Source organism: Quercus suber, unplaced genomic scaffold, assembly GCF_002906115.3.
Source record: "Quercus suber isolate HL8 unplaced genomic scaffold, Cork oak 2.0 scaffold_417, whole genome shotgun sequence".
Classification (NCBI taxonomy): domain Eukaryota; kingdom Viridiplantae; phylum Streptophyta; class Magnoliopsida; order Fagales; family Fagaceae; genus Quercus; species Quercus suber.
Genome location: NW_027069868.1, coordinates 39,135 through 182,077, shown reverse-complemented (window position 1 = coordinate 182,077; position 142,943 = coordinate 39,135). Strand labels below are relative to the sequence as shown.

The 142,943-nt window shown below is 35.7% G+C and overlaps 9 protein-coding genes, 4 long non-coding RNA genes and 3 pseudogenes across 25 annotated transcripts; 4 read left to right on the top strand and 12 right to left on the bottom strand.

The window, feature by feature from the left end:
• Nucleotides 1-24,399: 24,399 nt before the first annotated feature.
• LOC112018394 (protein FAR1-RELATED SEQUENCE 5) lies at nucleotides 24,400-27,450 on the top strand. Its single transcript, XM_065761540.1, has 3 exons — nucleotides 24,400-26,751; nucleotides 26,934-27,046; nucleotides 27,172-27,450. Exons 1-2 carry the CDS (start codon nucleotides 24,517-24,519, stop codon nucleotides 26,988-26,990), a joined length of 2,292 nt encoding a protein of 763 aa, XP_065617612.1. The 5' UTR covers nucleotides 24,400-24,516; the 3' UTR covers nucleotides 26,991-27,046; nucleotides 27,172-27,450.
• Nucleotides 27,451-29,464: 2,014 nt separating this feature from the next.
• On the bottom strand, nucleotides 29,465-30,876 carry LOC136062465 (uncharacterized). The gene is made up of 3 exons (XR_010624190.1): nucleotides 30,721-30,876; nucleotides 29,750-30,068; nucleotides 29,465-29,603 (listed from the first exon to the last, which is right to left on the bottom strand). It is a non-coding gene; the product is annotated as an uncharacterized LOC136062465 (long non-coding RNA).
• Nucleotides 30,877-33,755: 2,879 nt separating this feature from the next.
• On the bottom strand, nucleotides 33,756-38,469 carry LOC112023615 (peroxisomal (S)-2-hydroxyacid oxidase GLO4-like; annotated as a pseudogene).
• A 2,305-nt stretch (nucleotides 38,470-40,774) lies between these two features.
• Nucleotides 40,775-46,156, bottom strand: LOC112018048 (peroxisomal (S)-2-hydroxyacid oxidase GLO4). 4 transcript variants are annotated; one of them, XM_065761528.1, is made up of 12 exons: nucleotides 46,044-46,156; nucleotides 45,254-45,400; nucleotides 45,047-45,171; nucleotides 44,061-44,107; nucleotides 43,912-43,989; nucleotides 43,635-43,759; nucleotides 43,417-43,474; nucleotides 43,190-43,252; nucleotides 42,807-42,876; nucleotides 42,265-42,365; nucleotides 41,823-41,927; nucleotides 40,775-41,297 (listed from the first exon to the last, which is right to left on the bottom strand). In XM_065761528.1, the coding sequence occupies exons 2-12, from the start codon at nucleotides 45,394-45,396 to the stop codon at nucleotides 41,118-41,120; spliced, it is 1,095 nt and encodes a 364-aa protein (XP_065617600.1). In that variant the 5' UTR covers nucleotides 45,397-45,400; nucleotides 46,044-46,156; the 3' UTR covers nucleotides 40,775-41,117. The 4 variants fall into 4 exon arrangements, with proteins under 4 accessions (XP_065617600.1, XP_065617598.1, XP_023906326.2 ...); XM_065761526.1 differs by lacking the exons at nucleotides 45,047-45,171; nucleotides 45,254-45,400; nucleotides 46,044-46,156 and adding exons at nucleotides 44,187-44,311; nucleotides 44,394-44,948 and having other exon boundaries at nucleotides 43,954-43,989; XM_024050558.2 differs by lacking the exons at nucleotides 45,047-45,171; nucleotides 45,254-45,400; nucleotides 46,044-46,156 and adding exons at nucleotides 44,187-44,311; nucleotides 44,394-44,946.
• A 15,111-nt stretch (nucleotides 46,157-61,267) lies between these two features.
• Nucleotides 61,268-65,799, bottom strand: LOC112027899 (peroxisomal (S)-2-hydroxyacid oxidase GLO4). Of its 4 annotated transcripts, none has more exons than XM_024060540.2 (13): nucleotides 65,674-65,799; nucleotides 65,216-65,490; nucleotides 64,901-65,047; nucleotides 64,694-64,818; nucleotides 64,564-64,610; nucleotides 64,415-64,492; nucleotides 64,138-64,262; nucleotides 63,919-63,976; nucleotides 63,663-63,725; nucleotides 63,279-63,348; nucleotides 62,737-62,837; nucleotides 62,292-62,396; nucleotides 61,268-61,785 (listed from the first exon to the last, which is right to left on the bottom strand). In XM_024060540.2, the coding sequence occupies exons 3-13, from the start codon at nucleotides 65,041-65,043 to the stop codon at nucleotides 61,606-61,608; spliced, it is 1,095 nt and encodes a 364-aa protein (XP_023916308.1). In that variant the 5' UTR covers nucleotides 65,044-65,047; nucleotides 65,216-65,490; nucleotides 65,674-65,799; the 3' UTR covers nucleotides 61,268-61,605. The 4 variants fall into 4 exon arrangements, with proteins under 4 accessions (XP_023916308.1, XP_023916311.1, XP_023916310.1 ...); XM_024060543.2 differs by having other exon boundaries at nucleotides 64,457-64,492; XM_024060542.2 differs by lacking the exon at nucleotides 65,216-65,490 and having other exon boundaries at nucleotides 65,674-65,793.
• A 10,879-nt stretch (nucleotides 65,800-76,678) lies between these two features.
• On the top strand, nucleotides 76,679-82,931 carry LOC112027901 (uncharacterized). Of its 3 annotated transcripts, XR_010624200.1 has the most exons (6): nucleotides 76,679-76,914; nucleotides 77,033-77,122; nucleotides 78,015-78,077; nucleotides 78,433-78,504; nucleotides 82,399-82,447; nucleotides 82,567-82,931. It is a non-coding gene; the product is annotated as an uncharacterized LOC112027901 (long non-coding RNA). The 3 variants fall into 3 exon arrangements; XR_002884548.2 differs by lacking the exons at nucleotides 82,399-82,447; nucleotides 82,567-82,931 and adding an exon at nucleotides 78,747-78,837; XR_002884547.2 differs by lacking the exons at nucleotides 82,399-82,447; nucleotides 82,567-82,931 and having other exon boundaries at nucleotides 78,433-78,837.
• A 414-nt stretch (nucleotides 82,932-83,345) lies between these two features.
• LOC136062470 (uncharacterized) lies at nucleotides 83,346-83,974 on the top strand. Its single transcript, XR_010624201.1, has 2 exons — nucleotides 83,346-83,404; nucleotides 83,524-83,974. It is a non-coding gene; the product is annotated as an uncharacterized LOC136062470 (long non-coding RNA).
• Nucleotides 83,975-86,790: 2,816 nt separating this feature from the next.
• On the bottom strand, nucleotides 86,791-88,692 carry LOC136062460 (uncharacterized). The gene is made up of 3 exons (XM_065761522.1): nucleotides 88,453-88,692; nucleotides 86,953-87,105; nucleotides 86,791-86,841 (listed from the first exon to the last, which is right to left on the bottom strand). Exons 1-3 carry the CDS (start codon nucleotides 88,690-88,692, stop codon nucleotides 86,791-86,793), a joined length of 444 nt encoding a protein of 147 aa, XP_065617594.1.
• A 9,982-nt stretch (nucleotides 88,693-98,674) lies between these two features.
• LOC136061228 (peroxisomal (S)-2-hydroxyacid oxidase GLO4-like) lies at nucleotides 98,675-100,340 on the bottom strand (annotated as a pseudogene).
• Nucleotides 100,341-101,872: 1,532 nt separating this feature from the next.
• LOC112023612 (peroxisomal (S)-2-hydroxyacid oxidase GLO4-like) lies at nucleotides 101,873-106,376 on the bottom strand. 2 transcript variants are annotated; one of them, XM_065761538.1, is made up of 12 exons: nucleotides 106,264-106,376; nucleotides 105,474-105,620; nucleotides 105,267-105,391; nucleotides 105,137-105,183; nucleotides 104,988-105,065; nucleotides 104,711-104,835; nucleotides 104,488-104,545; nucleotides 104,261-104,323; nucleotides 103,878-103,947; nucleotides 103,351-103,451; nucleotides 102,906-103,010; nucleotides 101,873-102,384 (listed from the first exon to the last, which is right to left on the bottom strand). In XM_065761538.1, the coding sequence occupies exons 2-12, from the start codon at nucleotides 105,614-105,616 to the stop codon at nucleotides 102,205-102,207; spliced, it is 1,095 nt and encodes a 364-aa protein (XP_065617610.1). In that variant the 5' UTR covers nucleotides 105,617-105,620; nucleotides 106,264-106,376; the 3' UTR covers nucleotides 101,873-102,204. The 2 variants fall into 2 exon arrangements, with proteins under 2 accessions (XP_065617610.1, XP_065617611.1); XM_065761539.1 differs by lacking the exon at nucleotides 106,264-106,376 and adding an exon at nucleotides 106,115-106,234 and having other exon boundaries at nucleotides 105,030-105,065.
• A 3,634-nt stretch (nucleotides 106,377-110,010) lies between these two features.
• Nucleotides 110,011-113,286, bottom strand: LOC112027874 (peroxisomal (S)-2-hydroxyacid oxidase GLO4-like; annotated as a pseudogene).
• Nucleotides 113,287-115,571: 2,285 nt separating this feature from the next.
• On the bottom strand, nucleotides 115,572-120,040 carry LOC112027897 (peroxisomal (S)-2-hydroxyacid oxidase GLO4). Of its 3 annotated transcripts, none has more exons than XM_024060536.2 (12): nucleotides 119,917-120,039; nucleotides 119,125-119,271; nucleotides 118,918-119,042; nucleotides 118,788-118,834; nucleotides 118,639-118,716; nucleotides 118,362-118,486; nucleotides 118,143-118,200; nucleotides 117,916-117,978; nucleotides 117,533-117,602; nucleotides 117,064-117,164; nucleotides 116,619-116,723; nucleotides 115,572-116,097 (listed from the first exon to the last, which is right to left on the bottom strand). In XM_024060536.2, exons 2-12 carry the CDS (start codon nucleotides 119,265-119,267, stop codon nucleotides 115,918-115,920), a joined length of 1,095 nt encoding a protein of 364 aa, XP_023916304.1. In that variant the 5' UTR covers nucleotides 119,268-119,271; nucleotides 119,917-120,039; the 3' UTR covers nucleotides 115,572-115,917. The 3 variants fall into 3 exon arrangements, with proteins under 3 accessions (XP_023916304.1, XP_065617609.1, XP_023916306.1); XM_065761537.1 differs by having other exon boundaries at nucleotides 118,681-118,716; XM_024060538.2 differs by lacking the exon at nucleotides 117,916-117,978 and having other exon boundaries at nucleotides 119,917-120,040.
• Nucleotides 120,041-125,540: 5,500 nt separating this feature from the next.
• Nucleotides 125,541-127,004, bottom strand: LOC112027873 (flavonol 3-sulfotransferase). The gene is made up of 2 exons (XM_065761521.1): nucleotides 126,841-127,004; nucleotides 125,541-126,072 (listed from the first exon to the last, which is right to left on the bottom strand). Exons 1-2 carry the CDS (start codon nucleotides 127,002-127,004, stop codon nucleotides 125,541-125,543), a joined length of 696 nt encoding a protein of 231 aa, XP_065617593.1.
• A 596-nt stretch (nucleotides 127,005-127,600) lies between these two features.
• LOC136062466 (uncharacterized) lies at nucleotides 127,601-128,330 on the top strand. 2 transcript variants are annotated; one of them, XR_010624196.1, is made up of 2 exons: nucleotides 127,601-127,972; nucleotides 128,248-128,330. It is a non-coding gene; the product is annotated as an uncharacterized LOC136062466 (long non-coding RNA). The 2 variants fall into 2 exon arrangements; XR_010624195.1 differs by having other exon boundaries at nucleotides 127,601-127,978.
• Nucleotides 128,331-131,505: 3,175 nt separating this feature from the next.
• On the bottom strand, nucleotides 131,506-132,126 carry LOC112032187 (uncharacterized). Its single transcript, XM_024064947.1, has one exon. The coding sequence runs from the start codon at nucleotides 132,124-132,126 to the stop codon at nucleotides 131,506-131,508; it is 621 nt and encodes a 206-aa protein (XP_023920715.1).
• A 3,643-nt stretch (nucleotides 132,127-135,769) lies between these two features.
• On the bottom strand, nucleotides 135,770-136,162 carry LOC112032186 (uncharacterized). Its single transcript, XM_024064946.1, has one exon. It carries the CDS (start codon nucleotides 136,160-136,162, stop codon nucleotides 135,770-135,772), a length of 393 nt encoding a protein of 130 aa, XP_023920714.1.
• Between the last annotated feature and the right edge of the window lie 6,781 nt (nucleotides 136,163-142,943).

Genomic DNA, 142,943 nt, shown 5'->3' with positions numbered 1-142,943 from the left:
ATTTGGAGCCCAAAGAAACGCAACACATGCTATCGGGTATTCTCCGATTTTAAGTTGAAGGATTAGGGAAATTTTACTCATTTAGGTGACTTGGGCGGCTTTCATTGGGGGAGAAGGAGGAAGTTTTGGAACTTCAATCTCATACAAGGTATACATGACTGGGCTATATGAGTGCCAGAAATATTAGTACATCTTTTCGCTTCTGATGCAACACAATGCAACTATGATGGCGGCGGTGACTTAGCTTCCATTTTTTTATGAATCCATCTTCGTCTCCTAGTACTACTTCAATTTTGCTGCTGATCGCACTAGCAGTGGATGCAATTTTGATGGTAGTGACTTAGATAAGGATTCCCTTAATTTCAAAGCCCTAAATTTTGAATAAACAAAACAAAACCCCCTTCTTTGATCTAATAAATTAAACAAAATCAAAAGCTGTTATTAAAAGAAAAAAAAAAACAATTAAGGGGAACAACTTCATTCCCCTTCCCCTGAAATCAAAAGATAAAAACTCAATGAAGTAATATAACCTTACTAAGAAAATTGGGGCAAAAAGAGAAGGTGAAAGAGAGAAGTTAGGGATCGGCATAGCATGAATCAAAGCAAAGCATGAATCACTTACCCAAAACTATTCTTGGGAGCTACCAGAGTAGACCCTAGCCCACCGCGAAATCCATCTTTCTCTCTCTCTCTCTCTCTCTCTCTCGTCTCAATCCCTAACTCTCTCTCTCTCTCTCTCTCTTTCCCACTCTTTCTTTCTCCCTCAATTTTTCTCAGTGAGGCATTTATTGGTGATTTTATTTGTTTTGTTTATAGGGCAAGGGAACAATGTCATTCCCCTTAGCTTTTTTTTTTTTTTTAAACATTTTTTTGAACTTTTTTTTAATTACGAAATTAAAAAAGCCCAAAACGATGTTGTTTTGATTAGTAAATGGAAAGATATAACACAAGTTGTGGGGCCAGAAAATTAGATGGCCTTGGCCCACTCCAAGCCAGGCCCAAGGGCCCGCTCCGAGGATGCATGAGGGGTCGAGGATGGAAGCGTGAGGACCAACCCCTGAGGAGCATATCCGAGGATGGCCCCGTCCTCGAACATCCAAGACCTCGGAAGACCACGAGCACCGCCCCGCCAAAGAGGGAACTTCTTGAATATCCGAGGAGGAGAGGGTCCAGTGCCACGCGTCGATGCCGGGAGCACGGCAAAGGAGCAAGCCTTAGGCGAGCTGTCACCTCTGCATTGAATGCGCTCATTTAACCTCCCTGGCTGCATTAATGGGGTGTAACCCCTTGACAGGGTAACATTGATTATTGTGAGTCACTCGAGTACGGATGAGGCCTCTGATGGGACGGACGGTCAGAGGGAAGGCCAATAGATGATCAATAGAAGGAAGAAGGGGATAGGAAGGAGAGAATCATATAAGAAAGGCGAGCAAAGTAGTTTAAGAGGGAGGATTCTTTGGAGGATGGAAGAGAAGGAGAGAGAATGATTGGGAGGTCATGTCAGTTTCGAGGGGAACCTCCTCGGACGAGGGCCGAGGAGCTGCCCTTAGTTGTAAGTTGGGCTCACTCCCCTTCAATGGAAAAAGGTGGCTTATGCTCCGTTGTTAGTCTGAGAAGGCCTAACCCTTCGACCCATTCTCCAAAAATGTATTGTTAGGGAACCTTCCTAAACTGAGTCCCTACAATTGGTGCCGTCTGTGGGAAGGATTAGGGCACTGGCAGGCGCAACGGGCGATCGTTCCTATGTAGTCATTTTACGGAAGGTTGGTGGCGAGGCGTCAAACAAAAAAAAAACACAAACAAACATTGCAGAAAAGTAGAAGGTCCAAAAATAGAAGATTCAACAGAAAAGAAAAGAACTTCATGTTATTTTACTAAATAGAAAAGTACAAGATACAAACAGAGGCTCAGGCAGGCGTGTTTTAAAACTAATTCTACAAGCTAATTCTACAAACAGAGGCCCAGGTGGACTTGTTCTAAAACTAGCTAAAGGGAATGGGGCTGAGGCTAGTATGCTCCAAGGCCACCAACAACTCCTTGTCCGGTGCGGCGGAGCTGGAACAAAGAGAGGAGCCGTCGTAGGGGCACCGGGACGCCTTCCCTCATGATATTCCCTTGATTCTCTCCAATCCTCATGAGCGTTGGCCGTTGGAGACGGCAACACTCGGGCACCAGCCATGACGTGATTTTACGCATCTCCTCCGGCAGGGGCACGCCCCGGGGAGGAGCGTTAGATACTTCAGGGACATCCCTCCTGGCCACCATGAATGGCACTATCAGGGTTACGCCTAGACTCTGCTGCACCGGAGGCCTAGTGGGGGCTGCGGTCACAACGGCTCATGGCCGAGACGGTGGTGTTAGACAGAACCAAGGTATTACATGGTCCTCGACTCAAGCCTATGGGGAAACTAACCACTCGGCTATACCTGGGTACTAAACAGAACCAAAGTATTGCATGGTCCTCGGACTCAAACCTATGGGAAACTAGATACTTACAGAAGAATGGAAGTGTTAGACAGAACCAAGGCATTGCATGGTCCTCGAACTCAAGCCTATGGGGAAACTAACCACTCGGCTATACTTGGGTACTAGACAGAACCAAGGTATTGCATGGTCCTCGGACTCAAACCTATGGGGAAACTAGATACTTACAGAAGAATGGAAGTGTTAAACAGAACCAAGGCATTGCAAGGTCCCCGGACTCAAGCCTATGGGGAAACTAGATACTTACAGAAGAATGGAAGTGTTAGACAGAACCAAGACATTGCATGGTCCTCGAACTCAAGCCTATGGGGAAACTAACCACTCGGCTATACCTGGGTACTAGACTGAACCAAGGTATTGCATGGTCCTCGGACTCAAACCTATGGGAAACTAGATACTTACAGAAGAATGGAAGTGTTAGACAGAACCAAGGCATTGCATGGTCCTCGGACTCAAGCCTATGGGGAAACTAGCCACTCGGCTATACCTGGGTACTAGACAGAACCGAGGTATTGCATGGTCCTCGAACTCAAACCTACGGGGAAACTAGATACTTACAGAAGAATGGAAGTGTTAGACAAAACCAAGGCATTGCATGGTCCTCAAACTCAAGCCTATGGGGAAACTAACCACTCGGCTATACCTGGGTACTAGACAGAACCAAGGTATTGCATGGTCCTCGGACTCAAACCTATGGGGAAACTAGATACTTACAGAAGAATGGAAGTGTTAGACAGAACCAAGGTATTGCATGGTCCTCGGACTCAAACCTATGGGGAAGCTAGATACTTCAGAAGAATGGAAGTGTTAGACAGAACCAAGGCATTGCATGGTCCTCGAACTCAAGCCTATGGGGAAACTAACCACTCGGCTATACTTGGGTACTAGACAGAACCAAGGTATTGCATGGTCCTCGGACTCAAACCTATGGGGAAACTAGATACTTACAGAAGAATGGAAGTGTTAAACAGAACCAAGGCAATGCATGGTCCCCGGACTCAAGCCTATGGGGAAACTAGATACTTACAGAAGAATGGAGTGTTAGACAGAACCAAGACATTGCATGGTCCTCGAACTCAAGCCTATGGGAAACTAACCACTCGGCTATACCTGGGTACTAGACAGAACCAAGGTATGCATGGTCCTCGACTCAAACCTATGGGAAAACTAGATACTTACAGAAGAATGGAAGTGTTAGACAGAACAAGCATGCATGGCTCGGACTCAAGCCTATGGGGAAATAGCACTCGGCTATGACTAGACAGAACCGAGGTATTGCATGGTCCTCGAACTCAAACCTACGGGGAAACTAGATACTTACAGAAGAATGGAAGTGTTAGACAGAACCAAGGCATTGCATGGTCCTCAAACTCAAGCCTATGGGGAAACTAACCACTCGGCTATACCTGGGTACTAGACAGAACCAAGGTATTGCATGGTCCTCGGACTCAAACTGTGGGGAAACTAGATACTTACAGAAGAATGGAAGTGTTAGACAGAACCAAGGTATTGCATGGTCCTTGGACTCAAACCTATGGGAAGCTAGATACTTACAGAAGAATGGAAGTGTTAGACAGAACCAAGGCATTGCATGGTCTTCGGACTCAAGCCTATGGGGAAACTAACCACTCGGCTATACCTGGTACTAGACAGAACCAAGATATTGCATGGTCCTCGGACTAAACCTATGGAAAAACTAGATACTTACAGAAGAATAGAAGTGTTAGACAGAACCAGGCATTGCATGGTCCTCGGACTCAAGCCTATGGGAAACTAGCCACTCGGCTATACCTGGGTACTAGACAGAACCAAGGTATTGCATGCTCCTCGAACTCAAACCTATGGGGAAACTAGATACTTACAGAAGAATGGAAGTGTTAGACAGAACCAAGGCATTGCATGGTCCTCGACTCAAGCCTATAGGGAAACTAACCACTCAGCTATACCTGGGTACTAGACAGAACCAAGGTATTGCATGGTCTCGGACTCAAACCTATGGGGAAACTAGATATTTACAGAAGAATGGAAGTGTTAGACAAAACCAAGGCATTGCATGGTCCTCGGACTCAAGCCTATGGGGAAACTAACCACTCCGCTATACCTGGGTACTAGACAGAACCAAGGTATTGCATGGTCCTCGGACTCAAACCTATGGGGAAACTAGATACTTACAGAAGAATGGAAGTGTTAGACAGAACCAAGGCATTGCATGGTCCTCGGACTCAAGCCTATGGGGAAACTAACCACTCGGCTATACCTGGGTACTAGACAGAACCAAGGTATTGCATGGTCCTCGGACTTAAACCTATGGAAAAACTAGATACTTACAGAAGAATAGAAGTGTTAGACAGAACCAAGGCATTGCATGGTCCTCGGACTCAAGCCTATGGGGAAACTAGCCACTCGGCTATACCTGGGTACTAGACAGAACCAAGGTATTGCATGCTCCTCGAACTCAAACCTATGGGGAAACTAGATATTTACAGAAGAATGGAAGTGTTAGACAGGACCAAGGCATTGGATGGTCCTCGGACTCAAGCCTATGGGGAAACTAACCACTCGGCTATACCTGGGTACTAGACAGAACCAAGGTATTGCATGGTCCTCGGACTCAAACCTATGGGAACTAGATATTTACAGAAGAATGGAAGTGTTAGACAGGACCAAGGCATTGGATGGTCCTCGGACTCAAGCCTATGGGGAAACTAACCACTCGGCTATACCTGGGTACTAGACAGAACCAAGGTATTGCATGGTCCTCGGACTCAAACCTATGGGGAAACTAGATATTTACAGAAGAATGGAAGTGTTAGACAGAACCAAGGCATTGCATGGTCCTCGGACTCAAGCCTATAGGGAAACTAACCACTCAGCTATACCTGGGTACTAGACAGAACCAAGGTATTGCATGGTCCTCGGACTCAAACCTATGGGGAAACTAGATATTTACAGAAGAATGGAAGTGTTAGACAAAACCAAGGCATTGCATGGTCCTTGGACTCAAGCCTATGGGGAAACTAACCACTCCGCTATATCTGGGTACTAGACAGAACCAAGGTATTGCATGGTCCTCGGACTCAAACCTATGGGGAAACTAGATACTTACAGAAGAATGGAAGTGTTAGACAGAACCAAGGCATTGCATGGTCCTCGGACTCAAGCCTATGGGGAAACTAACCACTCGGCTATACTTGGGTACTAGACAGAACCAAGGTATTGCATGGTCCTCGGACTCAAACCTATGGGGAAACTAGATACTTATAGAAGAATGAAAGTGTTAGACAGAACCAAAGCATTGCATGGTCCTCGGACTCAAGCCTATGGGGAAACTAACCACTCGGTTATACCTGGGTACTAGACAGAACAAGGTATTGCATGGTCCTCGGACTCAAACCTATGGGAAACTAGATATTTACAGAAGAATGGAAGTGTTAGACAGGACCAAGGCATTGGATGGTCCTCGGACTCAAGCCTATGGGGAAACTAACCACTCGGCTATACCTGGGTACTAGATAGAACCAAGGTATTGCATGGTCCTCGGAATCAAACCTATGGAGAAACTAGATACTTACAGAAGAATGGAAGTGTTAGACAGAACCAAGACATTGCATGGTCTTCGGACTCAAGCCTATGGGGAAACTAACCACTCGGCTATACCTGGGTACTAGACAGAACCAAGGTATTGCATGGTCCTCGGACCCAAACCTATAAGGAAACTAGATACTTACAGAAGAATATAAGTGTTAGACAGAACCAAGGCATTGCATGGTCCTCGGACTCAATCCTATGGGGAAACTAACTACTTCAAAATATCCTATGTGTTAGATAGAACCAGGGCATTGCATGGTCCTCGAACTCATGCCTATGGGAAACTAACTACTTCAAAATATCCTAAGTTAGGAAAGGATCGAAACCCTAACTAACCCTTGGGACATAAAGGGACTACCCACGCATACATTCTTGCCCCTTATCATTGTTACTGACGCAATTGGCCGACATATAATTCAAGCTAAAATCGTGCAAATAAAAAGAAAAGAGAGAAAGCAGGCAGCGTGTAAACAAATAAGCAATTAAAATAAATAGAAACGGAAATTAAACTCTCATTACAGCAAAGTGTCCATAGAAGTCGCGTGGCAAGAGCCACCTTACATAAAATGAAAGAGAGAAGAATAACAAAATGAAGTAAAAGGACATAAAAGCATAGACAAAGGTCAAGCAAGCGGCAAAAGCAGGATGAACCAAGATGCCAGGGAATCTACTCCTTCTGCATAGGCTGGACAGGGGCAACCTCTGAATCCTCCGAGACCTGGCCTAGGGGACGGCTTGCAGGGGTACGGCGAGAATGGCTGCTTCCTCGGTGGTGGGGATTTGAGCATCGGATGNCAGGGCGTCGGCCACGAGGATCTGTAGGTATCAAAACCCTCCTCCCCGTCCGAGGGAACGGGTAGCAGGATTTTGAGGGGCTATTGTGGGGCCCGTAGGCCTGGTAACCTGGGCCCATCTTACCTTTGGCCCAAGGCCCATGCCGAGGAGGGATGATCGTCCGAGGCTGGTGTATGAAGACCTATGCTTTTTTGGACCCCGCCGAGGACATCCCTGTCCTCACCGTACAGAGGCTAATTTCAGGTGGGGGACAGGCCCAGAACAAGTTGTCACCTCCACACTAAATGCGCTCATCTAACCCCCCTGACCACATTAATGGGGATGTAACCCCTTGACAGGGTAACATTGATCATTGTAAACCACTCGAGTACTGATAAGGCCTCTGATGGGACAGATGGGCAGAGGGAAGACAAATGGATGATCAATAGAAGGAAGAATTAGATAGGAGGAGAGGAGAACTATATAAGAGGGTGAGCAAAGCAGTTAGGGGGAAAAAAGAAGAGAGAAGGAACCTCCTCGAACAAGTGCTGAGGAGCTACCCTTAGTTGTAAATTGGGTTCACTCCCTTCAAGGTGAAAAGTGACTTGTGTTCCGTTGCTAGTGTGTTAGAGCCTAACCTTCGTCCCACTCTCTAGAAATGTATTGTTAGGGAACCTTTCTAACTGAGTCCTACAATAACTATTTAATAGAAAAAACCTATTAAGTATAATATGATTATGATTAGAAAATTACTTATAACAATTCAAAACATTTAAACAAACAATCATTCTATGCATAAAAAAATAATCAAGTAATCAATCAAACATTAAATTATTTTATATATTATATATCTTTATCAAATTAGAATGATTATTATATTTTTATATGTCATGAAGAATGTAACAAAAAAAAAAAAAAATTAGATGAGTTATATAATTTTAAATATTTTTATATTAAAAAAAAAAATTGGGAGGACTTAGGACAAAACCTTTGGTCCCAATGGCTCCGCCATTAAATGTAGGCCTGTCCAGACCCATCCAAGAACCGACCCACCCGGAGGACCGACGACGACCGATCCGAAACCGCCGACCGATCAAGTCACCGGTCGGAGGCAGGTCATTTGTTCCAAAAACCGACTCCGGCGGTCGGTCTCGGTTTCCTCCCCCAAAACCCGAAAAATCCAATCCGACCGATGTTTAAAAATTTCCAGCCAAAATTTCCAGTCTCCGGCGGATATTTCCAGATTTCGGCGAGTTTTTCCCAGATTCCGGTGATATTTTCCAGATTCCGGCCTTAAATTTCCAGATTCCGACTTCAAATTTTCAGATTCTGGCAACAAATTTTCATATTTCAGCGATTATCAAGTAGATCTAGATATTTTGTCCAAATCTAGTAAAACTCATCGAATCAAGTGAGATTTCTTCCAGATCTGGTGAAATCTCACTGACTTTTTGCCGTTTTCTCATCGGAATCTCAAATCTTGACTCCGATCAACCCGCCCGAAACCAATTGGATGTCTTATCCACTCGACTCGATCAGTTTCTCGGTCGGCGGGTTGTTGCAAACTCCACCCGATCAGGTCGGGTTGGCCGGCGGTTGAGCACAAACCCAACCCGCCCGACCGTGAACAGCCCTAATTAAATGTGCGTATTAGCAACGTTTGTTTGTCACATCACATCAGTCTAATGAAAACGTGTAAGCAGTGAAATGTGAGTTCTTTTAGGTGACCTCATGTTACTCGTACATAAACCCATGTATGTACTAAAGATGTTTTGGTTTGGCAAATTTGATGAAAGCTACCTTCAGAGCGGCGTATTAGCAACGTTTTTGTTGTCACATCACATCAGTCTAATGAAAACGTGAAGCAATGAAATGTGAGTTTTTTTAGGTGGACCTCATGTTACTCGTACATGCACCCATGTATGTACTAGAGATGTTTTGTTTGGCATTTGATGAAAGCTACCTTCAAGAGCGCCTTGTTGCGTTTTCCATGCGTGTTTGCGTTTTTTTTTTTTTCTCAGCACGTAAACGTGGGACACAGAGCTGCAATAAATCTCGTGCATTGCACACGAAACCACTACCTCTTTGAATGCTAATGTCATATTTAAGGCCAATTTGACATTTTAAACCTTAAAATTCTTTGCATTAGACAATTGTAAATACAATTATTACAATTTTTTTGCAATAATGCTACAATATTTAGAATTATACTGTTCACAGTATTGATGAAAGTACCTTCCATGACGGTTAGGTACGCAAGCCAAAAAGAGTAGCTAGAGTAGAACTGTGAGGAACTCATAGTGTGTCAATGCAAAATACGATCTAATTTATAATCAATATAATTGCATTTTTTCCAAAAATTTACAATCTTGTAGCGATAATTCATTTATAATAAGTAATATGCATATTCACGACCATAGCTACCCATTGCTACCATATTAATTTATGGCAATAAAACATCTGATATAAGTATGGTTATCATACCATCTACAATGTGAAGTTGCCAAAACTTTGGTAAACCAAATAGTTACCATATCATCTACTAGGTGTACCATTCGAGGTATACGTATGCATTGAGTTCAGTGGTCATTTTAGAGCTGTTGAATAATAGATGCAATTGATGTAATTATCTAAAACCCATAATAAAAGAAGACCCCACTTAAATATATATAATATATATGTGTGTGTGTGTGTAAATTTATCTATATATTTCAATTACTAAAAAAATATTTTAGTCCTATTATTGGTCAGTAAAATGCATTAAAAAAAAAACTTTATTGTATCCTAAAATGCAAAGATTAAATAGAAAAAAACAAAAATAGCCAAATTTCAACTAACAAAATTAAATGTTAAGAGACAAATTCATTAACTCATTCTTAAAATATGCTAAAATCATAATACTATAGATAAATTTTATTATGGCAAAAATGCAAAACTGATACTTTAAGTTTTACTATTTTCATTTTAGTTCTCGCTTTGTTATTTCAGTCTTCTAAGTTTCATTTTTTTTTTCATTTAAATCTTTTGTTAACCATCCGTTAATTGCTGCCGTTATCTACAACAAAACCACACTATTTTGTATTTTTTTTTTAATTTAAAAATTAATTTATTATTTAATTATTAATTTTAAGAAAACGTTAATTTTAAAATTTGAAAAAAGAAAAAAAAAAGAGAAATAAGCTAAAGAAAGGCGTTGTATTTGGATTTTGGAGAACAATAACGAATAACAAAATTCAATCCCCACCTGATACTGAGAGACTGAGAGGAGAGAAGAGGGAAAGGGAGAGAAAGAGGAGAGAAGAGAGGTGGAACTTTAGCTGGAGAAACATCAGATGAATGGCGGCACCGGCTGGCCTTGCGGTGGATGCTTTCCTCTGTGGCATGTTCTATCGCAGAGTGGAGCCACTTTATTAATTATGGTTGTTGTTGTAGGATTTTGTGACCAAGAGGTTATGATGACAACTTTGGTTTTTTTTTTTTTTTTTTTTTTCTTTTTTCCCTGGAGGATCAACGACGATGTGTGATTGTAGGTGTGAGTTTAGGTGGTTTGATACTTTGATAATTGACGACTGGGTTTTTGGTTTGGCTTTAAAGACTTGGGTTTTCTTGTGGGTTAATGATAAGTGCTGGCGAGGTTTTCAAAGCCAACAAGTGGATTTGGTTGCTTTTTTGCTATACGGAAATTGGACCCAGTTTAGGCTCAGACATAGAACTGACGCAGATCTGTAGGTGAATTTTTTTTTATTATTATTATTATTTTTTTTTTTAAAAAGAGCTGTAGGTGAAAACTGAAAAGTGATAAGAGTAGAAAAAAATAATAACGACAGCAACTAACGACCGGTTAACAGAGAACTAAATTGAGAAAAAATAAAACTTAAAAGGCTGAAATAATAAAAGTTAAATTTAAAAGATTTAAATTTAAAAGATTGAAATAATAAATAGTAAAACTTAAAAGGTAACTTTTACATTTTTACTAATTTATTAACAATACAACATAATTATTTTGAAATATACTAAAATAAAGATTATAAATTTCTAAATCAAAACAAAAATTCTCCCATCTTTCTGTCTCTTTGCCTCACTATCTATATACTTTCTTTTCTTTTCTTCGTCATGAATCTTGATCTTTTCTATATGCTCAGTCATTCATTCTAAGTTAAGCTTTTTAATCTACTTGATTGACAGGACAAGGCCAACACGCTCAGTTTGCTCTTACACTTGCAAAATCTGCTCACACTCCACAGCACTGATGCCACTGCACAATGACAATACACACTGTACAAAGCTTGATACTGAATCAGTATTTTGGTCATTTTTTGGATTTCAGGGGTATTTTGTCATTTTTAAGTTTTGGGGGATATTTTGGTCTTTTTTTGGGTTTCGGGAGTATTTTGGTCATTTTTTGGATTTCAAGGGTATTTTGGTCATTTTTTGGGTTTTGGAGGTATTTTGGTCATTTTTTGGGTTTTAGAGGTATTTTAGTCATTTTTAGGTTTCGGGGGTATTTTGGTCATTTTTTTGGGTTTTAGGGGTATTTTGGTCATTTTTAGGTTTCGGGGGTATTTTGGTCTTTTTCTGAGTTTCGGAAGTATTTTGGTCTTTTTTTGGATTTCAAGGGTATTTTGGTCATTTTTTGGATTTATGTGTTATTTTGGTCATTTTTTAGGTTGAGAGGGTATTTTGGTAATTTTAGTAGTTTTGGAGTTGGGTAATTGGGTACCCAATTAAAACCCAATAAACATTAGTGTTAATCGGGTTTAATTGGGTTAATACCCATTTAACCCAACTAATAATTGGGTGGGTTTTGGTTTATTTTAAGTGGGTGGGTTTGGGTGGGCAAATGGGTTTGGGTTGATTTTGCCACCCCTAAATTACTGATAAAGTGACAGGACTTAACACTGCACAGGCACAGTTGTTGAGTATATAATATTTTATAATCTAAAAAAGTAGAAAACAAATTTTTTATTTTTTTATTTTTTTATTTTTTATAACAAAGATAATATGAAACTTCATTAAACTGAGGTAATGCTCAGCTGAGCTACATCATACAGAATTTGATTGGTAATAACTGGTGGAGTATCTTCCACCCATACACAATAGTCAGAAATAAACTTGGCATGCTTTGCCATGAGATGTGCTGCAGAATTTTTTGTTCTATAGATGTGGTTTACTTCCCAAGAGTCAAAACCACGGAGTTCCATTTTTGTTCCTTCAATCACCTTATGAATGGAGCTCGATGCATGGTCCTGTGCTTGAAAGGCTTTTACCACAACCTGAGCATCACTTTCCACAGTGATGTTCCTTAAACTAAGATCCCTTGCAAGGATGATGCCCTTCTCCACAGCTTTAGCTTCCATTTCCAGCGCTTTCAACGGCAAGTCCAACCTCCTACTCATCGCCCCCATTATCTGCCCCTCCTCGTTTCTGATGACTACTCCCACCCCACAGCAGCCCATTTCTTCGAACACCGCCCCATCAACATTGACCTTATAACACCCCCTTCTAGGAGGAGTCCAAGTTTGTCCACCTGGCTGTGAGGGTCTGCCCTGAGTCTCGTTGGTTTGTCTGACCTCCTTCGTATATGCAGTCGCTTCTCGAGCTATCAACACGGCTTCTTTGCACTTTCCCCCTGGCAAACTGAGTTTCTATTACTCCAGACTCCATGCCGTGATTGCAAAAAACTCCCAGTCAAGCTCAGGCTTCTTGAGCTTAAGTTCCCACACGACATCAATGAAATCCCTCGGCATGGTCTCTAAATACGGTAGTTTCAGTCTTGTGTTTCCCCATACCTCCCCTGCCAATGTATACCCTCTCAACTCCCTAATCCATCAAAGCCACAAACTCATTAATCCACCCACACGGGCCACACCCAATGTATACCCTCTCAAATTAATATATATATATATATATATATATATATATATTTTGTTATGCAAGTTTTTACTTTATCAATTATTATTAGTTATTATACCGATTAATAATTTGATGTATATTATATCAACTTGTTTATATTTTAGTAATACTAATGTATTAAATCACGTAATAAATAAAAATAAAAAATAGATTTTTAAATAAGAATAAAAAATTTTAATTAATATTATTTAATTACTATTTAAATATAAAAAAGATTTCACTTAAATATTTTGCCTAAGGTTCCAAAGTTGTTGAGCCGGCATGGGTCATTATATATATATTATGCCAAACTTTTGGAATCTTTGAAGGCCAAAATGGAGTTTTGTCTTTTTCCCAAAAAATTTTCAACATTTTGCTTTTTTTTCTCAAACTATATAGGGATATGTCCCTGTTTTGAAACTCGATAATATAAGGCTCGATTTTCATATAAAACACGGTAACCGTATAAGCAAGTTGCTAAAAAACTCGATGGTCATATAGTTGAGTTAGTATGAGCTTTGTGCCATGCTGGCAAAGCAGATGTAGCTTTTTCTAATAAAAAAAATGCTTGTATATACATGCATAACTTAGTAGCTAGAAAATCGAATTAGATAGTGGTAGCCAATGCCCTTAATTTGGAAATTGTGCTACCACCACCACCTCTTCCTTGCTCACAGTCACCATGAAGTCTCTTAACTCCGTATGCATATCCATGATAATGTGTGCTATTGAGAGAGAGAGAGAGAGAGAGAGAGTGCCTGTAATGAAAATATGCTTGATATGTTTACAAGGGAAATAGGAGCAAGAGTGAACTTATAGGTGCAAGAAGAAGAGTTGGGGTGGTGTGAGAGTGCACAAAGCATGATGCAATTTTAACCAGTAGACTTAGAAGAGTCATTTTAATTTTTTGAATTTTTTTTATTTATACAATGTATTTTAAATTTATAGATTACTTTAACTAACTTTCAAGTTCAACAAATAAACCATTAGCAAGAAACTGTGACCAACTTATTTGCAGTCAATTTATTTTCTTTAAAGTAGGGGTGTTCACCAAATCGCACCGCAAGTAACAGTGCATCACACCACATGACATAATATAGTTTGCAGTTTTATAATAAAAAAGTATTGCACCTCACTACATACTCTCTATATATTAATATATTTAATTTTTAATATTAAATATATTATTAATAGTTTAATAACTCTAGTTTTTTTTAAAAAAAGTTTAATAACCCTAACTTTTTAAAAAAAAAAGTTTAATAACCCTAGCAAGTGTTGATTAAGAAATCCAATTCAAAATAAATAAAAACTAGATTGACAGCTTCCTCAAATTGTCCACAGTCAATACCCTCCCCAATGCCATGCACCAAGAAAGGAAAGCCACCCTCAACCAGACAAACTTTCCATATACGTTTCCAGGTGAAGTCTGTGCCACCCCCCACAATGCATTGTAGTAGGTCTTCACGTAGTACTTTTTATTTCTTATTTTTCTTAACTTTTTTTACAGTTTGTAGCTCTGCCTACACATTCGATGGTACTCAGGCAGCTTCATTTTTTTTTTTTTTTTTTTCTGGTGGTTGTGGCCGCAACAATTTTTTTGGTTGTGGTTTTTATTTTTTTATTTATAAGGTGGTGTTGGTGGATGTGGGTTTGTGCCGGTGGTGGCTATCGGCGTTGTTGCAGACTTGCAGCCGAGGTGGTTGTGCCATTGTTGTTGATGATGATGATGATGGGGAAGTACTTTAATATATTAATTTAATGTGTTGTAAATATTATTTTAATGTATAGAATTAAATGATAAAACATCTGATAAATGGGATGTTGTAAAATTATAAAGTAGGCTTTTGGTATGTCAAAATGACATTTTTTATAGAACATCTGCTACGGATGCTCTAAGGGGTTGCCAACGTTTGTCAGATTATCCATACTAGAAGAACGTCACCTACTTCCACTATAAGACCACAACGAATTGTCCAAGGTGTTCTGGTCGTCCATCTATAGTACTCGTCCACAAGAATTGCCATTCAGCACTTAGATAAATTTAATCACATGTATGTCACAAATAGAATTTGTCTCGCAAGTCCACTACTTCCAAAAATGGGAGCAATTTTCCCTTAATTCTCTCCCACTACCTCCACTCAGCCAATATGTCTCCCATGAGAAGAGTGGCATACAACAATGAGACCCACTTAAGATCTCCTATATAAAGGCCAGAACTCACTCTATTTAAGGTACAAGTGAAAAATCTTAACTCTGATACTTTGGAGTTCTTAGAGATCTTTAGAGAATTTCTGACTTAACTATTAGAAGGTCCTTGGCCAGCACTATACTGGTGCACTCCAATAGTATCTTTCTTCCATCTTTTCAGGTTTTCCATTGCATCTTGGTTTGAACAATTAGCGCACTAATATCTTGCAACATCAACCTATATAGTAAAATTTATAGTATCACTAGCTCACTTGGGATGCATTAGTTATATTAAAAAGCAAGAATTAATAATACATTTGAAATATAAAAAAATATGGCAAAGTTACTCAATATCTTTTTATTACATGTGAATTTTAACTATTTTACCATTGGATTATGTTTTCTTCTTATATTCTTTATGCTTGCAAAATTTTTAGAAAATAAAAAAAATTAGTGGCGATATCATCAATCAAATGTTTAAATTTCAAGTAGTCTAAAATTATGCATAACAAATAAGTTTATGAATTGAATAGTAAATAATATCGAATTGACACAAAATTTGATATTTGTGTTAACAGCACAAAGAACATGCAATTTAATGATTAGATTTTAAAAATATGATAAAATTTAGCTACGAAATTGGTTGTAGCCTAAGGCTACAACATTACTCAATAAAATAAAGATTAATGCATATTTTGAAAATCTAACCGTTGAATTGCATATTCTTTAAACTCTTAATACACATGTCAAATTTTGTGTTAATTGGATATTATTTACTATATGATCTATAAACTTATATATAATGCACAATTTTAAACTACAAAAATTTGTAATTTAAATAATTCATTGATGACATAGCTATTGATCTTTAATTTTTTAGAAATTTTGCAAGCATGAAAGATATAAGAAGAAGATGTAATCCAATAGAAGATTTTTCAAAATGTGTCTCAAATAAAAAGATATTGAGTATGGTTATAACCTTAAGTTACAATTGGTTTTGTAGCTAAACCTTGTCCTTAAAAATATGTAACCATGTTAATTTTGTTAGTGTGAGTTATAGTTTTTTTTTTTAGAGGAGTGTGAGTTGTAGTATGTTGCCAAACTTTGTCTTAAAAAATAAACTAAATTATATTTAAGTGATATTTAGATATAATAATAATAAAAAAACCTTTTAAAAACCTTCTTTAGGTCACAAACTGCCTTGGGTTGTTCTAAATCTAACACCGACCAACCTGGCTATATATATATATATATATATTTCTTTCTCTAATTCTAATTCATGATTTGGCATTGTTGTTAGGGCTTGAGCAAAAAAAGACACTCTCTATCTCTCTTGGCCAGGTATATTTTCAATCTCTCTTCCTCACTCTCTTTTCATCTTCAAAGTATCAATTGATTATTCGAAAGAAGCCCTTTTGTCTCAGGATTTAATTGATTTACGTTATGTTTAATATTCGGAAGGAAGGAAGAATCATGGCAGATGTAGACTGTTCTAGGGTTGACTACGACAATGCTCTTTTTCCATAGCTCAATGAATACTTAGCAACATCACCCAAGGTTCACAAAGGAAAATCCATCGTCAAATACAAACACAAAGAAGATGAAGAAGGAAAATCCGTTAATGTCACATACAAACACAAAAAAGAAGAACAACCTAGAAGTACTGACACCGATGTACGTGCATGTGCATGTGTTTGTTTATGCTTATGTTATTGGTGTTAGAGATATATTAGTCCATTAGCCTAAGCCCAAGCTTAATTCTACTTTGTGTGCAAGTCAAGTCTCCTACTTGTATTAGAAGTATATTAGTTTAGAGTTTAGTCTACTATATATACCCATGTTCATTTGGCATCATTAAAGCTGCCCAACAGATTGGAGATGGAGGGAATGGAAGTGTTCTGAATCCATGTAAGGATCATGTGGTTGTGACTATCCCATTCAATCATGCGACTGAGGAAGGCAGCATCTTCTTCACTTGCCCCCTTGACAGGAATAGTGATTGCATTAGTACAATAATGCCAGAGCATGCGACCCTTAAGAAAACTGCACATAGCTTGAGACCAAGATAAGTAATTCTTATTCCCCTCCAATATAGTATTGATAGGGCGAGGAAGAAAAATATCCTTTTTATCCATTTAGAGACACAATATGCAAAAACAGACTGGAAAAATGAAATCTACGCAAAAAACTGGGTAAGGAGAACCTGGACTGAAAAATTCAACCCTAGAGAAAAGTCAACGGTCAAAGTCAATGGTCCAGTCAAAGTCAACGCGGTCAACGGTCCGCAGAGATGACGTGGCGCTGACGTCAGCAGATGACTGGATGCTAACGTAAGCTAGGGTTGATGTGGCACTGATGACGTCACAGGTGACATCAGCCTGGAGCTTAAGATGGCGTGTGGGGCGCGTGTGGCACGTGGGATCTGAAGCAGAACCTTTGGGCGGTGCGTGAGGGCACGTGTGGGCTCCGTTGGCTATGAGGCTTCCACCAAAATATAGATCGGAGCAAGACGATCTTAGTGATACTTGTAGAAATGTGATTTGAGCAATATTCACAGCGGTGACGACATGTGCAGTGGTCTGTACGGTGTGGGACTCCTCAACGGTAGCGGTTGCAGGTTCGGAACCCAAAGGCAACGGCTGGAAGACATCAGAGGTTCAACGGCAAAAGGTTGCGGCGACTGTTGTGTCCGCAGAAGCGATGTTAAGAATGGAGTAACACCAATAAAAACAAGACTGCTAAGAAAATGTCAGAGCAGTGACTCTAATACCATGTTAGAAATATTGAATGTAATAGTATTGTATTTCTTGATAAAAGAATGTACAAGGGTGCCTTTATATAGGAGGCATATGTGTGCAGTACAAGTAAATATGTGTGCAGTACAAGTAACCAAACTGGGCCTAAAGCCCACAATATTATACACGTTAACAGCCCCCTTCAAACTTAAGGTGGATGTGAGACCAGCTTGAGATTGTCAACCAAATCACGAAGGAGTCCCTTAGGATGTGACTTGGTGAAGATATCAGCAAGTTGATCTTTGGAAGAGACTGAGAAGAGAGCACCATGGACAAGATGATAACGGATAAAATGACAATCAATCTTGATGTGTTTAGTTCGTTCATGGAAGATATCATTGTGAGCAATATGAATGGTACTCTAGTTGTCACAATAAAGAGGAGTAGCAGAGGATGTGGACACACCTAAATCCTTAAGAAGCCATCATAGCCAAATGAGCTTAGATATGGTATCAGTAAGAGCATGATATTCTACTTCAGTACTGGAGCGGGCCACAAAAGTTTGTTTCTTACTTCGCCAAGAAATCAAAGAAGAACCAAGAAGAAAGTAATAACCTGTAGTGGACCTGTGATCAGTGGGATCTTCTGCCCAATCAGCATTAGAGAATTGATGTAGGACAAAATATTCTAATTAACTTCTGTAATCTTTTATATTTGGTATTTTTATGTAATTTTTGTTATTTTAGGTTTAGGGCATTTATTTCATTGTTTTTAGGTGTTTTTAATGTTGTTTAGTCAAATTAGGGTTTTATATGCTTTCGTAGCTGCCTTAGGGTTTCTAATTGCCCTAGGTTTCGTTTTTACTATTTAAACGCATTGTAGCCTCCAAAGGCAATTCAGTTTTTAGACTATTATCAATAAATATAGACATTTTGTCAATTTTTCTTCTGGTGGATTCCAATTTTATCTCCTTATGGATTCAGGGAAACCCCTCGTGGATTCGAGGTTTACTACCAGGAACTAACAGTTTAGTTTCTGTTCCATCAAGAGAGTATCGTGTGTGCTTCTCTTCAGGCTTCCGCGACATCAGTTGGTATCAGAGCCTTGACTTACCCTGGTCTGATGGCTAATCGGTGAAACGGTGACCACCACAACAATGACGGCGGTGACGACGTCAACAACCCAGTCCTCACTAGGGCTGAGTTCCTCAAGTTTCATGAAGAGGCTCGTGATGAGCAACAATTTCATGAAAAGAGTCAGAAAATTATTGGTGAAATCCAGCAAAAGATTGCTACTCTTCTTGTTAGGAAATCATCTCACAACAACAATGTTCAATATATTCAAAGACGCACTCCTAACTACAAGAAAATTTTATTCTTTGACGGAGATATGTGTAGGATGGATTTTATTGACTGGCTTCTTGATTTAGAAGAGTATTTTAATTTTTGGAAGATTTGTGATGAAGATAAGGTGCGGCTTGCATCTAATAAATTAGACAATGACGCAGAAAAATGGTGGGAAGAAATTCAAATTGATAGAAAGCGACGAGGTAAGCATCCAATTCGCTCTTGGCAAAGAATGAAAAGAGTATTAATTGATTTATGGTTTCCTAATGACTATTATGATATACTAGATTATACAAGTGTTGATTATAAATCTGTGTATTCATATGAAAAGCAATATATTCGAAACCAAAATAATGACAACCAAGTCCATGTGTCAAGTAAAGGAAAGGGTTTGAGGGTTGAGAAGAAGCAGCCTATTTCTAAAGAAAATTTTGAAGTGGTTGAAAAGGATCAAGATTTGCTACAAGTTATTGAATTGAAGATTGAAAATACCACTTGTCAAAAATTTGAAGAAGAGGTTAAAGAAACGAAGGTTGAGTTGATTGTGAATAATGACAGGAATGAAGAGATAGTAATTATTGAGAACGTTGTGGAAGATTCAATTGAGGTCAAATATGAGGATGAGTCCACAACTCACAATCCTTAGGTCTCAGTTGATTTGTTGAAGATAACTACACAATATGTTGATTTTCTTTGAGTATAAAATTTTAATTTTACTATCAACCTTTTGTTGATTGATGTTGCAAATAAATTGAAGATAGACGAGAAGAAATTTTATGCTACACTTTATGACAGATTCAAGTTTCAAAACCGAATCAAGTTATTAAAACATTCAAAGAATTTGTTTATTTGGAGTGGAAGATTTCAGATTTCAAGAATGAACTCAAGGACGAGTTTATTTCAAGTGGAGGGGTCTAATGTAGGACAAAATATTCTAATTAACTTCTGTAATCTTTTATATTTGGTATTTTTATGTAATTTTTGTTATTTTAGGTTTAGGGCATTTATTTCCTTGTTTTTAGGTGTTTTAATGTTGTTTAGTCAAATTAGGGTTTTATATGCTTTCGTAGCCGCCTTAAGGTTTCTAGTTGCCCTAAGTTTTGTTTTTACTATTTAAACGCATTGCAGCCTCCAAAGGCAATTCAGTTTTTAGACTATTATCAATAAACACAGACATTTTGTCAATTTTTCTTCTGGTGGATTCCAGTTTTATCTCCTTGTGGATTCAAGGAAACCCCTCGTGGATTCGAGGTTTACTACCAAGAACTAACAATTTAGTTTCTGTTCCATCAAGAGAGTATCGTGTGTGCTTCTCTTTAGGCTTCCCAGAAGCGATGTTGAGAATGGAGTAACACCAATAAAGACAAGGCTGCTAAGAAAATGTCAGAGCAGTGACTTTAATACCATGTTAGAAATATTGAATGCGATAGTATTGTATTTCTTGATAAAAGAATGTACATGGGTGCCTTTATATAGGAGGCATATATGTGCAGTACAAGTAAATATGTGTGCAGTACAAGTAACCAAACTGGGCCTAAAGCCCACAATATTATACACGTTAACAGTCCCCTTCAAACTTAAGGTAGATGTGAGACCAGCTTGAGATTGTCAACCAAATCACGAAGGCGTCCCTTAGGATGTGACTTGGTGAAGATATCAGCAAGTTGATCTTTGGAAGAGACTGAGAAGAGAGCACCATGGACAAGATGATAACGGATAAAATGACAATCAATCGTGATGTGTTTAGTCTGTTCATGGAAGATATCATTGTGAGCAATATGAATGGCACTCTAGTTGTCACAATAAAGAGGAGTAGCAGAGGATGTGGACACACCTAAATCCTTAAGAAGCCATCATAGCCAAAGGAGCTCAGATGTTGTATCAGTAAGAGCATGATATTCTGCTTCAGTACTGGAGCGGGCCACAAAAGTTTGTTTCTTACTTCGCTAAGAAATCAAAGAAGAACCAAGAAGAAAGCAATAACCTGTAGTGAACCTGCGATCAGTGGGATCTTCTGCCCAATCAGCATTAGAGAATGTACGGAGTACAAGAGGAGACTAAGCTGAGTAGACTGAGTTGTTAGAGATATATTAGCCCATTAGCCTAAGCTCAAGCCTAATTCTACTTCTAATACAAGTAGGAGACTTGACTTGCACACAAAGTAGAATTAGGCTTGGGCTTAGGCTAATGGGCTAATATATCTCTAATAATTGGATTAATATATCTCTATATCTCTAATTAATATATATGATTTGTGAAAACCCTAGTGGTCTATGTTTATTTAATTAATGATTTTATCTTTTTGAGAAGGAAGCAAGAATCATGGCAGACAAAGACAAGAAGAAGTGTAGCCTTGTAGACTACGACAATGTAATAATTCTAGAGTTAGAGGAATATTTAGCCAAAGCTTTCAAAGAGAACAAAAAACTAACTCATGACGAACTCATATCTCGTGAAAGGGATATTTCCGATCTTCTTTCTAATTCCGGATGGTACACAGCCATAGAGGTATTTTATATTTTTATATATATTTGTGTGTGTTTGTTTGGGGTAGGAAAACCAGGAAGGGTTTTAATTAATTAACTAGCTTCATTACATATCCTTCGCGTGCTTCATGAATTTTTATTTTTGGTTTAATGTCATAATTTTTTATTCATCCAAATTTGAGATTTGTACATATGAATCATATGTTCCTTTGTGGATTTATTCATACCTCTTCGTGCATGCAACGAAGCTAATATATAAGTAAACATTTATTGACTAATGTTTTTTTTTTTTTTTTGGTTGATTTAAAGGTAAAATTTTTGGGTGACTAACTTAATTTATATCTTTTTCATAATAAACGGTAGTATTAATCTCTTAAGTTTTTTTTTTTTAATTTTTTTTATTGTTTTAATATTCTGAAAAAGTTTGTGAATTTGTGTGGCACGTTTTGATTTCAAATCCTAATCTCTCTTTGCGTAGTTGAAAAAAATCATCTTTTCTAGGTGCAACAAATAGAGTGGCACCCGTTGCTAAACTCTAGGTGCAACAAAAACATGAAAAAATCCCTTGAATTTCATAGAAAAATCAAATAATCAATCAAACTTCCAAACTCCAAATGGAGTAACACCCATAGCAAAACCAAATGCTCACAGTTGCACAAATTTAAATTGGAAAACTAAGAATTATCATATGATGCTTATGGAAGCTGCATAGGTGAAAAAGTTGAACAAATATTAGGTACAAGTACCCATGCCATATAAAATATTTAATGTGGTCAAGAACACCCTTAGCAAATGCTGCACTAGCTTCTACTTTTTCTATTTTAAACTCTTATTTTTAGAAAACACCTACATTAATTTATCTATTATACACAAAATTTTCCTTAAATAATCATTTATTATTATTCTTTTGTTATTTAACATTCCCACCTACCCCCTGCCTACTACCCCAGTATCCACCGCACACGGTCTCTCCCTTTCTCAACTTTTCTCATTTTTCAGAACAACACTCTCTCTTCTCCATGGCCCAAGCTTCTCATCTCTAACTCTAAAACTCTTTTTCTCTCACGATCAGCCATAGCCAGAGCTCACCTTGAGCTCCGTCCAGGGCCGAGAGCCCTAAATCCTACGCCATGCCATCACCGGTGGCAGCAAAGATCAGCTGCAACACCACCACAAACAGTGGTCCAAATCTTCACTCTCTCATGGCAGCAGCGAACACTCCACCCAAGCTTCCATGGCAGCGACGACAGCAGCTGGGGTGTGATTTTTAGTTTGATTTTTTTATTAATTTTGGGTTCCATTTTCCGTTGATTTTTGGTTTGATTTTCCATTGATTTTTTGGTTGGAATATTATGTGTTGTAATGGTGGTGGTGGGGTGGTACTGGATTGTGGTGGTGGGTGGATGGTTGATCGGCTGTGCTTTTTAGATGAAGAGAGGGAAAGGGAGAGAGAGAGTGAAATGAGAGAGAAGAGAGCTCTGACCGGTGAGGGAGAAAATAATATAAAGGGCAAAACTTAGATACAGTAACTTAGATACAGTACCTCAGGTACCCCTTTTAAAATTATAACACCTGTACACTTACTTAACAGCAATACTGCCGTTTCCTTCTCCGTTTATTTCTTTTCCTTCTATTTTTTTATTCCCCTGTTTCAGACTAAAGCCTTCAGACTCTTGAACTCCCGCCAAACACCTTTGCTCCTATCGTTCTCTCTCTCACTCTGTTCTTCTCTTTCTCTCTTTCTTTCCTTCACTCTCACTCAGATTAGATGAAATAGACGAATCCAGCTCTCTGAATTCTCTATCTCGCTCTGTTTTCGCAGATTGGTTGGCTAGCACAAAGAAAAATTCGTTGGTATGTATTGGCTGAATCTCATTATAGGTTTTCAATTCTAGTTGCTGGGTTTGTGTTATTTTGAGGTTTGGTAGAGTTTTTCTTTGTTGATTATGATCTATGTATCAATTTTTGTTATTGGATCTGTGTTATTATTGCTTTGGTTCATTTTGATTTGGGTTTTCAATTATAGTTGCTGAGTTTGAGTTATTTTGAGGCTTGGAAGAGTTTTCCTTTGGCTATTTTTGATGAAGGTTCAATTTTGGTTAATGGGTTTGTCTTAGTATTGCTTTGGTTAATTTTAATTTGGGGTTTCAATTATAGTTTCTGGGTAATAACAATTAACAAGCAAAAGAACCAAAAAAAGAAAAAAGAAAAGAGAAAAAAAATTCCACTACACAAACCGAGTGCCTCCAATTCCATGATGCAAAATATTATGAGCAATGGCATCCCTAGCCTTGGTTGACGTATTTGATCTCACAGCCTGTTCTGGAACAATCTCATCATCAACAAGCTCAAACCGAAACTCCGGATCCATTTCCTCATTCCTCAACTCACAAATATTATGCAAAACACAACAAGCCCCAAGCACCACAGGCAAGTCTTGTAGTTTCACCTCAGTCCTCTTTGCAAACAACACCACAGGCAATCCTAAGACAAACCCATTAACCAATTTTTTTAAGCACTGTACTTTATACTTGAAGTGATGGGCAATTGCAGAAAATTTTACCAATGCTAATGTAATGATGTTCTGCTACTTTTGAGTTCTTGGAAACATATCTCCAGTTTGAGAATTAATGGTTTTTATGGGAACAAACAGAGAGCCGAGGATAAATTAAATGGTTCTTTTATGATTCTTTTAAGGTTCTTAACTGTTGACTTATTTGTTTCAGGTATTAAAGTATAAAATTATTTGAGTAAATTGAATGCCACATTGTTTTTCTAAGCCAAGCTAAGAACTAGCTCAAAAATATGACAAAAACATATTAATCATACAATGAGGGGAAAAAAAAAGGGAAGAAAGGGTGTGGTGCTTTAAAATTTTTTTAACCAAAATCTAGTGAAAAGTTGTGTAACCCTTTATTAGTATTGTCCCACACCAGTGGTTGTTGTGTTTAGTACTCATTTTACAGAGTGGTTAATTTTAGAATATGTGGAACCTAATAAGTTGTGTTTGTTAATTTACAGGTTATGGAGAAAGATGGGAAGAGCAACCTTGAAGAAGTTGTGTCTATTGATTCAGAGGAAGATACAACTCCAAAAATTGGAGAAAATGAAGACACTAAAGAAGATATAACTCCAAAAATTGGAATGGAGTTTGATTCAGAGGATGAGGCATATCTATATTATAATATATATGCTGGATATGTTGGATTTAGTATTCGTAGAGATTGGCTGAACAGAAGTAAGGTAGATAAAACAACTATCATATCCCGCAAGTTTTGTTGTTTTAAAGCTGGTTACAAGAAGGAAGTTGCGTATGATGGAAAGAAATCTAGAATGGAATTAAGATGTGGTTGTGAAGCCCAAATGGTTATCAGTCGTCAAAAAAGTGGTAAATATCGTATTACCCTTTTTGAAGCGAAACACAATCATGAAGTTGTAACTCCACGGAGTAAACACAAATTGCCATCACAAAGGAAGATATCAGCTGCCCAAGCAGCTGAAGCTGAATTAGCAAATTGCTCTGGGATTAGGCAAAAATTAGTTTTTGATTTCATGAGTAAACAAGCTGGAGGTAGGGAAAATCTTGGTTTTACTCTCAAAGATATTAGTAATCATTTACAATCTAAACGGATGAGGGAAATGAAAGAGGGAGAAGCATTTACCCTTATTCATTATTTTGAGATGAGAAAGTCTGAAAATGCTTCATTTTTCTATGAGATACAGTTGGATGTTGATGATCAAATAACTAATATATTTTGGGCAGATCCTAAAATGGTTGTGGATTATGATTTATTTGGTGATGTAGTTTGTTTTGATACTACGTATCGAACCAATAAAAACCATCGTCCATTGGCACCTATAATTGGAGTGAATCATCATAGACAAACTGTGGTCTTTGGTGCTGCATTGTTGTATGATGAAACAGCTGAAACTTTTTCGTGGTTATTTCGAACCCTCTTAAAAGCGATGTGTGGAAAGAAGCCGGTTACAATTTTTACCGATCAAGATCCAGCAATGGCTAAAGCAATTGTAGAAGTGTTACCAGAATCTCATCACCATTTATGCCGATGGCATATATATCAAAATGCTCTCAAAAAACTCAACAGGTATTTTCAGAGTTCAAATTCATTTGCTGCAGAATTTAAAAGTTGTATGTGTGATCATGAGTATGAGGATGATTTTTTTCAAGCATGGGAATCAATGTTAGATAAACATGGTCTTCAAGAAAATAGCTGGTTGAAATTCATTTTTGAAGTTAGAGAAAAATGGGCGATGGTATATGGTAGAAATCATTTTTGCGCAAATATAACGACCACACAATTGAGTGAAAGCTTCAATAGTCGCTTGAGACATTATCTAAAGTCAACCAATAATGTGCTGGAATTTTTTAGTCATTTTGAAAGTTTACTTGAAGACCTACGCCACAATGAGTTGGATTCCAATTATGACATGAGCCAACGTTTGCCAGTTTTGAGAGTGGAAGTGCTTTTATTGAAGAACTCAAGGGATGTTTACACACCCAAAATCTTTAATTTCTTTCAAGAAGAGTATAAGAAGTCTTTGGACATGGTTGTTAATACATGCTATGATATTTCACCATTGTTTGAGTACAAGGTTTGCATGTATGGGCATACTCGAGAACATAAGGTTATCTTCAACTCTACAGACCAAACAGTTGTTTGCAGTTGTAAAAAATTTGAGTTTGCTGGGTTTTTATGTAGTCATGCATTAAAGGTGCTAGATATTCAAAATATAAAACTACTTCCTTCTCGATACATTTTGAAGCGGTGGACTAAGCAAGCGAGAGTTGGATGTGTACTAGATAGCTATGGTTGCATTGTGAAAGAAGATCCTAAGTTGGATATAACAAATCGATACAAAGATTTGTGTCGTAATGCAGTTAACATTGCAAGTAAGGCTGCTGAAACTGAAGAAGCATCTATGTTTTTAGCGAAGAAAATGGTTGAATTAAATCTTGATTTGGAAAGGATTTTGAAAAAAAAAACAGATTTACCTTCCAATAAAATTGGGATGGATCCTTCTCATAATGAACATGTAGATGTTGCATCTGTCATAACAGCTCATAAAGCGACTGGGATTAAGAAAAAAATAGGCACATCTCGTGTTAAAGGTCGGCCTAAAAGTTTTATTGAAAAAGGATCAAGGAAAAGGAGGCGTCCTAGTGGAGAAATTCCTGTGACAAGTACTACTGTCAACATCCCAGCTTCTTTATCTGTTGACTATACACAAGTAACACAGGTAATTTTCTTGCATATATATTCTGTTTTAGACATTTAAATGTTATTTTCATACTAGGATGTGTCTTATATTTTGTTTTATTGAAGGAAAGAATCTAAGTGGTGCTTATTTCTTTTGGAAGTTACTGTTATTTTGTTTTTGCTTAGTTCTTATTCTATTTCAATTTTACTTGGAAATGGTAGGCATCAAGCATTGGGTTTGATTATTCTACAAGGGATGGCGGTACTGGTAGTCATTAAATTCCGTGGATGTGTACCTAGTGTGGTGGTAGTATCTACAGCTTACCATTAACAAGGTATTTTATTCATATCTATATTTTTTAGTATATATGAAAATTTCAAGAATTAGGCTATAGACTATCTATTGATGTGATTAATAAATCATGAGTTTTTTTTTTTGGCAAACCATTGTGTTCTGTAGCATGGGCAAGGAGTTAGCGTGCAAGAAGTTTAGTGTGGCTTTGGATGAATCAATCATTTTTTGGCATGGGCAAGGAGTTTAGTGTGGCAGACCACTGTGTTCTGTAGCAGGGACAAGGAGTTTTCTTGGCAGACCACTGTGTTCTATAGCATGTGATCAATAATTTGTTTACTAATTGCTACAAGTGACATTACTTTGTTTTGTGGTCGTGTATCAGTTTATTTACTGATGCGTGTTTTGGGTACTTTTATTGTTATAACTTATCAGGTGTAACTTCTTTAATATTTGATACTTTTTCTGGTCCAAATGCACTAATGGCCTTTTGATTATTTGAACTGTTTTTGCTTTACTTTATTTATTACAATCATCTTAAACTTGAACTGTTTTTGCCTATACTTCAAGCACTACCATATTTTTCTTGATACACAATGTCAGGTCTTGCTGCTGCATGCAGTGGGGTACTGTTGTTTTTCCCTCTGCACTAGGTACTGCTGGATTTCTGCACTCTGCACTGGTTTCTCTGTACTAGGTTCTGCTGGATTTCTGCACTGGTTTCTCTGCACTAGGCACTGCTGGATTTCTGCACTCTGCACTGGTTTCTCTGCAATAGGTTCTGCTGAATTTCTGCATTGGGGGAAGTTTGGAGACTCCCGTTGGAGTAGCAGACCCCCAAGGGGGGAGGGGCTAGGGGTAGATTTAGGTAGATTTCTAACCAAAGATCAAAAAAGAAGAAAGAATTATATGATAAACATCATCCAAATATCCAATTGCTTCAATATAGACACCTTGTACAAGACTTACCTGAATATATATATTCAGGTAAGATTAGTAGTGTCAGCGTTTAGTCATGCATAAAGCAACATGAAACGTTTATACAAGACCATCCTCTATATAGAATCAGTAATTACAAAGAGGCCCAAGATGCAAACAGTTTTATTTACTAGAGCTACAAAAAATGAGGGACTAGTTATAGACCAAGGTAATCAATATGGTCATACTACTGCTAATAAGTATCAAAACCCAACCTCTACTTGTCTCGCAAACTTGATTAGACTGACAAGCTCCAAAAAAGTTGAAAATTTGTGCTGATGCTAGCTTGAGAATTGCAAAGCACACAAATAATAGACTCACTGCCAAAACTCTTTTTATTAAGGATGGGGCAACCTGTGGTGAACATAGAGCCAAAACTGACAATAAGTTCAAATGAAATGGCTTAAATGCCCCACTTATAATTTAGTTTTGATAATAAAATGAAGTAAACAATGTTTTATTATTGTCAACTCACATTACAAATATCACATGGCATATTGCAAAAGAGAGTACACTAAAGTAAAAACAGAATTCACTAATTAAATACAATGCTTATTGTGCAATTTTTAAATAACTTGCAATTGTACAAAATAATTTGAATGTATTCAACATCTTAAGTCCTATTGCCTATTCAATCTAACACGACTTTCTGCCGTTTGAAATGGTTGAGTTGCAAATCACTTTATGTCTCAAGACGCTTGAAATAATTGAGTTGCAAATCACTTTACGTCTCCATGTTGTATAAATCTTTCGTCCAAACAATGCATATATTTTTGGATATTATAATTGTTTCTTTCAGTCCTCCTACTGGACTTAACACTGATGCATCTTGATACTAAGATATTCTTTCCAATCAGTGGGCAGATATAACAGGATCAGTCCGATTAATGTACTCGATCAACTCATTTTGGCGAATGAGAATAGATTTTCTGGGCAGGCTTTAATAGACTAGGAATGAATGGTCAATCCTTGAGATGCATCCCTCATAAATCCTGAAGTGGCAAGCTTTGCCAATCTGTCTACCTATGCACAAGTCAGAACCAAGGCAAAATGAGAAATATTAACAAGAATAGTCAAAAGGTGGCACTACGAAGCATGCAGATATAATGTACAAATATTTATGTTCTTCATGTACATTGGCCTTCACATAATGCTGTTAATAGCTCCTTAAAGGAGACAGTAAATGCATAATGCTAGTTAGAACAATCAAATACGTATTTAAGTCTCCACTTACTGCCTAAATGAAGTAACATACTAGCTAGCCGCAAGGTAAGAACTTCAATAAATAATCCTTGGCATTACCAGAACTTCACTTTCTTACAGCAACTTGAGGTATGAAAATCTTTTTCCCAGCTACAACCCAATAACCTTTTCTGCAGGCAAAAAGTTGTTAACATGACAACCAACATAGACACAATCCACGTTTTTTTCACTAATGTTTTTGCAGCCACAAAGTAAAAAAGAAAAATATATTCCCTGAAATTTGGAAAGTTAAAATATATTCCCTGAAATTTTTAAAAAGTGTCAATTTTCCTTACATCCATCTGCTGTGAAAATCTATGCCGGGCCCCTCAGCTGTTTAACATGACAAGTTAGTGCTCCATCTGCCATGTATGCAGTTCCTTTAAAGGAAAACAAATGAAGGGCAAAATCAATACTTTTAAAAATTTCAAAGACAAAAGTGCAACATTTTCAATTTGGGGGGATGAAAATCAAACTTGGACCATATGAAGGTGATAATTTCAACCATGTTTCAACAAAAACCTACTCTGAAAGTGCACATACACAATCTATCCAGACTTGCCACTGTTCTGAATTCTTTCTGGTTTTTCTTGGTCCTCTGTTTCCTTTGTTTCAGTTTCTGACCTGGACTGTTCATTTTCAAATGGTAATACAACTACAGGTGCTGCAGGCACCATGTCCCAACGTTCCTTCAAAAACTTTCTGAATCTCTTAACCATTTCCATCCTGAACTCTAGCTCCCGAGTGAAGAGATCAAAGAGAAGAAAAGCAAGAATATACTTGAAGGGGACAACAAACAGAACGGTTGCAGAAGAAAAAAGCACCAGTGCAACCTCACTAGTTATCTGATAAGAGTTTAAATAAATATAATTAATCACATCACAGCCAGAGTAAAACTCAAAAGCTTTTTGTTTCTTTCTATTTCTTTGCTATGTAATAAAGAGAGTGGGGCTGATGGGGTTCAAACCCCAGTGCCCAGGCACCACAAGAGGTGCTAGAGCCATTCAGGTATCCCTCAACCCCATACTAAAGATGAAAAGTACAAATGCTATTGTCTCAAAGAACTAACAACTGCCACAATAGTCATCATTTCAACAATAATATAAGATTCCAATCACTATAAAGTGAGGATAAGGTGCACTCTAAAGGTCTGAACTCTAAAGAATAGAAGAACATGTTTTGCTAGATAATTACTCTCTTAAGTTGAATTTTGCGTCTGTACCAAAGTCTAAAGTAAGACAAACCCATTAACCAAAATTGAAACCTTCATCAGAAATAGCCAAAGGAAAACTCTTCCAAACCTCAAAATAACTCAAACTCAGCAACTATAATTGAAATCCCAAATCAGAACAAACCAAAGCAATAATAACACAGACCCAATAACAAAAATCGATACCCAGATAATAATCAACAAAGAAAAACTCTACCAAACCTCAAAATAACACAAACCCAATAACTAGAATTGAAAACCTATAATGAGATTTAGCCAATACATACCAACGAATTTTCTTAGGGCCAGCCAACCAATCGGCGAAGACATAGCGAGATAGAGAGTTCAGAGCTGGATTCGTCTATTTCATCTAATCTGAGTGAGAGAGAAGGAAAGAAAGAGAGAAAGAGAAGAACAGAGAGGGAGAGAGAGAACGGTTGGAGCTTGGGGTTTTGGTGTTTTCAGTTTTCTCATGGGAAGTCTTTAGTCTGAAACAGGGGAATAAAAAAATAGAAGGAAAAGAAATAAACGGAGAAGGAAACGGCAGTATTGCTGTTAAGTCAGTGGACAGGTGTTATAATTTTAAAAGGGGTACCTGAGGTACTGTACCTAAGGTACTGTATCTAAGTTTTGCCCTTATATAAAATATTGATTTGCAAAGCTACAGTAATCGTACATATTTGCTAATCGTAACTAGGGGTGTACACGGTTCGGTTCGGTCGGTTTTAGAGAGGTTTTTTGCACCACATCTATAGGGTGCGGTTTCACCCTATGCTTGACCGCACCTCACTTTTGGAAAGTAAGAACCGACCTACACAAGGTGTGGTTAATCTTAGCAGCTCGGTGCGGTTCATTCGGTTATATGGGCTGGACTTCTAAAAATTACTATTCTAATTAAGTTTTGGGCCTTTAAAAACTAGCATTTTGAGCCCATTTTGACTTCTTTTAACTGCTTCTTTTTAACTGAGCCTTTCTTTATCAAGTTTCAACCACAAGAACACAAAATCTCAACCTCAACCTGTCACAAGACTCACAACATTCCTAATCAAATACACAATTATAGAGTATCAAGACTCAACTATAATATGACTTAACTCTCAAACTGTCAAATTAAACATGTGTTTATTAAACACATTAACACATATTAATAAATCTAATCCTATCACAACATTCCAAATCAAACACACAATTATAAATCAAGTTTAAACCATAACAAGAGAAAATAACCCTTAAAACAAAATCAAACAGCATAGAAAAAAAAAATCAAACATTAGAGAACTCAAAAAAATATTATAAATAGTATGAGAAAATGCCCACGAACTCTTTAAGCCTTTGAGATTTTAGTCCTTTACTAGGCTGAAGCTGAATCTCTTAAATTACCCCGAAATTACAAGAAAATAACCCAAAAAAAAAAAAATTTAAATCAACAAGAAGAAATATTCAGTGAACTCAAAATAAAACCAAAAAAAAATTAGGGGTTAGGATTACCAAAGATAGAACTACATAGTGGCAGAGCTACGGTGGAGAACGGAGATGAGAAGGAGACTGATTGAGGGCATAAGATTAGAGAAAAATGGTTAGGTGGGAGCCTGAGAATCTGAGATTCAGAGGGAAACTTTAATATTAGTTTGGCGGGATTAGGGTTTGGAAGAAAATGAAGGTGAGTAGGTGACTGAGCTAGTGACTGAATGAGTTGAGTATGAGAGCAAAAGTCTAAAAAAGAGAGAAAGAGACAAGTTAGACAACTAAGTCTCAGGGTATCAGATACGTGTGTGGCTGAGAGTAATAAAGGAAAAAAAAAATCTTACACACAGTAACTTTAAGTCTTTAACACTAACCAAACGGCATTATTTTTCTTTTTTTCTTTTTTTAAATGCAAGACAACTTTTTATTCAGACTATGACTGACACGCTAACACTTTTTATTTATTGATGATAGGCACACTAACATTATTTTTTTTTTTTGACTTCACACGTGGGTGAGAAACTAATGAGAAGGAGACTGATTGAGGGCATAAGATTAGAGAAAAATGGTTAGGTGGGAGCCTGAGAATCTGAGATTCAGAGGGAAACTTTAATATTAGTTTGGCGGGATTAGGGTTTGGAAGAAAATGAAGGTGAGTAGGTGACTGAGCTAAGTGACTGAATGAGTTGAGTATGAGAGCAAAAGTCTAAAAAAGAGAGAAAGAGACAAGTTAGACAACTAAGTCTCAGGGTATCAGATACGTGTGTGGCTGAGAGTAATAAAGGAAAAAAAAAATCTTACACACAGTAACTTTAAGTCTTTAACACTAACCAAACGGCATTATTTTTCTTTTTTTCTTTTTTTAAATGCAAGACAACTTTTTATTCAGACTATGACTGACACGCTAACACTTTTTATTTATTGATGATAGGCACACTAACATTATTTTTTTTTTGACTTCACACGTGGGTGAGAAACTAAAGAGTCCTCATAAAAAAAAAAAAAGAAACTGAGAGAACAGAGCACGGCGTGCTCTGTTTAAACTGAGAAACTGAGAAACAGAGCACGCCGTGCTCACTGCTCAGTACGCCATATATTTTTTTTAAAAAAAAAAACAAAATTATATAGATATTAAACATACTCGGTGCGGTTCGGTTCTCGGCGGTATGCACGTCTCGGCGCCGATGGCCGCACCTGTCCAATATCGGTACCGAAGAAATGCTGCCGACCACTGTGCCGGAAACCTTCGGCGAAGCCCTGAGAGGTGCGGATCGGTGCGGTCAGACCGGTTTCAGTCAGTGCCGGTAGATCAATGAACAGGCCTAATCGTAACTTGCAATTATACATAATTTTACACCTACTGTTGTGGGTTTTTTTTGCTCAAATTATGTAAAATTAGTGACTTTTTCTATTTTGCAAAATTTTCCACAAGCTGATGTGGTTGCTCAATAAGAGAAATTATAGGCGTTTGCAAATTACTAAAATATATTGTAAAGAAGGATGCTTGGGACAATATGTTGTTACAAATCATAATTTTTACAAACACCTAGAACACACATCACCCACAAAACCAATGGACTCAACTCACCACACTCCCCAAATTTTGAAATGCAGAATGATAAAAGAAAAATAAAATGAAGAATGATCAAACATTAAGAATAAAAAGAGTAGGAGGAAGAGAGAGCATCACTTAGAACACATTCAAAAACAGTAAATTTCTTTTTTTTTTTGGTTTCCCACAGTGTTTCTTCAAGACTTTCAACCAGAAACTAATCACTGTTCGTGCCAGGTGGACCCACGAAGGGGTAAAGTACTGGCCCAGGAAATTCTTTTCAAAGTGCAGGTAGCAGGACTCGAACTAGGGAGCACACCTAGTCAAGCCCAGTACAAGCACTTTGAGACCAAAAGCCCAACCAACTTGGCCAACCCCCTGGGTTCAAAAACAGTAAATTTCATAACTTATAGTATAACGCTATGTATAATATTGTTTTTGTGCTTTTGTATTTACCCTTTTGAGTACCTTCAACTTTCCCCTAGTCTTCTTTGATACCCTTTTAGTGGTCCTCCAAATCAGCCTACCAATACTTCTCTTGCAAATTTACCCCCATTATAGGTCTAATTGAATCTTTTCATTTTTAGCTATTGATCAATGCATTTCACCTCCACCACACTTGTTTTGATATCGAAGTTGTCCTTTAATTGCCTATATATGTTTTGATGTCATGGAAACTACAAGAAAACAAACACGTTGTGTTTTGAATGGAAAAAGAAATTAAACATGTTAGCTTCTGAATGAAAACCTCAAATCCATAAGGGGTCCCTTGAATCCATAAGGTGATAGGGTTTTGGAATCCACCAGAGAGAAATAGACAAAATTTTTATTTTAACAATCTGAAAAACTAAATTAACTTTGGAGGCTACAATGAGTTTAAATAGTAAAAAGATAACCTAAGGTGGCTAGAAACCCTAAGGTGGCTACAAAAGCATATGAAACCCTAATTTGACTAAACAACATTAAAAGCACCTAAAACAAGGAAATAATTTACCTAAACCTAATAATTTACCTAAACCTAAAATAACAAAAAATTACTTAAAAATGCTAAAAGTAATTAATTACAAAAATTAAATATTAAACTGTGTCCTACGCATGTTCTGTCTTCTAAAGCATTTTTACAGTAATAATGTTATCCAATCCTTATGGAAAGTCATTGATATGTTGCATTGGTTATTTAGAAAAGTTTACTTTGTCTGGTTATATTCCCAGCATCCATTCGCTAGTGATAGGAGTGTGCTTATTGATTGATTAGGCAGTCAATGGCTTGATATGGATTGATAGGCTAAAAAGTTTTTCAGCAGTGTTAGTTTTATGTTTCCTGATATTTAAACTCTCTTTTATTTTCCCCCTCATCCCTGCAAGTTTGTGTCTTCTGTTGTTCTGATTTAGATATCTAATTCTTGTGACAACATTTGGCCGATTTGCTTGCAACTCAGCTTTGTCCAAAGGTATGTTCTAAGATATGGTGTTAAAGCTCATAAATTGTTAGAAATAGAAACTTACAGCGGAATATAAGTAATCGATTTTTCGGCATACCTCTCTTGGCCTAAACCGATGATTACACAGAAGCTTTGAGATTGTTCTATGCTGTCTAGAGCCAGCCTCCATGTAGACCAGCTATTCAAACACGTTCTAAATTCCAGTTTGTATAATCCACAAATCAAAAAAGTTTCTCCGATGGTGTTGCACACCACTAGAGTGATGCAAACATAACCCACAACTTAAGAGCCTCACAACACTCTGTAAACACTATGAGAAATGCAGAATTCGTTCTACTGTTCAATGGGTACCACTCTTGGTGTTTATATACACACCACTCAATTCATATTGAGTGGGATAGTGGACTTAGTGGGGTAGAGTAATGGCCTAAACCATTACTCCATAACTCCTAGATGTTATAATCATTCTGAGGTATACAGAAGGACATGCCTACTTTGGGTGTCCATCCATATTCTTTTTAGTTTCTAACATCTCCCACTCATCCACTGTGGGCATGGCCCTATTATCCATCTCTTAATGTGTTTCTCAGTGCGTTCATACTGGAAAATAGGTTGTGCGACCACCGAGCACACCTAACAAAACATATTTGGGAGCACTATACTAAATCTTATACCAAGACCAGCATAGCAACATCCCTAAAGTGTCTTGTTATGCCCTAGACATATATTAACACATCGAATCAAGCATCTCTAACCCCTCTTGAATTTAATACTCAGACTTATGCTTGATCCATCATAACTATCTAGATGTACTCACGATTATTTCACTACCTTAAGCACTTTAACCTATCAACAATGAGTACAAATATAAGGATGTGTTTAAAAAAATAGTCTTCCCTTTGCACTTATGTCCTTTAACTTTGGTCCATTCGCTTTCCCAGCAATGCCCCTTTAGACCGAATCCAATACGGCCATAGGTAACATGCCAAAGTAGCAGACATCAAAACCTCAGCTTCATGACATAGTCAAAAGTAACAAGGGCATAAGTAGGATCTTAATGAAAGATCCATGGGACTCACATGGTGAAGAAGCAGGGATTTATTCTCTCACCTCTGCTTTTGGTCTAGCAAGCACATGTAGTATGAAATACATACTACGGTGGAGTTTTCTTAAGTAAGAGCATATGTCTTAACTTAATACACCGTACAAATCTTAGTCTAGTCGCTACTCAAGCGCCTAACTCAAGTCCTCTATTTGCTTGCCACCTCAGGCATCAAATTAAGGTCTCGCATCTGGCTAACCACAAGCTACATGGATCATGGGCTATCCATGTATAGTATAATATTCATATGCTAAGCAGTAGAGAAAAAACTTCACCTCTTCCAGAACAGTAATAGTAGTAGGAGTGTAATCAAGCTGGCGAGCCCCATGATTAGAGACAACAGTCCCAACAACACCTACTTCTGTTGCCTTTATTGCTGTCCATGACAGTACATCAAATGTATAGGATATTTGAATGTTGAACAGAAAGTAAAGCAACCATGACATTCAAGGATCTGAGTAAATTATCAAGAGCGTGAAAAGATGCAGAATTTAAAGTGATTTACATAAAAATGTTTGGCAGAGCAGATAGAGAAGGTAATTGTGAGAAAAAAATCACACAATCAGGATGATTAACAGGCCTCCTATTCTTGAAATTCCAAAGATAAAAAGGATGATTAACTGAAATTTTCATTGAAAGTTTAAAGTTTCAAAGGCAGAGAATGTTCTTTCTGTTACTAAGGGAAGGAAAAAATAGGGAAGATGCAAAATAGAGAGGTGAGAATCAGTAATAAAGCTTGACCTTGCCATCTTCATGAGTAATAATAGTGATAGTATTATAATGATGAGATGCAAATATCATAAGATAGAGATCCTACCATCTTCCCGAGTGAGTACTCCCTTGATTAGAATTGGCAAGTTTGTTATAGATCTTAACCATCCCATGTCCTGTGTATGTTGTGACACTTTAGTTAAACTCATAAGAATGTAAGAAACCATGGCCCTTGCACACACCCTCAGCAAGCAAAAATAAAAAGTGAAACCATATAGGCACTTCCAATGGTATCTTACGTCTCAACCTTTACATTATAAAAGCACAAACTAAAACACATAACACTAAAATCAGTGTTATAATGAGTAAAACAACTAGTTTTGAAAATTTATGTAGAAGGGGAAAAAAAAACTATTTTCCAAGTAAAATCTTCCAAACATTTTTGTAACAGCACGTTAAAAGGTAAGCAGAATAGGTTACTCGTTTATACCCTCCAACACAAAGAAGCATCAAGGGCCCCTTTGGCAAAACCTTCTAAAATTGAACCTTCATCCTGCAGAAAATTTGATTCAGTAGTAACAATAAAAGCTATAGTTTTAAAATTTTAAAAATAAGATTAAAACTTCAGTTAACATGCATACATGTGTCCATTTTTTTAAATTCAATGCATCTGGCACATTTCAATGCGGCAATTGGGAGTTACACAATTTCACTCACATTGTCCACTTCAGTTGATACAAGGCCTTCAATATTCTTTATCGGCGGCACAATCATTCTGCAGAACTTATTATGGTCATATTTCAAATAAGATTTAAGATCAAGCCTATGCTGTTAGCATAAAAGGAACATAAATACCATTACAGGGAGAACTTTATACCCAACTGTGAAGGGAATAAAATGATTAGTGTTGGAAAAAAAAAAAGGAGATAATATCTACTTGTTCTTTACGTCTGCCTCCCTTCAACCAAGCATGGGAGCATCAACTGTCAGCACAATAGCCTTGTATACATTTCTTTCAGCTCTCTGAACTAGCTGAGCTGCTACATCTCGGTTCTTATATACCTATTCCCAGACGAATATCAGATTACAATGTGACTTGCTAACAACAAAATCACCAATACAAAGACAAAGAAAGCAACCAAGAGAAAGTGTTGCTGCTAAAGAAATATACATTTCATCAATGAAATTATAAGAGTTAAAGAAGGATTTAATACATATAATTGAAAAAACCGAATGGCATTGCAGCTGGAAGCAACCTCCTCGATAGTGCAGGAAGACATGGAGGACAAAACCTGCAATGAAAAATAACTTGCAATTCATGAAACTTAGCAAGAAAATTAGCTCCATATTTAAAAATCAATACCATTATAGTATTAGATGCAGCTGCTGCTCTGGCGGTGGCGATCTCTCCTAGAATAATCACAATGAGCAAGTAATTAAGAATCCAAAAAAATTTCAACTGAGACTGAGAACTCTTCCAAGAAGATTTGGACCTTCTGGATGTGCCAACTTATGCATAGTAGATGGAGCTACCGTGACTGGCGCTGAGATTTTGTAACCCAGTACAGTAGTTGATATATTTATTCTGCTTACATCTACAAGAATTCTAGGTCGGAACCTGAGAAGCAGTGGAAAGTGATCAGGAAATTATTGTAGCCAGTTTACAGCAAAAATCACCAATTGAATTAGCAGCAGCATTCGTTATTCTGTGAAATGCTTCCACATTCTCTTTTAGGGTGTATTGATCCTCAGCTCCCCCAGAATGTTGGGAAATATAGACCCCGGTTGATAGAATTAACAAGTTTTAAACCCAAGTTGTTAATTAGATTTATTATGAATCAAACTTGTTAAAACAAACAAACATCAATATCATGTCAAAATCATGCAGCGGAAAAAATAAATAAGACAAGATATGATGACCCAGGAAAACCAATGAAACCAACCAGTTTCACAGTGAAAACCTGGGGGGAAACCTTCCCGAAAAGCAATCCACTATAGTAAAGAGAAGTTTTAGATCTAGTACAAAACCTTTGTCCCTAGACTCTACAATCCCCGTAGATGAACTCACAGCAGAAACCTTCTACCAATCCAAATTGAGTCCCTACAGTTACCATATATATATATATATATAAATATTTACTATTTGAAAAGTAGTCAAACAGCCAGCAATTTATTGTAATATATATATATATATATATTCAGAAACTTTCAAAATGATATTGTAACAATGTACAACAACGTAATTTTGGGGCATTAATTTCAAAATTTTATGACTTTTTCTTTATTCCAACGTACAGATTGAGATTTTGGCAAAGATAACTTTCCGGTTATATTATATATATATATATATATATATAAAAAGAAGCCATTGATTGTATATATTAATTTTAGTAACGTTTTGACTATTTAATTGCTATCAAACGTTTTATTTTCTGGCTAAGGACAAGCAACATATCTAGTTCTATATATATGGAAAGAAATAAAAGTTTCACACACACACATTTTTATTTTAGAAAGCTACAGACTTTTCTAAAACAATTTTTTTGTCGTAAACACTTATCATCTATAGTTTTTTACTACTCACAAAAATATTCTATCTTTTACAAAATTTTCTGGGAAAAGAAAGTACTATAGAGAGCTTATATTCTACGAGCAGTGTAGGCTCGCAAGGATAATCAGCAAAGGTGGCTGGGCTGTTGTATCCTGGGGGCAACGTGCAGAAATTATTTGTCTAACTACATCGGATATACCGTAGACGGCACGATTTGTCTCAAGACAGTGACTTGGTCCACGCCTCATCTCTGCCACCTCTTTTTGGTAATATCAAATTGTATAATTTTCAAGGAAAATTCAGGTATTATCTCTCCTTTATTTCTAACAACACATTGCGAACTAACATTTGCTTGATGAGAACTTTCTTTGGGCTTTAGTGTCTTTTTGTGTAGACTTGCAATAGTAAAGAAAACATGTTTCTTCTGCAGAAAGTGGAGAGCCTCAATGGAAAGCAGAGCACTGTTCCTTTTGCAGAAAGTGGAGAAAGCCTCAGTAGAAAGTAGCGTAACATTCCCTTTGCAGAAAGCGGTGAAAAGTTCACTTTAACAACATAATAATGTTCCTTCTGCAGAAAGTGGAGAACAGCCTCTTATGCGGTAGTAGAAGAGGAGAATAAGCTCATTTTGCAGCAAAGCTTCTTGGACCAGATTTAATGCTTGTGCACATATTGGCAATGGCAAAATGGGACCCTAAAGCCCATGCCATGTAGATGTCAGACCCGACTTCCTTAGAAAAAACCTACACTAAAAGATGTCTAATAGATGCGAGACACATGGCAAGGTGTAAAACGTGAAAAAAAAAAAAAAAAAGCGACCCTCAACACTTTTTAATTGACACCAGATGAGAGTTGAAAATAGAATCCTAGACTCAAAAGTTGCAAGATCTTCTCCATGAAACCCCTTGTTTCATCATTCTCTCTTTCCAGAGCAGTCACTATTATTGATCCATGCTATGGTAAAGACTAAAGACTGCCTAAGGAAACAAAGAACCTTGGGCCATATTACTTATCACAACAATACTAATTCAAGGCTTTCCAAGTTAAAGATATGTGGTGGAAGTAGTTGCTGACTTTGGCTATAATTCTCCACTTTCAATCAGTTTTTTGTTGTTGTTGTTGTTGATAATTTGATAGTTATAAACAGGTACTCGAGGTTTCTTTTTTCTAATACCTGCTCATTTTTTTTGGCAACACCCATGCATCAATGAGCCCATCTCTCTTCTCATCAAGCTTGGCTCCATCACATTAATCAGCCTTAAAAGCTCCAAGCCAGAAGTGAATTCAGCATTGCCACCGTGAAATTCCCTCACTACCATGCTACCAATCTACTATGATTGGTCTTTACTACTTATAAGAATTTAAGGAAAAAAAAAATGTCCCCCCATTTCAAATTGCATTTTTCAATCAATAACTTTGAGACGCATATCCTTCAGCCCAGGTTTATGGAATAATTTTTCAGGGTATGAGCTTGAGCTTGCATTTTTTTTGTTTTATTCTGTAGAACTTTACAAAGATCTACCGATAGAAAAGAAGAAAATATCAATCCTTAAACTCCTAGTACAATTTAAGAGTAGGAGAATACAATGAGCTTCTGCTCTGAACCCATATCTTTAACATGGACTTCATGGTTCCACATATAGAACCACATTTATTTATAAAACGGACATAGATATGGCAGAAGATAATATTCATGGTCCCATTCCACTATCTACATGCCAGCTTGATCATTGAAGAAATTTCAACATATTCCACACCTATACGCAGTTACTTATTGTTAACAATGTAATTACAAATGTATAGATATTATTGATGATCTAAATCATTTTTCTTTAGGACATTGTCCTAATGCTTCAAATATTTTATTAGAGCAGTGAATGGATTTTTTCATGCTCTGTCCTCACATGGCTTCTAGTAATATCTTTCACACTAGGACAGCCAGACAGTGCCATGGTGAGCTCAAGCTCATCCTTCAGCATATGGATGACTTTTCTCACCCCATATTCCCCCTTTGCTGCCAACCCATAGACAACAGGCCTTCCGATCTGCAATAATAAATATATAGATTACAATAGAGTTTAGAGAGCTTTGGCCAAGAATCATAAAATTTTAAGAGGTTTCTAAATATCAGCATTGACTTTGGGATGGAGAGAGAAGCAAAAATTGAGTGTTGAGGATTAACACTGCCAAGGCGTGTCACTCCTATAATTATATCCAGCACTCTCAAAGTGTTTCAATAATCTAGGAATTTATCTTGAGCAACTTAAAAGTTTTTTATTTGCACATGCAAGTTAGACGGAAATTAGACAATAAGTTGAAAAAAAAAAAAAAGGCAATCTAGAAGCAGAGTGCGATAGAGCTGCTTCCCAAAAAGGCATCAGTTGGATTCACTGACATTCATTGACAGTTGAAACTCATGTAAAAGCAATTACACAAGCGCTTGACCAAAAAATACTACTTGTTCTCTTTATATAGCAACCACAAGGCGGACATTGCATGTGAAGAAATGGTGTAAGAGAAGATTCATAAGTTAGTTACATGAATTAAATAGTTTGGGGTGGAGAGCTTACAAGGACGGCTTGTGCACCAAGGGCTAATGCCTTGAAGACATCTGTTCCTCGCCGCACTCCTCCATCAAGGAACACAGGAACTTTCCCTCCAACAGCATGAACCACCTGCAACCACAAGATGCCTAAATATCCACAATTGCTGATTGAACTTTGGCATGCCAGAGAGCATGGTGTAACTCTACACAAATCCAGACAGAAAAGTCCTGTGCAGGAATGCATGGTCACGTACGGGTCTTGCATTAAATTGCTAAAATTTCATACAAATTTGAATGTTAAGGATGTCTAGTCACAGCATTACCTTGTACAAAACTTCCCTAAACCCTTATACTGTTAACATCTATATTAAAGGAGCACAGAGATGCAAAATGTAGAATCTGTGTTTACACCTACACACCCAATGAGAATAATATTCATATGCTAAGCAGTAGAGATAAAACTTCACCTCTTCCAGAACAGTAATAGTAGCAGGAGTGTAATCAAGCTGGCGAGCCCCATGATTAGAGACAACAATCCCAGCAACACCCACTTCTGTTGCCTTTATTGCTGTCCATGACAGTACATCAAATGTATAGGATATTTGAATGTTGAACAGAAAGTAAAGCAACCATGACATTCAAGGATCTGAGTAAATTATCAAGAGCGTGAAAAGATGCAGAATTTAAAGTGATTTACATAAAAATGTTTGGCAGAGCAGATAGAGAAGGTAATTGTGAGAAAAAAATCACACAATCAGGATGATTAACAGGCCTCCTATACTTGAAATTCCAAAGATAAAAAGGATGATTAACTGAAATTTTAATTGAAAGTTTAAAGTTTCAAAGGCAGAGAATGTTCTTCCTGTTACTAAGGGAAGGAAAAAATAGGGAAGATGCAAAATAGAGAGGTGAGAATCAGTAATAAAGCTTGACCTTGCCATCTTCATGAGTAATAATAGTGATAGTATTATAATGATGAGATGCAAATATCATAAGATAGAGATCCTACCATCTTCCCGAGTGAGTACTCCCTTGATTAGAATTGGCAAGTTTGTTATAGATCTTAACCATCCTATGTCCTGTGTATGTTGTGACACTTCAGTTAAACTAATAAGAATGTAAGAAACCATGGCCCTTGCACACACCCTCAGCAAGCAAAAATAAAAAGTGAAACCATATAGGCACTTCCAATGGTATCTTACGTCTCAACCTTTACATTATAAAAGCACAAACTAAAACACATAACACTAAAATCAGTGTTATAATGAGTAAAACAACTAGTTTTGAAAATTTATGTAGAAGGGGAAAAAAAACTATTTTCCAAGTAAAATCTTCCAAACATTTTTGTAACAGCACATTAAAAGGTAAGCAGAATAGGTTACTCGTTTATACCCTCCAACACAAAGAAGCATCAAGGGCCCCTTTGGCAAAACCTTCTAAAATTGAACCTTCATCCTGCAGAAAATTTGATTCAGTAGTAACAATAAAAGCTATAGTTTTAAAATTTTAAAAATAAGATTAAAACTTCAGTTAACATGCATACATGTGTCCATTTTTTTAAATTCAATGCATCTGGCACATTTCAATGTGGCAATTGGGAGTTACACAATTTCACTCACATTGTCCACTTCAGTTGATACAAGGCCTTCAATATTCTTTAACGGTGGCACAATCATTCTGCAGGACTTATTACGGTCATATTTCAAATAAGATTTAAGATCAAGCCTATTCTGTTAGCATGAAAGGAACATAAATACCATTACAGGGAGAACTTTATACCCAACTGTGAAGGGAATAAAATGATTAGTGTTGGAAAAAAAAAGGAGATAATATCTACTTGTTCTTTATGTCTGCCTCCCTTCGACCAAGCATGGGAGCATCAACTGTCAGCACAATAGCCTTGTATCCATTTCTTTCAGCTCTCTGAACTAGCTGAGCTGCTACATCTCGGTTCTTATATACCTATTCCCAGACGAATATCAGATTACAGTGCGACTTGCTAACAACAAAATCACCAATACAAAGACAAAGAAAGCAACCAAAAGAAAGTGTTGCTGCTAAAGAAATATACATTTCATCAATGAAATTATAAGAGCTAAAGAAGGATTGAATACATATAATTGAAAAAACCGAATGGCATTGCAGCTGGAAGCAACCTCCTCGATAGTGCAGGAAGACATGGAGGACAAAACCTGCAATGAAAAATAACTTACAATTCATGAAACTTAGCAAGAAAATTAGCTCCATATTTAAAAATCAATACCATTATAGTATTAGATGCAGCTGCTGCTCTGGCGGTGGCGATCTCTCCTAGAATAATCACAATGAGCAAGTAAGAATCCAAAAAAATTTCAACTGAGACTGAGAACTCTTCCAAGAAGATTTGGACCTTCTGGATGTGCCAACTTATGCATAGCAGATGGAGCTACCATGACTGGCGCTGAGATTTTGTAACCCAGTACAGTAGTTGATAAATTTATTCTGCTTACATCTACAAGAATTCTAGGTCGGAACCTGAGAAGCAGTGGAAAGTGATCAGGAAATTATTGTAGCCAGTTTACAGCAAAAATCACCAACTGAATTAGCAGCAGCATACGTTATTCGGTGAAATGCTTCCACATTCTCCTTTAGGGTGTATTGATCCTCAGCTCCCCCAGAATAATAGTCATAATACATTTTTGGAAGAGCTTGCCTAGCCAATTCTTGAAACTCGTTAACGTTAACGGGTTCACCCTCCATTATCCTGGATACATGAGCATTAATAGATGGATTACTATCCAGTGATTTAATACTAGATGCATTCTGAAGAGACTCCACCATATAAAGACATTGATTATGATAGTATCAACAATGGCAAGAATTTCTTAAAATACGTGATACTCCTCTTTAAGACCTTAAAAATTTTGCTTGGCCTTGCTTATATTATGATATAGCCACATGCCAGCTTGAGGCAAAGTTGGGTTCCCAAGCAACTCTAAATTTCTTGCACAAAGTAGTATGACTTTGATGAATCATAATCAAAGTCATTCACATACTATGTACTGGCTATTGGCCATTCCTCACCAGTCGCCACCATTTTAAGCAAGTCAATCCACAATATTGAAAATATTCACATATACATATTCATATGGATTGGTAAGATATCCCAGAAAACTTTTTTTTTTTTTTTTTTTGCTTTTTTTTTTTTTTTAAATAAGAATCCAAACAAATTTCAACTGAGACTGAGAACTCTTCCAAGAAGATTTGGACCTTCTGGATGTGCCAACTTATGCATAGCAGATGGAGCTACCATGATTGGCGCTGAGATTTTGTAACCCAGTACAGTAGTCGACAAATTTATTCTGCTTACATCTACAAGAATTCTAGGCCGGAACCTGAGAAGCAGTGGAAAGTGATCAGGAAATTATTGTAGCCAGTTTACAGCAAAAATCACCAACTGAATTAGCAGCAGCATACGTTATTCTGCGAAATGCTTCCACATTCTCTTTCAGGGTGTATTGATCCTCAGCTCCCCCAGAAAAGAAGTCATAATACATTTTTGGAAGAGCTTGCCTAGCCAATTCTTGAAACTCGTTAACATTAACGGGTTCACCCTCCATTATCCTGGATACATGAGCATTAATAGATGGATAACTTTCCAGTGATTTAATACTAGATGCATTCTGAGGAGACTACACCGTATAAAGACATTGATTATGATAGTATCAACAATGGCAAGAATTTCTTAAAATACGTGATACTCCTGTTTAAGGCCTTAAAAATTTTGCTTGGCCTTGCTTATATTATGATATAGCCACAGGCCAGCTTGAGGCAAAGTTGGGTTCCCAAGCAACTCTAAATTTCTTGCACAAAGTAGTATGACTTTGATGAATCATAATCGAAGCCATTCACATACTATGTACTGGCTATTGGCCATTCCTCACCAGTCACCACCATTTTAAGCAAGTCAATCTACAGTATATATTCATATAGATTGGTAAGATATCCCTGAAAACCTTTCTTTTTCCTTTTTTCTTTCCTTCTTCTTTTCTATGTTTAGTTCATGGTCTACAGTCTACAGAGTACTGCAGAACTTCAAGATTCAACATGGTACTTACATAAGCAGAATCAAAACCAGTTAAATGCCTGAAATCACTTCAAAGCAATCAATACCAATAAAAGGCATGATGACCCATTAAAGTATTAACATTCATTACTAATCAAAAGATGGTCAAGTAGACATGATCAAAATATAAGCAGCACATACCTACAAGTGCTGAGATTGAAAGTCCCTAGAGTTTTTACAATCTGAGCAGCCACTGAAGAAAAAGTGTATTGACTTGGACTTCACACTCAAAAGAGTTAAAATCTCAATTGAGTTAAATATGTCAGTGGGCCAGACTATAGAGAGCTACCATGAGTGGTGTAACTTGCACAAATGGGCAAGGTTATAATTGTCATTGTGATGAACAAAGTCGTGTTAAAACCAGACTCTGAAATTAGGCCACCTCGGCCAAGTTCTGTTCATCCCATATTTGAGTATTGAATAATAATCCCAATGATAATTTCTAAATTATTTATGTTATTATGTAGAATTAAATAATAGCTTATTTAAATATATTGATTTTTGAACGAGTGTCGAGTGTCCTAAAGTTAATGAGGATAATATTCTATTATTTTCCTTTTGAATATATAGGGTCCATTTGAATACAACTTATTTTTGCTGAAACTGAAAATTGAAAATTGAAAACACTGTAGTAAAATAATTTTTAAATATATGAATAGTATCGTAGAACCTGTGAATAGTGCGTGAACAATACATGAATAGTGCATGAACTTTGCATTTTGTTTCTTGCACAGCAAATCTATGTGCATAAACATTATGGTTACTGTAAAAAAACTGCAAACTGCAAACTGCAAACGTGAATCTAAACACTCACTATGTCTTTGAAAATATATTCTCTTTGATTTTTTTTTTTTAATTTTTATTCAAGTAAAAGGACAGTGCACTACAAGTCACAACTATTCTAAAGTCCCTCAATAATTTTTTTTTTTTTGGATGGAATAAAGTCCCTCAATATTATTTTGCAATCATGAAAGATGTTGCATACTCCGTAGTTGGCGGCTAGTTTAAGACCATCCAATAAAGTTCAAAGTTCCATGGCCATGCTGGTTGTAAAACATATGGTCTGAGCAAAACAACAAACCTATTGGTCAGTAAGGTTCTTGATAAGGCCTCCCTTACTTGCCAATCCTGAATTGCCTGGTGCAAAATCCTTGGTTTTAATGGTTGACTGGTTGAGTTTGAACTTTGAACCATGAGTGGGTTTTCAATTTGATCTCAATTTATCTACCAAGACTAATTTTTATTTCTTAATGAACATCAAAGCTATAAAAAATTAAGAACCAGCAAGAATTACTAGCTAGACCCAATTGGTTAACTATTGAATTGAGAACAGTGGGGTCCAGCATGAAAACCCTCTACTTTAAAAAAAAAAAAATATATATATATATATTTTATGAGTTTTTGTTTNTTTTTTTTTTTTTTTTTTTTTTTTTTTACAAGATAGAATTCTACTCTAGCCTAATCTAAGTGTATATGTGTGCGAAGTTCTTTCTTGAAGACTTAAACCCCGGCCCTTAAAGTCTCAATACTACAAATAATTGTGTCCTTTGTGAAGTATTGAACTTTCCTTTACCATGAAATCAAACCGAGCCGACCTAGCAAGAGGAGGCAAAGACTACTCTTTGTTAATACTCAAGACTCAATACGAGGACTAAGGTTAGTTTATGCTCCTGAATAGTCTGCTTGATTTTCGATAATAGAAGTGCTAAGAAGCAAGAGCCGCCAAGTTCTCTGCTTCATCTTTGGTCTCTCTCTCTATTTTGTTGTGTTTTCACTTTGTATACCTAATGAAATATGGGGAGAAAGAAACGATGGTGGATTTGGTGGAGATTGGTGTATATCTCCACTAATCTGGAGATGGATTTTATATAATTTTAATTTAAAATGAAAATTTTAATTTTTAACATAGGGTCAATTTATAAATACGAAAATCTCAAGGAATTATTAAAAGAACTAATTGAAATCCTGGGAGGTTAGTTTGCAACTCACCTAAACATCATAGGGTGTTTTTATATTTTGGCCCACTTTTTAATTATGTTTAATATAACCGATTCTCAAATATAATAGTAATACTACCTAACGAGTTTTATAATGAACTATAAAAATCATTTAAATTGTTTTTTATGAAGTTATAATATATTTGCGCATTAAATAGGATATTCACTAGTTAACCAAATAGCTACACAATCATATAGATTTAGAAGCTTTTGGAACAATCCGCTGCTTCAACAAAACATCTCTCAAAATCAAAATCCCAAATACGTCCATAGAGTTCCCTTTGACATAATCACATTGGACAGAATAGGACCAAAGTGGACTGTATGGAACAAGGTGGACCGTGTAAGGATGAATGGATAGATTAGGACTAAATTAGATGTAATGGACCGAATAGGACTAAATTAGACCAAATTAGACCGAATAGGACTGAAGTGAATCAAATAGGACCAGTGTCGACTAAATAGGACCAAAGTAGATAGAATGGACTGAATAAGATCATTGTGGACCGCGTAGGTCCAAATGGCCCAAACAAGACTGAAATGGACCAAAGTAAGCAGAATGAACCAAATAAGACCATTATGTGGACCAAATAGGGCTGAAGTGGACTAAATAGGATCAATGTGGACTGAATAGCACCAAAGTAAACTGAATAAGACTTTTAAATATTTATTATTTTTATTGCATTTTTAGGGCTCATATTTATAATTACTAGTGTCTTTTTTGTATATTTTTTTTAAAATTCAAAATAAAATATTTTAGCCCAAATATAACAAAATTTCATACTTTTCAACCCAAAAATTAAGGGAAAAACTGCATTTTTGAGCTAAACTTGAAAAGGCAACATATATACAAATTATTGTTTAACTTTTAAGACCTAATTAGTGTTAAGACCTAACTGCATTAAGACCTAATTAGTGTTTAACTTTCAAGAAGAACAAATTATCTTCAATAAATTTTCAAGAACAAATTATACATATATCCCAACAATCTCTCCCTTGGTTGAAAGTCATTACCTCTCTATGGCCTTCAAGATCTCTCTATGGGCTACAAACAAGTCCTACAAATTAAAAACTCATTATGTTATATCAACACTCATTTTTTACATAATTATTCAATATAAGACTTCACTTACATGTGTATATCTAACATCTTATCATTTGAGCTTTGAACAATTAAAGACACTAGAAATACATTAACACTAATTGACATTAACCACACCTTATTAAAGCATCCTACAAGAGGTCCTTACACCAAAATGATGATAATTCATGCTGTTTTAGGTGCTAAAAAAGCGTTTAGTCCCATATTTTATTTTGTTGCCATACTCAACTACATTCATGAAATATGAAAGGAGTGTAAACTGCTCGCTCATGCAGCATCCAAAGTCAACCCGGAACCGTTGAGCTTTTGCTTGGTTATTTGATCAAGTTGCATTGCCATTTCAGATGTAAGATGATTCTTCCAGTCTCCAATTTTACCTTTCCTAAAAAATGTGCTGTTTTTATTCACAATCTCTTTTGGTCGAATTTCTGGGATCCCCTTTTATTCACCTCCAAACTTGACATGTTCTCAAAACTACATTGGTCTATTATTTTTTGCACTGCACCTTTTTCTTCTTCCTTCAAGGAGAAAGGGTAACCCATGAACATAGCCATTCCTTCACCCAATATACGGTATCATTCATCAAATCTTCATACTTTAAAAACAATATCCTCTCTTGTGATTCCAAACTAGCTCTCCAATACCCCAGTACATGGTCCCAATATGGTCCAGAAGCAGATAATCCTTCACAAAAGTACATTAATGCATCCTCCAAATGAAGATCTTCCATGGCCTTAGTAACCGACTCTGACTTTTGAGAAAAGTGCCACAGAGATACAAATACATCCTTTGGATCCCTGCATATGTAAACAATCTTACAACTAGAATTTATAATGGATTTTGGTAAGGAAGTGTAGGAAATGTGTGTAGCAGAAAGTGGAACATTGAGATCCAAAGTTTGTGAGTTTGAAAGAAATTGGAACTCCATGTAGGGTACCAAATCATGTGATAATTTGGTGAGTAAAGGGTTTGTGGACTCGTCAAATTGGGATCGTGTCATAATGGAAAAACTCAGGGCCTTCAACCAAGTTGTGCCAGCTTTTGGAGCACTACTCAAGATCACGCTGTTGGGTTGAGGTTTGAAGTGGTCTTGAGTCGACAATATTCCTTCTAAGGTATATGGACCGTACCAAAAACCTTCATACTGGTAGAGATCTAGCGGCCAACAACCCTTTCTTCTTGGGATGGTTGACATGATCTCTTTGTATATGTTGTGACTTTTTGAAAAAAAAAAAAAAAAAAAAAAAAAAAAAAAAAAAAAAAACCCCAATACACAAACCAAAACCAAACCCCAGGTCCCCAGCAAACCAAACCCAGTAACCACGGTCACGTCGCCGTCGTCGTCGCCGCAGCTCAATCATCATCGTCGTTGCTCGCCCGGTCGCCGCTCATTGCAGATCACAGAACGTAGATTGGAGATCAGAGATCGCAGAGTTCTCTGCCTCTGCTCCGCCCCTGGTGCTCCCTCCGGCCCTCCCTCAAGGTATTTCTCACTTTTTCTCTCTAACTCTCTCAATCTCTCTCTCTTTATCTCACTGAAAATTTGAAATCTTTTTTCGCAGATCGTAGCTGTCAGTGCCTCATCGGAGATCGCAGATCGTGCTGCCTCTGCTCCGGTGCAGCGGTGCTTGTTGGCAGTTGCTCCCTCCGCTACGGCCCGGCCCTTCCTCAAGGTTTTTCTCTCTAACTCTCTCTCAGTCTCTCTCTCTTTATCTCACTGAAGGAAAAAATTGAAATGAATATTTATGAAGACTCTTTATTCTTTATCTAAGCCTATCTGATGATTCTGATCTCACATCTCGGTAAGTGTCTCTCTCTCTTTTGAATTGTGGCTCTCTGATTGGCTCTTTGGCTGGTTTTGCTTTTTGCCTGTTTTAGTGTTTTTGTCTTTTTAAATTTGGCATTATCTTATCCTTTTTGTTGTTGGTCAGTGACTCAATGTGTTGGTGTTTGGTAAAATATTAATTGTCATTTAGTGTAACGTGTGTTATGATTTATAATTGGCATTAAGAAATTTTCTGATTGCAGTTAGCTATTGTGATTGGGGCGCATTTTGTGCTTGTCTGTTGCTATGGGCACATGGGTCGGGTGCAGCATAATAATTAAAGTAATGTAATTAAATTAACCAATATATAATAAAAGCTATATAATTAAAGCTATAGTGAAAATTAAATTAAAGCTAAACAATAATAATTAAAGCTATATAATTAAATTAACCAATATATTATAAAAGACAAATTAATTAAATTATTTTTGTTTTTATTTGAGGGGTTATTATTAATTAAAGTTGTATTAAAAATGGGCTGACTGTTTAAATTATAGTGAAAATTTTGTTTTTTTCTTGAGTATGAATAACATTCATATAAGTAAGTAAAAATTTCTAATTAATTTTTTTTTTAAAATTCTTTTCAGGTTAATTTTTGAGTCATATTCTTAAAGCTAAAAGAATTATGAACAAACGAAAAACAATTGATGCATTCTTTAAGAAAAAAGATGCTAGCAATTCAGAAATTAGGACACCTGTGGCTGTAGAAACAAATCTTAATACTTCAATACCTGATGAACACCCCTCCAAATGTCCAAAACTTCAATTTGAAGAGATAGATCGTGATCCAGGATCACGTAAACAAATATGTGAATTTCCTATCAACCAACAAGATGAAATCCGACAAGATGAATTTTATTCCATGAAAAATCGTTGTCAGGCATGATTTGATCCGGTTGATGACCCGACCTGACTTGAATAATGTTGTGTGGATTTTAATGGAAGATTTACTGAGGCTTAGTCCATGGAGCAGAGGCTTGGGCAGACAAAAATTTTTTGGCCCGTTTTGTAGCCCATTGTGAATCCTGTGCGCAAGATATAAAAGCCTTTTTTTTGTGATTAGGGTTTTGTCTTGTTGTTGTTTTTGAGAAAGAAAAACACTGTAGCCGCACATTGTAATTTTTTTTTATAATAGTGAAATCCCTGCAACTCCGTGGATGTAGGCAAATTGCCGAACCACGTAAATACTGTCTTGTGCGTGTGATTGTTTTTCTTTTGGCGTTTTGTTTTCTCTATTTGAAAGTTGATAATTTTGTATCCAATAGACTTAAGAATTATATTTAGTATATTTATGTTACAACCCGGCCCCCCCATGTATTTATTCCTAGCTACGCCCCTGGTCTCAAGTGACTACTCCATTTAAAGACATTGATTATGATAGTTTCCATAATAGCAATAATTTCTTAAAATAGGTGATGCTCCTTGTTTTGTGACAAAAAAGTTTTGATCAGTGACCAATTAAGCAAAATAATATTCTAAATATCTACATAGGCACATTCATATGGGTTGGTAAGACATCCCAAAAACATTAAAATCCTTTTTTCTTCTCTATGTTGAGTTCATGGTCTACAAAGTAGTGAAGAGCTAAAAGATTCATCATGGCACTTACATAACTAGCATCAAACCAGCTAAATGACTAAAAGTGCATCAAAGCCATTAAAACCAATAAAAAGCATGATGACCCATGAAGTAACATTCATTGCAACTCAAACAATGATCAAGGATATTTTTTTTTGGGCTAATGAGGATGGATCCAGAGCTCTTCGAGCACCTGATTATTTCGCTAGATGTGTGTAATCTCTAGTCCAACTCACAATGTAATTGCAAAGAGAAATTCTTTGGAGGGCGACTCCAAGATACCCTTAAAGATCATTAGGCTAACCATTGAGTTTATGGTCAAGGAAGTTGATAGTGATCAAAGTTAAGCAGCACATACCTATAAGAAACGTGAAACTCTAGTTAATGCAATCTTAACAGTCTATGAAGGTTTCGGGCAATGATATTGACTAATGTTTTTTTTTATACAATGATATTGACTATTGTTAATGTAGAGAAATGTGTATAGTTGTACCTCGTAAACTGTTTAAATCTACTTCAAAATAATGTGTGGATACTTTTAATTAAAATATAAATCTAAATCGAGTTAAATATGTCGGTGGGCTAGTGTGCTTTCTATTTTTTTGATACCAGACAAGACAGCCTGTATTAAAGAACAGTGCCTTATTTGGCCTGTATATTTTCAAAACAAGAGCTTTGTGGTGGCCTGTACATTTTCTTGGTAGAAAGGAAATTTCATTAGAACTAAACAGCAAACAAAGGCTCAGAACAGAGCCTATTGACATACAAACCATTGGCATCAGCCTCCAAAATACTAGTTAAGTCCACAGGCGGACTGGAAAACACAATAAAATCACTGTCAAGCAGCAGACCCATTCTAGCTAAAAAATCAGCACATTTGTTTGCCTCCCTGTAGATATGCCTGAACCTTTTTTGTTGAATTTGATTAGCCATATGTCTGCAATCTTCCAAGATAGAGGATACAATAGAATTTGAATTTGAAGAGGTGGGAGAGTTAAGAGCATCCACAATAACTTTAGCATCTAACTCAATGATAACAGATTGGGCATTCAATTGAAGACACAGCTGCAAGCCATCGCGGAGAGCCCATAATTCTGCCATGAAACTGTTTGCATTCCCTATCCTTCTTGCAAAACCCGTCACCCAATCACCCTTATCATCTCTGATTAGCCCACCTCCACCTGCCTGACCGGTGCTGCCTGTTACCTAGCCATCAGTGTTCAAAGCGATCCATCCAGCCCACGGCTTCTCCTACCTGATGCTTTTCAAGAATTTTCTTTTGGTGACCAGACCGTTGTTCGCACAGTAAAAGAACTCCAAAGCACGATCCACTACATCTTTGCCTAAGTTGGGGTTAGGATTTTTTTGTTTGAAGATACCTAGGTTCCTGTCTTTCCAAATCATCCAAATACCAAATAAGAAAACATGGTTCCAAGGTAGAGGGCCCGATTGATGATAAGAGGTAGCTGTGGCATTAGTGCTTAGCCACTCCTGAAGGCTCAAAGAATAGAAATTAACATTTTACCTGCCCACCCAGCTGCTGCCACACATTATTACTTAAGGGGCAATCCCGCAACATGTGTAAAATGGATTCTTCCTCAGCATGACATTGAGGGCAGCGGCCATCAACTTGCAACCCTCTAGCCACTAAACAATGCTTGACCCCGATGCTTTGGTGCATACATTTCCAGACAAAGATTTGAATTTTTGGCATAGTTTTTAATTTCCAAAATCCACTTCCCTTGGAAAGGAGCATCCCTCAATGGATTCGTGGCAAGCCTATATGCACTTTTAAGCTCAAAATCACCCTTGGCTGAATACTTCCAAGTCAACCTATCCTCTATTCTGGTCGAAAGGGGGATTGGGATGGCCTTAATATCTCTATAAACTTCCTCTGGAAAGGTCATTTGAGTCGAAGACCAATCCTATCTGCCAGTAAAATCCACCACATCCTTAATCTTTAGATTTGCGGCCTCTCTAGACAATGGCCCCTGAATGATCTTTCTTAAAGGACCATGGTTAGTCCAACTATCATTCCAAAAATCTAGATTACTATCAAAGCCCGGCAGCCACTTAGTTCCTTTTTAAAAAATTTCTTCACCTTGCAACATTTCCTTCCAAATTCTAGAACTAGGGAGCTTACTAGCATTTCTCGAATTAATTCTTTGCGGGCTACAGTACTTCATCCTCAAAACCTTAGCCCACGAGGCCTTGTCTTCGTATGGAACCTCCAGTTCAGCTTTGCCAACAGAGCTGTATTCCTTCCCTTAGCTGTTTGAAGCCCTAAACCCCCTTCTTCTTTAGATCTTGTAACCTTCTTCCAGCCCACCCAATGCATTTTCCCCTTATCTTCAGTTGATCCCCACAGAAAATTTCTGTTCACTCTATCAATACCATCCAACACCTTCCAGGCAGCAGATTACATTGCACAAGATAAGCTGGTATAGCTGAGGATGAGGCTTGAATCAAGACAGCTTTTCCGGCCATAGAGAGGAGGTTAGCCTTCCAACCCGCAAGCTTACATTTTACTCTATCCAAAATATAACCAAGGTCCTGGCTATTGCTTCCTTGGTGTTTAATTGGAAATCCTAAGTATTTTCCCAAGTACTCTGTTTGACGGAAGCCAAGAATATCACTAAAAGCCTCCCTATCATCAGGATCCATGTTAGGAGAAAAATAGACCCTAGATTTAGAATCACTTACTGTTTGACCAGAGCACTTGCAAAAGGTATCTAGGACCTCTCTGATGGCATTGCAATTTTTTACATTCACCTTAGTGAATAGCACAAGATCATCCACAAAGAAAAGATGAGAGAAGGCCGGGCCACTTCTAGACGCCTTGATCAGGCACCAAGCTTTAGCCTCACACTTTTCTTGGATGAGCTGCCCTAAAAATTCCATACATAGAATAAATATGTATGGGGACAACGGATCACCCTGCCTTATACCTCTAGAAGGCTTGAAAGGTTCGAGGCTTCCTCCATTAAACAACACTGATGTCGAAACAGATGATATGCAACTCATCATTAACTCAACAAGGTTATCAGGGAAGTTGTATCTGATTAGCATACTTCTAATGAAACTCCATTCAAGTTTGTCGTAAGCCTTCTCTAAGTCAATTTTTAGAGCCATATAACCACCTTTTCCCTTAGCTCTCCCCATGGTGTGAATAATCTCCTGCACAATAATAGCATTATCAACACCCCTCCGACCTGGCACAAACGCTGCTTGGCAAGGGGAAATAAGTTGATCCAACAAGGGTCTAATTCTTCCAACCAAAATTTTGGACACTATCTTATAAACTGAGTTACACAAACTTATGGGGCGGTATTTACCAATGGATTCAGGGCCTTGGGTTTTCTGAATGAGCACAATGTTTGTTCTATTCATGTACTCGGGCACTTTTTTCTCTCTAAAAACAGCATGAACCTCCTCACTCACTGATCTTCCCACAACAAGCCAAAATCTTTGAAAGAAGCCAGCATGAAGCCCATCAGGGCCGGGGGCTTTGAAAGCTTTTAAAGACCATAGGGCAACCCTAATTTCCTCCTCCGTCATCGTGTGACTAATACTATTCTTTTCTTCACTCGAGAGCTTTGGTTGCCATTGCATATTATAGCTAAAATCATAGAAAGCTGCCTCCTGCGCAGTAGTGTAGATTTTTTAAAAACGTTCTCTGAAGTGATTCGCAACCTCTCATTCCTCAGTCAACCACTCCCCCGCCTCATTCTTAATTGTAGTGATCAAATTTCGTTTCCTGCGAGCCAGCGCTGAAACGTGATAAAAAGCTGTGTTCCTGTCTCCCAAGATCATCCAGTTAATTCTAGATTTAAGAGCCCAAAGGTCCCTCTCTTGCTCTATCACCACATCCAGCTCCTTGATAAGCTGGTTCTCCAGAGCTACTAGAGAGGAAGAAGGATGGTTGGCCAAAGCTCTTTGCACCTCATCAAGCCGGGCCAACACTCTTTTCTTCTTATGAAAAATATTACCAAAGTGATTTTTATTCCAATCACTGGCCTGATTAGAAAAGGCTTCAATTGCTTCCATAAGCTTCCTCGGGTGCTGCCAAGCCTGATTAACCACACTCGAAAAAGAGGGGTCCGACAGCCAAAAAGATTGGAATCTAAAAGGTTAAGTGAGCTGTAGCTGTCTCTTGGGATTGGTTTCCATCAACACAGGACAATGATCTGAGTGACACCTGGTTAAGTGCGACACTCTAGCATCTGGATAGAGAAGACACCAGCTAGGATTCATAAAAAATCTATCAATTCTCTCTTGTATAAGGCTATAAAGCTCCCTTCTATTCGTCCATGTATATTTGGGCCCACTGAACCCCATATCCACCATGTTACAATTATCAAGACATTCCTTAAATATCAGCGACCTATTTATGCTGACCGGCCTACCCCCAAACTTATCCTCCCCTGCAAGGGGCTCATTAAAATCACCGGCAATTATCCAAGGTTTACCATGTAAATCAGCAACTTTAGAAAGATTTTCCCACAACATCTGTCTCTCTATGATTCTAGGATTAGCATACACAGCAGTAAAAATCCAAGAAAGGTTAGAGGGTAATACCTTGACCTCGACATGAATTTCTTGCTCCATGCACGCAAGCTGCATCACTTCCACTTTATCTGAGTTCCACAAAATCCAAATGCCACCCGCAAATCCAACCGTTTCCGCAAAAATAGCACCATCAAATGGAAGACGATTAGCAATCTCTTTTGCTCTATCTCCCCCAACCCGCGTTTCCATAACGACCAGAATGGTTGGATTATGATTTCTAGCCAGTTCCCTAATGTGACTCTGAAAATTGGGCTTCAAAGCGCCCCTACAGTTCCACACTATAATATTCATAATTATTGGTAAAAGAGAAAAAGAAGCACAATCAATCGGAGGATGCAAAATCTCTGCTTCCCTCCTCCATCTCCATGCCATCAGCGCCATCATCTCCTTTAGTCTTCCCATCACTAAACACAGAACCAATAGGAAGTTCAACACACCCAACATCATCTCCCTCACCACGGCTTGGTTGCTGAATATCTGGAATACTCGAGCACTTAGATCCGTGAGTGGCAGCGACGCCAATCTTGTGCTGACCTCCATCACGCACATTAACTTCGCTCTAATCCATCGCTTCACAGACGTTAGCTTCGCTCTAATCTCCGCCATACCCACCTCCGGCAACACAGTCTTGCTTGGCCATCTCTGTCCGACCACCCGTGGAGAAATGGAAGGACTCGCCGGAGCACTCACCATCTTCATTTGTATCCCGAGATCCCCAAACCGCCTTTGTGTTTGGTATGTGTTTACCCACTCCCACTGTATCCCCTTTAGACAACCACTTCGATGTTTTTCTCCTGGCTAAATCTCTTTTGCCTTTAACTGAAGGGCTGAAACGGGGTTCTACTTGTTTATCTGGCAATGTAACATCACAGCTTGGATCACGGCCCACCTTTGAAGGCCCAAAATTCTCATTTCCCTTGTCAAAGAAGGTCCAGCCCCTTGTAACACCTTTTGACTCCTTCCTAAGCCCATGATTAGCTTGACCCAATCCGTTGGTTGGATGGTCCCCAGTAGTAACGGCAAGGTTTATTTTCTTCTGTCCAGGCTTCCTACATGCCACAAAGGTCCAAGGACCGTACCTGTCCTTCTCCATGCTAGCACCCTTGTCCTTCATCATTCCACTAACTGTGTCAGTGCAAGACGGCTCATGCAACCCATGCGACAAACCTCCTTGGTACAACGTCATACCTTCTCCAACGCTCGTCGGACCACTCTCCGCCAGTGACTCTGGTTTTTTAATGGTGTGAGGACATGCTTCCTTCCGATGTCCCAACCTCCCACATGAGAAACACAGTTTGTGAATCCCTTCATAAACCATGGGCTGTTCGAACCTACCTATGAGCACGGTGTCAATAAGAGGCTTGGTGGCATCCAATTGGATACACATTCTTGCATATCTTCCTCTAGCCTCCATGGCAGTATGGGAATCAATCCTAAGGACTTTCCCTATAGCTTCACCAACTTGTTTGAGAACTTCCAACTCATATAACTCCATAGATAGTCCATGCAACCGAACCCAGACCGCAATTGACGAAACACTAGCACTAGCTGGCTTAAAGAAGGGCTTCCATGGTCTAATGGCTAGAAAGTGCCCCCCAATGAACCACGACCCCTTTTGAAGAACTGCATCCAGGTCTTCTTTCAACGAGAAACGAGCTGAATAAAAATTTTCTCCAAGGTCCACACAAACTAAAGTCCCAGACGGCTTCCACAATGAGATAAGTTTACTCTGAAGGAAACTAAGACCTATCGATCTGCCATAAAGCTTTATAATCAATGCCTTGGACCACGGTTTTTTGATTCGGAGTTTAGTTTCTCTCGTGAGTTTAACCGCTGCTAACCCATCACGAAGCTCTTCCACCTCCTCATCTGACTCCGCCTCCATATCCAAAAGATTCGAGAAATCAAATGCCTTTGCATAGGCTCCTAGAATCTCACCCACCAACTTGTCTTTGAATGTTTTCTTAACAGCCCCCCAGGAGCTCTGACCTCCCTGGGAATGTCCACTCTCACTTAAACCATCATGAAAATCAGCATGATGTCCCTCTTTGACCTTCTTCTTACTCCTGAAAAGCTCAGCCTCCTCCTCTCTAGAGAGCTCTCGGTTTGGCTTAGCCATTTTTTTTCCGATAGAGGGAAGTGCTATTCTATAAACCTCCTCCGATCTAATAAAGATTCAACTGGCCTGTACATTTTCATTCACGTAGCATGATTGCTTATAATTAGTGGCAACTGGCAATGCAATCATGATGGAAAAAGCATTTCTTTCTTTATTTGTTTCTTTTTGTTGGTGCCCATTTTAACATGGGTCAGCAAATAAAGCCCCAAGCCCACAAGAGAAAAGCCCATGAAGAGAAAGGAAGAAAGGACCTAAAGGACTTGTTACTAGATCCACATCCCAGCCAAGCTAGCTAAGTAACCTAAGAAAAAGGGTTTACTACAGAACAACCCAAAGAATTGAAATAAGCCCAAGAAGCCCAGATTATTTATATAAGAGAATTGGAGGTTCTGAGCACTCCGTGAAAAAAAGGAAGGGAGAACAAAGGGAGCTGCAGAACACGAAGGTAAGTAAAACCATTCCGTAATTTCAGACATCGAGCAGTGTGAAGAAAATGATGGGTCCTACTCCTTCGCATCCCAGACCTGGAAAGAGAGGAGGACTTACAGCTGATTGAAGCTCGGGGGTTGTGGCTTAGCGGAGGGGAGGGAGTCTTTGGTTTTTGGTATTCCGCCGTGGTCCCAGAATTGTCAAAGAGGGAGGAAGAGAGTCAGCAAGAAAAGGGGTGGGAAAGTCCAGAATTTGTGTATAAATAAGAATAGAACAAAGAAAACAACAACAACAGAGAAAGTCATAGGCATTAGTAGAGAAAAATAGCAGCAAAGTAGTTCTGAAATAGTAGAAAAACCCCTTAGCAAAATATTTTGGCATGCACCACTAAAGTATTTCCTCTCTCCCAAAAAAGACATTCCTCTTTGAGCTTCATAGCCAATCTGACTCACGTTCCAAACTCCATAGCTTTGAGCTAATCTTAAGCAATAAGGCTATGGGAGTTGGGGCTAAGACCTTTTTGGCCTTCGTCATTCTGTAGAAAGCATTATATTTTTTATTTGTTCTAACCCATTTTACGAAGTATATATATAAATATATATGTATTTGTATATTTATGAGGATGTATGCTAACATGTTGCAAATTAACATTTGCTTGATGAGAACTTTCTTTGGACTTTAGTGTCTTTTTGTGTAGACTTGTAATAGTAGAGAAAACATGTTTCTTCTATAGAAAGTGGAGAGCCTCAATGGAAAGCAGAGTACTGTTCCTTTTGCAGAAAGTGGAGGAAGCCTCAGTAGAAAGTAGAGTAACATTCCCTCTGCAGAAAGCGGTGAAAAGTTCACTTTAACAACATATTCCTTCTGCAGAAAGTGGAGAACAGCCTCTTATGCGGTAGTAGAAGAGGAGAATAAGCTCATTTTGCAGCAAAGCTTCTTGGACCAGATTTAATGCTTGTGCACATATTGGCAATGGCAAAATGGGACCCTAAAGCCCATGCCATGTAGATGTCAGACACGACTTCCTTATAAAAAGCCTAGACTAAAAGATTTCTAATAGATGCAAGACACATGGCTAGGTGTAAAACGTGAAAAAAAAAAAAAAAAAAAACGACCCTCAACGCTTTTTGATTGACAAACAATATCTACACAGTTGGGGCGGGGTCGTTACAGATGGTATCAGAGCCATGCCCTAGCCGGAAGTGTGGGTCCCACACGCGAGGACGCGTGTGCTCGTAAGGGGGGTGGATTGTAGTGACCCGAAAGGAGGTCTTGCAATCCATGGAATCCCACATCGCCTAGGGAAGCACATGAAAATGTGTTTATAAGGAATGATCTCCCTTCAATGTGTAGAGGCCTTTTCCCTAGCGCAACCTGGGGAAGAACAAAACCGTGAGGGGTATGGGTCCCAAAGCGGACAATATCTACACAGTTGGGGCGGGGTCGTTACATCAAGCTTGGCTCCATCACATTAATCAGCCTTAAAAGCTCCAAGCCAGAAGTGAATTCAGCATTGCCACTCTGAAATTCTCTCACTACCATGCTACCAATCTACTATGACTGGTCTTTACAATTTTAAAGAATTTAAGGAAAAAAAAATGTCCCCCATTTTAAAATGTATTTTTCAATCAATAACTTTGAGACGCATATCCTTCTGCCCAGGTTTATGGAATAATTTCTCAGGGTATGAGCTTGAGCTTGCATTTTTTTGTTTTATTCTGTAGAACTTTACAAGAACTACCGATAGAAAAGTAGAAAATATCAATCCTTAAACTCCTGGTACAATTTAAGAGTAGGAGAATACAATGGGGTTCTGCTCTGAACCCTTATCTTTAACATGGACTTCATGGTTCCACACATAGAACCACATTTATTTATAAAACAGACATAGATATGGCAGAAGATAGTATTCATGGTCCCATTCCACTATCTACATGCCAGCTTGATCATTGAAGAAATTTCAACATATTCCACACCTATTCACAGTTATTTATTGTTAACAATGTAATTACAAATGTATAGATATTATTGATGATCTGAATCATTTTTCTTTAGGACGCTGTCCTAATGCTTCAAATATTTTATTAGAGCATTGAATGGATTTTTTCATGCTCTGTCCTCACATGGCTTCTAGTAATATCTTTCACACTAGGACAGCCAGACAGTGCCATGGTGAGCTCAAGCTCATCCTTCAGCATATGGATGACTTTTCTCACCCCATATTCCCCCTTTGCAGCCAGCCCATAGACAACAGGCCTTCCAATCTGCAATAATAAATATATAGATTACAATAGAGTTTAGAGTGCTTTCACCAAGAATCATAAAATTTTAAGAGGTTTTTAAATATCAGAATTGACTTTGGGATGGAGAGAGAAGCAAAAATTGAGTGTTGAGGATTAACACTGCCAAGGCGTTTCACTCCTACAATTATATCCAGCACTCTCAAAAGTGTTTCAATGATCTAGGTATTTATCTTGAGCAACTTAAAAATTTTTTATTTGCACATGCAAGTTAGACGGAAATTAGACAATAAGTTGAAAAAAAAATGGCAATCTAGAAGCAGAGTACGATAGAGCTGCTTCCCAAAAAAGCATCAGTTGGATTCACTGACATTCATTGTCAGTTGAAACTCACAAGTGCAGGACCAAAAAATACTACTTGTTCTCTTTATATAGCAACCACATGGCGGACATTGCATGTGAAGAAATGGTGTAAGAGAAGATTCATAAGTTAGTTACATGAATTAAATAGTTTGGGGTGGAGAGCTTACAAGGACGGCTTGTGCACCAAGGGCTAATGCCTTGAAGACATCTGTTCCTCGCCGCACTCCTCCATCAAGGAACACAGGAACTTTCCCTCCAACAGCATGAACCACCTGCAACCACTAGATGCCTAAATATTCACAATCGCTGATTGAACTTTGGCATGCCAAAGAGCATAGTGTATCTCTACACAAATCCAGACAGAAAAGTCCTGTGCAGGAATGCATGGCCACGTACGTGTCTTGTATTAAATTGCTAAAATTTCATACAAATTTGAATGTTAAGGATGTCTAGCTATGGCATTACCTCATACAAAACTTCCCTAAACCCTTATACGGTTAACATCTATATTAAAGAAGGAGCACAGAGATGCAAAATGTAGAATCTGTGTTTACACCTACACACCTAATGAGAATAATATTCTTACGCTAAGCAGTAGAGATAAAACTTCACCTCTTCCAGAACAGTAATAGTAGCAGGAGTGTAATCAAGCTGGCGAGCCCCATGATTAGAGACAACAATCCCAGCAACACCTACTTCTGTCGCCTTTATTGCTGCCCATGACAATACATCAAATGTTTAGGATATTTGAATGTTGAACAGAAAGTAAAGCAACCATGACATTCAAGGATCTGAGTAAATTATCAAGAGCGTGAAAAGATGCAGAATTTAAAGTGATTTACATAAAAATGTTTGACAGAGCAGATAGAGGAGGTAATTGTGAGAAAAAAATCACACAATCAGGATGATTAACAGGCCTCCTATACTTGAAATTCCAAAGATAAAAAGGATCATTAACTGAAATTTTTATTGAAAGTTTAAAGTTTCAAAGGCAGAGGATGTTCTTCCTGTTACTAAGGGAAGGAAAAAATAGGGAAGATGCAAAATAGAGATGTGAATATCAGTAATAAAGCTTGACCTTACCATCTTCATGAGTAATAATAGTGATAGTATAATAATGATAAGATGCAAATATTATAAGATGGAGATCCTACCATCTTCACGAGTGAGTACTCCCTTGATTAGAGTTGGCAAGTTTGTAATAGATCTTAACCATCCTATGTCCTGCGTATGTTTTGATGCATTAGTTAAAGTCATAAGAATGTAAGAAACCATGGCCCTTGCACACACCCTCAGTAAGCAAAGATAAAAAGTGAAACAATATTGGCACTTCCAGTGGTATCTTATGCCTCAACCTTTACATTATAAAGGCACCAACTAAAACACATAACACTAAAATCAGTGTTATAATGAGTAAAACAACTAGTTTAGAAAATTTATGCTGAAGGGGAAAAAAAAACTATTTTCCAAGTAAAATATTTCAAACATTTTTGCAACAGCACATTAAAAGGTAAGCAGAATAGGTTACTCATTTATACCCTCCAACACAAAGAAGCATCAAGGATCCTTTTGGCAAAACCTTCTAAAATTGAACCTTCATCCTGCAGAAAATTTGATTCAGTGAGTAACAATAAAAGCTTTAGTTTTAAAATTTTAAAAATAAGATAAAAACTTCAGTTTTTTTTTTTTTTTGGAGATACTTCAGTTAACATGCATGCATGTGTCCATCTTTTTAAATTCAATGCATCTGGCACATTTCAATGTGGCAATTGGGAGTTACACAATTTCACTCACATTGTCCACTTCAGTTGATACAAGGCCTTCAATGTTCTTTAACGGCGGTACAATCATTCTGCAGAACTTATTACAGTCATATTTCAAATAAGATTTAAGATCAAGCCTATTCTGTTAGCATGAAAGGAACATAAATACCATTACATGGAGAACTTTATACCCAACTGCGAAGGGAATATAATGATTAGTGTTGGAAAAAAAAAAGGAGATAATATCTACTTGTTCTTTATGTCTGCCTCCCTTCGACCAAGCATGGGAGCATCAACTGTCAGCACAATAGCCTTGTATCCATTTCTTTCAGCTCTCTGAACTAGCTGAGCTGCTACATCTCGGTTCTTATATACCTATTCCCAGACGAATATCAGTTTACAGTGTGACTTGCTAACAACAGGATCACCAATACAAAGACAAAGAAAGCAACCAAAAGAAAGTGTTGCTGCTAAAGAAATATACATTTCATTAATGAAATTATAAGAGCTAAAGAGGGATTGAATACAGATAATTGAAAAAACCGAATGGCATTGCAGCTGGAAGCAACCTCCTCGATAGTGCAGGAAGACATGGAGGACAAAACCTGCAATGAAAAATAACTTACAATTCATTAAACTTAGCAAGAAAATTAGCTCCATATTTAAAAATCAATACCATTATAGTATTAGACGCAGCTGCTGCTCTGGCTGTGGCGATCTCCCCTAGAATAATCACAATGAGCAAGTAAATAAGAATCCAAACAAATTTCAACTGAGACTGAGAACTCTTCCAAGAAGATTTGGACCTTCTGGATGTGCCAACTTATGCATAGCAGATGGAGCTACCATGATTGGCGCTGAGATTTTGTAACCCGGTACAGTAGTTGACAAATTTATTCTGCTTACATCTACAAGAATTCTAGGCCGGAACCTGAGAAGCAGTGGAAAGTGATCAGGAAATTATTGTAGCCAGTTTACAGCAAAAATCACCAACTGAATTAGCAGCAGCATACGTTATTCTGCGAAATGCTTCCACATTCTCTTTTAGGGTGTGTTGATCCTCCGCTCCCCCAGAAAAGAAGTCATAATACATTTTTGGAAGAGCTTGCCTGGCCAATTCTTGAAACTCATTCACATTAACAGGTTCACCCTCCATTATCCTGGATACATGAGCATTAATAGATGGATTACTTTCCAGAGAGCTAATACTAGATGCATTCTCAAGAGACTACACCATATAAAGACATTTATTATGATAGTATCAATAATTGCAAGAATTTATTAAATATGTGATACTCATGTTTAAGGCCTTGAAGGTTTTGCCTGACCTTTCTTATATTATGATATAGCCACAGGCCAGCTTGAGGCAGAGTTGGGTTCCCAAGCAACTCTAAATTTCTTGCACAACGTAGTATTACTTTGATGAATCATAATCAAAGCCATTCACATACTATGTACTGGCTATTGGCCTTCCTCACCAGTCACCACCATTTTAGGCAAGTCAATCCACTGTATATGGATGGTAAGATATCCCAGAAAACCTCTCTTTTTCCTTTTTTCTTTCCTTCTTCTTTTCTATGTTTAGTTCATGGTCTATAGAGTACTGCAGAACATAAAGATTCAACATGGTACTTACATAAGCAGAATCAATACCAGTTAAATGCCTGAAATCACTTCAAAGCAATCGATACCAATAAAAAGCATGATGACCCATTACAGTATTAACATTAAGTACTAATCAAAAGATGGTTAAGCATACCATGACCAAAATATAAGCAGCACTTACCTACAAGAGCTGAGATTGAAAGTCCCTATAGTTATTACAATCTGAGCAGCCACTGAAGGAAAAGTGTATTGAGTTGGACTTCATACTCAAAAGAGCTCAAAATCTCAATTGAGTTAAATATGTCAGTGGGCCAGACTCTAAAGGGCTACTAGGAGTGGTGTAATTTGCACAACTGGGCAAGGTTATAATTGTCATTGTGATGAACAAAGTCGTGTTAAAACCAGACTCTGAAATTAGGCCACCTCAGCTGGATTCAACCCAAGTTCTGTTCATCCCATATTTGAGTATTGAATAATAATCTCAATGATAATTTCTAAATTATTTATGTTATTATGTAGAATTAAATAGTAGCTTCTTTAAATATATTGATTTTTAAACGGGTGTCCTAAAGTTAATGAGTTTTTAATCTCTCTCTCTCTCTCTCTCTCTCTATATATATATATATATAACCGAAACTTCTGCTGACATCATAATTTTTCACATCAACACAATACAATATTTAAAAAATAAAAAATAAAAGTAAAAGCACCATTTTTCTCAACAAAATAAAACCTGATACTTGCCAAAGGCCATGTAATTGAATTGACACCTCTCCATCTACAAAGTGCTTAGGAGTCTAGGAGGAAAATGTTCGAACTGTGAGGTTATCAGCATGTTGTAATTATTTCTAAAAAAAAAAAAAAAAAAAACCCTGATACTTATCTCTTTATCTTTTGGATAAAACCTGATACTTATCTTTAAAAATAAACAAATGATATTTTTTGAAGATAACCCTAAAAGCCAAACTATTTTGTTAGTTAGCACACTTTTGAAACTATTTGGGTATCTAACAACTCAAGTCCTAAGGACTCGATTTTGGAGTTATAAATCGAGTATAAATTACTCGATTTTCCCATCGCGGCAGTAGTTGAGGTGGACATTGGTCCACATAGGCACCGAGTTGGACTCAGTTTAAGAAATCAAGTTCATTGGACTCAGTTTAAGAACTCGAGTCTCTTGGACTCGATTTAGTTTTAATGGAAACTGAGACTTCTGAACTCGATTTCCCTTCAGCCCTCCATATGTCCCAGATCACTCCCATATCACTTAACACTCACAGATCACTCCACTTAAACTGGGTTTTCCCTCTCACTCTCACTCTCACTCTTCCCTTTCTTTCTTCACTTCAAGGTCTCTCTCACTCTCTCATATTCACTCACCCACATTTCAAACTTCCCTCTCATCTCACTCTTCAAACTTCAAAGACCCATTGCTCCGTTGCTCCGCCTCTGTCCGTCGTTTCGCCTGCTCATCGCTCTCCTTCTCTGTATTTTGGGTGGCTTCGTTGGTAGGGACTCCACATCTATCACAAGTAAGGACTCTCTCTCTCTCTCTCTTTCTCTCCATAGTGTTTGCTTGGTGTTTGGGTTCTAAGAAATATGGAAAAACCGACAAATTTTGATTTCTTTGTATTTAGTTTTTTTTTTTTTAGATTAGTGTGGACTTATGCCTATGTCTTAGCTGTAAAGGATTAAGAGTTAAAGTTTTAATTTTGGAAGCTAATAACCTGTTGTTGATGATTTGATGCTTGTGTTTGTCCTTTCTTCCTTATGATTCTAAGAGTTTGTTTGGCTAATTTACTTTGTTCAAACACAATCTATATTTTATAAGTTTCACTCAAGCCATAAATTCAACGTTTTTGTTTCTTTTGCAGGAAAAAAAAAGTTTACATCATTGGTATTGAATTTTTTTTTGGTTGTATCATCCAACTTAAAATTCATTTAAAAATATGTAATATGCCATTTGATTTTGCATAATGATAGAGCCATTCATTAAAGCTTGCTATTTGTTAAGTCTCTCTCAACCCTCTCTCTGAATCTCTTCCTCAAATTTATAATATCTAATACCATGCCCATCTTGCATAATCATATATAACTGAGTTATATAACTTATATTTTAGACCAAGTTACAATTTCAACAACAAATACTGACATAGGAATTATATTTGTAGCCTTTTGTAATGTTTTGTGGCTGAATTCTTTTAAAACAAAGTTCCGAACATGTTTATATCTATAATTATTTATACCTATGAATTGATTTTCTCATGCTCAACCTTTACCACTCTAATGCAAAGAATTATTGTAGTTCTTAGCAAGTATTGATCATATCATTTGAGTTTTGCATTTGCCTTTGTCTCTGTTCTTCTGCTAGCAATATCCCAGCTAAATATGGACATTTTTTGTTTCTCTGTATTACTATAGTTCTTAGCATGTATGGATTATTCTTCAACTAGGTTATAATCATTTAATGCTTTCATAATTTTCTTTACACTTTGTGTTAGCGTCATTAGAGATGCTTTGGTGAGAAAGCATATAAAGTCTTTGGAGGTTATTTTCCGTACTTTGAAAAGAACAATGTTAGTCGAAGATGCATATCAATTTTTTGATGAATTTATTGCAAGAGAATGGGTGCTTAGTGGCACTAAATTAAGTGATCACATTATATTTTATGGATATGACTACCATCCTTTCACTTCTTTCTTTTTGCATGTGTGTGTGTGAATCATGTTGACAAAATTGTAAACCATGATATTACTAAGAATAATATCCTCCTAGCATGCAGTTGAATCAAAATAAATTAGAGTTTTTTTCTTTTTGTTCTTTCAATTATTGTAAAAAAGTGTAGGAAATGCGGGCTATTTAAAAAGGAAATTTGTGATTTTGCTTATATGACAAAAAGCTTTGAATTCTGCTTTTGAATCTTTTGTTTTTAATTCATGCAATTATTGTGCTCGGTTGAATTGTAATTCTATTTAGAACATGTGCTTATATTACTCTTGACTCCCTAAACTTTGTGTAGTATGACTGCCATTGCTGCTGAGGAGGTTGATGAGTTCGGTCTTGGTCCCATGGATTGTTCAGTGTTATGGTTTCTAAAAGAACATCGATCAATCGTCCGCTGTTTGGGAAGGTGAGGTAAAATTAAAACCAACCACCTGCTAAATTTCTATATTCTCTTCTTATCCTTTTACATTATGTTGATTTTTTTTTTTTTTTCATTTCTAAAATTTTAAGTTTGTCAATGGTATTACTAGCTTTGAATGCATAGTCATGCCCATTAGTTGGGTTGAGTTAGATTGGTTGACTGTTGTACACCTTTATATAAAGGTTACACAAATTCATGCCCATCACTAATTGGGCCACTATAGCGCATCAAAACTAGTGGTAAATTAGATAGGGTTATATTGGTTGCAAAGCCCACCTGTCATGTATTTTTTAATGTCAGTGGCTTAGTGCAACATAAAAATTTATTAAAAAATGTGTCGAATTCAATTCATTTTCTATTTCTAGTAAGGGATAAAAAAAACCTTGGACATGAAGATGCTTCCGAAGTATTGAATATTTTTTTGAAGCTTAGGCCAACGATCAGGAATATATGTAGTAAATTAATGATTTTTTGTTTTACTTAAAGCTTGATTTGGGATGCAAGGGTGCTTTTGCTTTCATAGAAGAATGCTCTTCTTTACTGGCAATCAAAGCTTGGGGTAGTAAAGGAATGTTATAGTTAGAGATTAATGTTGGATGGAATTTGTTAGCACATATGGCGAACATAATGAAGCATGTGTTATTTAGCCAATTTTACTAATTTTTTTCTTTAAAATCTTTCTTTTACTTATCAAAAAGAAAAAGGAACTTTTGTAAATTAAATCAGAGATATATTCAGAAGTAATCTCATACATTTTTGGGTAAAAAGGGTTCATCATTATGTTTCCAAGTAGTCCTTAGTTTTGAAAGATATTTGGAGATTTATAATGTTGTCTCTTCTCTGTTCTTGAACGATTGTTAGGCCTTGCAATTGTCCTAGAAAAAAGCCATGTTAATCAATAGAAAGTATGTATGGCTATATAATAGAGTTTACATATAACAGTATTCTTATACCTCACCCCAAAAAAAAAAAAAAAGTAAAAATAACTCCTGTTTTATACCTTGAATTTAGTTTGTTGAACCTCACAGTTTCATGTGACAGTCTTTTTCAATCAAATAGAAGTTTCACAATATGAGAGCCATGACAAAAAATAAGTTCAAGCACTGTATCTGTTAGGTTCTAAGACCTTAGGGACTAATGTATTATAACTTCAATATGTAATGTGTTGGCAAACCATGATCAAAATATAAAGTCTAAGTTTAGGCTTGCTCAAAGTATGTTTAATTGTAAAGTTAGAATCGAGTGATTGTAGAAATTATTGGACAAAATCTGCAAGACTTAATCGATCGTAAATTAGACTTGATCGATCGAAACTTGTGCAGATTTAATTTTCTGCAGAATTTCTAATTTAGCCCAAGCCTGCTTGATGTGTAGGGTTTTATGTTTTACTTCACATATGAAAGGAAAAAACCCTAACTACGTTTTAGAGGTATTTTGAGTGTTGTGTGGTGAATCTTTTGTGAGATTTTGAGGTGTTTACCTTTATACACATACATAGGGTTATCAAGATTAAGATTCGTATCAAGAGCTTGACGATCGCTTCAGTTGCTGCTTAAAAAATTTAAAGAAGATCTGAAACCTTTGATTGGAGTCTCAAAGTCCCAAGTAGGAGAACTTGTGGTTGTAGCAGATCAAGGAAAGAAGTAGTCCGTGGACTCGGAGCTGTCATGTGATCGTAGTAGCAAGTTTTCTACACGAGGTAGCAATAGGATGTTAGTGGTCTAAGTCTTATTGTAAAAACTTCAATTCTTTCATAGTGGATCTGTTTTTACCTTGAGGATAGCTAGGTTAATCCTCCCTAGGTTTTTTACCGGTTTGGTTTTCTTGAGTTATCATATCGTTGTGTTCTTTATATTTCCGCATTATTCACAAGATATGTTTTATATGTGTTAACCTAGAACTGAATAATTTATCTAAGTAATCACTTGGCTAAAGAACTAGGTTAAACATATTGTGTTAAGGGGTCTAAAACTTTACAGTATCATTTAATATATGCTAGTTTTGTGAATTTGACTTTAAAGTTTAAACCCTTTTTTTATATAACAAAAATAAATAAATAACACATAATCTTGCCAGAGACCAGTGGCAATATTGGTGGTTTATTATGCTAAAATTGTCATTAATATTTTATGTTTTTGTAAGTTTTTTCTTTTTGGTTGTGGTAATATGTAATTTTTATTGCCAAGGGTTCAAGTTAGTTTTACAAAAGTAAAAGAATTAGTGATAACTTTGATATGAAAATTTCCACTATTGCCTATTTTCTCTGATAGTTGTATATTATTTTTGGTGTGGTTGGTTAAAAGGTCAATCCGACAGTGTTGGTTTGTCAAATTGAAATTGGCTTTAGTATCTTATTTTTGTGCTAATTTTTCATATGAAAAATAAGTCAGTTTGGCTTGTCATGTTCAAAATTATTGCATGAAAATAATTGTCAATGATCATTTTGGTGTGGTAAATCACCCTTATTATCTTCTCTTTTTTATATGTTGTCTTCTACAAAATAGATTTTATTGCAATACTCTTTTTGGGCATATCAATTAGGGTCAGTTAGGCTTATGAGCTATTGATCTTAGCTTATTTGTTATTAGAGCTCAAACTTGATACTTTTGTCTTATGGGTAAGCCATATTTTGGTCCTAGCCAACCTCTTGATGAGGTTTGGGTTCTTAGGAACTCTCCTGTGTTGCCACCACCACCACTACCACTCCCTCCCTCACTCCTCCCACTTGTCTTTTTAGTTGTCTAAAGTGCTCAAGGTAGCATATGATATCGACAATAAATTCATAGCTTGTTGTCCATGGGTTGGCCTATACCTTTTCTCCCTTCTATTTTATAATGACATTACCTGTGATCAGGTGCTTACAAAAAGAAAATGAAGAGCTTCCTAAAAATCAAGTGAAAGTTCATACTTCTTTAGCTTGACATTTTTAATGGACTTAGTTCCTAGGCTTGAGATTCACTTGCTAGGGTTTCATTATGGATTGGGTAGCCTTCGTATGGTCGTTTTGTTTACTTGCTGTGGTGGAAAATATGGGTAAAACTTGATTAAATAAATGCTGCGTAGATGTCTATCTTTTGTTTGTGTGTTTTAGCCCTCTAAATTCTGCACTCAACATTATGTTGATTTTTTTTTTTTTTCATTTCTAAAATTCTAAGTTTGTCAATGGTATTACAAGCTTTGAATGCATAGTCATGCCCATTAGTTGGGTTGAGTTAGATTGGTTGACTGTTGCACACCTTTACATAAATGTTACACTTAGATAATTAAAGACATTACTATTGATAAGATTTAGAGAGGTTTGACTGTTTCAGTCTTTTAGCATTGTACTAAGATAACCAAATTGAATTGTGAGAGCTAGAGAGAATCAAATTTTAATGTATGTATTCGTTGTAAACATGGTGGGTAATGGGTTGGATTGCTATTATGGCAATGTTTACACTAGCATGCACAGCATAAGTAGTGGTATAAACGGCTAAAAACAAATGTATCAAGTGCATTGCATCCTTTTATTTTTCTCCCATTGTTGCTTTTTTTTTTTTTTGGGATGATATTTTAATTTCCCTTGATAACTGCTTTATTTTTGTTTTTTGGGATCAATAGCTACAATCATATATACAAAGGTTATGGCATATTGCATCTCATCACCATGGTTCTATCATTTGGAGGATCCAGGGGCACTGAAATGCCGTGGTCGAAATGATGTGTTCCGAAAATGATGCCCGATGGTGGATGATCGCATCCTTGACATTGTCAAGAGAGTTGGATTAGAGGGGCTGCATAGGACCCTATCTAGAGAGATTGATCATAACTTGATAATGGCCTTTGTTAAGCGATGGCGGCTTGAAACCCACACCTTCCACCTGCCACATGGTGAGACGACGATCACATTACAGGATGTGGAGGTTCTTTTGGGGATTCCAATCGATGGTGAGGCAATTGTTGGAACAACTGACTTGGTGTGGGCTGATGAATGTCAGAATATGCTTGGAATTGTTACTAATCGTGTGATGCTTCAAGGACAAAGGATCCAAATTAACAAGCTACTTGAAAAAGTTGACCAAGGGTTGCCCGATGGTGTAGCAGAGGTGGTTGTGCATCAGTATGCATGGTTGTACAAAGAGTTATGCAGGGCAACCAACAGATGTGCCAGTCAGATTGGTGGAGCATTGATATTGGTTCAGTATTGGGCATGGGACATATTCCCTTTTTTGTGCCCAAGGATGGACCTCCCACCAAATGATGCACATGACCCACCATTAGCATCTTCTCCATTGTCCATTAAGTAAGTCTCTTCATTGACCAATTCTCTCTATTGGAAATAGATCCATAATTTTAAATGACATGACACATTGTTAGACATAGAAAATAAAATTTTAACCTTGATATTTCTCAAATTTTGAAAATTAATAGGATTTTTATTTATTTTTAAATATTGTTTTACAACCACTAAGGTCATATGTTATGATTGATGTATGATAAAAGTGTTATTAATTTCTAGCTCCACCATTAATCATATGTTTAGATAATCATTTGTTGGTATAAACTTAGTGGTATGTAATGTTAAATTTACTATTACCCATCTGTAGGGATTGGGTTTAAGCACTTCTACTGTTAAGTGAGTGGACTCAAGCCCAGCTAACCCAATATAATGAATTTGTAGAGAATGGGTTCAAGAACTAGGCCCTAGCAAGGGATACAACAGCTAGGCATGATTGCATATGGGTCGAATAGCATGGATGTGGATTCAAATGTGCAACGATGTTCCTCGGCCCTCCTCTTGGGAGCTTAAGGTTCTTATTATTTCTTTTGTGATGGAATACAAGTGTCTATCCCTTTTTACAGGTTGTTGTAGTGTTCTATATTTCTAATTTCTCCTCCCTCCTTTTATCCCCTTTCAAGAGAGATTCCTTACATTATATACCCCTTTTTTGTTGATCTTAGCCCTACATTTGTCGATAAAATTGGTCATTACTTGAGTGCTTGTCCCATCAGCTGCCTTCCCATTCTTTCAGTGGGCTGCAGCAACTAAGGTTGCACTGTTTAGGGGTCATTTCTTCATTAATGAGGCCAGAATATTAGTTGTGGGCATTTAATGTGGAGGTGACAGTTCATCTTAAACTTGCTCCTCCACCACGCCTCCACGGCTGACACGTTGTACTTGTTCCTTCTCTTTAGATGCTTGGGAAGGATGCTTTTGGTGGGCCATTACTTCCTCCTCCCATGGTCTCGGTTGGTCGAGGACAGGGTCGTCCTCGGCAAGGTTCCTGGGCAATTTGGATTTTCACACTTCATCCTCGAGCGTTTCTTCATCCTTAGCATGGGCCTTAGGCTTGGTACGAAGTGGGCTGGGGTCACCAGATTCTCTGTCCCCACACCATCATTTATTGTTGTTAATTACTTCAAATTCTCAATTCCAAGTATTAACTGTTTTAGTGCTATCTAATTTGAGATAATGAAGCTTGTATCTTATTAATTTTTTCCTTTCAGCTATATACGATACAATGCTTCATGAATGGGAAGTTCTCAATTAGAATATTGTAGGAAGAATGGGCCACATATATGATACAAAGCTTGTATCTCTCTCTCTCTCTCTCTCTCTCTCTCTCAGTTTTATTTTTTGCTAATTAGATTCTTTCTTTCAATTTCTTCTTCTTTTTAATTTCTTTTATAACTCATCCTTTGCTGGAATAATTTTGCTAAGTTTTGTGGATAAATAGCATAGGAAAAAATTAATTGAATTCAACAACTATTGATAAGGAAAAGAATTAAAATAAAGTTTTTGTTTTCACTCTTGCTAGTCTATAAGAAGTAATCATTATTTTGTGAGCTAGCATGCCAACAAAATTATAATCATTGAATGATGAATTTTTTTTATTTATTTTTTATTTTTTATTATACTCTCTCTCTCCCCCTTTCTCTCACCAATTAAATTTATGTCTTCTGATAAAGAAGTCTAGACCTACTTGTCCCAAATGCTTAAGTTGATAAAAAAACTAATTGAACTTAGCATTATTCTACAACTAAGCATGCTTATGTAGTATAGTAGTAGTATTTGAAAGAAAAATAAATAGTATGGATTTTTTTAAGCTTCCATCAGCATACAATTCCATTTTCTTTTTTATTAGATTGCATAATTGGTAGATATTGATTCCCTCTTTCTTAATTGTAGGACCGTGTGGGTTGTGAGCACGAAGAATAGCCTCGTCGAAATCTGTCTAGTCTGGTATCGTCAGCTTCTAGATTCTATGTATCCCAACCAGGTACCCAAATTGTGTTTCTTCTATTGTTTATGACTATTGTATACTGTTATAATTGTAAAATAGCTTATAGTAAAAAATAATGGAACATTGCATAATATGCTGCCCTTTTATTTGGCTATTTCAGGTGGTGTGGCAACTATATGAAGTTGAATTAGGCCACCTGCCTGCGTTTTGTGTCACAGGAAGGGACGTGTGGACGGTGAGGGTGCCGCTTGTATGTTTTTAGTTAGTAGAGAAACATACACAGGACTGTGTTATTCGTCAGTTTGGGATATGGTACAAGAAATTCCCCTAAATGTTGATATTGACGATGCCCTTCATGCCATAGACCTGAGGGGGAAGACCAAAGTGAATTGGAGGGACAAATATGTTGGCCATATCCAAGTATGGAATAGTTGACCACAATTACTATGTCATGGAGCACGACTGGAGGGTGATATGTCACCTACTCATCCATACTTCCCTTGGTACGGTAGGGTGACTTGGAGGTTCGTTGACCACACTACTGCTGCACTTCTTATTATGGTAATTGCTTCGACTTTTCTTTCAAATTTTGTTGCGTATCACCATTTTTGTGTTAGATGTACTAATTGTATTTATTTACTTGCAGGTTGCCAATCACAAGCAAATGTTGACGCATTATACAGTAGGCAGTCCTAAGTACAAGCAGATTACAGCTGTACTTAAGGCAGTGGATCGCCTTCATCGTATAACTCCCTAACTTCCCTTGAAAGATATCGATGGGGCAAATCCAGAAGTGCCAGAAGATACTGGACGACCAAGCACGAGCTTAACTCCTTCCAGCCATAGCCATGGTTAGCGTGCTACACCTCATCAGGTTGTCAGTAGGCCGGATCCCCCTCCACGCCCACATGCATCTCCTACCCCAGAGTTCCTTCCACCCCCACATGCATCTCCTGCTGCAGAGTTCCCTCCACAATATTTATTACTAAATATTCCCAATAATTAATCATAATATTAATTTTTTTTAAAAAAAACTAGCAAATAATCACAATATACTAACAAATAAATTAATCACAATATTTACACTAACAAAAAAAAAATATTCCTAATATGTTGTGATTTTTTTTTTTAAAAACCTAGCAAATAATCACAATATTAACTAACAAAAAAAATTCTCAATATTATAAAAACATAAAACAATAAATATATAACATACCTGTGAGAGAGTGTTGTTGAGGTTGGTGTTGTGTGAGAGGGTGTGAGAGCTGAGGAAAAGTGAAGAAGGTTGTGAGAGTTGAAGAGACTAAATGAGACAGGTAAGGGGGAAAAAGGGTCCCAATTGGGACCCACATGCTACACGTGGAGGGGTGATGGCCATTCATCAAAATCGAGTTCATTAGACTCGATTTCACTTTAATGAAATCGAGTCTAAAGGACTCGAGTTTTATATCCACGTGGCCAAAAAGAGTGTGAAATAATGACTGGTGGGACCCCTATAAATCGAGTCTAATGTACTCGGTTTCCATATAGCAAACTTGAGTTTAACAGGCTCGATTTCAATGTCGAGAAACTGAGTCCGTTAGACTCGATTTGTATGCCTACCTGGACAGTTTGTCCACCTCAGCTGCTAGCACAATGGAAAAATCGAGTATAATCTACTCGATTTATAAGTCCAAAATTGAATCCTTTGGACTCAAGTTGTTAGATACCCAAATTGTTTCAAAAGTGTGCTAACTAACAAAATAGCTTGGCTTTCGGTGTTATTTTCAAAAAAAATCCATAAACAAAACCCGATAGACACAAACACAAACTCAGCACGCAGGTTTACTCTCTCTAAGATCTCTCAACGCTGATCAACTCTCTTTTTCTTCCATCTTCTTCTTCTTCATGCAGCCCCATCACAATTTTCCACCTCTTTTTATTCTTTTTTTCTTTCAAATTCTTTGTTAATTTTCCTAACAGCAACAATGACCAACGGACCTAAACCTTCGATCTCTCTGGCCCTGCTTTCACACCCAAACACAACAGTGGCGTGAACACTCTTATTATCTACGTAAGTAGCTCAATTTTCCTAAACCTTCAATTTTTTAATTGTGGGTTTTGTTCTGTGTAGGCTTTTGTTTGTTTCTTGGGAAAGTTTTATTCAGTTTTAGTTTTATTTTTCATCACAGGTTTTTTTGTGTGTTTTGCTATAGTTGATGTTTAGATCCTTTCAATTGCTGCCGTTTCTGAAAAACCAAAGGTAGGGTGTTTAACGCAAGGTGAGTTTTTTATTCTCTTATTAGAGAAAGTTTGGAGAGAGATTCTCTATTTTTTTTTTTTAAAAACCTAAATCGTTCATACTTAAACCTGCAAATTTCATAAGATTTGTTTTTTTAGTTGCATTCTATTCTTTGTGGTGGTTTCATCGTCAAAGAATTGGTTAGAACTTATTAGATCCTATAAGCTAAAAGCAGACCTGCTTACAGGGCATTCCATTAACTATGTCAAAAGCTGTTTTATGGTCTCATGTTAGTGCATTCACATTAGTGTTGGGAAGCAATAACAACTCATTCACTATCTGCAAGAAATAATGTGTCACAATTGCTGCATTTTAACTAACTTAATGTTTTTGCAAATTGGGATTGGACTCTCTTTAAACGCATTCTCTTTCCATTGCTATTATATTATCATTTGGGATTCGGAAAAACATATGCACCAAGTGTTTGATAAAATGTGTGTAAGTAGCCTCTCTTGGTGTTGGTCTATGTGGGTAACTTTTTTACTCTTTTTCTTTTATGTTTTTAGGTTTTAGTTGAATAGCAGTGGTAAATTCGAATTTTGATAGCTTAGTTATATATATATATATATATATAGTTTAGTTATTATTCTCAATTTTATTTCCATCATCTACAAGGGTCTTTTGTTTGAATTTGTTTGTATTTGTTGTTGATTCATGCCCTATATGTAAATCAAAATAAAATAATCTTTTTGATTGAATTTTTTTTTCCTATATTATGCCAAAATCACCTTCTCAAATTTTTTTGCATTTTTATTTTGTTGTGGATGTAACTAACAAATATTTTTGTTACATGCATGCAAATTGTTTGATAAAATACATAAGTGTATTGTTCTTTTTCTACAATTTGATTTTGTACAATGTCCTTTTTTCAGGTTTAATAGGTGGACATATACACTCAATGTTTACTCAAACTTGCCTATGCCTTGCATAAAAAGGTATAATACTCCCTTTTTTAATATTTTTTTTCTTTTTTTGCACTGTCTCTGCAAGACTATGGTTTCTCCCAATGACTACTCTATTTTATGAAATTCGAATAAAAAACAGAAAAATAAATTACATAGTCATAGACAATAATTAAAGAAATGAAGTTGTTGAATAGCATATTGAACTCAAGCTCTCACTTGGAGGATGATATGATATTCTTTTTCTTTTAATTTGATAGTAGTTTGCCCTTTCATTATATCTTGAATCTCTGGGATGATATATCTCTTTCCAATTTACAATAGAGTATAATATGCAAGGTTTAGAGAATGTATAACAACTCCTTTGTTGTAACTTATGAATTTATAGGAGAAAGATGGCTTTCAATTGGCCATGAACTGGAGGAATTATACTACTCACTAATGGCATGGAATCTTTGAGGTTTGTTCTTACTTTATCATATTTATTCCGTCGATTCTTTTTGTAACAAAAAGGAATATCATATCAAGCCAGCTTTAGCTTACAATTTATATATATATATATATATAAAACCTTAGTGCACAAAGTTCAAGGCCATAAAGGTATGAAGTTAGAGGTTGGTTTTAACTTTGTACTTGGGTTGAACAAAGCACTCTAATTTCTCATATTGGTGTAATGTTTTAAGAGATCTAAACTTTTTACAGGGATTTGAACTTCTATATAAACTCTTGTATTATTTGACATTCTTCAAACAAACAAAAAAAGGAAACACAATATATGTTTAGATTTTAGTTATAGTAGTTTTCCTGTGAGGGGAAGAGGGGGCAGCCCTCATCTGCGTAGATTGACTAAATGCAGAAAGCCTTTCATTGGCAGGCGATCGTGTTAGCAACTAGAATTCTATTATTTTTCTTCTGAAAATATATTTTCTCTTTCATTTTTTTTATTTTTTTATCTAAGTAAAAGGATAGTGCACTACAAGTCACAACTATTCTAAAGTCCCTCAATATATTTTTTTTTTTTGATGGAATAAAGTCCCTCAATATTGATTTGCAATCATGAAAGATGTTGCATGCTCCCTTGTTAGTGGTTGAAAAACATATGGTCTGAGCAAAACAACAAACCTATTGGTCAGAAAGGTTCTTGATGAGGCCTCCCTTACTTGCCAATCCTGAATTGCCTAGTGCAAAATCCTTGGTCTTTGAACCATGAGTGGGTTTTCAATTCTTCAACCAAGGCTAATTTTTATTTCTTAACGAACATCAAAGCTATAAGAATTAAGAAGCAGCAATATTAAGTACCAGTCAGACCCAATTGGTTTTAACTATTGAACTGAGAACAGTGGGGTCTAGTTGGGAAATTTGTTTTTAGTGCAAGAAAACCCTATACTTTTTTTTTATGAGTTTTTGTTTGGTATTAAAGAGAGTTTTTTATTTTTTTTCTTTAATTCGATAATTAAAGAAGAGAGATTTGAATTATGTACATTTCCCTTGAAAAGTTTCAAGAGTCAAGACTCTTGGCATGAGAGAGTCTTTCTTAAAGTGGATAAATGATGGGGTGTCACCAGAGTATCCGATTTGTCACATTTGGCAATGAGGTATTAAAAGGAAATTTAGAAGGTTCTGAAAAAAATTCCTACTATCTTATGTTCTTAAATCATAACTCATAAGGATTTATTAAATAATAGTCAAGTAAATGGATGGCCATTGGCCTAGATCAATGATCACTATTCACATGTTTTTATCTAAGCATTGGTTTTGTCTTTAACTTTCTCTCAAAGAAGCATCACTATTTAAAGTTTAAACTAGTAAATATTTTAAAAAATCTTTTGATTAGTCCTGAACATAATTTATTTAAGTTTTTTCTTACCTTAAAGTCTCAATACTACAAATAATTGTGTCCTTTGTGAAGTATTGAACTTTCCTTTATCATTAAATCAAACCAAGACTGCCTAGCAAGAGGAGGCAAAGACTACTCTTTGTTAATACTCAAGATCAATATGAGGACTAAGGTGAGTTTATACTCATGAATAGTCTCCTTGATTTTCGATAATAGTAGGGCTAAGAAGCAAGCGCCCCCAAGTTCTCTGCTTTATCTTTGGTCTCGGAGAAAATGGGCTTTTGCCCTTTCTTTTTAAAATATCTAGCAAAATGCCCCATGTCTGAAACTAATTAGGGAAAGACTCCTATTTTGAAACTCAATTTTCTAAAAATCGAGTTTCAAATGTATAACTCGATTTTTGGAACATCGAGTTATAGCAAACGTGGACTTAGAATTTTTTTTTTTTTTTTTTTTTGGAACTCAAGTTCCATGAACTCAAGTACTATGTAAAGTACTTGAGTTCATGGAACTCGAGTTTCACTTGAATTTTTTCCATGAACTCGAGTACTTCAAATGGAACTCGAGTTCTAGAATTTTTTTTTTTTTTTTTTCAGTTCGCTATAACTCGATTGTCCAAAAATAGAGTTTTAAATTGAAATTTGATTTTTAGAAAATCGAGTTTCAAAACAAGAGCATTTCCCTAAATAGTTTCAGATATGAGACATTTTGCTGAATATTTTAAAAAGAAAGGGCAAAAGCCCATTTTTCTCCTTTGGTCTCTCTCTGTTCGTTTGTCTTTTTTTTTTTTTTTTTTCTTTTTTTTTTTTGTTATTGTTGTTGTTGTTGTTGTTGTTGTTGTCGTCGTCGTTGTTGTTGTTGTTGTAGACCTAATGAAAAGTGGGGAGAAAGGAACGACAGTTGGATATGGTGGAGATTGGTGTATGTCTACGCTAATCTAGAGTTGAATTTTATATAATTTTTATTTAAAATAAAAATTTTAATTTTTAACATAGGGTCAATTTATAAATATGAAAATCTCTAGGAATTATTAAAAAAAAAAAATTGAAATCTTAGGAGGTTAATTTGCAACTCACCTAAACATCATAGGGTGTTTTTATATTTTGGCCCTCTTTTTAATTATGTTTAAATATAACCGATTCTCAAATATAATACTACCTAACGAGTTTTATAATGAACTAGTCGTAGGCCCACGTGATGTATGGGAATAGATAATATTAGGTTCTAAAAGTTAAGAACAATTGACAAACTATGAGCACAAACTTGCTTAGGTATAAATCATAGAGTCTATAAGATTTATTAGACATTGCTCAAGGTGTTACAAGTCAGAATACAAGAAAAATGAAGCTGTAGGTTCAGGAATTCGAAACATACTAGGTTCGACCGATCAAGAGAACAAGTTCGACCAATTGAAAGACGAGTTCCACAGAATCTAATTAAAGTCCAACAGCCCATCAAGCCCATTAAGAGATTAGGGTTTCAGATTTATTTCACACGTGTGGTATTTCAAGCTAGAGGGGGCCAGAATATAAGAAAAAAAAAATCCAAATAGACATTAATATGGTATTAACAAATTATAAATACACAAAATCGTTATTTCTTAATACATTAAAATGCAATCATCTACCAACAAAGGCAATAATAATGATGATGATGATGTTTTTTTTATAAAAAAAAATACTAGGCTAACTAGGATTTTTATTTTTTTTGAAGTTAGAGCATTCATAGTAGTGGTGCTAAAAAATTTTGCTTTTAGCACTTCAAAAAGCTAATTTATCTATTTTACAACCTCACTTTACAATATACCCAACATCAAATGTTCTTATGTTCTAGTTTTTTACTACTTCATTTAAAATAATATAAACAACTCATTAAAATAATAAAGGAAGATAGAGAATTTGAGTTTTTTAATTGAAAGTAAAGAAATAATCTTAATAAAATATTTTATTTTATTTTTAATAACTTGCTACAGTCAACTTGTATTTATACTAGTTTACAATAGTTGCAAGAAAAAAATAGCTTTAGCTTCTCCAATAACACATGGTTTTTTAGTTCTTTAGTGATAAAATATTTTTTTTGCTAAAATACAATCAACATTTTGAATATTTTTATTGTCTTTGTTAAGTTTTTGGGTTGGATAGTTATTGGAAGGGGGCCTAAAGTTTTGAAATTAGCAACTACAAATTAAAAATGATGTATATAACATCAGATTGATACGAAATTTGATATCTATGTTAACAGCATAAAGAATATGCAATTTAATAATTAGATTTTAAAAATATGTAATCATGTTAATTTTGTTAGTGTGAGTTGTAGTTTGTAGCCAAACTTTATCTTAAAAAATAAACTAAATATTATTTAAGTGATATTTAGATTAAAAAAACTTTTAAAAACCTTCCTTAGGTCTCAAAGTGTCTTGGGTTGGTCTGAATCTAACACCGACCAACCTGGCTATATTTATTATATATATATATATATATATCTCTAATTCTAGTTCATGATTCGGCGTTGTGTCAGTGTTAGGGTTCGAGCAGAAAAAAAAACACTCTCTATCTCTCTTGGCCAGGTATATTTTCAATCTCTCTTTCTCACTCTCTTTTCATCTTCAAAGTATTAATTGATTATTCGAAAGAAACCCTTTGTCTCAGGATTTAATTGATTTACGTTATGTTTAATATTCGTAAGGAAGGAAGAATCATGGCAGATCTAGGCTGTTCTAGGGTTGACTACGACAATGCACTTTTTCCAGAGCTCAATGAATACTTAGCAGCATCACCCAAGGTGCACAAAGGAAAACCCATCGTCACATACAGACACAAAGAAGATGAAGAAGGAAAATCCATTAATGTCACATACAAACACAAGGAAGAAGAAGAACAACTTAGAAGTACGTGTATGTGCATGTATTTATCTACGCTTATGTCATGGGCTAATATATCTCTAAAGAGTGAACGCCAAACTCACTCACGACAAACTCATATCTCGTGAAAGAGATATTTCCGATCTTCTCTCTAATTCCAGATGGTACACAGCCATAGAGGTATTTTATATATATTTGTGTGTGTGTGTTTGTGTGGGGTAGGAAAACTAAGAAGGGTCTTAATTAATTAACCAGCCTCATCACATGTCCTTCGCGTGTTCCATGAGTTTTTATTTTTTTGGTTTAATGTCATAATTTTTTATTCATCCAAATTTGAGATTTGTACATTGAATCATATCTCTTCGTGCATGCAATGAAGCTAATATATAAATAAACATTTAGTGACTAATTTTGGTTGATGTAAAGGAAAAAATTTTGGGTTACTAACTTAATTTATATCTTTTTCATAATATTTAAACTGTAGTATTAATCTCTTTTTTTTTTTTTTTTTCTAATTGTTTTAATATTCTGAAAAAGTTTGTGAATTTATTATTATATATATATATATATATATATATTTCTCTAATTCTAATTCATGATTCGGCGTTGTGTCAGTGTTAGGGCTCGAGCAGAAAAAAAACACTCTCTATCTCTCTTGGCCAGGTATATTTTCAATCTCTCTTTCTCACTCTCTTTTCATCTTCAAAGTATTAATTGATTATTCGAAAGAAACCCTTTGTCTCAGGATTTAATTGATTTACGTTATGTTTTATATTCGTAAGGAAGGAAGAATCATGGCAGATCTAGGCTGTTCTAGGGTTGACTACGACAATGCACTTTTTCCAGAGCTCAATGAATACTGAGCAGCGTCACCCAAGGTTCACAAAGGAAAATCCATCGTCACATACAGACACAAAGAAGATGAAGAAGGAAAATCCATTAATGTCACATACAAACACAAGGAAGAAGAAGAAGAACTTAGAAGTAGGTGTATGTGCATGTGCATGTATTTATCTACGCTTATGTTATTGAGCTAATATATCTCTAAAGCGCGCGTGAACACCAAACTCACTCACGACAAACTCATATCTCATGAAAGGGATATTTCCGATCTTCTCTCTAATTCCAGATGGTACACAGCCATAGAGGTATTTTATATATATTTGTGTGTGTGTGTTTGTGTGGAGTAGGAAAACTAGGAAGGGTTTTAATTAATCAACCAGTCTCATCACATGTCCTTTGCGTGTTCTATGAGTTATTTATTTATTTATTTATTTTTGGTTTAATGTCATAATTTTTTATTCATCCAAATTTGAGATTTGTACATTTGAATCATATCTCTTCGTGCATGCAATGAAGCTAATATATAAATAGGCATTTAGTGACTAATTTTGGTTGATGTAAAGGTAAAAATTTTGGGTGACTAACTTAATTTATATCTTTTTCATAATATTTAAACGGTAGTATTAATCTCTTATGTTTTTTTTTTTTTTTTTTGTTTTAATATTCTGAAAAAGTTTGTGAATTTGTGTGACACGTTTTTGATTTCAAATCCTAATCTCTATTTGCGTAGTTGAAAAAAATCATCTTTTCTAGGTGCAATAAATAGAGTGGCACCCATTGCTAAACTCTAGGTGCAACAAAAACATAAAAAAATCCCTTGAATTTAATAGAAAAATCAAATAATAAATCAAACATCCAAACTCCAAATGGAGTAACACCCTTAGCAAAACCAAATGCTCACAGTAGAACAAATTTAAATTGGAAAACTAAGAATTATCATATGATGCTTATGGAAGCTGCATAGGTGAAAAAGTTGAACAAATATTAGGTATAAGTACCCATGCCATATAAAATATTTGATGTGGTCAAGAACACCATTTGCAAATGCCGCACTAGCTTCTCGTCTATAATAAGAGAAATTATAGGCGTTTGCAAATTACCAAATATATTGTAAAGAAGGATGCTTGGGACAATATATTGTTACAAATCATAATTTTTACAAACACCTAGAACACGCATCACCCACAAAAGCAACGGACTCAACTCACCACATTCCCCAAATTTTGAAATTCAGAATGATAAAAGAAAAATAAAATGAAGAACAATCAAACATTAAGAATAAAAAGAATAGGAGGAAGAGACAGCATCACTTAGAACACATTCAAAAACCATAAATTTCATAACTTATAGTATAACGCTATGTATAATATTGTTTTTGTGCTTTTGTTTTTACCCTTTCGAGTACCTTCAACTTTCCCCTAGTCTTCTTTGATACCCTTTTAGTGGTCCTCCAACTCAGCCTACCAAATACTTCTCTTGCAAACTTACCCCCATTATAGGTCTGACTACATCTTTTCATTTTTAGCCATTGATCAATGCATTTCATCTCCACCACACTTGTTTTGATATCGAAGTTGTCCTTTAATTGCCTATATATGTTTTGATGTTGCGGAAACTACAAGAAAATAAACAAGTTGCGTTCTGAATGGAAAAATAAACTAAACATGTTAGCTTTTGAATGAAAATTTCAAATCCACAAGGGGTCTCTTGAATCCACAAAGTGATAGGGTTCCGGAATCTACCAGAGAGAAATAGACAAAGTCTTTTAAAAATCTAAAAATCTGAATTGACTTTGGAGGTTACAATGCGTTTAAATAGGAAACCTTAAGGTTACAATGTTAGCTTCTGAATGAAAATCTCAAATCCACAAGGTGATAGAGTTCCGGAATCCACTAGAGAGAAATAGACAAAGTCTTTTAAAAATCTAAAAATCTGAATTGACTTTGGAGGTTACAATGCGTTGAAATAAGAAACCTTAAGGTGGCTACAAAAACATATAAAACTCTAATTTGACTAAACAATATTAAAAGCACCTAAAACAAGGAAATAAATTACCTAAACATAAAATAACAGAAAATTACATAAAAATAATAAAATTAATTAATTATAAATATTAAATAATAATCTGTGTCCTACGTCATGTTCTGTCTTCTAAAGCATTTTTGTAGTGATGATGTTGTCCAATCCTTATGGAAAGTCAGTGATATGTTGCATTGGTTATTTAGAAAAGTTTACTTCGCCTGGTTATATTCCCAGCATCCATTAATCGCTAGTGATAGGAGTGTGCTTATTGATTGATTGGGCAGTCAATGGCTTGATATGGGTTGATAGGCTAAAAAGTTTTCAGCAGTGTTAGTTTTATGTTTCCTGATATTTAAACTCTCTTTTATTTTCCCACTCATCCCTGCAAGTATGTGTCTTCTGTTGTTCTGATTTAGATATCTAATTCTTGTGACAGCATTTGGCCGATTTGCTTGCAACTCAGCTTTGTTCAAAGGTATGTTCTAAGATAGTATAACACTGCGTATAATATTTTACTGAAAAATTAAGATAAACTAAAATGGATTGCATGTCATTCTTAAAAAAAAAAAAAAAAAAAAAAAAAAAAAAAAAAAAAAAAAAAAAAAAAGATTGCATGATGCAAGCTTGTAAGCCTGAGTAAAATGTACAAATAGTAGACAAAAAGAACCATAACCCATCCAAAAGGTTTTTAAAAATAATTTATAAATTAATGTCCTTCTGGCATTCATTAATTTTTCCCTCAGAAAAATGAGTGAATAAATTGTAATTTTAGCTTGCTAATGCTTTTTAAAGAAGCGAGGTTGCTTTTATTATTTTAGATATAATTTATTCTTCTATATGATACTTAAATCAAAGCATGTATATTATTTTCAAACAAACTTTTTATAATAAATGTCAATTATTCAAGTTACATTTCAAATAGGGAATATTTATAGGAATGAATCAAAACAAGCCCAACATATTTCTCACATGTAATTAAGCTTCTAAATTCATGATTTTTGGTTGAAGACATGATTTTGTCCTTTGGCTTAGCAGCCCTTAGGATTTTCCTTACTCTATTAGAAAGTAGGAAATAAAATCAATTAAATATAGGTGACCAATCATACTTTTAAAAAAAATCAATAGTTGCTGGAGACTCTTTAAAAATAATAGAATAATAAAGAATGCACTCACACACGCACAATTCACAAAATCTCAAACATTTCAAAAGTGTCATACTTGATGTCAAAATTCGGCTGTTGACATTGTGCATTCAAATTTTATTAAGATTATTATATTACATATACGTTTAGTAGGGCCAAACATATATTTGAGCTTGAGTTTAAGGGTTGGGATTCAGTTTCCACCGTATCACCACCTTTGTCACCTCCACCCTTTCCACCACCACCTTCACCATTGTTGCCGCCTCTAGCCTTGCCATTGTTGCTGTCTCCATCCTTGCCACCACCGCCTAGGCTGCCTCCTTCATGTCTGCCATCCTTTGTGTCACTGTCATTTACCTGGTTTGATCCTTTTGCATGCAGCATCCATTTCCACAAGAAAAAAATGAGTTTGTTGTAATTTTTCTATTTATACAAGTTGAAAAAAAAATACAAAAGGCTTTCGCCACACCATAATTCTTAATGTAAAAAAATATATATACAATGGAAAGTGTGTAGCATAGTTATCTAAATAATAATAATAAAAAAATAAAAACAGTGAACTATGTAATGCAACATCTAGCGGAAATAAAATCCAGTTTTTCTATAAAGAATGAATCCAGCTATAGCCTATAATACTAAAATAGAAAGCCCTAAGGCTCTATTTGGTTGAAAACTTGAAATAATAGAAAAATAGGAAGGTAGAAAAATAAATGAAAATTTCCTCTTTCACTCAACTTTTCTCCCAGTTTGGAGAGAAAATAATCTAGTGGACTTAGCTGAAAAACACCTGAACTCCACCATTTTACCTTATGTTTTCTAGCATAAATCAAAAAAGGGAAAACTGATATTTTTAACCTAGATTTCTATATAAGGTTTTCCTTTCTCTTGTTTTCACCTCAACCTACAATGTTGGTCTCAAGCATGTGGAAAAGATAGGTAGATATATATATATATATATATATATATCACATATCAGTTATAAAAAAAAAAAAAAAAAAAAAAAAAAAAAAAAAAAAGATTGCATGATGCAAGCTTGTAAGCCTGAGTAAAATGTACAAATAGTAGACAAAAAGAACCCATAACCCATCCAAAAGGTTTTTAAAAATAATTTATAAATTAATGTCCTTCCAGCATTCGTTAATTTTTCCCTAAAAAAAAATGCGTGAATAAATTGTAATTTTAGCTTACTAATGCTTTTTAAAGAAGCGAAGTTGGTTTTATTATTTTAGATATAATTTATTCTTCTATATGATGGTTAAATCAAAGTATGTATATTATTTTCAAACAAACGTTTTCATAATAAATGTCAATTATTCAAATTACATTTCAAATAGGGAATATTTATAGGAATGAATCAAAACAAGCCCAACATATTTCTCACATGTAATTAAGCTTCTAAATTCATGATTTTTGGTTGAAGACATGATTTTGTCCTTAGTTTAGCTTAGCAGCCCTTAGGTTTTTCCTTACTTTATTAGAAAGTAGGAAATAAAATCAATTAAATATAGGTGACTAATCATACCTAAAAAAAAAAAACCAATAATTGCTGGAAACCCTTTAAAAATAATAAAATAATAAAGAATGCACTCACACACGCACAATTCACAAAATCTCAAACATTTCAAAAGTGTCATACTTGAGGTCAAAATTCGGCTGTTGACATTGTGCATTCAAATTTTATTAAGATTATTATATTACATATACGTTTAGTAGGGCCAAACATATATTTGAGCTTGAGTTCAAGGGTTGGGATTCAGTTTCCACTGTACCACCACCTTTGTCACCTCCACCCTTTCCACCACCACCTTCACCATTGTTGCTGCCTCTAGCCTTGCCATTGTTGCCGCCTCCATCCTTGCCACCACCGCCCAGGCTGCCTCCTTCATGTCTGCCATCCTTTGTGTCACTGTCATCTACCTGGTTTGATCCTTTTGCATGCAGCATCCATTTCCACAAGAAAAAAAATGAGTTTGTAGTAATTTTTCTATTTATACGAGTTGAAAAAAAAAAATAGAAAAGGCTTTCGCCACACCATAATTCTTAATGTAAAAAACAAAATATACAATGGAAAGTGTGTAGCATAGTTATCTAAATAATAAAAAATAAAAACAAAAACAGTGAACTATGTAATGCAACATCTAGCGGAAATAAAATCCAGTTTTTCTATAAAGAATGAATCCAGCTATAGCCTATAATACTAAAATAGAAAGCCCTTAAGGCTCTATTTGGTTGAAAACTTGAAATAATAGAAAAATAGGATGATAGAAAAATAAATTAAAATTTCCTCTTTCACTCAACTTTTCTCCCAATTCGGAGAGAAAATAATCTAGTGGACTTAGCTGAAAAGCACCAGAACTCCACCATTTTACCTCATGTTTTATAGCATAAATCAAAAAAGGGAAAACTGATATTTTTAACCTAGATTTCTATCTAAGGTTTTCCTTTCTCTTGTTTTCACCTCAACCTACAATGTTGGTCTCAAGCATGTGGAAAAGATATGTATATATATATATATATATATATATCACATATCAGTTATATAAAATTAGTAAAAAGAGAGGTTGAAAGTGAAATGAGAGAAACCAATAGAAGAGTCCTAAAAGACAAAAATAAATTTAGAAAAAAAAAATTTGTGGGATGGATGCCCTTATTAACCTTCTTTGGCCATAACTTCAGTTTATAAGCTGTGAGACTTGCCATCATCACGGCAACATAAAAAGCACTTTCCATCAGGGTCATCACCGCAATAGTCAAGATCGCAGGGCAAGTGGAACTTTGCATCATCTACTTGGTTTGTTTTTGCGATCACCTCAATTATAAAAAATATTAAATACTATAATCTATAAACCCCTTTTATACATCATACATGCTTGGTCTATTGCGATTCTCATAGCATAGGAAATGAGCATATTTGGAATTTTTATACTATTTGATGCAAGTAATTATAGCAGCATGATGAAATTCATTTTAAGATTTTTAGAAACTGAATCATTAACAAAAAATTAAATTCACTTCAATTGTCAATTTAGTGATCCCTAAATTTTAATTTTTGTCAATTGAGTCCATCATTTTGTAAAAAATGAATTCATTTGATCCTTTTGTATAAATTTGCTAACAAACAACGTCGTATAAACATTCTCTTTTATTAAAAAATTAACTGAAAAGCCTTCATGAAATATGTCATTTAATTGATCTTATTGTTTGATGTATACACTTAAAAAAGAAGAAGTTAAATTACATCAATCTCTCTTGAAATTCATGAAAATAGTACTTCCCTAAATGTTTGTATAAATGACATCTTCCTTTTGAGGTTTGTATAAATAGAACAATAGTAGTTCCTTTGAAGTATGTATGTATTAATTAGAATCTCTTTTAAAAATTTTAATATTTCATTAGTAAAATCTTATAACCCTCATGAAACTTTTGAGGGTTGTGTAATGAAAAACCTCAAAGGAGAGCTCTATAATTTATCAACAAAATTATTTACACAGCTTCATATGCTAATAAATTTAGATGAAAGACCCAAATTGACTTCTTTTAACCAAGTGAAGACTTAATTGGAAAAAACTAAAATTTAAAGACTCATTTAACAACTGAAGTAAAAACTGGTCCAAATTGAATTTTAACTAAACAATAAAGGAAGGAAAAAGAAACCTCTCTAATATTTGTTACAAAGATAAAGTGAAGTAGTAATTTTATAAGGTGAAAATATACTGACTTTTGTTCTCATTGTTGGGTATCTTCGCCACCACCACAATTGAACAGATGAGAAGAACAGCCGCAAAGAGAGAGAAAACCTAAGAATATAGAAGTTTTGGAATTCATTTTATTTTGGGTTAAAATGCTTCTCACAAATCTTACTACAAAGATTTGAAAAGGATTTTCCTTTCCATGATCACTATTTATTTAGCTGGAAGAATAGTAGAAGTAAAAAGATAAAATGTGGAGAAAGTTTGTAACCAAAAAATTGATAAAAAAATTTCACACCCAGCTAGTAAAAACGTGATATTAGTGGACGATTTAGATAAGAACTGATGATGCACAGAATTTTCAATAAGTTGATCGTTCACACACGGGCGAAGGTGTACCTAATGAACAAAAGAGAAGAACCAAATAGAGAGCATCGGTGGGGTGCCGGCCAAAGATCTTCTGAAAATTAAGTCAGTTATGGAATAATCTCCTAAGAACTCAAGAGCGCAAGAGCTAGGGAGAATTCGTGTACCTTGAGAAGTTTAGGGTTTGGTGCTTATAGAGAGGATATGGAGTTAAAGGCCAAGAGATCTTAGGGCTTCTCTTCCCATATATGGAAGATTTGATTGTGTAGTAGGGTCTTTGGGCGTGGTGTGCAAGTTAATTCCATGTAGAGGCATATGAGTGGGGGGCATGCAAATCCTACGTGAAGTCTGAAGTAATCGATCGTCGGGAGAGGGGAGGTCTTGGCTCGTCAGTCTTTCCAATCGATGGGTTAGAAGGATGCGTGACATCCCTTGATGGATCCCTAATGATAGAGTCAATCGACATGAGAACAATCTAATGGATCAAGAGGATGCATAATGGATCCTTGATGATGGAGTCGATCAGCATGGTCACGATCTGATGGGTTAGGAGGATGCGTGACGGATCCCTGATGACAGAGTCGATTGGCATGGGAATGATTCGATGGGTCAGGAGGACGAGTGATGGATCCTTGATTATGGTGTCAATCGACATAGTCACAATCCAATGGGTTAGGAGGATCCATGATGAATCCCTGATAACGGAGTCCATCAGCATGGTCAAGATCCGATGGGTGGATATGCTGACGATGCTTTAGGTGATCAAAGACTCTTTTGGTGTTAGAAAAACTTTCTGGATGGTGAAAATATGCTCTATTAAGAACCAATAAAAACTTGACAACTTATTATTTTGAAAATTTTTTGTGGATGCAACATTGCTCTAAAATATCTGAGACAATGTTAGTGGTCAATGACAATTGTAGGGGATATGCCTAGCATGGGTGAAGCGTGGCAGCTGTGTTTTGTTAGCATGGTTGGTTCAATAGTTGATGCAATTAATGCAATCGCCTAAGGCCTCAAAATAAAAGAAGGCCCCCACTTGTAAAAAAAAAAAAAATTATATATATAATATATTTATCTATATATTTTAATTTAAATTTTTTTTAAGTACTTTTATTAGTCAATAAAATGCATTAAAAAGGCCTCATTGTATCCTAAAATGCATAAGATTAAAAAGGGAAAAAAAAAATAGTCAAACTTCAGCTAATAAAATTAAATTTTAGGAGACAAATTTATTAACTCATTCTTGAAATATGCTAAAATAAGAATTAATACGAAACAAATTCATTAATAATACAATGTAATTGTCTTGAACTATGCTAAAATAGACATTATAAATTTCAAAAACAATAGAAAAAATCTCTCATCTCTCTATCTCTCTGTCTCTCCATCTATATTCTTACCTTTCTTTTCTTCATCTTGATTCTTGCTCTTTTTTTGTAAACTCAGTCTAGCTTGAAATTTTTCTTTGTTGATTCCCTTTGAATAACAGTAAATTCAAAATTGAAAAGGTGCAATGTGGGCAGACCAGAGGTAATCTTCTCAAATTTCTTTCCCTCTCTATCTTTCTGAAAATTAAAATGGAGGAGTTTGCTATTTATTCAATTTAAATTATATATATATATATATATATATTAGTCTATTTCAATAATTGATAGGAGTCATAGTACAGGTTATACAACACTTTTGTTGCACATAAGACAGCACGTTTTATGCACAGTTGCACACTGCACAAGTTGCACAATCCACAATAGTGTACAGTGCACACTGTACAGTGCACACAGGTTGTGGGCTGTGTGGACAAGACTGCACAGTGCACACAGCACTATACAGTTTCCCCACAAGCCACAATATTTAGCACATCACAGCTGGCCCGCCACACACTATAATTTATCACTTTTTTTTAATGCATACTCTTACTTTTTCAATTATTATATATTATCCCACCAATTAATAATTTGATGTGTATCATATCAACTCATTTGTATTATAGTGCTACTAATTTATTGAACCATGTAATAAATTAATTTTCATTTGTGCAGGTTTAGACTTTAAAGAAGTCACGGCTTTAGAAAAATTGCAATAACTAGGTTCTATTATTCTATACTTTTAAATTTTATTTTTAGTTAAATTATCATTTTTAATTATAAATTGTGTTTTATTTATCTATAAATATTTTCTCATTATAAATGTATTAGTAGAAAATGGTCCAATTAGAGACAATGATCTAAATTTTCCTATAAATAAAGATCGTAGACATTTTTCTACTACACTTTATTTTAAAAAGCTATCAAATGGAGAGAAATTTGATAGAAAATAGTTAGCGTATTCAAAATATTTGGATAAAGCATTTTGTTTTTGTTGCACGTTGTTTAATTCAACAACACATGGTAGTGGTACTAATCAACTTACTAATGAAGGAACTATTGATTGGAGAAATATTAGCAATAAGATTAAAAATCATGAAACAAGCAAAGTGCATGTTATTAACATGAACGCTTGGATTGATTTAGAAATGAAATTATTAAAAAAATAAAACAATTGATAAAAATTTCCAAGAACAAGTTAACAAAGAGAAAGATCATTGGAAAAAAGTGTTGTTAAGAATTATTGTTGTAGTAAAAAATCTTGGAAAAAATAATTTGGCATTTCGAGGAAAAAATAAAAAGATCTATGAAGGAAATAATGGAAATTTTTTAAGTCTATTTGAAATGATTGCAAAATTTGATCCAATAATGCAAGAACATGTTCGACGTATTCAACCTGGTGCAATTCATAATCATTCTCTTGGACATAATATACAAAATGAATTGATACAATTGTTAACAAATGAAATTAAAAGCAAAATTATTAAAAAGATTAAGCAAAATATTTTTCAATTATACTTGATTGTACTCTTGATGTAAGTCATCAAGAACAAATGACTCTAGTACTACGATGTGTGGATATTTCAACTAGTCCAATAAAAACTGATGAGCATTTTGTAGATTTTTTAAAAGTAGATGATACTTCTGGAAAATGTCTTTTTAATGAAATTATAAGTGTAATAAAAAGTCTTGAACTTGATATTAATGATGTACATGGACAAGGGTATGACGATGGGTCTAATATGAAAGGAAAACAAACAAGGGGTACAAAAAAGAATTATTGATATAAACCCTAAAGCATTTTACGCACCATGTGCTTGTCATAATCTTAACCTTGTGATATTCGATGTGGCCAATTCTTGTCCTAAAGCTACATCTTTTTTTGGAGTATTACAACGTATATATACATTGTTTTCTTCTTCCACAAAGTAATGAAAATTTTACAAGATAATCTGTCAAGTTTAACTTAAACCATTGTCACAAACACGTTGGGAAAGTCGAATTGAAAGTGTAAAAGTAATAAAATTTCATGTTTTAGAAATAAGAGATACTTTGTTACAATTAGCAAAAATGAGTGAAGATCCTAAAACAAAAAGTGAAGTTGATTGTTTGGCAACATATGAGCTTGAAAGTTTTGAATTCTTGTTAGGCATGACTATTTGGTATTGTAAGGACATGATTTGCTCCCAAAGCCCAAATGGATGGTCAATTGCCCAATGAGCCCAAAACAATGAATTTGTTAGAGAGTGGATTTGAAAATGAACTTTCAATGAGTTAGGTGGACAATGATCACAGTAAGTTAGTTATTACTAGAAAGAATAAAACAAACAGTTTTGAACAAGAAAAGTTCTCCTCGATGAAGTTCGAGGAAGGTCTGTTCTTATATATTTCTCTTAGACTTATACAAAATTATAGTTCTTGAATATATAGTGATTTCTTCCTAGATTTTCTCATGATCCCCTTGTAATGAGGTTCTTCTCTTTTATATTCCCTCCTTTTCTTTCATCTGAGTATTCCACGTGTAGGTCAAATTGCTAATCTCCTTGATACTTGTCCCATCAGCACCTTCTTGAAATCTTTAGAGGTAACTATAAGACTGAAAGTTACTTTTTAGGTATCATTTCCACATTAATGCAGCCAGGGAGTTAGATGCAAAGCATTCAATGTAATGGTAACAACTTTCTTCTTAGATATTTCCCAACTTTCTTTTGTCTCATCCCTTTCTGGTGTTTATCCTTCCAAGCACGATTGCCTGTTGCCTTGTTCTTGATGGATGGTTGGACCTTTGACTTCTACTATACTTAACTGAGGAAGTATTTCTCCTCAAGCAATGTCTCCTGCTCCTTATGACTAGACTTCTTCCACGGTCCATTAATCTACGTGCTTTCACTAGTATTTACCTGTCCTTGGGTTATCTAACATCCTCGAGCATGGCCCACAGCCTAATACCTATATTTGGGCACTTCATCCACACAGGTATGATAAATTATTTGCCATTAACTCTGTTAGTAAAAATTTACAATCAAAAGACATGCATATTGATGTTGCCATAGATTAACTAAAGGGTCTCATATCTTTTTTAAAAAAATTCAAAGAAGATGGATTTACATCTGCTATGATTTCATCTAAAGAGATTGCAACCAAAATGGAAATAGAGCCTATATTTTGTGAAAAACGAATAATTCGTAGAAAAAAACAATTTGATGAGAATGCCAATGATGAGATAACACAATCTGCTGAAGAATCTTTTAGAGTTAATTATTTTATATATATAGTAGATCAAGCTATTTCATCAATTTAAAGTAGGTTTGAACAATTTCAAATATATGAAGATATTTTTGGTTTTTTATTTAATTTTGAAAAACTAAAAGCACTAGATGATAATAGTTTGAAAAAATATTGTCTTAATCGCAAAAGTTTTCTCAAACATGATGTTTATTATGATATTGATGGCTTAGATTTACTTTTAGAACTAATAGTTTTAAAAGAAGTTATGCAAATAGATGAAAATACTCCAATTAATGTACTTAATTTAAAAAAAAAAAATGCTAGATTCTTTTCCAAATGCATATATGCTTATAGCTAGAATATTACTAACAATATGTTACAGTTGCATCTGCAAAAAAAAGTTTTTCAAAACTAAAATTAATAAAATCTTATTTAAGGTCTCCTATGTCACAAAAAAGATTAAGTGGGTTAGCTATATTATCAATTGAAAAAGAAATGTTCGAGGAACTTAAATACAAAAACTTAATTATTAATTTTGCATCTCAAAAAGTAAGAAAAATATATATAAAAAATTCAATACATATTATTTAATTAATATTAAAAAAAAAAAAACCCACTTAAAACTTTCACCTAAGCCCCCAAATTATTGAGCAGCCCTGTTTGTTAGGGTTCAAATGTGTCGTTACATGCATAATAAAAGGTTTGAGCCTATTCATTTTCTTTTAGGATTGCTGGGCTTTGGGGTTGTTTCATTAAAGGCCCAAGGGTAGACCAGTTTGATGCGTTTAGGAAGCCCATAGAAATGGGAGGCCACAATGTAACCCTTATTGTATTACTAGAGACATTTTTGTTGTAGTTTAAATAGCTTGGGTTGAATCTATAGGCCCCATTCAATAGGTTCAATAGCTTGTGCAAAATTATATATAAATAAATATATATATATATATATATTATTTTTAGCAACTAAAAAAAAAAAATCTACTTTTTCTATTTTGACTTGACCAATTTTCAAAACATTAACATTATATTTTCTATTCTAAATTATACTTCATTAAAATATTAAATTTTCTTAGTTTTTTTCTAATTGTTTCTATCTCTTTACACATTATAACTGTCATTCACTCTTTTCATTTATTTTCAAGAAATGCAAAGAAAGAATAAAACTGAAATACACAACTACAATGGTTGTGTATATTTGCAAAAATACTATAGCAAAAATGTATTTTGCACAATGAAAGCATAAGCATTACATGGGTGATTTTTGGGGATTGTTAGGCAAAATTTCCTATCTTATTTTTCTGTGTACACTAATGACAACTTTTTATGTATTTATTTGACTTTTCTTATAAAATAACCAAAGTTTAAAATGAAAAAAAAAAAAAAAAAAAGCCACAAAGAGACAATCGGTGAATTGTAAAAGTGAAATACAAAAAATAAAAATAAGAATAATTAGTATGCAGCATATGTATTTCTAAGTGTGAGTTTGGACAGCCGCAAAAGTGGCGTTTTGCGCATTTGCATATCATTTCCCTAGGTCCTGTGCACTGTTCATGGGACCTGCAAGTATGGAAAAACGCAAATTTTGGTTTAAAAGGGTCTTACAGCACTATTCACACATTTAAAAATTATTTTATTACAGTGTTTTAAGTAATAAGTTTTCAGTAATAAGTGGTATCCAAACAGATTCTGTCCACTAGAGTATTTAGGCTGCAGTCACTACCACATAAGATGTTTGGAATGGGCTACTAGGTGGGTTTGTTGCAATCACAACAGCCTATTCCGTTGTTGAGCCATGGGCTGCCATTGTGAGTAGTTTTTTTTATTTTATTTTTTTATTTTTTTATTTTTTTTGATTTATATTTTAACTGCATAGATCTTGATTCGGATCATTATTTTGGCCCTAAAACTGAAATTTGATGAAAAATTTGAGACAACACAATATTATAAATGAACTAAAGTGTTTATAAATATTTCGAGCTTAGTTCGATAAAAAGCTCATTCATGTTTGTTTCTTTATAAACAAACCAAATTTGAACTTTAATTTTATTCTTGTTTAGTAAATGAGCTGAGCCCAAACAAAAAATATTGTTAATGAATAGGCTTGTGATTGATAAGGCTCGATAAAAAAACAAACTAAGCTTAGGTTGGTTTATGTGCTCTATAATAAGTTTGACATGGGCTTGAACAATTAATCCATATCTTACTAAGCCCTAAATTAATTGAGTGTTAGGACAACTCATATAAACCAAGTAGGCTTGACAACACACTTAGTATGAACTTGATAATGTATTTGTATTGGATCTCGATCTCAAGAGCTTGATATTGAGTTTGAGTTTAAGCTTGATATTGAGATTGAACTCAGCTTGAATAATGAATTAAGCCAAACTGAGCTCTCAAACACTGTTTGTAGGCTTGGTTCAACTTTCAAGCTCAAGCCAAGCTTGATTATTTTTTATTTGTTGTCGAGCCCAGCTTTAATATTTAATACTCAACAAAGTTCGACTTGGCCCTAGTAATAGTTGCATGGTGGCTGTTTAGGGTTAGTTTAGGTCACTTAAGCCATTTTAAGTTAAAAAATGTAAGAAAGACTCTACAAATTTTATTATATAAGTTTTACAAATATGATTAGTGGATTTTAAAATCTACAATAATATGTATTGTACATGAAAAGCTTCTTCCACCTCTTCCAAACTTGGCTTCTTCACAAACAGCCTTAAAAGCTCTATTTCTGAAGTGAATTCAGCATTGACACTGTCAAATTCTCGCACTACCACACTACCAATCCACCATGATTGGCCGTTACCACTTACAAGAATTTAAGGAAAAAAAAAATGTTCCCTTATTTTAAAATTTATTTTTCAATCAATAACTTAAAGACGCATACCCTTATGCCCAGGCTTATGGAATAATTTCTCCAGGTATGAGCTTGAGGTTGCATTTTTTATTATTTAAAATTCTATGAACTTTACAAAAATCTACCAATAGGAAAATAGAAAATATAACGATCCTTAAACTCACAATTAAGAGTAGGATAATCCAATGGGGTTGTGCTCTGAACCTATATCTCTAACATGGACCTAGAGGTTCCACATATGTAACAACCACACTTATTTATAAGATATCACAGAAGACGGTATTAATGGAACCATTTCACTATATACATGCCAACTTGATCATTTAAGAAATCTCAACATATTCCACACCTATTCATGGTTGATAATTTGGATCATTTTTCTTTAGGACATTGTCTTAATGCTTCAATATTTTACTAGAGCACTAATGTAATTTTTCATGTTGTGTCCTCACATGGCTTCTAGTAATATCTTTCACACTAGGATAGCCAGATAGCCATGGTGAGCTAGCTCAAGCTCATCCTTCAGCATTTGGATGACTTTTCTCACTCCATATTCCCCCTTTGCTGCCAACCCATAGATAACAGGCCTTCCAATCTACAATAAAATATATAGATTACAATAGGGTTCGGAAAACTATGACTAAGAATCATAAAATTCTCAGAGGTTCTTATATATCAGCATACACTTTTAGATAGAGAGAAGAAAAAACTGAGTGTTGAGGCTTAAAACTGCCTAGGCATGTCACTCCCACAACTATATCCACTACTCTCAAAATGTTTAAATGATCTAGGAATTTATCTTGAGCAACTTACAAGTTTTTTATTTTCACATGCAAGTTAGACAAAAATTAGTTGAGGTGCCACTCAAATCAAACAATAAGTTGAAAAAAAAAAGGGCAATCTAGCAGCCGAGTATGATAGAGCTGCATGGCATCAGTTGGTTTCACAGACATCTATTGACACTTGAAGCTCACATAACAGCAATTACACAAGTGCATGACTGAAAATTACTACTTGTTCGCTTTAAATAGCAACTACATGACTGACATTTCATGTGAATAAATAGTGTAAGAGAAGATTCATAAGTTAGTTTGGGGTGGAGAGCTTACAAGGACGGCTTGTGCACCAAGGGCTAATGCCTTGAAGACATCTGTTCCTTGCCACACTCCTCCATCAAGGAACACAAGAACTTTCCCTCCAACGGCATGAACCACCTGCAACCACAAGGTACCTAAGTATTCAAAATTGCTATCGTCCTTAGCATGCCAAAGAGCATACTAGTCCACTCAAGTCCAAACAGAAAATTCCTCAGCAGGAATGAATGAGCACGTACATTTCCTGTATTAAAATGATAAAAATTCCTACAGATTGTTACGTTATGGATGCCTAGCTACCGCATTACCACCTACAAAGTTTCCCTAACCCCTAATACTTTTAACTTCTATACAATAAAATGGGCACAGAGATGTAATGTATCTACAGGTAAAACCTAGTATCTGTGTTTGCACATACGCGCTTAATGAGTAAAAAAGTCTTATACTAAGTAGTAGAGATAAAGCTTTACCTCTTCCAGAACAGTAATAGTGGCTGGAGTATAATCAAGCTGGCGAGCTCCATGATTTGAGACAACAATCCTAGCAACACCTACTTCTACAGCCTTTATTGCTGCCAATAGTAGTATTATCAAATGTTAAGGATATCTGAATGTTGAATAGAAAGTAAAGAAATACCATGAAATTCAAGCATTTGAGTAAGTTATCAAGAGTATGTAAAGACACAGAATTTAAAGGGATTTACATTGAAATGTTTGGCAGAGTAGCAGAGGAGGTAATAATCAGAAATAAAGATCACATAATCAGGATGATTGACAGGGATCCTCTACTAGGAAGTTTGAAGGTCAAAAGGATGAGTAATTGACATTTGCAAAAATGATGAGACGCTATACCATAAAATGGAGGCCCTATCGTCTTCACGAGTGAGTACCCCCTTGATCAGAATTGGCAACTTTGTTATAAATCTTAACCATCCTATGTCCAGCGTATGTAGGGGTGTTAAATGGGCGGGTTTGGGTGAGTTTAGAGTGTGCATAATTGAGTTGGATATATAAAACTCATTTACCCAATTAAAACCCATTTAATTAATTGTTTCTAACCCAAACCCAACCCAACCCAATTATTATAGGTAAACCCCAACTCACCAAATTATCAAAATTACCAAAATGCTCCTAAAGTGAAAAACCCCAACATTTTCTTGGATTCCCTTTTCCACTCTCTCTAGTCTCCATTCTTGGGATTAAAAATTCCACATAAGTACATCCACGTCAGCAATTATATTAAAATTTTAAATAAAAAAATATTTTCTTTTCTTTTCTATTTTCTCTCACTTTCTTGGCAACCAAACAGTGCAACAAATATGAAGAAATGTCATTTCAAGCTCAAAACTTTCCTGAAATTTCAAAAGCAACTGTCCTTGAAACAAATAGAAATTCTTCAAGGACGATGAAGGAAAATGAAAAGAGAGAGAGAGAGCTATCTCTCTGGTGTAATCAAAATAGCTATTTGGTAAAATAATAACAAAACCCCAAAAAAGAATGTCACTGTGAATCCAAAAATCAAAAGAAATTTCACAGGACCATAGTCAGCGAGCTCAGCGTTTGTAATGACATCCAGGTACCAAGCGTTGAAGTCTTGCAACCAAGGCATGATGACTCGATCTCTGTCTGGGTTGACTCGGCTCTTCGCGTTGCTATCGACTTGTTGTTCCACACTCGCCATCTCCGCAATCGCAGTTCCCTGAGCCGACGAGAATCGAGTAGCGAATAGCAGCGGCGGCAACTGCTGAGACTGAAACCGATGGCTCCGACTCCGCCGTAGAAACGCCGGAGATCACCGCCGTAGAAATGCCAGAGATCGCCATCAGAGAGAATTTGACGAAGAAGAGGGAGGGAAAATGAAAACCTGAACACTGAAAAGTCTGAGGTTTTTTTTTTTTTTTTTTTTTTTTTTTTTTTTTTTTTANAGTCGCTGTTATTGATCCATTTTATGGTAAAGACTACCAAAGGAAACAAAGAACCTTGGACCATCTTACTTATCACAACAATACTAATTCAAGGCTTTCCAAGTTAAAGATATGTGGTGGAAGTAGCTGCTGACTTTGGCAATAATTCTCCACTTTCGATCAGTTTTTGTTTTTGTTGTTGTTGTTTTTGATAATTTGATAGTTATAAACAGGTACTAGAGGTTTCTTTTTTCTAATACCTGCTCTTTTTTTTGGCAACGCCCATGCATCAATGAGCCCATCTCTCTTCTCATCAAGCTTGGCTCCATCACGTTATTCAGCCTTAAAAACTCCAAGCCTGAAGTGAATTCAGCATTGCCACAGTGAAATTTTCTCACTACCATGCTACCAATCTGCTATGACTGGTCTTTACCACTTAAAAGAATTTAAGGAAAAAAAAAAAAATGTCCCCCATTATAAATGTATTTTTCAATCAGTAACTTTGAGACGCATATCCTTCTGTCCAGGTTTATGGAATAATTTCTCAGGGTATGAGCTTGAGCTTGCATTTTTTTTTTTTGTTTTATTCTGTAGAACTTTACAAAGATCTACCAATAGAAAAGTAGAAAATATCAATCCTCGAACTCCTGGTACAATTTAAGAGTAGGAGAATACAATGGGGTTCTGCTCTGAACCCATATCTTTAACATGGACTTCATGGTTCCACATATAGAACCACATTTATTTATAAAACATACATAGATATGGCACAAGATAGTATTCATGGTCCCATTCCACTATCTACATGCCAGCTTGATCATTGAAGAAATTTCAACATATTCCACACCTATTCACAGTTACTTATTGTTAACAATGTAATTACAAATGTATATATATTATTGATGATCTGAATCATTTTTCTTTAGGACATTGTCCTAATGCTTCAAATATTTTATTAGAGCATTGAATGCATTTTTTCATGCTCTGTCCTCACATGGCTTCTAGTAATATCTTTCACACTAGGACAGCCAGAGAGTGCCATGGTGAGCTCAAGCTCATCCTTCAGCATATGGATGACTTTTCTCACCCCATATTCCCCCTTTGCTGCCAACCCATAGACAACAGGCCTTCCAATCTGCAATAATAAATATATAGATTACAATACAGTTTAGAGAGCTTTGACCAAGAATCATAAAATTTTAAGAGGTTTTTAAATATCAGCATTGACTTTGGGATGGAGAGAGAAGCAAAAATTGAGTGTTGAGGATTAACACTACCAAGGCGTGTCACTCCTACAATTATAACCAAAACTCTCAAAGTGTTTCAATGATCTAGGTATTTATCTTGAGCAACTCAAAAGTTTTTTATTTGCACATGCAAGTTAGACGGAAATTAGACAATACGTTGAAAAAAAAATGGCAATCTAGAAGCAGAGTACAATAGAGCTGCTTCCCAAAAAGGCATCAGTTGGATTCACTGACATTCATTGACAGTTGAAACTCATGTAAAAGCAATTACACAAGCGCATGACCAAAATATACTACTACTTCTCTTTATATAACAACCACATGGCGGACATTGCATGTGAAGAAATGGTGTAAGAGAAGATTCATAAGTTAGTTACATGAATTCAATAGTTTGGGGTGGAGAGCTTACAAGGATGGCTTGTGCACCAAGGGCTAATGCCTTGAAGACATCTGTTCCTCGCCGCACTCCTCCATCAAGGAACACAGGAACTTTCCCTCCAACAGCATGAACCACCTGCAACCACAAGTTGCCTAAATATCCACAATCGCTGATTGAACTTTGGCATGCCAAAGAGCATAGTGTAACTCTACACAAATCCAGACAGAAAAGTCCTCTGCAGGAATGCATGGCCACGTATGTGTCTTGTATTAAATTGCTAAAATTTCATACAAATTTGAATGTTAAGGATTTCTAGCTATGGCATTACCTCATACAAAACTTCCCTAAACCCTTACACTGTTAACATCTATATTAAAGAAGGAGCACAGAGATGCAAAATGTAGAATCTGTGTTTACACCTACACACCTAATGAGAATAATATTCTTATGCTAAGCAGTAGAGATAAAACTTCACCTCTTCCAGAACAGTAATAGTAGCAGGAGTGTAATCAAGCTGGCGAGCCCCATGATTAGAGACAATAATCCCAGCAACCCCTACTTCTGTCGCTTTTATTGCTGCCCATGACAGTACATCAAATGTATAGGATATTTGAATGTTGAACAGAAAGTAAAGCAACCATGACATTCAAGGATCTGAGTAAATTATCAAGAGCGTGAAAAGATGCAGAATTTAAAGTGATTTACATAAAAATGTTTGGCGGAGCAGATAGAGAAGGTAATTGTGAGAAAAAAATCACACAATCAGGATGATTAACAGGCCTCCTATACTTGAAATTCCAAAGATAAAAAGGATGATTAACTGAAATTTTCATTGAAAGTTTAAAGTTTCAAAGGCAGAGAATGTTCTTCCTGTTACTAAGGGAAGGTGCAAAATAGAGAGGTGAGAATCAGTAATAAAGCTTGACCTTGCCATCTTCATGAGTAATAATAGTGATAGTATTATAATGATGAGATGCAAATATCATAAGATAGAGATCCTACCATCTTCCCGAGTGAGTACTCCCTTGATTAGAATTGGCAAGTTTGTTATAGATCTTAACCATCCTATGTCCTGTGTATGTTGTGACACTTTAGTTTAACTCATAAGAATGTCAGAAACCATGGCCCTTGCACACACCCTCAGCAAGCAAAAATAAAAAGTGAAACCATATAGGCACTTCCAATGGTATCTTACGTCTCAACCTTTACATTATAAAAGCACAAACTAAAACACATAACACTAAAATCAGTGTTATAATGAGTAAAACAACTAGTTTTGAAAATTTATGTAGAAGGGGAAAAAAAACTATTTTCCAAGTAAAATCTTCCAAACATTTTTGTAACTGCACATTAAAAGGTAAGCAGAATAGGTTACTCGTTTATACCCTCCAACACAAAGAAGCATCAAGGGCCCCGTTGGCAAAACCTTCTAAAATTGAACCTTCATCCTGCAGAAAATTTGATTCAGTAGTAACAATAAAAGCTATAGTTTCAAAATTTTAAAAATAAGATTAAAACTTCAGTTAACATGCATACATGTGTCCATTTTTTTAAATTCAATGCATCTGGCACATTTCAATGTGGCAATTGGGAGTTACACAATTTCACTCACATTGTCCACTTCAGTTGATACAAGGCCTTCAATATTCTTTAATGGTGGCACAATCATTCTGCAGAACTTATTACGGTCATATTTCAAATAAGATTTAAGATCAAGCCTATTCTGTTAGCATGAAAGGAACATAAATACCATTACAGGGAGAACTTTATACCCAACTGTGAAGGGAATAAAATGATTAGTGTTGGAAAAAAAAAAAAAAGGAGATAATATCTACTTGTTCTTTATGTCTGCCTCCCTTCGACCAAGCATGGGAGCATCAACTGTCAGCACAATAGCCTTGTATCCATTTCTTTCAGCTCTCTGAACTAGCTGAGCTGTTACATCTCGGTTCTTATATACCTATTCCCAGATGAATATCAGATTACAGTGTGACTTGCTAACAACAGGATCACCAATACAAAGACAAAGAAAGCAACCAAAAGAAATTGTTGCTGCTAAAGAAATATACATTTCATTAATGAAATTATAAGAGCTAAAGAAGGATTGAATACATATAATTGAAAAAACCGAATGGCATTGCAGCTGGAAGCAACCTCCTCGATAGTGCAGGAAGACACGGTGGACAAAACCTGCAATGAAAAATAACTTACAATTCATGAAACTTAGCAAGAAAATTAGCTCCATATTTAAAAATTAATACCATTATAGTATTAGACGCAGCTGCTGCTCTGGCTGTGGCGATCTCCCCTAGAATAATCACAATGAGCAAGTAAATAAGAATCCAAACAAATTTCAACCGAGACTGAGAACTCTTCCAAGAAGATTTGGACCTTCTGGATGTGCCAACTTATGCATAGCAGATGGAGCTACCATGATTGGCGCTGAGATTTTGTAACCCAGTACAGTAGTCGACAAATTTATTCTGCTTACATCTACAAGAATTCTAGGCCGGAACCTGAGAAGCAGTGGAAAGTGATCAGGAAATTATTGTAGCCAGTTTACAGCAAAAATCACCAACTGAATTAGCAGCAGCATACGTTATTCTGCGAAATGCTTCCACATTCTCTTTCAGGGTGTATTGATCCTCAGCTCCCCCAGAAAAGAAGTCATAATACATTTTTGGAAGAGCTTGCCTAGCCAATTCTTGAAACTCGTTAACATTAACGGGTTCACCCTCCATTATCCTGGATACATGAGCATTAATAGATGGATAACTTTCCAGTGATTTAATACTAGATGCATTCTGAGGAGACTACACCGTATAAAGACATTGATTATGATAGTATCAACAATGGCAAGAATTTCTTAAAATACGTGATACTCCTGTTTAAGGCCTTAAAAATTTTGCTTGGCCTTGCTTATATTATGATATAGCCACAGGCCAGCTTGAGGCAAAGTTGGGTTCCCAAGCAACTCTAAATTTCTTGCACAAAGTAGTATGACTTTGATGAATCATAATCGAAGCCATTCACATACTATGTACTGGCTATTGGCCATTCCTCACCAGTCACCACCATTTTAAGCAAGTCAATCTACAGTATATATTCATATAGATTGGTAAGATATCCCTGAAAACCTTTCTTTTTCCTTTTTTCTTTCCTTCTTCTTTTCTATGTTTAGTTCATGGTCTACAGTCTACAGAGTACTGCAGAACTTCAAGATTCAACATGGTACTTACATAAGCAGAATCAAAACCAGTTAAATGCCTGAAATCACTTCAAAGCAATCAATACCAATAAAAGGCATGATGACCCATTAAAGTATTAACATTCATTACTAATCAAAAGATGGTCAAGTAGACATGATCAAAATATAAGCAGCACATACCTACAAGTGCTGAGATTGAAAGTCCCTAGAGTTTTTACAATCTGAGCAGCCACTGAAGAAAAAGTGTATTGACTTGGACTTCACACTCAAAAGAGTTAAAATCTCAATTGAGTTAAATATGTCAGTGGGCCAGACTATAGAGAGCTACCATGAGTGGTGTAACTTGCACAAATGGGCAAGGTTATAATTGTCATTGTGATGAACAAAGTCGTGTTAAAACCAGACTCTGAAATTAGGCCACCTCGGCCAAGTTCTGTTCATCCCATATTTGAGTATTGAATAATAATCCCAATGATAATTTCTAAATTATTTATGTTATTATGTAGAATTAAATAATAGCTTATTTAAATATATTGATTTTTGAACGAGTGTCGAGTGTCCTAAAGTTAATGAGGATAATATTCTATTATTTTCCTTTTGAATATATAGGGTCCATTTGAATACAACTTATTTTTGCTGAAACTGAAAATTGAAAATTGAAAACACTGTAGTAAAATAATTTTTAAATATATGAATAGTATCGTAGAACCTGTGAATAGTGCGTGAACAATACATGAATAGTGCATGAACTTTGCATTTTGTTTCTTGCACAGCAAATCTATGTGCATAAACATTATGGTTACTGTAAAAAAACTGCAAACTGCAAACTGCAAACGTGAATCTAAACACTCACTATGTCTTTGAAAATATATTCTCTTTGATTTTTTTTTTTTAATTTTTATTCAAGTAAAAGGACAGTGCACTACAAGTCACAACTATTCTAAAGTCCCTCAATAATTTTTTTTTTTTTGGATGGAATAAAGTCCCTCAATATTATTTTGCAATCATGAAAGATGTTGCATACTCCGTAGTTGGCGGCTAGTTTAAGACCATCCAATAAAGTTCAAAGTTCCATGGCCATGCTGGTTGTAAAACATATGGTCTGAGCAAAACAACAAACCTATTGGTCAGTAAGGTTCTTGATAAGGCCTCCCTTACTTGCCAATCCTGAATTGCCTGGTGCAAAATCCTTGGTTTTAATGGTTGACTGGTTGAGTTTGAACTTTGAACCATGAGTGGGTTTTCAATTTGATCTCAATTTATCTACCAAGACTAATTTTTATTTCTTAATGAACATCAAAGCTATAAAAAATTAAGAACCAGCAAGAATTACTAGCTAGACCCAATTGGTTAACTATTGAATTGAGAACAGTGGGGTCCAGCATGAAAACCCTCTACTTTAAAAAAAAAAAAATATATATATATATATTTTATGAGTTTTTGTTTGGTATTAAAGAGAGTTTTTATTTTTTGTTTTTTTAATTTGATAATCGAAGAAGGGAGATTTGAATTATATACATTTCCCTTGAAAAGCTTCAAGAGTCAAGACTCTTGGCATGAGAGAGTCTTTCTCAAAGTAGGCAAATGATGGGGTGTCACCAAAGTATCTGATTAGTTTGGTAATAAGGAATTAAAAGGATTTTTAGAAGATTCTGAAAATATTCCTACTATCTTGTGTTCTTAAATCATAACTTATAAGTGCTTTATTAAATAAATAGTCAAGTAAATGGACGGCCATTGGCCTAGATCAATAATCACTATTCACATTTTTTATCTAAGCATTGGTTTTGTCTTTAATGATCCCTCAAAGAAGCGTCACTATTTAAAGTTTAAACCAGTAAATATTTTTTTTAAATCTTTTGATTAACCTTGTACATAATTTATTTAAGTTTTTCTTACATTTTTTCATTTTTTTTTTAATACAATATAGAATTTTACTCTAACCTAATTTAAGTATATATGTGTGTAAAGTTTCCTCTTAGAGACTTGAACCCCGACCCTTAAAGTCTTAATATTACAAATAATTGTGTCCTTTGTGAAGTATTGTACTTTACCATGAAATCAAACCAAGTCGACCTAGTAAGAGGAGGCAAAGACCACTCTTTGTTAATACTCAAGACTCAATATGAGGACTAAGGTTAGTTTATACTCTTGAATATTCTGCTTGATTTTTGATAATGAAAGTGCTAAGAAGCAAAAGCCGCCAAGTTCTCAGCTTCATCTTTGGTCTCTCTCTCTCTCTGTTTTGATGTGTTTTCACTTTGTATACCTAATGAAATATTGGGAGAAAGGAACGATGGTGGATTTAGAGGAAATTGGTGTATGTCTACACTAATTTGGAGATGAATTTTATATAATTTTAATTTAAAATGAAAATTTTAATTTTTAACATAGATTCAATTTATAAATATGAAAATCTCAAGGAATTATTAAAAAAATAATAATTGAAATCCTAGGAGGTTTGTTTGCAACTCACCTAAACATCATAGGGTGTTTTTATATTTTGGCCCACTGTTTAATTATGATTATATAACCGATTCTCAAATATAATAGTAATACTACCTAATGAGTTTTATAATGAACTATAAAAATCATTTAAATTGTTTTTTATGAAGTTATAATATATTTGCGCATTAAATGGGACATTCCCTAGTCAACCAAATAGCTACATAATTATAATAATTATATAGATGTAGAAGCTTTTGGAACAATCAGCTACTTCAACAAAACATCCCTCAAAATCAAAATCCCAAATTTGCCTAAGGAGTTCCCTTTGACATAAGCACATAACAAGAAAAAAACTTGTTGGTTGCCGCAACTTGGAGTTCTCACCTAACATAATAGAGCTAAAAGGTTGAGATAAGATGAAATTGGAGGGACTTCAATTAAATAATTAATATACATTTAAGAATACCATTTATATATATATATATATATCTAAAAACTGAAGCCTAGAGTTTAATATTAATGTGCTCCTGTTAAGTCATATCAGTGCTACATGATCAACTTATTTTTAATATTCTCTCTCTCTTTTTAAATTATTTTTCTCCTTATTAATTTGCCACTTTACAAATACATATTCTCCAACATTTACTTACTTTTACCTTTTTGTCTCCCTACTACTCTATACCTTAACCTTACAATTTCTCCATCCATTGATCTTTCTTTTATTTTGATTCTTCTTCTCCCAATTTTTTTACTATAAAAATTTGTTATTTTCTACTCCATTCAATCCATATTTTGCTCACTCAAAAAGGTGAATACTCTCTCTCTCTCTCTCTCAAGTTTTACAAATTGATTAGTGGATTTTAAAATCTACAATAATATGTATGTACATGAAAGCTTCTTCCACCTCTTCAAACTTGGCTTCTCACAAACAGCCTTAAAAGCTCTATTTCTGAAGTGAATTCAGCATTGACACTGTCAAAGTCTTCGCACACTACACCACACTACCCAACCACCAGATTGCTACCACTACAAGAATTTAAGGGAAAAAAAAAATGTCCCTTATTTTTAAAATTTATTTTCAATATAACTTAAAGACGCATACCCTTATGCCCAGCTTATGGAAATAATCTCCAGGTATGAGCTTGAGGTTGCATTTTTATTATTTAAAATTCTATGAACTTTACAAAAATCTACCAATAGGAAATAGAAAATATAACGATCTTAGACTCACAATTAAGAGTAGGGATAATCCAATGGGTTGTGCTCTGAACCTATATCTCTAACATGGACCTAGAGGTTCCACATATGTAACAACCACACTTATTTATAAGATATCACAGAAGACGGTATTAATGGAACCATTTCACTTTATACATGCCAACTTGATCATTAAAAATCTCAACATATTCCACACCTATTCATGGTTGATAATTTGGATCATTTTTCTTTAGGACATTGTCTTAATGCTTCAATATTTTACTAGAGCACAATGTAATTTTCATGTTGTGTCCTCACATGGCTTCTAGTAATATCTTTCACACTAGGATAGCCAGATAAGCCATGGTGAGCTCAAGCTCATCCTTCAGCATTTGATGACTTTTCTCACCCCATATTCCCCCTTTGCTGCCAACCCATAGATAACAGGCCTTCCAATCTACAATAAAATATATAGATTACAATAGGGTTCGGAAAACTATGACTAAGAATCATAAAATTCTCAGAGGTTCTTATATATCAGCATACACTTTTAGATAGAGAGAAGAAAAAACTGAGTGTTGAGGCTTAAACTGCCTAGGCATGTCACTCCCACAACTATATCTACTACTCTCAAAATGTTTAAATGATCTAGGAATTTATCTTGAGCAACTTACAAGTTTTATTTTTCACATGCAAGTTAGACAAAAATTAGTTGAGGTGCCACTCAAATCAAACAATAAGTTGAAAAAAAAAAGGGCAATCTAGCAGCCGAGTATGATAGAGCTGCATGGCATCAGTTGGTTTCACAGACATCTATTGACACTTGAAGCTCACATAACAGCAATTACACAAGTGCATGACTGAAAATTACTACTTGTTCGCTTTAAATAGCAACTACATGACTGACATTTCATGTGAATAAATAGTGTAGAGAAGATTCATAAGTTAGTTTGGGGTGGAGAGCTTACAAGGACGGCTTGTGCACAAGGGCTATGCCTTGAAGACATCTGTTCCTTGCCACACTCCTCCATCAAGAACACAAGAACTTTCCCTCCAACGGCATGAACCACCGCAACCACAAGGTACCTAAGTATTCAAAATTGCTATCGTCCTTAGCATGCCAAAGAGCATACTAGTCCACTCAAGTCCAAACAGAAAATTCCTCAGAGGAATGAATGAGCACGTACATTCCTGTATTAAAATGATAAAATCCTACAGATTGTTACGTATGGATGCCTAGCTACCGCATTACCACCTACAAAGTTCCCTAACCCCTACTACTTTTAACTTCTATACAATAAAATGGGCACAGAGATGTAATGTATCTACAGGTAAAACCTAGTATCTGTGTTTGCACATACGCGCTTAATGAGTAAAAAGTCTTATACTAAGTAGTAGAGATAAAGCTTACCTCTTCCAGAACAGTAATAGTGGCTGGAGTATAATCAAGCTGGTGAGCTCCATGATTTGAGACAACAATCCTAGCAACACCTACTTCTACAGCCTTTATTGCTGCCAATAGTAGTAATCAAATGTTAAGGATATCTGAATGTTGAATAGAAAGTAAAGAAATACCATGAAATTCAAGGATTTGAGTAATATCAAGAGTATGTAAAGACACAGAATTTAAAGGGATTTACATTGAAATGTTTGCAGAGTAGCAGAGGAGGTAATAATCAGAAATAAAGATCACATAATCAGGATGATTGACAGGGATCCTCTACTAGGAAGTTTGAAGGTCAAAAGGATGAGTAATTGACATTGCAAAAATGATGAGACGCAATACCATAAAATGAGGCCCTATCGTCTTCACGAGTGAGTACCCCCTTGATCAGAATTGGCAACTTTGTTATAAATCTTAACCATCCTATGTCCTGCGTATGTTGTAATGCACTAGTTAAACTCATAAGAATGTAAGAAATGATAGTCCTTGCGAAACCCCTCAGCAAGAAAAATTAAAAAGTGAAAAAATATAGGCACTTCCAATGGTATCTCGAAGCCATAACCTCAACATAAAGTTATAAAAGCACCAACTAAACTACGTAATGCTAAAATCAGTTCTATTATTATAAACAACTAGTTTTGAAAACTTCCGTTCTAGGAAAAAAAAAAAACTCCTTTCCTAATTCCCAAAAATTTTTCAACAGCATATTACAAGGTATTCAGAATAATTAACTGGTTTATACCCTTCAACACAAAGAATAATCAAATGTCCTTTTGGAAAAGGCTTCTAATTTTGAACCATCATCCTGCAGAAAAATTGATTCATTGAATAACTGGGAAAAAAAAATTTAATTAAATATTGAAACTTCAGTTAACATGCATCCATTCATGTAAATTCCATGCATCTGGCAAATTTAAATGTGAAAATTGGGAGTTGAAAAATTCCACTCACATTGTCAACTTTGGTTGATGAGAGGCCTTCAAAATTCTTTACCTGTAGTAAAATCATTCGGCAGAACTTATTGCAGTTATATTTCAAATCAGATTTAAGATAAAGCTTATTGTGTTAATATATGTTAAATTACCGATTGTCCCAAAAGTTTAAGCTATTGGAATATGGTAAATTTAATCATTTAACCAATACTTCTAAGAGTATGGTAGGAAAATAAATACAATTACATGAAGAAATTTATACCCAACTGTGAATGCAATAAAATGATTGGTGTTGGAAAGAAAAAAAAAAAAAAAAAGAAGAAAAAAAGATATCTACTTGCTCTTTATGTCTGCTTCCCTTCGACCGAGCCTGGGAACATCAACTGTCGGGACAATAGCCTTGTATCCATTTCTTTCAGCTCTCTGAACTAGCTGAGCTGATACATCTCAACTTACCTATACCTAGACGAATATCAGATTAGAGTGTGATTTGCTAACAATGTGATCACCAAAACAAAGACAAAACAGCAACCAAAAGGATAAAAATTTTGAATGAACTTTTAAACACCAAAGAAGGATGAATACATATAATTGAAAAAACTGAACAGCATTGCAGCTGGAAGCAACCTCCTCGATAGTGCAGGAAGACATGGAGGACAAAACCTGCAATAAAAATAACCTACAATTCATGCACCTCAGTAAGAAAATTAACTCCATATTTGTTAAATCAATACCATTATAGTATTAGACACAGCTGCTGCTCTGGCTGTGGCAATCTCTCCTGGAATAATCACAATGAGTAAGTAAACTAGAATCCAAACAAATGTCAACTGAGAGTTAGAACCCTTTCAAGGAGATTTGGACCTTCTGGATGTGCCAACTTGTGCAAACCAGATGGAGCGATCATAATTGGCGCTGAGATGTTGTAACCCAATACAGTAGTAGAAAAGTCTATTCTGCTTACATCTACAAGCATTCTAGGCTGGAATCTGAGAAGCAATAGAAAGTGATTAGAATCATTGTAGCCAGTTTGCAACAAAAACCACTAACAGAATTAGCAGCAGTATACGTAATTCTATGAAATGCTTCCACATTCTCTTTTAATGTGTGTTGATCCTCAGCTCCTGTAGTATAATAGTCATAATGCATTTTCGGAAGAGCTTGCCTTGTCAACTCTTGAAACTCGTTCGTTCACCCTCCATTATCCTGGAAACATGAGAATTAACGATGTATTACTACTTTCCAGTGATATAGTACTAGATGCAGTCTCAAGTGACTACTCCATTTAAAGACATTGATTATGATAGTTTCCATGATAGCAATAATTTCCTAAAATAGGTGATGCTCCTTGTTTTGTGACAAAATTTTTTTTGCTTGACCTTGTTTATATTATAATATATCCGCAGAAGCGCAGACCAGCTTGAGGCAAAGTTTGGTTTCCTAGCAACTCTAAATTTCTTGCCCAAAATAATGCTACATTGATGAACTATGATCAAAGCCATTGACAAATTATATATTGGCCATTCCTCACCACTAAATTTTAAACAAGTCAATTTCTAGATCAGTGACCAATTAAGCAAAATAATATTCTAAATATCTACATAGGCACATTCATATGGGTTGGTAAGATATCCCAACAACATTAAAATCCTTTTTTCTTCTCTATGTTGAGTTCATGGTCTGCAAAGTAGTGAAGAGCTAAAAAGATTCATCATGATGGAAAAAGCATTTCTTTCTTTATTTGTTTCGTTTTTGTTGGTGCCCATTTTTAACATGGGTCAGCAAATAAAGCCTAAGGCCACTAGAGAAAAGCCCATGAAAAGCAAGGAAGAAAGGGCCTAAAGGACTTGCTACTAGATCCACATCCTAGCCCAGCTAGCTAAGTAACCAAAGAAAAAGGGTTTGCTGCAGAACAACCCAAAGAATTGAAATAAGCCCAGGAAGCCCAAATTATTTATATGAGAGAAGTGGAGGCTCTGAGCACTCCGTGAAAAAAAGGAAGGGAGAACAAAGAGAGCAGTGTGAAGAAAATGATGGGTCCTACTCCTTCGCATCCCAGACCTGGAAAGAGGACTGAATTGTCAAAGAGGGAGGAAGAGAGTTGGCAGGAAAAGGGGTGGGAACGTCCCAGAATTTGTGTATAAATAAGAATAGAAAACAAAGAAAACTACAACAACAGAGAAAGTCAGGCATTGGTAGAGAAAAATAGCAGCAAAGTAGTTTTGAAATAGTAGGAAACACCTTAGCAAAATTGTTTTGCATGCACTACTAAAGTACTCCCTCTCTCCCAAAAAACACACTCCTCTTTGAGCTTTATAGCCATGACTCATGTTCCAAACTCCACAGCTTTGAGCTAATTTTAAACAATAAGGCTAGGGGAGTTGGTGCTAAGACCTTTTTGGCCTTTGTCATTCTTTAGAAAGCATTATAGTTATATTTGTGCTAACCCATTTTACAAAGTATATATATAAATATATATGTATTTGTATATTTATGAGTATGTATGCTAACATGTTTCTTCTATAGAAAGTGGAGAGCCTCAATGGAAAGCAGAGTACTGTTCCTTTTGCAGAAAGTGGAGAAAGCCTCAGTAGAAAGCAGAGTAACATTCCCTTTGCAGAAAGTGGTGAAAAGTTCACTTTAACAACATAATAATGTTCCTTCTGCAGAAAGTGGGGAACAACCTCTTATGCTGTAGTAGAAGAGGAGAATAAGCTCATTCTGCAGAAAAGCTTCTTGGACCAGATTTAATGCTTGTGCACATATTGGCAATGGAAAAATGGGACCCTAAAGCCTATGCCACGAAGATGTAAGACAAGACTTCCTTAGAAAAAGCCTAGACTAAAAGATGTCTAATAGATGCGAGAAACATGGCTAGGTGTAAAACGTGAAAAAAAAAAAAAAAAAAAAACGACCCTCAACACTATTTAATTGACAACCAAAGGAAACAAAGAACCTTGGACCATCTTACTTATCACAACAATACTAATTCAAGGCTTTCCAAGTTAAAGATATGTGGTGGAAGTAGCTGCTGACTTTGGCAATAATTCTCCACTTTCGATCAGTTTTTGTTTTTGTTGTTGTTGTTGATAATTTGATAGTTATAAACAGGTACTAGAGGTTTCTTTTTTCTAATACCTGCTCTTTTTTTTGGCAACGCCCATGCATCAATGAGCCCATCTCTCTTCTCATCAAGCTTGGCTCCATCACATTAATCAGCCTTAAAAGCTCCAAGCCAGAAGTGAATTCAGCATTGCCACTGAAATTCTCTCACTACCATGCTACCAATCTACTATGACTGGTCTTTACCACTTAAAAGAATTTAAGGAAAAAAAAATGTCCCCCATTTTAAAATGTATTTTTCAATCAATAACTTTGAGACGCTGCCCAGGTTTATGGAATAATTTCTCAGGGTATGAGCTTGAGCTTGCATTTTTTGTTTCATTCTGTAGAACTTTACAAAGATCTACCGATAGAAAAGTAGAAAATATCAATCCTTAAACTCCTAGTACAATTTAAGAGTAGGAGAATACGATGGGGTTCTGCTCTGAACCCATATCTTTAACATGGACTTCATGGTTCCACATATAGAACCACATTTATTTATAAAACATACATAGCTATGGCAGAAGATAGTATTCATGGTCCCATTCCACTATCTACATGCCAGCTTGATCATTGAAGAAATTTCAACATATTCCACACCTATTCACAGTTACTTATTGTTAACAATGTAATTACAAATGTATATATATTATTGATGATCTGAATCATTTTTCTTTAGGACATTGTCCTAATGCTTCAAATATTTTATTAGAGCATTGAATGCATTTTTTCATGCTCTGTCCTCACATGGCTTCTAGTAACATCTTTCACACTAGGACAGCCAGACAGTGCCATGGTGAGCTCAAGCTCATCCTTCAGCATATGGATGACTTTTCTCACCCCATATTCCCCCTTTGCTGCCAACCCATAGACAACAGGCCTTCCAATCTGCAATAATAAATATATAGATTACAATAGAGTTTAGAGAGCTTTGACCAAGAATCATAAAATTTTAAGAAGTTTTTAAATATTAGCATTGACTTTGAGATGGAGAGAGGAGCAAAAATTGAGTGTTGAGGATTAATACTGCCAAGGCGTGTCACTCCTACAATTATATCCAGCACTCTCAAAGTGTTTCAATGATCTAGGTATTTATCTTGAGCAACTTAAAAAGTTTTTTATTTGCACATGCAAGTTAGACGGAAATTAGACAATAAGTTGAAAAAAAATGGCAATCTAGAAGCAGAGTACGATAGAGCTGCTTCCCAAAAAGGCATCAGTTGGATTCACTGACATTCATTGACAGTTGAAACTCACGTAAAAGCAACTACACAAGCGCATGACCAAAAAATACTACTTGTTCTCTTTATATAGCAACCACATGGCGGACATTGCATGTGAAGAAATGGTGTAAGAGAAGATGCATAGGTTAGTTACATGAATTAAATAGTCTGGGGTGGAGAGCTTACAAGGACGGCTTGTGCACCAAGGGCTAATGACTTGAAGACATCTGTTCCTCGCCGCACTCCTCCATCAAGGAACACAGGAACTTTCCCTCCAACAGCATGAACCACCTGTAACCACAAGATGCCTAAATAGCCACAATCGCTGATTGAACTTTGGCATGCCAAAGAGCATAGTGTAACTCTACACAAATCCAGACAGAAAAGTCCTTTGCAGGAATGCATGGCCACGTACGTGTCTTGTATTAAATTGCTAAAATTTCATACAAATTTGAATGTTAAGGATGTCTAGCTATGGCATTACCTCGTACAAAACTTCCCTAAACCCTTATACTGTTAACATCTATATTAAAGAAGGAGCACAGAGATGCAAAATGTAAAATCTGTGTTTACACCTACACACCTAATGAGAATAATATTCTTATGCTAAGCAGTAGAGATAAAACTTCACCTCTTCCAGAACAGTAATAGTAGCAGGAGTGTAATCAAGCTGGCGAGCCCCATGATTAGAGACAACAATCCCAGCAACCCCTACTTCTGTCGCCTTTATTGCTGCCCATGACAGTACATCAAATGTTTAGGATATTTGAATGTTGAACAGAAAGTAAAGCAACCATGACATTCAAGGATCTGATAGGTAATTGTGAGAAAAAAATCAAACGATCAGGATGATTAACAGGCCTCCTATACTTGAAATTCCAAAGATAAAAAGGATGATTAACTGAAATTTTCATTGAAAGTTTAAAGTTTCAAAGGCAGAGAATGTTCTTCCTGTTACTAAGGGAAGGAAAAAAAATAGGGAAGATGCAAAATAGAGATGTGAATATCAGTAATAAAGCTTGACCTTACCATCTTCATGAGTAATAATAGTGATAGTATAATAATGATGAGATGCAAATATCATAAGATAGAGATCCTACCATCTTCCCGAGTGAGTACTCCCTTGATTAGAATTGGCAAGTTTGTTATAGATCTTAACCATCCTATGTCCTGTGTATGTTGTGACACTTTTGTTAAACTCATAAGAATGTAAGAAACCATGGCCCTTGCACACACCCTCAGCAAGCAAAAATAAAAAGTGAAACCATATAGGCACTTCCAATGGTATCTTACGTCTCAACCTTTACATTATAAAAGCACCAACTAAAATACATAACGCTAAAATCAGTGTTATAATGAGTAAAACAAATAGTTTTGAAAATTTATGCAGAAGGGGAAAAAAAACTATTTTCCAAGTAAAATCTTCCAAACATTTTTGTAACAGCACATTAAAAGGTAAGCAGAATAGGTTACTCGTTTATACCCTCCAACACAAAGAAGCATCAAGGGCCCCTTTGGCAAAACCTTCTAAAATTGAACCTTCATCCTGCAGAAAATTTGATTCAGTAGTAACAATAAAAGCTATAGTTTTAAAATTTTTAAAATAAGATTAAAACTTCAGTTAACATGCATACATGTGTCCATTTTTTAAAATTCAATGCATCTGGCACATTTCAATGTGGCAATCGGGAGTTACACAATTTCACTCACATTGTCCACTTCAGTTGATACAAGGCCTTCAATATTCTTTAACGGTGGCACAATCATTCTGCAGAACTTATTACGGTCATATTTCAAATAAGATTTAAGATCAAGCCTATTCTGTTAGCATGAAAGGAACATAAATACCATTACAGGGAGAACTTTATACCCAACTGTGAAGGGAATAAAATGATTAGTGTTCGAAAAAAAAAAGGAGATAATATCTACTTGTTCTTTATGTCTGCCTCCCTTCGACCAAGCATGGGAGCATCAACTGTCAGCACAATAGCCTTGTATCCATTTCTTTCAGCTCTCTGAACTAGCTGAGCTGCTACATCTCGGTTCTTATATACCTATTCCCAGATGAATATCAGATTACAGTGTGACTTGCTAACAACAAAATCCCCAACACAAAGACAAAGAAAGCAACCAAAAGAAAGTGTTGCCGCCCAAGAAATATACATTTCATTAATGAAATTATAAGAGCTAAAGAAGGATTGAATACATATAATTGAAAAAACCGAATGGCATTGCAGCTGGAAGCAACCTCCTCGATAGTGCAGGAAGACATGGAGGACAAAACCTGCAATGAAAAATAACTTACAATTTGTGAAACTTAGCAAGAAAATTAGCTCCATATTTAAAAATCAATACCATTATAGTATTAGACGCAGCTGCTGCTCTGGCTGTGGCGATCTCTCCTAGAATAATCACAATGAGCAAGTAAATAAGAATCCAAACAAATTTCAACCGAGACTGAGAACTCTTCCAAGAAGATTTGGACCTTCTGGATGTGCCAACTTATGCATAGCAGATGGAGCTACCATGATTGGCGCTGAGATTTTGTAACCCAGTACAGTAGTCGACAAATTTATTCTGCTTACATCTACAAGAATTCTAGGCCGGAACCTGAGAAGCAGTGGAAAGTGATCAGGAAATTATTGTAGCCAGTTTACAGCAAAAATCACCAACTGAATTAGCAGCAGCATACGTTATTCTGTGAAATGCTTCCACATTCTCTTTTAGGGTGTATTGATCCTCAGCTCCCCCAGAATAATAGTCATAATACATTTTTGGAAGAGCTTGCCTAGCCAATTCTTGAAACTCGTTAACATTAACGGGTTCACCCTCCATTATCCTGGATACATGAGCATTAATAGATGGATTACTTTCCAGTGATTTAATACTAGATGCATTCTGAAGAGACTCCACCATATAAAGACATTGATTATGATAGTATCAACAATGGCAAGAATTTGTTAAAATACGTGATACTTCTGTTTAAGGCCTTAAAAATTTTGCTTGGCCTTGGTTATATTATGATATAGCCACAGGCCAGCTTGAGGCAAAGTTGGGTTCCCAAGCAACTCTAAATTTCTTGCACAAAGTAGTATGACTTTGATGAATCATAATCAAAGTCATTCACATACTATGTACTGGGTATTGGCCATTCCTCACCAGTCACCACCGTTTTAAGCAAGTCAATCTACAATATTGAAAATATTCACATATACATATTCATATGGATTGGTAAGATATCCCAGAAAACTTTTTTTTTTTTTTCCTTCTTTTCTGTGTTTTTTTCATGGTCTACAAAGTACTGCAGAGCATAAAGGTTCAACATGGTACTTCCATAAGCAGAATCAATACCGGTTAAATGCCTGAAATCACTTCAAAGCAATCAATACCAATAAAAAGCGTGATGACCCATTAAAGTATTGACATTCATTACTACTCAGAAGATGGTCAAGTAGATCATGATCAAAATATAAGCAGCACATACCTACAAGAGCTGAGATTGAAAGTCCCTAGAGTTTTTACAATCTGAGCAGCTACTGAGGGAAAAGGATATTGAGTTTGACTTCCTAGTTCCTACTCAAAAGAGTTAAAATCTCAATTGAGTTAAATATGTCAGTGGGCCAGACTCTAGAGAGCTACTAGGACTGGTGTAACTTGCACAAATGGGCAAGGTTATAATTGTCATTGTGATGAACAAAGTCGTGTTAAAACCAGACTCTGAAATTAGGCCACCTCGGCCAAGTTCTGTTCATCCCATATTTGAGTATTGAATAATAATCTCAATGATAATTTCTAAATTATTTATGTTATTATGTAGAATTAAATAATAGCTTATTTAAATATATTGATTTTTTTTTGTTAAATATATTTAAATATATTGATTTTTAAACGAGTGTTGAGTGTCCTAAAGTTAATGAGGATTTAACATTCTATTATTTTCCTTTTGAAAATATAGTCTTTGAAAATATATTCTCTTTGATTTTTTTTTAATTTTTATTTAAGTAAAAGGACAGTACACTACAAGTCACAACTATTCTAAAGTCCCTCAATATATATATATATATTTTTTGATGGAATAAAGTCCCTCAATATTATTTTGCAATCATGAAAGATGTTGCATACTCCGATCCGTAGTTGGTGGCTAGTTTAAGACCATCCAATAAAGTTCAAAGTTCCATGGCCATGCTGGTTGTAAAACATATGGTCTGAGCAAAACAACAAACCTATTGGTCAGTAAGGTTCTTGATGAGGCCTCCCTTACTTGCCAATCCTGAATTGCCTGGTGCAAAATCCTTGGTTTTAATGGTTGACTGGTTGAGTTTGAACTTTGAACCATGAGTGGGTTTTTAATTTGATCTCAATTTATCTACCAAAGACTAATTTTTATTTCTTAATGAACATCAAAGGAATAGGAATTAAGAACCAGCAATAATTTCTAGCCAGACCCAATTGGTTAACTATTGAACTGAGAACTGTGAGGTCCAGTTGGGAAATTTGTTTTAGTGCATGAAAACCCTCTACTTTTAAATATATATATATATATATTATGAGTTTTTGTTTGGTATTAAAGAGAGTTTTTATTTTTTATTTTTTTAATTCGATAATCGAAGAAGGGAGATTTGAATTACGTACATTTCCCTTGAAAAGCTTCAAGAGTCAAGGCTCTTGGCATGAGAGAGTCTTTCTCAAAGTAGGCAAATGATGGGGTGTCACCAATGTAACGCCCTAAAATCAGTAGCAATAAAAATCTATTTAATCTGAATAATCCATAAAAATATTAAATAAAAGAAACCAGTAATCTTAAATCTTATCACAAATGTCAGAGCTCTAATTCACCAAAGACAAAACATCCTCAAAATAATTCTTCAATACAATATTTAATGCCATAAAAAAATTAACAATAAAATCTTCAATTCCACAAAATAGTTTGTAACTACTGTCTCCCAAGAATCTTTACTCCAATAATTCCTCTAATGTATCTGTAATGGGAAATAAAAGGGAGGTGAGATGACTCAATAAGTGGAATTCACTAACATTGGGGTGTGGGAACAAACCTTTCAAATAAATAATACTTACAACAATTGCATAATTTGTAACTCTTCAATATTTATCATCAAATACTTCATATATATAAAAACAAATATCTTTATATTGTGAGCCATCATAATATATATATATATATATATATCAATATCATCACATAAACAATTTCCTAGGCTTTACTCGTGGTCAACGTTTACGCCCCGTTGACAGGATTGTGCTGTCCCCCTTTTTGGGACTGGAACCTCCTTTTCATCCCCTTTCTTAAGGATGGTTCCTTGGGAACCCTAAGGTGCACTACCTTGCTAAAGAGCTTCCTTTTTGGATCCTCAATAATATACTCCCTTGCTAAGGAGCTATCAAATGTGCACTGTCCCCTTTTCTAGGACCGTCCCTTGCTAAGGACTAGCTGTAGTATGATTGTCCCTTGCTAAGGACTAGATACCATACCGAGCTTCTATTCACGACTTGCCATAGGTTTCCAAAACACATTTCAATATGCTCACAAAAATAATCCATTCATAATTCTCAAAAATATAAAGATATATTCACGCATATAAGTTTAAATAAATTCAGGTTGTCCCACAAGTTTTTCATAAAACGAATAGTCAATGTGCACATCAAACATTTATAAAATATCAATTCATATATAAAATATTAACATGTTTCTTTAATATAAAATAGTTTAATAATCAACACTGCTTTGGGAAAACCCCCAAAATTAGTAAACACCACTTACCTCTTAATTAATTGCAAAAATATGAAACCAACCTCTCTTCAGTCACAATAAATCAGTAGAATTAGGACCTAGCAACACCAAAAATAGGTCCATCAATACAAAATTTTCCCACTTAACAATCTGTTTTCACACTTAAATAGTTTAATCTATCAACATTAAAGCTTATGGAGGTGTTTAGTTTCTTTGAAATACTCTTCAACCATGTCAGATTTTGGGCTTACAATTACCGCTGCATAATCATATCTTTTTGGCTCTACCTAATCAGATATTGGCTTAAAAACATTTCTGCATAATCAGATTTACGGGCTTAAAATGTTGCTGCATACTCAGTGGCTTGGAGATGATAATTAGTGTCACTAGAATGATGCAAAGGTAGGTATCTAATAACATAATGCAGCCTTTTTCCATTAATATAATCCTAGCTATGCATGAAACTTTGATATGGCAGGAAGGTGGACATGTGATCAACCTAATATATACCTTAATTTATCCATCCAATTGCCTAGAATTCCCTTGATGCCACCAAAACACAAAGAAGTTGCTGGACACATATTGAACAAGGACAACGTGAAGATACATGGCAGATGGGTGGTGATATTTAGTGAGGCCATATACGGTCATATAATGTCCACAAAACACCCTTTTTCTATCAACATAATCATAGCCTTAGGTCCATAACAGCAGCCCCTATTTTTATTTTTATTTTTTCTTCTATTAGGTACGCCACTAACAGATTCTTCCTATAAGAGTGGAAAGAAAAGCTAGCCATTGAGTATTACAATTTCCCTAAGTTTAGAGCAGAAGAGAACCGTACCTTTAGTCTCCACTCACAGCCACAGTGAAGCAAAGCAAGGTTAGTAGTGTGAAGCGGCTGAAGCAAAAGGAAGCTCCATCAGTAAAATACACGTGTGACTAAAGAGGAAGAAGGCTAGGGTTTTATTTTATTTTTATTTTTTTTTAAAGCTTATCAAAGCCCATATATTTACTTATGCCACCTCAATTGGGCTTCATATTCCATAGCCTTTATCTTATTTTTAATATCATAGGCCCAATTCAATTTAATCCATTTAATTGCAGGCCTCCTTATAATTTATGTATAATAATTAAATTGGTGTCAAAATTTTGGGGTGTTACAACCAAAGTATCCGATCAATCTGGTAATGAGGAATTAAAAGGATTTTTAGAAGATTCTGAAAATATTCCTACTATCTTGTGTTCTAAAATCATAACTTATAAGTGCTTTATTAAATAAATAGTCAAGTAAATGGATGGCCATTGGCCTAGATCAATAATCACTATTCACATTTTTTTATCTAAGCATTGGTTTTGTCTTTAATGTTCCCTCAAAGAAGCATCACTATTTAAAGTTTAAACTAGTAAATATTTTTTAAAATCTTTTGATTAACCTTGTATATAATTTATTTAAGTTTTTCTTACTTTCTTTCTTTCTTTCCTCTTTTTTTTTTTTTTTTTTTTCTTACAAAATAAAATTATACTCTAGCCTAATCTAAGTATATATGTGTGTGAAGTTCTCTCTTGGAGACTTAAACTCCGGCCCTTAAAGTCTCAATACTACAAATAATTGTGTCCTTTTTGAAGTATTGAACTTTCCTTTACCATGAAATCAAACCGAGCCGGCCTAGCAAGAAGAGGCAAAGACTACTCTTTGTTAATACTCAAGACTCAATATGGGGACTAAGGTTAGTTTATACTCCTGAATAGTCTGCTTGATTTTCGATAATGGAAGTGCTAAGAAGCAAGAGCCGCCAAGTTCTCTGCTTCATCTTTGGTCTCTCTCTCTGTTTTATTGTGTTTTCACTTTGTATACCTAATGAAATATGGGGAGAAAGAAATGATGGTGGATTTGGTTGAGATTGGTGTATATCTACACTAATCTGGAGATGAATTTTATATAATTTTAATTTAAAATGAAAATTTTAATTTTTAACATAGGGTCAATTTATAAATATGAAAATCTCAAGGAATTATTAAAAGAACTAATTGAAATCCTAGGAGGTTAGTTTGCAACTCACCTAAACATCATAGGGTGTTTTTATATTTTGGCCCACTTTTTAATTATGTTTAATATAACCGATTCTCAAATATAATAGTAATACTACCTAACGAGTTTTATAATGAACTATAAAAATCATTTAAGTTGTTTTTTATTAAGTTATAATATATTTGCGCATTAAATAGGATATTCACTAGTTAACCAAATAGCTACACAATCATATAGATTTAGAAGCTTTTGGAACAATCCACTACTTCAACAAAACATCTCTCAAAATCAAAATCCCAAATACATCCTTAGAGTTCCCTTTGACATAATCACATTGGACCGTGTAAGAATGAATGGATAGATTAGGACTAAAGTAGATGTAATGGACCGAATATGACTAAATTAGACCAAATTAGACCGAATAGGACTGAAGTGAATCAAATAGGACCAGTGTCGACTAAATAGGACCAAAGCAGATAGAATGGACTGAATAAGATCAATGTGGACCGAGTAGGTCCAAATGGCCCAAACAAGACTGAAATGGACCAAAGTAAGCAGAATGAACCGAATAAGACCATTATGTGGACCAAATAGGGTTGAAGTGGACTAAATAGGATCAATGTGGACTGAATAGCACCAAAGTAAACTGAATAAGACTTTTAAATATTTATTATTTTTATTGCATTTTTAGGGCTCATATTTATAATTACTAGTGTCTTTTTTGTATTTTTTTTTTTAAATTCAAAATTAAATATTTTAGCCCAAATATAACAAAATTTCATACTTTTCAACCCAAAAATTAAGGGAAAAACTGCATTTTTGAGCTAAACTTGAAAAGGCAACATACAAAAAGAATCAATTAAGACCTAATTAGTGTTTAACTTTTAAGAAGAACAAATTATCTTCAATAAATTTTCAAGAACAAATTATACATATATCCCAACAATCTCTCTCTTGGTTGAAAGTCATTACCTCTTTACGGCCTTCAAGATCTCTCTATGGGCTACAAACAAGTCCTACAAATTAAAAACTCATTATGTTATATCAACACTCATTTTTTACATAATTATTCAATATAAGACTTCACTTACATGTGTATATCTAACATCTTATCATTTGAGCTTTGAACAATTAAAGACACTAGAAATACATTAACACTAATTGACATTAACCACACCTTATTAAAGCATCCTACAAGAGGTCCTTACACCAAAATGATGATAATTCATGCTGTTTTAGGTGCTAAAAAAGCGTTTAGTCCCATATCTTATTTTGTTGCCATACTCAACTACATTCATGAAATATGAAAGGAGTGTAAACTGCTCGCTCATGCGGCATCCAAAGTCAACCTGGAACCGTTGAGCTTTTGCTTGGTTATTTGATCAAGTTGCATTGCCATTTCAGATGTAAGATGATTCTTCCAATCTCCAATTTTACCTTTCCTAAAAAATATGTTGTTTTTATTCACAATCTCTTTTGGTCGAATTTCTGGGATCCCACTTTTATTCACCTCCAAACTTGACATGTTCTCAAAACTACATTGGTCTATTATTTTTTGCACTGCACCTTTTTCTTCTTCCTTCAAGGAGAAAGGGTAACCCATGAACATAGCCATTTCCTTCACCCAATATACGGTATCATTCATCAAATCTTCATACTTTAAAAACAATATCCTCTCTTGTGATTCCAAACTAGCTCTCCAATACCCCAGTACATGGTCCCAATATGGTCCAGAAGAAGATAATCCTTCACAAAAGTACATTAATGCATCCTCCAAATGAAGATCTTCCATGGCCTTAGTAACCGACTCTGACTTTTGAGAAAAGTGCCACAGAGATACAAATACATCCTTTGGATCCCTGCATATGTAAACAATCTTACAACTAGAATTTATAATGGATTTTGGTAAGGAAGTGTAGGAAATGTGTGTAGCAGAAAGTGGAACATTGAGATCCAAAGTTTGTGAGTTTGAAAGAAATTGAACTCCATGTAGGGTACCAAATCATGTGATAATTTGGTGAGTAAAGGGTTTGTGGACTCGTCAAATTGGGATCGTGTCATAATGGAAAAACTCAGGGCCTTCAACCAAGTTGTGCCAGCTTTTGGAGCACTACTCAAGATCACGCTGTTGGGTTGAGGTTTGAAGTGGTCTTGAGTCGACAATATTCCTTCTAAGGTATATGGACCGTACCAAAAACCTTCATACTGGTAGAGATCTAGCGGCCAACAACCCTTTCTTCAGACTCTGACTTTTGAGAAAAGTGCCACAGAGATACAAATACATCCTTTGGATCCCTGCATATGTAAACAATCTTACAACTAGAATTTATAATGGATTTTGGTAAGGAAGTGTAGGAAATGTGTGTAGCAGAAAGTGGAACATTGAGATCCAAAGTTTGTGAGTTTGAAAGAAATTGAACTCCATGTAGGGTACCAAATCATGTGATAATTTGGTGAGTAAAGGGTTTGTGGACTCGTCAAATTGGGATCGTGTCATAATGGAAAAACTCAGGGCCTTCAACCAAGTTGTGCCAGCTTTTGGAGCACTACTCAAGATCACGCTGTTGGGTTGAGGTTTGAAGTGGTCTTGAGTCGACAATATTCCTTCTAAGGTATATGGACCGTACCAAAAACCTTCATACTGGTAGAGATCTAGCGGCCAACAACCCTTTCTTCTTGGGATGGTTGACATGATCTCTTTGTATATGTTGTGACTTTTTGGTTCAGACATATTCTCTTCTTTCTCATTGCTCTTTTGACCTTGGTTCATTTTGGAAGATGAGCACTCCATTACTAGAAAGCAAAAGTAGCTTGGAATATATTGGAAATGTATAGCTGAATGGGAAAGAATGCCATTATATATAGGATTTTGTTAATCTGTGCCAAAGGTACACATCATTTTTCATTTTAAACCTCCAATAATTGAGCTGGTAATGGACAATACAAAAATAAGTATATCTGGTCCCTTCACTTGTCTTTTCCCTCACTGTCTCGACAGTGTCTCTAGTGTACGTAGTTTTTTTATTATATGGAATCTAAAAAACGTGGAAGTGGATTACCACTAAAGAAAGAAATGTCTGGCTGGAATTAATAATACAAATATAAAATGGTATGATATTAACAGGAAAGCGAAAATGGTCAGTGAGACTAGTTTTCTTTATTCATTCCAGCCAAAAATTTCTTTACAGTATGAGGAAAAAGGCAAAAGAAGGGAACAAAAGAAAATCTCGGGGCTTGATTCTCATAGCTTTGGTATAATATATCTAATCTAATACTATATATAATAGCAGAGGCTTTTAATAAGGTGCTGACACGTTAGCAAAAAAGTCCCCTTAAAATGTCGACACGTGTACAATTTTTCCTTTAAAAAACCGTACGTTGCGACAATTAAAATCACAACAGCCTGCAAGTTACACCTGTTCAACCCGTAACAATCATAATAAAAGCCGCTAATTGGCCCGCATGTTACACCTGTTCAGCCCAAAACAAACATAATAAAAGCCATCCATTTCTCACGCCAAAAGGGTTGTAAAGTAACAGATACGGTTTGCTGAAGGAGGAAAAACACAAAAGAACAGAGAGAGACAGAGATTTCGTAAACTGCAGAAGAACAGAGATTGATCGAAAACGTTACAAAAGAGAGATCGAAAGCGCCTTCATTCGAGATAATGAACCCGTTAAAACAAATGAAGAACAGAGATCGACAAAGAGATAAATTTCAGGGCAGCCACCACGGTCATTCAATCGGAACCGTTTCCGGTGAAGGTTTTCTTTATTCTTTTTAAAATTACATGATAACTATGATTTATATTTGACTGTTTCGGTTTTAGGCATTTGGGTTAGATTTGGTTTTGTTCAAGGTTATACGATTTAATTTGGTTTATGGGTAGGGTATATGTGTTGCTTTGGATTTATTTAACTCTCTCTTGGATTCAATTGTAGATTTCATTTGTAAATAATTGATTTCAATTTCAAATCTGTGTAATAAAAAATTAAAGGGTTTTTCCTGAACTTTCCTTTTTCTGGGTTTGTAGGTGGAAGGGCAAATCCTTGGAAGCAATCCAAGTCTGATTAGAGGCGGTACTACCAGCTATAGTTTCTGGAACCATCACTGGTAATTTTTTTTTTTTTTAATCAAGGTACGCTATCTTGTTCTTAAATTCTGAAATTTACATAATGCGAGTTATCAATCATAAATGAAATAGATCCACATTTGTTGCTTCCGCTATGTGGTTTGTATGAGATACAAAACCAGATTTACCAACAGAAACATTGTAACAGTAGATAAACGAAGAGACACAAAACTCATCTTTGGGTTGGTGATTATACTTGAAATTTTAATTGTTTCCACTAAAATGATAATGAACTATTCAATTTTAACAACTACTTGAAATTTGAAAGAAGAAAACGAAAAGTTGAAATCAATTTGGGTGGCTAAATAAGATCAAGTATAACTGTAAAGGAGTTAGGAGGATGGAAATGGAGGGACACTTCAAAGCTAAACCCAAATATATGTGTTGAAGCTATGGTTGCTAGCCCTGACAAGCATGATGGTTTCCATGATGTGTGTACGAACTACAATTACACAGAACCAACCCTTGCTGGTATACATTGTATGACTTATGGATAGATGATTTTGGTGGAAGTAATAGTTTTTTGGAATTTTTGTCACCTTCAAGGTAAAAGGTAAATGCAAATATGAGGAAGGAGATGCACATAAGAAAGAAAGGAAAGGACAAACTTCTAAAAATGGACTGGGGCTGGTTGGGGGACTAAAGACCAGCATTAAGAATTGATCATAGAACAAAATACATTAGCATTTAAGACAAATAAATGGTAATGGCTGAATAGTAATAGAGTGCATCAACATGTTTGTCCATGATCTATATTTAGTTATTTTATAATAATAATAAAAAATAGAGAGAAATCATAAAGGAAAAAAGGATTTTTTTTTTTTAAAAAGCATGACGTGGAGGATGAGGTGGCTCAACAGGAGCGTAGCAACATTAAATGCTACGCTTCAGCTTTTAGTAATATATAGATATAGATTGGTTGTTCTAAAAAAGACAAATAGAGACTTAAACACTAAACAAAAATTTAGTCAAATTTATCTATCATCTTCCTCTATTATGTGAAATTATACAGTCCTCAGTGAGGATATTATAATTTCTCCTCTATTATGTACAATCTCTCAACCTTTAAAAACTATGTCCAATTATAAATAATTGGACACACATCACTTCCAACATTTTAGACTAACTTCAAAAAAAAAAATTATGTTCTAACTACAAAATTTTAAATGAAACAAACTTATCATTTAGCTATACATGATATAGGGAGTAAAGATGTGTTGCCAAATTTGCTTTTGCTAAATAGTTACACTAGTTTTAAAAACATAAAATAAGGAGGACAAAAAAGTAAATTACTAGGTCACATCCAATTCAAAAAATTCATACACCACCACCAAAGACAATCACTCAATTAAGTCAATTCAAAGTTCAAACAAAAATTGGTCTCTCTTATCAAAATGAGTTTATCACCTTAAAAAATTATTTATATTAATATATATTTAACTAGCATCATCACCTCGGCTTTTTTTTGTTAGTGTCGTAAGTTTTTTTTTTTTTTAATAACTCACACATAAAGGTATAGTTGCATGTTTAATGCACACATACATTTATTATGAGTTTCACGCTCATTAAAAAATTATTAAAAAAAAAAAAAAACTTTGGATACCCCTTGATCAAAGCTTTATAAAATACCGACGGATGCAAGTCCCTCCACTCTCAACTATTGAATTATAAAAAATATAATATTAGACAATTATATATATATATATATATATATTTCCAATGTGAAATATTTGAGGAAATTAAAACTTAATGGATATATTTTGTTGGGAAATTTAGACCCCAGTTGATAGAATTAACAAGTTTTAAACCAATTGTTAATTAGATTTATTATGAATAAAACTTGTTAAAACCATCAAACATCAATATCATGTCAAAATCATGCAGCGGAAAAATAAATAAGACAAGATATGATGACCCAGGAAAACCAATGAAACAAACTAGTTTCACAGTAAAAAACCTGGTGGGAAACCTTCCGAAAAGCAATCCACTATAGTAAAGAAAAGTTTCAGATCTAGTACAAAACCTTTGTCCTTAGACTCTACAATCCTCGTAGATGAACTCACAGCAGAAACCTTCTACCACTTCAAAACCTCTGAACTCTTCAATATATGAACGCCACCCTTTGATGCATGAATCCCAATACGTGACTAACCAATTGCGCGGATCCCAGTACGTGACTTAATCACCAACTAGAAGAATATTGTTGGCTGCAAAGTTATTCACTTCATTAACAATGAAGATCAAGAAGCACTTGATTACAAAACCCTAAGGCGCAAAGACGCAATAGCTTTTTTTAGAGAGAATAAGGCATCAGTCACATTTTGCATATGTTCTCCTTGTATTCTCTTATATGATAGCCTCTAAAATAAGCCTTTATAGGTCTAGGGTTGTGAGAAAAGAAACCCTACACAAATACATAAGCTTGGGCCGAAACTCAGATCTGGAAACTTGAATTCCCGTAACCTCAATCGATCGAGCGGAGGTGTCGAGCTTTAAACTTCGACAGATAAAAGCTGTCGAGAAGCTGTCGATGAGCTATCGAGGAGACAGGAGATTTCTCGATCGATCCACCAGCTGTCGAGAGGTGTCAAGATTGCGATAACAATCAACTGAAGATCTCGATAGATAGCCTAGCTGTCAAGAGGTGTCGAGCTATCTGTCTACAGCTGTCGAGCTATCTGTCCAACTTTAATGAATAGCCCTTCTTCACTTGTTTCTTGGTCCAATCCTCATGGCTTTAATACTAGACTTGAACAACATGTTTCTTGAAGTATTAAACACATCTTAGATCTACCCAATTACAAGTAAAGTGCATTTTGTCAAATGATTAGCCAATTACATAAAAGAACGACATATGTTCTTAACAAGTGAAACACATATGTCCTAACATATTTTAACACCGAGATTTGCCAAGCCAAGAAATAGGTATGTTTCTTAGAACTATTGTCAATAAAAGAGGCTCATATTGTTGCATTTATAGTATTTGGACTTGAGAGTTGAGATGTACTTTCTTAGATTCACTTCCAATGTTGGTTGGTAATTTGCCATACTTGGAGACTCTTTTTTTTTTTTGCTTTTGTGATGTCTTCCGCTATATTATTATGACAAAGTTTTTTTTTTTTTTTTCTTTTTTCTTTTTTTTAAGAACAAATCCATCACTCATTCATTAATATGTAAACGATCATAATGCAAAGCATCTACAGCAGGTGGGGGCTCATCCTCCATCCAATATAGATCCTCCACAATGTTCCTAGCAAATCTAGCTAAAGAATGAGCCACCATGTTTCCTTCCCTTCTTACACAACTAAAGCCAACAAATTGCCTACCCGAAATAAAATGTCTAATATCATCCACAATATGACTAAAGAAAGAATTATTTGGTTCAGTACTCGATATCGCTCTCATCACATTTGAGTTATCACCCTCAATTATCAGATTTGAGAATCCGGCCTCCATAGCAAATTCCAAGGCTTTTCGACATGCTAATGCCTCTGCATCATCACTATTGTATACATATTCTCCCTTTGCTGCCATCCTAGCCATCACCTCACCATCAAAGTTTCGAATCATCGCACCTACTCTAGAATAATTCAGGTCCGAGAATACTGCTACATCAAAATTCAGCTTATAAACATCTTGTGGAGGAGGCTTCCAATAGCTACTGCCTAGTGCTGCACTTGAAATCACCAAATTTGCTTGAGCTTTCTTATATTCTTCTAGCAATTCCGCTGCTCGATTTGTCAACCACCACGGATTCTTCATTTGTCCTCCATGCACCATCACATTTCTTTGATTCCATATGAGCCAAGCTTAAACAAGGAAGAGCTCCATCTCAGTTGTTGATAATCTGTCCACCAAAGCTTCAAAAAGCTGCAAAAAATCAATATGGTTAGTCTGAAATTTCTGCTGCACTGCACCCTCATATGGCATGGAAAGCATCCTCAGGTACACTCTTACAACAGTGGCACAAAGTATCTAAAATTATTTTACGCTTTGCAAGATTCACCCGAGTTGGAAGTATATCATGACAAGCTCTCCAGCCAAATTTTCCCGGTATCTTTAACTTCCATAAAGCTCTCCACACCTGCTACAACCAGCCACTTCTATTTGATGCTTCAGCCCAAGATTCAGCCCTTAGCACCTGTCTTGCTAAACGGTTCCCAAACCGAATAATATATTCACCTCTCCTACTATGCAACCATACCATACAATCCTCCACAACCCGTCAACTCAAGGGGATTCTACAGACAGCCTCAGCTTCATCCCTGTTGAACTTGGCCATCAATATATTTCTTCTCCACCCTTGAAGATCCCAATCAATAAGATTTGACACTTTCTAGCCCTCTTCCATATCAATCACCAGATGTAGTAGTTTATTAGAAAGATAATTTGGGATCCATTTATCTTTTGTGACATCAATGGACTCACCATTTCCTACTCTCCAGCAGCACCCACTCCTAAAAATTGGCAAGGCAGCCATCATGCTCTTCCAAACAAAAGAGCTGTTAGATGAGTCATTCACATGAAGAAAATTGCACCAAGGGAAATATCTGGCTTTAAAGCATTTAAATAGTGGAGACTCTTGGTTTTTCAACAACCTCCAACCTTGCTTGGCTAGCATGGCCAAATTAAAATACCTCAAATCTCTAAAACCCATTCCCCCTTCCTTCTTTGGTTGAGTTAAGCTATCCCAACTCTTCCAATGAATTTTCTTGTCATTTCCAACTTGACCCCACCAAAATTTAGCACACAAGGAATTTAGTTCATCACACAACTTCACTGGTAATTGAAATACTCCCATGGTAAAAGTGGGGATGGCTTGGGCAATTGCCTTGATAAGTACTTCCTTCCCCGCCTTGGATAACATTGTCCCCGCCTTGTGATAAGCCTTCCTAGAACAAAAGCACTTTGTGTAGGGGATATAATATTTGGGAGGACTTGTTTCAAACTGTTCGCCAAAACTTTGGAAATAATCTTGTAAATAACATTACATAAACTAATGGGTCGAAAGTCAGACATTTACTAAGGAGACTTTATTTTAGGGATCAACACAATATGGGTATGATTTATAACAGGAACCATGATACCAAAATTAAAATAATCCAGCACAACATTAACTACAGTAGTACCCACTATATGCCAAAAATTTTGGAAAAAAAGTGCATTCATACCATCAAGTCCAGGTGCCTTAGTTGGTCCCATTTGAAATAGTGCAGCCTTGATCTCATCAGCTGTAAAGTCACTAGTCAAAGTCTGTTGCATTTCTGAGGTTAGCTTGTTGGGCACAGTATTGAGGAAATCATTAATCTGGGAACATGTACCTACAGTAAACAAACTATCAAAGTAGTCAGCCGCCACCACAGCTATTTCTTCCTCTTCCTCCATCCAGACACCATCCAGATTTTTTATTCCCTATATGTGATTTCTCCTTCTACATTGTGAGGCCTTTGAATGGAAAAATTTTGTATTTTTGTCTCCATGTTTTAACCAAGCCACTCTAGATCTCTGAGCCCAAAAAACTTCCTGTTTCAATAGTAAATCATCCAATGTCTTACTTATCCCCAAAAATTCAACCCTTGATACTTCAGTAGTCTCCTCCATATTCAACACTTCCAGTCTCTTCTAAAGATGTTTTATCTCTTCTGTCTTTAGGTTTGTTTTAGTTGAACCCCAAGCCCTTAAAACTTCACTACACTTCTTTATTTTATATTGAACCTACTCCAACCCATGGCCATCAACCTCGCTAGACACCTATGCATCCGACACCACTTCATCACACTCCTCCCAAAGCAACCAATTTTCCTCAAACTTAAAACCTTTCTTACCCCTTCTCGGTTTCAGCTACTGTGTTTGGAGAACAATAGGTAGATGGTCATACTCATGAAGGGGAGGATGAGTTACAGAACATAACTGAAACTTGTCTTGCCAATCCTTCGTTGCAACAGCTCTATCTAACTTGAGTTTTGTGTTTGCATACCACCGTCTATTATTATTCCAAGTATATGGATAGATTTTAAACCCCAAATCCTCCAAGTGACAATACTCCAAGGCAACCTGGAATGAATCTATTTGGCTCATTTGAGGTGGTCTCTTACTAAGCTTTTCTGTAGATTGAGTTATTGCATTAAAGTCACTAATACACATCCAAGGTCCCCCACAAAAGCCTTAAGGTGCTCTAATAATTCCCAAGATTTATATCGCAGATTAGCTTCTGCCCAACCATAGAAACATGTCAGCCACCACTCAAAACCATCTTCTTCCTTCAATTTCACTAAGATATGATTGGCTGTAAAATTAATTAAATCAATTACTATACCTTCCTTCCAAATCAAAGCCAACCCACCACCCATATCAGGATTTTTAACAATAATCCTATTCGAGTATGGTAACTCACCATACAACCTAATAAACCCTTCCTTATCTAATCTTGTTTCCATCAAAAAACACACATTGGGAGCTTGTTCCCTCACAATCTTGCAAAGGCTTCGGCCTGTCTAAGGGTTCCCAAGCCCTTGGCAGTTTCAACTTAAGATTTTCATTGCTCCTAGCAAGGGTGACCATCCACCCTCACCGATACATCTGTAGCATTTGAAGTTAACTTCTCACGCTTAATTTTCTAAATTTCCTCCTCTGTACGTGAAAGGGAAAGGTTAGAGTTCTACTCACTAACTCTTTTCCCTAGTATTGGACCTTCTACTGCTTTAGTAAAACTTCCCAGCCCATAGTCCATACGCATAATTCTAGTCCAAGTAGATTGCTTCTTCGGCCCATGCTACCCATGCAGCCCATCAACCTGATCTGCTTGTGTCCTAACCGAAATTGATTTTAAGTTGCTCACTGACGTGTCCACAACAGTAGGAGTAGAGTCCCGTTTATCTTCAGCTTCTATAGATACTGAATTATCCTCAACATCTTCCAAACCTTTTTTCTTGGAACTCAGCATCTGAAAATTTGGTTCTATCCCTTGATTCTCGACCTGAGCATTGTGCTGAGAGAAATCATCTCCTAGATTCTTAGGCTTCCACGCACCCGTCTCCTCCTCTGCAACATCCTTTCGTGGTGGTGATCTCAGACATCCACCGACAACCTTCAACCAATCACCATATTGATACTCAATTTGCCCTTCATTTTTCTCCACAACATAGTGACTAGCACAATGACATAAATCATGGCCTAGCAACCCATAATAATGACAGAAAATAGGTAACCTCTCATACTTAAAATTCACCCATGTACGCACACCATCTGAATCTGCAATAAACCCTCCACACTGCAAAGGCTTCAAAATAGGCAGTGCAACCCAAACCCTCATGAAGAAATTCAGCATGTCTTGTCTTCGACGCCTTTCTACATCTTCCACAGTACCCAGCCTACTCCCTACCTCAGTCGCTACTTGAGAAGAGATTATGTCAAATGAAGCCCCCTAAATCTGAACCCATAAAGAGGCACAATCTAATTTCACATTACTAGCAGTCATCCCCTTTTGCCATCGCTTGAGCATCAGTAATTGATTATCGAAGCACCATGGACTCCCTTTCAAAACTCGGTTCAAATCAAAGTCAATCTGAAATTTGAACCGAAATAAATTCGTTCCCACCTCTATAATCTGCAAACCGGTCAGCATCCCCCATACTCTCCTCATTGTAGCCATTGCCGCCCTTTTATTAAAAGGCTTGCAAGTCAGGAATTTGCCAATTAAACTCAGATTACAACTCTCGATCTCAGGCAACCTGGCCTCCTCATGTATCGAAATAGTTTCTTCCTTCTCCTTAATGAGTTTCATATTCTCCAAGCTAACAGTCACCTCCTCCACCATAATAACAGAATGGACAATCCTTGTGAAAAGAAAAAGGAAAAAAATTCAAGCCCTTAAGGCTATGCCTAAGCGAGAGATAATCGCTTAGAAAGCGAGAGAGAAGGCTCCTACGTGAGGAGAGTCATTTTTGCTCTTACTTGGAGACTTGAGATGTGAAATAAACTCATATAACCACTTTGCCAAGTTCTATTTAGAAGGCAAAGAAATTTTAGACATCTCTACCTGAATGAGATTTATTTAGATATGTCCATTGAAACGCCAAATAGTGGGCCTTTAACGAACGTTTAAACCTTGAAGGGCTTTGTTATAGGTTGTAATGGTAATGTGGAGACTTGCTTGGACAAGTTGATCCTTAGAAAACTGGTGTTGGCATGTAATTCAACCTTGGCAGGAGCATTAGCTGACTGGATTTCAAAATTGACCAATCTTCAGTCACTAAGTTTGATATCAAGTGATCCATTCAGTCAACATTCAACTCTTGTCTTGAGGGACATGTCAACCAACCACAAGCTATAAGACTTGTATTTGCTTGGATGGTTACAATTACCAAGACGATGATGATCAATTTCCTCCAAGCAACTAGAGTTGCTTGGATGGTTATAGTTACCAAGATGATGCTAATCAATTTCTCCCAAGCCTCAAAATTCTCAATTTATCAGTATTGTGACTAAAGGATGGCCCAATGCCAATTCTTTTGAGCAGTTGACTTGCCTAAACATCCCCAGACTTCTCTATGATTTCTACCGGGGAAGAAAAATGATGTGTTGTCATAATGGATTTTCTTGGCTTCGTGTCTTGAAAATGTGGATGCTGGAGAATTTGGAGGACTGGTTTGTGGATGAAGGAGCCATGCCTCAATTTGGAGAATTAAAGATCAGATGCTGCCTTAGATTGCATAAACCAATGACATTATAAGGGATCAAAAACTTGAAGCAAGTAACTTTGATGAATATGCCATGACTACCACATCTGTTAGATCTTTCATGCTGGTATTTGATCATTTCTTGGTGAGGTTCCTATATTATTATTATTTTTTTTTAGGTTCTAAAGACTTAGGATTTCATGTATTTAGAACTCTAATATGTATTGTTGGCAAACCATGATCAAAACAAGTTATTTAGTCGTGTTTAGACTTGCTCAAAGTAGTGTTGTTTATGTAAAGTTGGAATCAAGCTGATGCAGAATTCACTGTGCATCTCGGCCTGGCTCGATTGATCGAAGCTTAGGCTCGATCAATCGAATTTCGCATAAATGCGTTTTTCTACAGTTTTTCCAACTCAGCCCTAACTCCTAAAACATTTAGGGTTTTATGTTTTTGCCCTAGGTATATAAGGCAAACTCTAGCCACGTTTTAGAGGTTGCTCATATTGCTATTTTGTGTAAATAACTTGTGAGATCTAAAGGAGCTTTCCTTTACACAAAGCTTAGGGTTTTCAAGAAGGAGATGTTATCTACACCTTAATGATCAACTCAGTTGCTGCCATTAGAGCTTAAAGATACATAAGCAGGTGTGCTTGTACTTGCTAGAGAATCCAAGAAAGAAGGAGTCCGTGGTCTTGGAGCTTGCACATGGTCGTGTCAGTAAGTTCTACTAGTGGGTAACAATAAGAAGTCAAGCATGGGGGATTGTAAGTCTTATTGTATGAACTTCGATTCTTTCAAGATAGTGGATTCAAGTTTACCTTGAGGATAGCTAGGTCAAATCCTCCCCAGGTTTTTATCGTGTGGTTTCCTGGGTCATCATATCTTTGTGTTATTTACTTTTCCGCTGTTATATACTTGATATGATTATTTGATTGTGATAACCTAGTTTTGCATAATTTGACTACGTTAATCACTTGGCTAATTAACTAGGTTAATCTGGTTGTGTTAAAGGGTCTAAAAACCGTTCAAGTGGTATCAGAGCAGGTAGCTCTCTGTTTGTTGATCTTTTGATCTTTGAGCTGATCCTTCACCCCTGTTGTCATGGATTCTTGAAAAATCTTTTTGCTTATATGTTAACTTGTCTACTTTTTGTCTTTGCCCCTTGTTGTTTTTATTAAATCTTTCCTTGAGTATCTTGGTATAATCACATGTGACAAGAGTTATGTATGTTATACTACTTTAACCGCCTTAAAGGCACGTGATTCTTGTCTTTGGTATTTGGATAGTGGTTGTTCCAGGCATATGACAGGAAACAAAGGTTTATTCAAGACTCTCTTTGAAGGGAAGATTAGGACAGTCACTTTTGGAGATGGAAGCAAATATGTGATCAAAGGCATTGGAACTGTGGACATTCCAGGGTTACCAGTTTTCGAAGATGTTCGGTATATTGATGGATTAAAGGCCAACCTACTCAGCATCAGTCAGATTTGTGACAATGGTTTGAATGTTCTCTTCACTAAGTATGAATGTGAGATACTTGATGGAGGAGGTGACTGTATGTGTGTTGGTATAAGGACAGCTGACAACTGTTATGGTATAACACCAAGCATAAACAACAAGTGTTTTCGTGCAAATTAGATCAAGTTGATTTGTGGCATCAACGGTTGGGGCATGCAAGTCATAAGCAATTAGAGAAGATTTCCAAGTGTGATGCCGTTATTGGTTTACCTAAGTTTGAAAAGATAGACAAGTGCATTTGTGGACCATGTCAGATAGGTAAACAAGTGAAATCCAAGCATCTGTCTGTAGCTAGTGTTCAAACTTCAAGACCTCTAGAGCTATTACACATTGATCTTATGGGTCCTACCAGAGTTCAGAGTTTAGGTGGAAAGAAGTATATTCTAGTTGTTGTGGATAACTTTACTAGATATACTTGGGTTGTGCTTTTGAAAGATAAAGCTGAGGCTCTTGAGAAGATGATACATCTGTGCAAGAAATTGCAAGTTAAGAAAGATACTGTGATAGCCGGAATTAGAAGTGATCATGGAAGAGAATTTGAGAATACCAAGCTGGCTACTTTCTGCAATGATCAAGGCACACATCAAGAGTTTTCTTCACCCAAGACACCTCAACAGAATGGGATAGTGGAAAGAAAGAATAGGGTCATTCAGGAGATGGCACGTGTCATGCTACACAACAAAAAGTTGCCAAAATCCTTCTGGGGAGAAGCAGTTAACACTGCTTGCCATACACTCAACCGGGTGTACTTCAAACCTGATTCCAAGAAAACTCCCTATGAACTCTGGAAAGGGAAGAAGCCTGGTGTCAAATATTTTAGGATATTTGGCAGTGACTGTTACATTCTACGTGATAGAGAGAACCTAGAAAAGTTTGATGCAAAAAGTGATAAAGGATACTTTCTAAGATACTCTTCCACTAGTAGAGCTTATAGAGTGTACAACCTGAGAACCAAAACAGTCATGGAATCTTCAAATGTTGTGACCAATGATGAGGTGTGTTCAGAAGCACATTTAGAAAGCACTACTCCTACTCAAGATAAGTCTATAGAAGTTGGTGATTCACTTCCTGCTGATTATGTGGGGAAACATAGTGAGGAAGGGCTGTTGTTGTTGAATGATACAGTTTCAGTACCATTGAGTTCAAAACCATCCACTCCGGTTCATGACACTCAACAAGCATACAGTGAGCTCAGTCCTCCATCTGAACAGAAAGGTACCTCCACATCTCTAGTTAAAGGTCCATCCTCTAGAGTTAAATTGAATCATCCTGCCACAAATATATTGGGTAGTCTGAATGATAACATGAGATTGAGATCAAAAGTCTTGAAGGTGAAGCAATTCAAGATGCTGATTAGGTAAATTCCATGCATGAAAAACTTCATCAATTCGTTCGAAATGATGTGTGGGAATTAGTTTCTAGACCAAAGGGAGTAAATGTGATTGGAACTAAATGGATCTTTAAGAATAAGTCAGATGAACATGGCACTGTTTTTAGAAATAAATCAAGACTTGTTGCTCAAGGGTACACACAAGTGGAAGGAATTGATTTTAATGAGACCTTTGCAGCAGTAGCAAAATTGGAATCCATTCGGATACTTTTGGCCATAGCAAGTTATCTAAACTTCAAGTTGTATCAAATGGATGTCAAGAGTGCTTTCTTGAATGGGATGTTACAAGAAGAGGTATATGTTGAACAACCTAAGGGCTTTGTTGATCCTCATAGACCGGATGATGTCTACAAGTTGAAGAGAGCCCTCTATGGTTTGAAACAAGCTCCTAGGGCTTGGTATGACAGATTAACTGCATATCTCACTGAGCATGGATTCAAAAGGGGATTTCTAGATACTACTCTCTTCATAAGAAAGAATAAAAATGGTTTTATTATAACTCAAATTTATGTTGACGACATTGTTTTTAGTGCTACTAATGATTCTCTTGCACATTCTTTTGCAGATGAAATGAAGGCGATGTTTGAAATGAGCGTGGTTGGTGAACTAACTTATTTCTTGGGATTGCAGGTAAAGCAAACGGAGTCAGGAATCTACATCAATCAAGCAAAATATGCAAGAAATCTTGTCAAAAGATTTGGACTGGACAAGGCTACTCATGCTAGAACACCAATGGCTACAAATGCAAAATTAACAATTGATCCATCAGGTGAGTCTATTGATGTCACTTTGTATAGAAGCATGAATGGATGTCTCTTGTATTTAACTGCCAGTCAGCCTGACATCTCCTTTAGTGTTGGTGTCTGTTCTTGATTTCAGTCTAATCGTAAGGTTTCACATTTAAATGATGTTAAGAGAATCATAAAATATGTTAGTGGAACTTGTGATTATGGATTATTTTATAGCAAAGAGTCTAATCTATCTCTTGCTGGTTTTTCTGATTGGGCTGTCAATGCTGATGATAGAAAAGCACCACTGGTGGATGTTTTTATGTTGGTGCCAATCTTATGGCTTGGATGAGTAAAAAGCAAAATCTGTTTCTTTGTCTACTGCTGAGACAAAATATATTGTTGCTGGGAGTTGTTGTTCTCAGCATCTTTGGATGAAAAAGCTTTTGAGTGATTATGGGATACCACAAGACACCATGGTTCTTTACTGTGGTAATTCTAGTGCTATAGATATCTCTAAGAATCCTGTTCAGCATTCTAAGACCAAACACATAGAACTTAGGTATCACTTCATTAGGGATTTGGTTGAAAAGAAGATTGTGGTTTTTGAGTATATCTTGACTGAACGTCAGAACATTGACATCTTCACCAATCCTCTTGATGGAAGTAAGTTTGAGACACTTCATCAAGTAATTGGTGTGCTTCGGTGTCCCTAGTCTCTTTTGGCTTTCTTGGTCCTTGTGCTTCTTTGCTTTATCTTTTGTGACCTTTGTTCTTTGGTTTCTTTTACCTTTTTGTTTCTAGAATTTGCATTGCATATCATTCATGCATTTCATTCTAGGTTTGCTTTTATTTCTTCTTTTCAAGAAAATAAAAAAAAAAATAAAAATAAAATAAAAAGGAGAAAAAGGAAAGTAATTTGTGTTTTGTATTCACTCTCTTGGTTTTTTGAAAACAAGGTTGGTCAATTTATTTTCACATAACATATTTGTGTACTTTGTTTAGCTTTGATGAGCTTAATTATTGCACTTTACTAGTTAAAACTTTGTAGTGCATGTTGTGTGGTAAGATGTTTACAGTTTTTGATCACTTTGTCTTGATCTTGAAGTCACATGTCTTTGACTGTCGGACTTGAACCTTTTGAGAAAGGCATAAATAACTATCTCACCACTGTTCACTAACCAATCATGAACACCTTAGTGCATATCGTAAGATTCTGTGCTCGAGAAAATGTAGCACATGCACAAAAACAACATAATGTGTAGCCTCGGTTTAATTACTTAATGCTTAAAATTGACGTGTAACATTAGGCTTGATTCCAAATCACATAATTAAAATTGGTGTGTACATTATCCCGGTTTTTCATAAGTTTCTGAACAACTAAAATTTGTGTGTACAATATGAGGCAAAATTCAAGAAACTTACATGATTGCAAGCTTATGTTCCAGGAGATGTGAGAGTTATATGATGTAACTCCTTAAGTGATAGTCTCTTTTGAATTCTATGTGATGAATTTTGTAGACTTTGTGGTTTGAAAGCTCGGAAATGTGTTGAAAACACAAGAGCAATTTAGACCCCCCAATTAAAGTTACGGCTCGATAGATTTTACACTAACTTAATAAAAGTGCGGAATAGGTAAATGTGAGCGGATGAATAAAAAAGCTACTCTAATCCATAAACTAAGCAACACAGCAGTATAATGGAATATAAAAAGTAGGGAAGAAAGATGCAAACACAGAAAACACCAAGACGTGTTTTCGAAGAGGAAACCGAAGAACTCGGCGAAAAACCTCTCCGCCGCCTCCAAGCGGAAATCGATCCACTAGACAATCAGTTGGGATACATGGCTTAGCAAGAGACCCTCCAAGCCTAATCTACCCGATGTACCTAACCCTCCAAACTCCTACTCCAACAAGGCTTCTCGAACCGTGCTTGTCCTAGTTCTCGATCCCGCAACAAGCTCATGTTGCATTGCCATCCTTGGCTTCTTCCAATGCTTTCCACAACTCCAAAACACTCTCTAACTCTGAATAGTGTGGGTTGTGTTTGGGTACAAATCTCCTCTCAAGGTATGATAATGGAGAGGGATGGAGAAGAGGCTACAATGATTTCTCACTAAGGAGGAGTAGTCTCTCTCAAAAGATGGGTGTGTGTGTTTTAGAAAACCTCTCTAGGGTTTTTCTCTCTGAATAGCCTTTTCACATTTGGGTAAGAGGGTATATATGTATGGGAAAGGGTAAGAAAGTCACTCATTAAAATCCTCCAGGCAAATGTTTCCGAC

Coding starts and splice junctions, on each gene's coding strand:
- LOC112018394 (XM_065761540.1), top strand. CDS start 24,517: ATGGAGAAAGATGGGAAGAGCAACCTTGAAGAAGTTGTGTCTATTGAT. Junction 26,752..26,933: donor ACTATACACAAGTAACACAG/GTAATTTTCTTG, acceptor TGGAAATGGTAG/GCATCAAGCATTGGGTTTGA.
- LOC112018048 (XM_024050558.2), bottom strand. CDS start 44,617: ATGGTGGAGTCTCTTCAGAATGCATCTAGTATTAAATCACTGGATAGT. Junction 43,475..43,634: donor GAGGCAGACATAAAGAACAA/GTAGATATTATC, acceptor TAAGTCCTGCAG/AATGATTGTGCCACCGTTAA. Junction 41,928..42,264: donor CTATTACTGTTCTGGAAGAG/GTGAAGTTTTAT, acceptor TTGTGGTTGCAG/GTGGTTCATGCTGTTGGAGG.
- LOC112027899 (XM_024060540.2), bottom strand. CDS start 65,043: ATGGAGGGTGAACCTGTTAATGTGAATGAGTTTCAAGAATTGGCCAGG. Junction 64,493..64,563: donor CTGCGTCTAATACTATAATG/GTATTGATTTTT, acceptor TTTTCATTGCAG/GTTTTGTCCTCCATGTCTTC. Junction 63,349..63,662: donor ATGCTTCTTTGTGTTGGAGG/GTATAAATGAGT, acceptor AAACATACGCAG/GACATAGGATGGTTAAGATC.
- LOC136062460 (XM_065761522.1), bottom strand. CDS start 88,692: ATGCTGCATGCAAAAGGATCAAACCAGGTAGATGACAGTGACACAAAG. Junction 87,106..88,452: donor TATGTTTGGCCCTACTAAAC/GTATATGTAATA, acceptor GGATCAAACCAG/GTAAATGACAGTGACACAAA. Junction 86,842..86,952: donor GTGACAAAGGTGGTGATACG/GTGGAAACTGAA, acceptor CAATGTCAACAG/CCGAATTTTGACATCAAGTA.
- LOC112023612 (XM_065761538.1), bottom strand. CDS start 105,616: ATGGAGGGTGAACCCGTTAATGTTAACGAGTTTCAAGAATTGGCTAGG. Junction 105,066..105,136: donor CTGCGTCTAATACTATAATG/GTATTAATTTTT, acceptor TTTTCATTGCAG/GTTTTGTCCACCGTGTCTTC. Junction 104,324..104,487: donor TATCAACTGAAGTGGACAAT/GTGAGTGAAATT, acceptor AATTTTCTGCAG/GATGAAGGTTCAATTTTAGA.
- LOC112027897 (XM_024060536.2), bottom strand. CDS start 119,267: ATGGAGGGTGAACCCGTTAATGTTAACGAGTTTCAAGAATTGGCTAGG. Junction 118,487..118,638: donor TTCGGTTTTTTCAATTATAT/GTATTCAATCCT, acceptor ATCTGGGAATAG/GTATATAAGAACCGAGATGT. Junction 117,979..118,142: donor TATCAACTGAAGTGGACAAT/GTGAGTGAAATT, acceptor AATTTTCTGCAG/GATGAAGGTTCAATTTTAGA.
- LOC112027873 (XM_065761521.1), bottom strand. CDS start 127,004: ATGGAGTGCTCATCTTCCAAAATGAACCAAGGTCAAAAGAGCAATGAG. Junction 126,073..126,840: donor TACCAGTATGAAGGTTTTTG/GTACGGTCCATA, acceptor TTACATATGCAG/GGATCCAAAGGATGTATTTG.
- LOC112032187 (XM_024064947.1), bottom strand. CDS start 132,126: ATGGTGCATGGAGGACAAATGAAGAATCCGTGGTGGTTGACAAATCGA.
- LOC112032186 (XM_024064946.1), bottom strand. CDS start 136,162: ATGGTGGAGGAGGTGACTGTTAGCTTGGAGAATATGAAACTCATTAAG.